Below are 119,706 nucleotides of genomic sequence, written 5' to 3'. Positions count from 1 at the left end.
TGCCCGGTGCAGGAGCTCTGAACTAGAGCTCAAGATGGACCCTCCTGGTCTGACTCCCTGCAGTGTCACTGTGGGGGCAGCTGGTGTCCTACAGGGCCTCGTGCTTGGCCTGGCTCCAGCTGTCCCACAGGGGCCCCGGCAGAAGCCCCACCTGCCAGCCCTGTAACAGCCTAGCCCTCCCAGACCCGTGTGGGTCTGGCCCACACGTCTGGGGTGGGCAGGACATGGGGCTTGGCCCCACTGCCATTGGCTCCCACTGGTGCCAGCTGATGTTTGTGGGCACTACCCAGCAGCTCACAGGGAGGCCCTGGTCCTTGCACGGCCTCACTGCACAGGCTGGCGCCCCCAGCACCCCCAGAGTGTCCAGGCCTGTGGGGGCAGCAGTCAGAGGGCTCCTCTGGGGCAGTGGGTGGGAAGGGTCGGCCTGGTGAGCTGAGCAGCCCACTTAGCACGGGGACCCCTTCCCAAGGGTTCAGCCCAGGGGCTTATCCTGTTGGGCTGGCCTGATACAGGCCACTACCTGACACCTCCGGCCTGGGAGGCAGGCTGGGCACCAGGGGCGGACTCTGGCCCAAAGCCGGGTCTGGGACACAGTGGACAGGGCAGGCCCCAGGGCACGTCGCACTGCCAAGGCTTAAGTCAAAGCAGAAGAGTGGAAAAGGACTTGGTTGTTTTAATGTGAGCTTTGCCTCTAGAAATGTCAGTATTTTCATGTTGCCTAACATTTGTGCGGGTGCCAGTCCCAGCAGCCAACCCTTTCTGAGGGACCTTGCCCTTGGGACCTGACCAGTCCTGGCCACTAGATGCCTTCGGGCCAGCGGGCTCACAGCCGCAGCAGCAGCAGGCCATCGGCCCCTGTGGTCACGGTCAAGGCGTCCACACACCCCCTGAGGCTCACTGAGCAAGCGCCCTCGGGGGTGCCTCGCTCCTCCTCTGGGGGCCCTTTCCAGCCCTGGTCCTGCAGCCGCTGCTGCCGTTCCTGGGCCTGGCGGGCCCGGCTGGCGATGGCACGCACACGGCTCTGGCTGCGGGAGGATGAACGCCGCAGGAAGCCCTGGCCGCCCGTCACCGGGCCAGTGGGCGCCGCGGGGGCCCCACTCTGGTAGTCCGTGAGCCAACGCAGCTGCTCGGTGAGCGGGTCACGCCGTGGCCCCTGTCCCGACACTGGGCACGACCCCTGTGCGGGGCCCAGGCCACGGCTGCCCTCAGAGGGGGGCGCGAAGTCATCAGCAGTCAGGTCGCCCAGGCTCTTGGACTTGGCAGCCACGGGGCACTCCTGCCAGCCCAGCAGGGCCGCGGGCCGGGACCGCAGCTCGGCACAGCCCTGGGGCCCAGCAGCCCATAGGTTAGGGTTGGATTTGCTCTTGGTCACTGGAGGTGGGCCCAGGCGGGCAGCCGAGGTGGAGCGGTGCCGGGGGCCCAGGCTGGACAAGGCCAGGTCGATGACTGTGTCGCCAGATGACACGCTGGAGGCGGAGGACATGCTGTCGCGGTGGCTGCCTGGCTCCAGCCGCTGCCAGAGCCGGTCAGGGCCTGTGGCATCCAAGTACATGGCAGGGGCCGTGGAGGACCCGGCCAGGGACTCCGAGGTCACCTGCCCGTCACTCTTGGTCCTTCTGACAGGGGGCCGCTGGCCCAGGGCCCGGGAGCGGCCTCTGCTCTCACTCTCATCGGCTCCACGAGGGCGCTGGCTGGGGCATGGCTCTCTGGGGGCCTGCTCCGGACCTCCCTGGCCCCCACTCCTGAGGGGCACCGCAGCTGCTGGGGGACGCCAGGGTCCCTTCTGGGAGGGGACAGCACAGCTGGTGGCTGGCAGGGTGGGCTCCTCCTGGATGGGTTCCAGGCTGCACGGTGGGCAGGTGGAGCTTGGCGTGCGGACCGGGAGGGCATCTGTAGGGAGGAGGGCAGGCAGGCAAATCAGAGAAGGCCAGCAGTCCACAGCGCCGAGGCCGAGTGAGGGACCCGGCCCCCGGGCAGGACCCTCCAGAGGCAGGATGGGGCCTGTTACCTGACTGTTACGGGCCTCAGTTCCTAACTACGGAGGCAGCATGGGGGCAGGACAGAAAGGAGAGCAGGTCAGTGGGGGGGAGGCCTGGCGACGGGCGGACGGGCAGGGAGGCCAGCAGGGAGCAGGAGCAGGGCCAGGCTCACGCACCTCCCCCAGCCACGCCCACCTGGCGGCTGCAGCCACCCACAGGCCCAGGAGGGGCGTCAGTGACCATGGGGCAGCCGGCTGAGGTGCCAGGCCTCGCTCGAAGGACACACTCACACGGCAGGAGGAGGGGTGCAGAGGCCACAGCTGGAGGCGGACAAGCGGGCACATGCAGGAGGCGGGCGGGCAGGCCAGCCTTACCCGCGGGGAGCCCGGAGCAGCCACTCCCACCTTCCTCCAGCTGTGGACCGGACCAGGCGCTCGGCTCTCCCCGCGGGGACCCTGGGGGCACCTGGGCGCTGCCGCCTGGGCCCCGCCCTGGTTCCAATCCGCTTCTTCCTGGGCCATGGCCAGGAGCCCCCAGTGAGTCTGCCTGGGCTCGGGGCTGCTGGCTGACAGGTGCCAGCCCATCAATGGGCCCCTGGCTGGGCAGCCGCTCCCTGCTCAGGCCCTCGGCGTCCACACCAGCACAGGAGCCCACCACACACTTCATGCATGTGGCGGCCATGTCAGCAGGCCCAGGGCCATCGGAGGCCCGTGGGGATTGCCCCACCATGGGGGGCCTCTCTGCTGCTACTGCTGGTGCCTTACCTCGGGGACAGTCCCCACCGCCAGCAGGCCCCTGGTGAGCTGCGCCCTCCAGGGTAGGCCTGGGGCTAGGGGCCGCTGCGTTGTCCACCTGCTGGGCACCCGCGTCCTGCGCGCCCAGGACCAGCTCTGGGGAGTCCCTACGCGGTTTCTGGGTCTTGGTGGGGGCGCTGGCCGTGCGCCGCAGCAGCCGCTGGCTAACGGAGGGCCTGGTCAGGGGCCGCCCAGCAGCATGACTGTCCAGTGAGCCGGGTTTTGGGCCGCGCAGGAAAAGACCTTTTAGGCCCAGAGCCTGCTTTACCTGCAAAGGAAGGGGCACACATAACCAAAGGGGCCCGGGGCTGCGGGCAGGCCGGGGCAGCTGGGCCACCGGGCAGAAGCCCTACGCTGTGACCAAGAACCAGTGGGCAGGCAGCCGGGATAGGTGAGGGACCAGGGGACTCACTCTGATCCACCTGGCCCAGGCCCTCCCCGCACCTGCTCCGAGGCCGGCGTGCGGAGAAAGTCAGACAAGGACCTGTCCAGGAGAACCCAGCTCGAGATCTGTGTGCCCCGAGGCCCTGAAGGCTGCCTTCCTCCAGGAAGTCCTCCTGGACGCCCCTGCTCTGCTCACAGGAGCCCCTGTGGCCAGGGCACAGCTCCCTGCCAGGAGCCGCCCACCAGGGCCAACCAGGACCCTCACATGCATCCCGCAGAGCCCCTGGCCACACCCGCCAACCGCTCCCCATCATGGCTGAGCCGTGCAGAGTGGCCGGCCTGGCGGCCAGGGCCCACTTCCGGGCAGTGGCGCAAAGGTGGCTGGCGCTTGAATCAGTTCGTCCTGATTCAAGGTTCCGAGTCCAGTGTGGCTTGGTGGATGCAGGCCGGGCGGCCATTTAGAAGAAGGTCCAGGATTCAGGCTTGGAGTCCTGGCGCCAGGGGGGCAGCATGCCCCACATGGACGCAGACAGGGCAGGGTCGGGGCCTGGGGAATCCTGGATCTGCCTCAAAAGCCCCCAGGCGGAGATGGCCCCGGAGCCCAGGAGCTCACAGCCTCCAAATGCTACGCCAACCCCGGGTGCCGGGGCGCGGCCGAGCATGCGGGGTACCTGCATGGCTCCTAAACTGGACTTTGGACTTAGGGGGGCGCTCACTGCAAGAGCAAAGAGACACAGCAGAGGCCAGTGAGGCACCCTGCCACTGCCGGCCCCGCTGCGCCGGGCAGGCTGGACCTGAGCGGGCAGGGGGCAGCCGGGTCCCGCAGCTGGGGACCTCAGAGGCCTGCCCTGGCCCAGGTCGAGGGGCGCGGCCAGTGGGGGTACCTGGGGAGGACCCAGGAGCCACTGCTGTGCACCACGCAGCCACCCCCACCCACCCCCAAAGCTGGGCAGACCCCTGAAGGGAGCAGGCACCCAGCGCCCAGGCAGGGACACCTCAGGGCAGGGGCACTGGGCCCTGAGTCCAGCCTCGGGTGCCTGAAAGGGGACGTGGAGGCCACTGACCGCCCACCCAGCAGCACTGCACCACGGCGGGGAGCTGACCCCGCCCAGGGACCCCACATCACACTCACCTTACCGCTGATGTCACTGACAGCCACGTGCACAAAGATGGAGGCCTCCTCCATCCCCTCCAGGTACACGTGCCGGTAGCCTGGGGGAGCAGGCGCCAGGCTCGGGGTCTGCAGGCTCCCACCCCTACGCTCCTGAGGGCATCCGGGCCTGCCTCCCTGTTCCAGGAAGCCCTCTTGCTGCCCTGGCCCTGCCACTTCCTCCTCGGGTGGCGGCCCATCCCTGGGGCCTTGCGGAGCCCACCCACCTGGCATGAGGCTGCTGAACGCCAGCGTCCTCTGACCGATGAAGTCACGCCCAATGGGGTCGTGGTCCCAGACCAGGAAGCGGACCAGGGCAATCTCGGGCATGTGCACGGTGAACACGAGTGTCTCCTCCCACAGTGGGTTGAAACCTGGGAGCCACGGGGAGCAGGGTCACGGCCGGCCAGCCGGGCCGCCCCCACCCCCTGCCCCGGCCCTCACCGTTGTCGTCCACCACGCGGGTCTGCTCCTTGTTGCAGTCCACCGGGAGCCCGATGACCTCAACCTCCACGAAGGGATCTATGATCTGGGGGGGCAGGCGGTGAGGGTGGGGCCCTGCTGGCTGCCCCCCCCCCGGCCAGCCAGCCTTACCTCCCCGCGGTCCCCCAGCACCGAGTCCCGCGGCTTGGGGAGCTGCTGGCCACTGATGATGCGCAGTGCCAGCTGCTTCTTGAGCCGCCCAGGCAGGGGGTCCTCAGAGTTGGGGTTGAAGACACCTGGGTGGGGGTGGCATGAGGTTCAGGTGGACATGTGCAGGCTGGCTGTGGGCATGTCCTGGCAGTACAACCCGGGCCAAGGGCTGTGAGGGATCAGCGGGGCAGCTGGGGTGCCTGGCCTCCAAGGGCAGGCGGGGGACCTGTGGAGGGTGTAAGCCACTGAGGCGCCCCGGCCCGCCACCCGCTATCATTGCGGGCCCCTGGGCACCTCACCCTGGCACATGCAGGGGGGCTTGAGCACATAGCCACAGTTGCCGTTGGCACTGAACTTGGCCCGGTTCAGCTGCAGCATCCGCCCCTCAGACTGGTAGTTCAGTGCCACTGCGGGGAGGGGTGCAAGGTAGCCTGGTCAGCCAGGGCTGTCCCCACTGGGGCGGGCCCAGGGCCAGGCTGGCCACCTACCCATCTGGCAGCCGGCGTTCCAAAAAGGCTGTGGGTTGAAGTTGCTGGAGTCGACGCGGTAGGACGAGGGGTAGACGCGGGAGAGCTGGCGCTGGTTGAAGCGCAGGTACTGGGCCGGCTTCTGCTGCAGGATCTGCTGCGCTTTGGTCTCGCTGAAGGAGGACACCTGCCAGCTGGACGCCACTGGGGCGCGCACGCAGCGTCAGGCGCCGCCCGGGCCCGCGCCTGCTCCCAGCCGGCCCGCCGCTGCCTCCGCCCGGGCTCCCCGCCTCACCCTGCATCTCCACGTCGTGGGCGCCCACGGACTTGGTGTACTTGACCAGGTCCGAGAGCGCCCGCGACAGCTTCATGGTCTTCTTCTGCTTCGTTGTCCTGCGGGCAGGGGGCGGTGTCTGGGCAGGGCACCCCACAGGTCACCCAAGGGGTGGGGGGCGGGAACGGGAGCAGGTGCACGGGGCTGAGCGCAGGCCTGGAATCCAGGGGCCTCCGACAGGCACCCCTGGGGGGCAGCAGATTCCCCCGCCCCACGCTCACTGACCCTCGGCTCTGGCTGCCCGCAGAGTCCAGATCGCCGTCGCCCTCCTCCACGCTGGCCACCTTCTTACTGCCCCTTTTCTGTACAGGCAGGCCGAGTCGTAAGCCCTGGAGACCCAGCTCAGAGCTGGGCCCGAGGAGTGGCCACGGCCCCGGGCAGACCCTGCCCCGGCTGGCACCACAAAGGTCCCGGTGCGGCCCTGGGGGCTGCAGGAGCTTCCCGTTCCAGGCTCCGGACCTGGCACTGACCTTGTACCAGGAGAAGCTGCTGCCAAGAAGGCGGGCGCTCTGCCTGCCCGCTCTGCCGTCCTCCTCTGCCTCAGCGTCCTCCTCCGCCTTGCCCTGAGCCTGAGGGAGAAACAGAGGGTACGGGTGGACCCTGCCTGCAGCCCAGGGGAGTGGGGGTCTCAGTGCCCCCCATACCCATGGATGTTGCAAAGCTGCCATGAGCAGCCCACGGTGGCTCTGACAACACGGACAACAGACCCTGCGGCCTCAGCCCTGGTGCCAGCCGCCTGGACCGCTGGGCCCGCACACTGCCCGGTCACTGGCAGCTGGAGCCCAGGACTAGAAAGGGCTTGGGCCGTGTGTGCTCTGCCAAGTCACCCACGCTTTGCCCAGCCCAGGTCCTGAGGAGTCAGGCCGACTGGGGCCTGCTGTGGCTGGGTGAGGCGGCAGGCGAGCCCCAGCCCCGAGGCCCAGCCCGCCACGCCCTGCAGTTTTAACCATGGGAACCCGGCAGAGGCCAGAGCCGGCAGATGGACAGCACGCAGGGCCCCAGGGTCTCGCGTTTTCGTCCACGTGTGTGAGCAGAACTACGTGCACGTGGGGCAGTGGGTCCTGCGCGCTGGCACGCCCGACCAGGTGGAGGTGGAGAAGCAGCTGGCGCAGGCCTCACCTTCTTGGCTTCCGCTCTGGCGAGCGTGGTGGAGATGGAGAGGTCGTCGGGGTCCTCGCGGTCCCGGATCCTGGACTCCTTCATAAGGGAGTCCAATTTCCTCTTGGCCATATTCTCCACGCGTTTCCGGTTGATGGAAGCCTGAGGAAGCCAGCGACGCCCGTGAGGGGCGGCTGGGGCAGCCTGCAACCCCCGAGCTGCCCGCAGCGTCCAGCGGAGAAGGAGCTGTGTCCCGAGCCTCCAGGGCTGAGCGCTGCCTGGGGCAGGGATCGGGACCCCAGCCGGGAGCGCCTCCTGCTGGCAGCCACGGGGAACCCGCAGGCCTGGGCGTCAGGCTGGAGTGGCCATGAGTGAACGCCGCAGCCATGTTTGCCCGTGCAGACCTGGGGCCAGGGGAGGCCGCGGCCGGGGGACTATTCCAGGACTGCCTGGGCCCCACAGGGGCTCCCCGGCTCAGCTGCCATGGTCAAACCACAGTGGCACTGGCACAGGGCTGGGAGGGCCTTCCCACGGCAGCTCTTGGGGGGAGAGTGACCTTGTCGGGGCGCTCCTCGGCATGAAGTACAGGGGCAGTGGGGCAGGACCCCGTCTGTGGCTGCTTGGAAATGATGCCAGAGAACAGAGGCTCCAGGCTGCAGCCGGCAGGCACTGAGCCTGGGCAGTCTCAACCCAGCACACTGCCCCGACTCCAAGGAGCCAGCTGGACCACAGGCCCCAGAGGCCCAGGCTGGTCAGCAGCTGGGGAGCGGCGGCCAGCGGGTGGCCCGGCCCGGGCAGGACGCGGCCCGGCCCCGCTCACAGGCGCAGGACACGGCCCCACTCACAGGCGCAGGACACGGCCCGGCCCCGCTCACAGGCGCAGGACACGGCCTCGCTCACAGGCGCAGGACGCAGCCCGGCCCCGCTCACAGGCGCAGGACACGGCCCCACTCACAGGCGCAGGACACGGCCCGGCCCCGCTCACAGGCGCAGGACACGGCCCCGCTCACAGGCGCAGGACGCAGCCCGGCCCCGCTCACAGGCGCAGGACGCAGCCCGGCCCCGCTCACAGGCGCAGGACAAGGCCTCGCTCACAGGCGCAGGACGCAGCCCGGCCCCGCTCACAGGCGCAGGACGCAGCCCGGCCCCGCTCACAGGCGCAGGACACGGCCCCGCTCACAGGCGCAGGACACGGCCCCACTCACAGGTGCAGGACACGGCCCCACTCACAGGTGCAGGACACGGCCCCGCTCACAGGCCCCGCCCCCACTCACGTCGCCATCCAGCAGCTTGCAGTCGTCCTCCATGTCGTCCGCGCTGTCCTCGTCTGACACCTCGCCCTCCTCTGCATCCTCGCCGATGCTGGCTGGGAGCTTCTTCCCCTGGGCCGGGGGGAGGGTGGCACAGGAGTGGGGGAGGGGCTCCAGGGGATGGGACAGGTGGGGTGGCGTGGGGGGGCGCTCCCCACAGCTCCGACGCCGAGTGCGAAGTGGCCATCCTGCCGGGCTTGCCCCGACCCCGCCTCACCTTCACCAGGATCTTGCCTTTGAGCATCTGCGGAGACGGGAGCACCATGGCCTCCTCGCCCACAGAGGACAGGTCCAGCTTGTCCCCGAGGATCTCAGTCAGGTACTGGGCCATCTTCCTCTGCTGGGCCACACTGCAGTGGTTCTCAATGGACAGGATCACCGGGTACCTGCCACCACCAGGCAAGACCCACAGGGTGAGGCTGGGCAGGGCAGGGCAGGGCTGGGCTGGGCAGGGCTGGGCTGGGCAGGGCTGGGCAGGGCTGGGCTGGGCAGGGCTGGGCAGGGCTGGGCTGGGCAGGGCTGAACAGGACAGGGCAGGGCCGGGCCGGGCTGAACAGGAGGCTTGGGGGAGATTGCTGGCTGTCTTGGTAGGAGGTCCCCAAGGTTTGAAAAGCACCTGGCCGAGGGCCATGGTTGTGTGTAGCAGGCCTAGCTACTATCTGGAACGCCAGCACCCCATACAGGTTCAGGTTCAAGTCCTGGCTCCCTGCTAAGGCGCCTGGGAAAGTAGTGGAGGACGGCCAGGCGCCTGGGGCCCTGCCCCCAGGAGGGGGTCCAGGCTGGAGCTCAGGGCTGCTGGTGGCCGGCGCAGCTCTGGCGGTCACAACCATATGGGGAGTGACCTAGCAGATGGCAGGTCTCCCCCTGCGTCTCTGTGTAACTGCCTCTCACATAGGTAAGTCTATAAACCAATGGTAAACGTTTGAGAGCTGAGTGGTGGGAGAGGAGGCCTTACGGGGGCAGCTGAGACGCTGTGGGATCAATATATAGCAGGAAAAACCAGAGGTGACCAGGAATGCCAGGAAAACCGCCTGGACTAAGCTGAGGTGCGGCATGGAGTCACGGACGACCCCTCCGACCCCGACCTGCAGGAGGCCCTGCCCCCTTCCGGCCCCAGGAGGAGCCTGGCCACACACCCAGCTCGACATCAGAGGGCAGAGCCCTCCTCTCGCCAGTCCTCAGGCAGAGGTGGGATGTGCGAAGGTGGGCGTTCCTGGGTCCTTCCCTAACCCAGTCTTGCTGTGTGCCCTGGCTGGCGGCCCAGGACTGCAGGCAACCAACACCTGTTCGGCTCCGGAAGCTACACTGGTTTGTCGCCCAGAACTGAGCGACAGCAAAGTGGGTCTGGATGCCAACAGCTCCCTGGGGCCGCTGCTGCAAGGGCAGCTGAGAGCAGCATTGTCCCCAGTGTGTGCCGGACACCAGGCGCTCCTGCACCCAGTCCTGAGCCACCCGGGAGCTCTGCCCCTGCCACACCCCGGCCCTGGGCCACCCCGTCCCTGCCACAGCCCGGCCCTGGGCCACCCCGTCCCTGCCACACACCAGCCCTCAGCCACCCCGTCCCTGCCACACCCCCGGCCCTGGGCCCCCCTGTCCCTGCCACACCCCCAGTCCTTGGACATCTGGGGTTGCCCCCTCCCCCTCTTCCCCCACTCACTCGTTCTTGATGAAGGCGTACTTGTTAATGGTCTCCACCACATCCTTGAAGAGGATCTTAGAGGTCAGGGTGTAGCCATGGTGCACAATGGGCTCCCCGTCAGGCCCATCCCAGCAGTCCACTGCAGATGCAGGGGGCATGGTCACCCTGGGGGCATTTGGGGTCTCGCCTGGCCCCTCCAGCCTCACTCACCCTCCACACAGCGGCAGCCAGCCTGCAGGACCCAGGCGTACATGTCCACCCGAGACTGGGACATGAGCTGGTCCCCCACCAGGTAGGTGTTATGCGAAGACGTGATGAAGTAGTGACTCAGTGGCCGCGTCATGTCCTGGTGGACGCCGTGGTGCTCTGGGTTGAAGATGTCGCCGGCCGGACTGCGAGCATAGTTGGTGAAGCCTGGCAGGGCAGGGCGAGGGTCACCCTGGGTCCACGCTGGGCCCCGCCCCGGCAACCAGGGCACATGGAGCTACAGGGGGCACATGGAGCCCCGGGGGGCACATGGAGCTACAGGGGGCACATGGAGCCCCGGGGGGCACATGGAGCTACAGGGGGCACATGGAGCTACAGGGGGCACATGGAGCCCCGGGGGGCACATGGAGCTACAGGGGGCACATGGAGCCCCGGGGGGCACATGGAGCTACAGGGGGCACATGGAGCCCCGGGGGGTCTGGGGAACCGTGTGGAGCCACGGGAGGTGTGGGGAGCAGTGGGGTGTGGTGAGCCACGGGGAACAAGGCCTGGTGGCTGCCCTTCCCCCACACTCACCATCGATGCCCAGCACCCCACGGCGCCTATTCTCTGGGCATGGCTCAAACTGCTCGATGATGTCCCGACAGCTCTCCAGGGTCACGCCCACCATCTAGGCATGAGCAGGGTCAAGCCTAGGCTAGCAGGTGCCCAGTCTGGGCCAGCCTCAGGCACCTCCACCCCACCTCTGCTCAGGCCACACAAGGGTCAGCCAGGCCAGAGCAGCTACCAAGACCCCGGGTGGTCTTCTCTGGCTGACCACTCGGACCCTTCCGCTGGACCATGCCCCCTTATGTGTCTCGAGAGACCAAGGACCTCACACACAGCCCCCTGCCCAGGGCAGCAGGGACCCAGGTCCGCACACACCCAGGACCCCTCCTAGTTGCACATCAGTAAGGATAGACTACAAAGACAAGACTGACCCCAGGACCACCCACCCCGACATGGAGTGTCAGACGACTTAACCGCTGTGTCGACACCTGTCTGGCAGTCACTGGTGCAGAGACAGACTGCCTCCAGGATTACAGAGGGACACGGGGTGCCCCACAGGGTACTCTGCCCAGCAGCTGTGGCCTTCCCCACCCCTTTTTCGCTGGCCTCCAGTTCCTGCCGCCAGAGCGGTGGTGCCCAGCCCATGTCAGGCCCCTGAGGCCGGTGAGGCAGTATCCAGAGACCACTGGGCCCCAAAGGATGGACAGGACTTCCTAGGGCCCAGGAGCCCAGGACAGAGCAGGGAAGGGCTGCTTCTTAGCAGCAGACCATGGAACCCCGGTCCGGGACCAGCAAGTGCCAGGATAAGCCGCGGTATCCCGGGCAGCACCCACAGGCCTCAGAGGAGAGAGGCAGCCGTCAGGCACAGCAGCCCTGAGCTCCAGAGACCACGAGGTGCAGGCAGCCCCACCTTCTGCTCCACCTCCAGGAAGCGCTGCAGGTCAGCCGCGTCCATGTGCTCCTTGTGGTCGCTGTAGGACAGCAGGAGCAGGTAGAGGTCCCGGCGGGTGGACATCATCTTGTAGAAGGCGCAGAACTCCTCGAAGCCCAGCGTGCCCTGGTGCTCATCCGTGTCAGCCTCCTGCAAGGCAGAGGGATGTCCCCCAAAGCCACTAGCCGGGCCCTGCGGGGCCTCCTGCCCCAGGCCAGCCTCCCCGCGCCCTGTCCTCCTGCCCCACGCCAGCCTCCCTGTGCCCTGTCCTCCTGCCCTACTCCAGCCTCCCCGTGCCCTGCCCTCCTGCCCCAGGCCAGCCTCCCCGTGCCCTGCCCTCCTGCCCCAGGCCAGCCTCCCCGTGCCCTGCCCTCCTGCCCCAGGCCAGCCTCCCCGTGCCCTGCCCTCCTGCCCCACGCCAGCCTCCCTGTGCCCTGCCCTCCTGCCCCACGCCAACCTCCCTGATGTCAACCTCAACACTGCTTTAGGGCCACTCCCTGGGCTCCTGGGCTCCCCAGGGCCTCTGCAGCCAGGGAGAGCACGCCCTCCAGAAAGCAGCCTGGCCTTCCAGGAGCAGCTGCCACCAGACCCCACAAAGCACCCCACCCTGGGGTAGGAGCGACAGCCTCACACAGGCCACATCTCACCATGGCACTAACCTCCTTTATGGGCATCAACACCCCACACTTGCCAGTGATACCCCACTCCAGAACTGCTCCTGCCAGGCTCCGTGCCATGCAGCGTCCCCAGGCCTGGGCGCTGGTGGCCAGGTCTCCTGGGTAGTGACATGTGTGCCCCCCGGGGGACACAAGGGAATCCCAGCAGTCTCAGAGCTGCCCCACCAAGGGCCAGAGCCAGGGAGGCCAGCGGCAAAGGCCAAGGTCAGGGCTGGCCCAGAGAGTGACCGGGGCTCCCGCTGTGCAGAGGGAACTCAGGGCGGCACAGGAGCCCCTCTCGAGCCACAAGGTTGGGCAGCACAGATGTGCCTTGACTGGACTTGACCAGCCTTGGGGGCCCCTCCCCTGGCCTGGGGATCCTCGTTCCTGGTCTGGGGACCCCCTTTCCTGGCCCAGGGGAGCCCCCTTCCCTGGCCCTGTAGGGTGTGGCTCAGGCGCCTTGCTGGACAGGGCCCACACACACCTGCCAGGAGGGCCGCCAGGACCTCTGGGGACCTGGCCAGGGAGCAGTCAGGCCCACTGCCCTCAGACTGCCTGCTCCCTGCACACAGCTTGTCCCGCGTGGTCCCACGTTTCCAGCCAGGAGCTTTGCTGGGCCCTTGAGCTCCAGATTCGACTTCCTGACGTGGGGACCTGGCTTGGAAGAGGGAGCAGCACCTGCCACCCCTTCCATCACCCCAGTGGCCAAGGCACTCAGGTGGCCCCTGGGGTCCTCCGGCCGGGACTGTCACCGGCTGTGGCAGGGCTCTGAGCACCCTGGTGGCCCCTGGGGTCCTCCGGCCGGGACTGTCACCGGCTGTGGCAGGGCTCTGAGCGCCCTGGTGGCCCCTGGGGTCGTCCGGCCGGGACTGTCACCGGCTGTGGCAGGGCTCTGAGCGCCCTGGAGAGCGCATCTGTGCTGGCCATGCCTCTGAGGGCAGCTCCGCACCCACATCCATGGCCAAGGGCTAGGCAGGTCAATATCAGGACAGACTGGGACAGCTGCTCCCACGTCGGCCTCAGCTTCCAGCGAGGCAGGGCAGGGCAGGGAGGTGCCTCAAGGTCCCCTCTAAACAAAGAGGACTGTGAGCAAGTCAGCTGGCGCAGCCACACCCTCTGTCCTTGTCCCCCCAGGAAAGTGTCGCTTGGGGCAGGAAGGCCCTGGCCTGTGCTCCTGGCACCATGGATATGTGGGCAGGTAGGCACCCAGTAGGACTCGTGTGTCCACACTGGAGCTGGAGAGCCACGTGCACTGGGCTACACTGCCATGGCCCCAGAGCCAGAGCCCTGACCCAGTGGCCTCAAGAAAACCCCACCATGAAATGACACAGAGGTCTGGGGCATGGCAGGCCCGGGGTACAGCAGACCAGCGCAGGGCAGGCCAGTGCAGTCGCCCTGGGGCCCTCAGTTCACACCAGGTGTCCCCTGAGGCAAGTGGGTCTGAGAGCAGGGTGTGGCCAGGCTCCAGCCTCAGGCCCACTGAGGGTTAATGAATGTACCCAGCCTTTAGTTACCCAATCCAGACCTCTGACCAGGCAATTCCAGGCAGCGGAAGTAACACCGAGATCTCTCTGTGGCCTAATTGATGCTAACTGCAGCTGACTGGCTGGCTGGAGGCCGCGCCTGACCATGCCCTGCAGGAGGTGGCCGTGCAGGTGCGCCAGGGCCAAGCTCTGTCCAGCGGCTGACCAGCATGTGCTGTCTGGGGTCCCAGTCCCATCCTTGCTCCTCCTGGAGCTGCCCCAGAACTCAGCCCACAGGGGGTCTCACCCTCTGCCCCTGGCCTCCCAGAGGCTACAGGCCGGAGTCCAGCCCTGGGCCCAGCGTCCTGCGACACAGCAGGCAGCTATGGCTGCCCTGAGCTCCTGCGCGCCAAGAGCTCAAAGTGGGACCCCCAGACTCCCAGAACCTCCGTGCACTCACACCCTCCTCCTCCAGCCTGGACCCCGCCTTCTCCGTCGTCCCTGCTCCACACAACCAGAGGACACCACGAGAGGCCGAGGGTGGGCAGGCTCAGGCCGGCACAGGCAGGGTGATGGAAGCCATGGGCCAGCCCCGTCGCCCAAGTGGGCCTTTTGGGGGTCCCAGGGCCCTGTGCAGGCCTGAGTGAGCAACCTGCCCCTTCCCCGTGCGCTGAGCTATGAGAGCACGGCCAGGAGCCTGCAGGGGCTGGACACGGCAGCCGTCGGGCTGGGGGGCGGCCTCGTGGCTCCCAGCGTCCGCTCAAGCAGGGAGTGGGATGGGAGAGGACAGCCAGGACGTCCGCACTCCGGGCGCAGCAGCTGAGCATGCCTGCCACGTCCAGGGAGCTACCGGGCACCTGGCTCCGCCCTGGGCCGGGGCCAGTGGGCGAGCTGCCCGGGCACGGCCCCGCCCCTAGGCCTGGCCCCAGCCCCGCCTACACGCCACTGGCCCCGCCCCTGCCACGCCCCACATCCCTGGCCCGCCCTCACCCTGAACATCTGCTTGGCCCGCCCCCTGGCCCTGGCCCCGCCCCCGGCCTCACCCTGAACATCTGCTTGACCCGCCCCCTGGCCCCGGCCCCGCCCCTCCCCGGCCCCGCCCTCACCCTGAACATCTGCTTGACCCGCCCCCTGGCCCTGGCCCCGCCCCGCCCCGGCCCCGCCCTCACCCTGAACATCTGCTTGACCCGCCGGCGCGGCAGGTTCACGTTGAGCTTGTGCAGCAGCTGCAGGACCTCGGCCACGCTCAGGCTGCCGTCGCCGTTCTTGTCGGCCTCGGCGAACGTCTGCTTGAGCCACGTGGGCGGGTTAGGGCCAACACGCCGAGCCGGGCCGCCCGCCAGCCCGCCCGCCGCCGAAAGGATATTGGTCGCGGGTGCGCTGGCGGCGGGCCAGGCTGTCCTCGTCGCGGATGCCGGCCAGGAGGTAGCGCAGGCCGGTGACCCAGAGCCGGGCCTCCTCGCCGCTGGCCGACACCAGGTCCAGCGACTCGCGCTGGCCGCCGTGGTAGATGCTGAAGCAGCAGCTGGGGTCGAAGGCGCCGTCGGGGTGGCGCTGGAAGATCTCGGACTGCCGGCCCTCGCTCACCTCCTGGATGGAGTCGATGGAGACTGCGGGCAGCAGGAGGGCAGGTCAGGCGCGGGGCGGCCGGCCGCGTGTCCGTGGGGCCGCGTGTCCGTGGGGCCGCGTGTCCGTGGGGCCGCGTGTCCGTGGGGCCGCGTGTCCGTGGGGCCGCGTGTCCGTCGGGGCAGGCTCGCCCACCTGAACCAGGTCCGGCCCCTCGGGCCAGGCCACGCCCGCTCGAACCAGGCCACGCCCACCTGAACCAGCCCCGCCCCTCGGGCCGACCACGCCCGCTCGAACCAGCCCCGCCCCTCGGGCCAGGCCACGCCCACTTGTCCTTTGCCGCACCCACTCGCCCCTGGTCCCGCCCATTCCCTGTTGGTCCTGCCTGCTCCCTCTTTGCCACGCCCACGCACGCTGGCCCCGCCCACTCACTCTTGGCCTTCTCGTTCTTGCGCGACGGCCGCCAGCGGATGCAGGAGCGGTGCTCATCCAGGCGGTAGACGCGGACCAGGCCCTTGGAGCTGCCGCGGAGCTTCACCAGCTGCGTCCCCTCCTGCATGGCGCGCATGCAGCGCTCCACTGCAGACGACAGAGACGCACGTGCATTGGCGCACACCCAGCTGCCCTGGGGACCCCCCCAGAACCTGCTGGCCCCGCTCAGCTGCCCGCCTGGCCCTGACGGCCTAGATCTGTGCCGGCGGCCCTCTGTCCCAGGGCAGGGGTCGGTCCAGGAGCCTGCCTTCACAGCCCACAGGGAGCGGGGCAGAGGCGGGGGCTCCGAGGAGTCAGTGTGTCCAGGAGGCCAGGCACGGAGTGGCACGGCTGGCTGGGGCATGCAGTCCCCAGCACACCGCCCTCCTGTGTGGGAAGCCTGAAGTCCCAGGGGAGAAGGTGGTCCTTGCACCCAGATTCACAGAAAGCTATGCTACCTGCCAGGGCACACAGACCCAAGAGGCCCGCTCCTGGGGGACCCCAAAATGCAGTGGGGGGAGGCAGGGGACAGGGGGAGCCCAGTCAGGGCAGGGATTGCAGCATCTGTGGTCTCTCCCTCCCATCAGCTGCTGGCCGTGTGCCCTGCCTCGCTCAAGTGACAGTAGGAGGGCCCCCGCCTGCCTCTGCGGTCCCTATGCTGGCCAGCCCTGGCTGGGCTGACAGCAGCCCATGTCCCCACCCAGCACACCCAGGTGGGGCCTGTCAAGCCTCCCCCTACCCCGGGTTCAACCCCATGCCCCCCGAGAAGCAGAGAAGAGCCCAGAGGTGGTGCCGGGTGAGAGGGAGGACCCCAGCCCCCCCTCGGCCCCCTCGGCAGGGACCAGGCCAAGCCTTCTTACCCAGCAGGCCAGGCAGCCCCTGTGGAGACACCACCACGCTGCCCCCCGCCCACAGCAACGCCTCAGCCAGGCAGGCCACCGCCCCCTTGGTCAGGCTGGCCGTGGATGGCCAGGGGCTGGGCATTCCCGGGGAGGGGTGCGGCGAGCAGGGACCAGGGCCCTGCCCCAGCTGCAGCACTGCGTCAGCCAGCAGCCCCTTCTCTGCTCTGCCTCCTCTCCCTGCACAAGGAGCCGGAAGCCCCTGCCCAGGAGCACCTGGCATTGGCCCAACTGCTCTCTGCTGCCTGTGACAGCACCCAGGCCAGCCACCCACCCTCCCAGGCCACAAGGGGTCCCCGAGAGGTCGTGTGCCAGGACTGGCAGGCAACCAGGCTGCAGCCCCACCCACCCTGAGGCACAATCCCCACGCTAATCCCAGCTGGCCGGCCCACTGGCCAAGGGATTTAGGCCTGGGAGCTTCCAGCAGGGGACCAGAAGGACCAGGGAGGTTGCGGGGTCATCTGAGGCCCCGGGCGAGCAGAGCCACGCCGGACACTAGGCAGAGGCAGGGCGGACACAGGCGCAGTGGTGGGCACGGGCAGAGCTTACTCACAGGCCCCAGGCATGCCAGGCCTCCGGGGGTCCTGCCCTTGCTGGGCGCCCATGCCAGACCAGCCACTGCTCCCACACCACGCCCCCTTACACTTGGGGTTCCCCTGGGGGTTCCCGCAGGCTGGATAGCAGCAGTCGCCATGCAGGCCAATCTGTCATGGAGGCCACAGCCTGCCCTGGCCAGCTCAGAAGGGTGGACGCAGCTTGGTGGGGAGGGGGCCATGTGGGAGGGACAGTGTGCGGGGGAGGGGGCTATGTAGAGATGACCAATGTGGGGGGGGCCACGTGGGGAGGGATAGTGTATGGGGGAGGGGGCCATGTGGGGAGGGACAGTGTGCGGGGGAGGGGCCCACCAGAAAAGCAGGGGTGTTGACGCTGAGGCCATGGCCAGCCCTGTCCCCTCACACCAGCCAGGCCCACCGGTGAGCCCACACCACTGACCTTGGTGAGTGCCACGGTCCCTGGCCCTCACATCTGTCCCAGGCAGCAGGAAGCCACAGAGTGGCAGCACCCTGCTTGTCTGACCAAAACCAACTCAAATCAGCCAGAACCCAATGCAGCTGCTACTGGCTGGGCACTTCCCATGGGATTGTATCAGGGGGCCAGTGCCCGCCGGGAGAGGACACTGCTGCCCAGGGCAGCCGGGAGAGGGCACAACCACCCCGGCAGGCTGGGAGAGGGCACGGCCGCCCTGGCCGGGAGAGGGCACGGCTGCCCTGGCCAGGAGAAGGCACGGCCGCCCTGGCTGGGAGAGGACACTGCTGCCCAGGGCAGCCGGGAGAGGGCACAACCACCCCGGCAGGCTGGGAGAGGGCACGGCCGCCCTGGCCGGGAGAGGGCACGGCTGCCCTGGCCAGGAGAAGGCACGGCCGCCCTGGCTGGGAGAGGACACTGCTGCCCAGGGCAGCCGGGAGAGGGCACAACCACCCCGGCAGGCTGGGAGAGGGCATGGCCGCCCTGGCCAGCCGGGAGAGGGCACTACGTAGACGTCCCCAGGGAGAGATCAGACTCACTGGACCCCATGGCAGTGCTGAGCCCACACAACTCCATCTGCCAGCCTGATGCCCTGCTTGAGGGGCACTGCTCCACGAAAGGGGTCATGCCCCCCTTCCCCAGCTGAGTAGTGAGGGGTGCCATGTGGCCTCACCATGGTCCTGGCTAGGGGGCTCACACCTGCTCACTCCTCCTCACAGCCCCTCAAGGCCCACTGTCCTTCCCAGCTGGGGGTGGGCAGGGACCCATCTGCCTGCCCAGGGGTCCCTGCCCTCAAGCCTAATCCTCTGCTGACCACACGGCTGCAGGCAGCTAACCCCAATACCCCCGTGGCCTTCTGTGTGGAGGGCACCCCAGCCTGTTGGATTCAGCCGGCTCCATGCCTGACGTGAAGGGACGTGGCACAGAAAGGGCAGGAAGGGACACGGGTCAGGCCCCTCGGCTCGGTCTGTGGCCTGAGCTGGACCGCTGACCACTTCAGCCGGGCCCTGGAGGTGAGGGAAGCAGCTCTTCCAAGCCGTGCCTCCACCTCACGCTGTCAGGGACAGCTGAATCCCACCACGAAACCCTCGCCAAGCCAGGGCTGCCAGAGCCTGCCCTGGCACAGTAGGCCCCGCAGCCCGTGCCAGCACTCGCAGGGGCCACACTCTCCCCAGGGAGGCAGGAAAGGCAATGCCAGCTTCTGACAACCCTGGCAGGACGCATGGCTCCCGCGTCCCCAAGAGTCGCAGCCCTGCCTGCTGTCCTCACACTTAGACGCACACAGAGTATGGAGCATGGAGCACGGAGCAGGGAGCACGGAGCACAGAGCAGGGCCACACGGAGCAGGGAGCAGGGCTGCACGGAGCACGGAGCAGGGAGCATGGAGCATGGAGCACGGAGCACGGCCGCAGGGAGCACGGAGCACGGAGCAGGGAGCAGGGCCGCACGGAGCAGGGCCGCAGGGAGCACAGAGCACGGAGCAGGGCCGCAGGGAGCACGGAGCACGGAGCACAGAGCAGGGCCGCAGGGAGCACGGAGCACGGAGCACAGAGCAGGGCTGCAGGGAGCACGGCCACACGGAGCACTAGACGGGACAGCTAGAACCCCCGTGCCCCCTCGAGGCCCCTTTCTCTCCTAATGCCCCTCACTTCTCTGAAGCACTCGTCCATGCTCAGCAGCAGGGGGCACTCAGGCAGACTCCACAGACAACCACAGGCCCTGCCTAACTATTGGGAAGCCAGTGCATCCCATCCCCGTACTCTGTTCTTCCGGGCTCAGCTCAGCATACAGTGGGTGCTCAGACTGAACCCTAGCAGCACAAGTAGGCGCTCAGATATGCCCTGGGCTGCAAGCACTCATGCTGTGCTCTGGGCTGTATGCAGTAGGTGCTCAGGCTGTGTCCTGGGCTGTACGCAGTAGGTGCTCAGGCTGTGTCCTGGGCTGTACACAGTAGGCGCTCAGGCTGTGCCCTGGGCTGCAAGCACTCATGCTGTGCTCTGGGCTGTATGCAGTAGGTGCTCAGGCTGTGTCCTGGGCTGTACGCAGTAGGTGCTCAGGCTGTGCCCTGGGCTGTACGCAGTAGGCGCTCAGGCTGTGTCCTGGGCTGTACGCAGTAGGCGCTCAGGCTGTGTCCTGGGCTGTACGCAGTAGGCGCTCAGGCTGTGTCCTGGGCTGTACGCAGTAGGCGCTCAGGCTGTGTCCTGGGCTGTACGCAGTAGGCGCTCAGGCTGTGTCCTGGGCTGTACGCAGTAGGCGCTCAGGCTGTGTCCTGGGCTGTACGCAGTAAACATTCAGGCTGTGCCCTGGGCTCTATGCAACAGGCACTCAGGCTGTGTCCTGGGCTGTACGCAGTAGGCACTCAGGCTGTGTCCTGGGCTGTACACAGTAGGCGCTCAGGCTGTGTCCTGGGCTGTATGCAGTAGACGCTCAGGCTGTGTCCTGGGCTGTACGCAGTAGGCGCTCAGGCTGTGCCCTGGGCTGCAAGCACTCAGGCTGTGTCCTGGGCTGTACGCAGTAGGCGCTCAGGCTGTGCCCTGGGCTGCAAGCACTCAGGCTGTGTCCTGGGCTGTACGCAGTAGGCGCTCAGGCTGTGTCCTGGGCTGTATGCAGTAGGCGCTCAGGCTGTGCTCTGGGCTGTACACAGTAGGCGCTCAGGCTGTGCCCTGGGCTGTACACAGTAGGCGCTCAGGCTGTGCCCTGGGCTGCAAGCACTCAGGCTGTGTCCTGGGCTGTGTGCAGTAAACACTCAGGCTGTGCTCTGGGCTGTACACAGTAGGCGCTCAGGCTGTGCTCTGGGCTGTATGCAGTAGGTGCTCAGGCTGTGTCCTGGGCTGTACGCAGTAGGTGCTCAGGCTGTGTCCTGGGCTGTACACAGTAGGCACTCAGGCTGTGTCCTGGGCTGCAAGCACTCAGGCTGTGTCCTGGGCTGTATGCAGTAGGCGCTCAGGCTGTGCCCTGGGCTGTGTGCAGTAGGCGCTCAGGCTGTGTCCTGGGCTGTACACAGTAGGCGCTCAGGCTGTGTCCTGGGCTGTACGCAGTAGGTGCTCAGGCTGTGTCCTGGGCTGTACGCAGTAGGTGCTCAGGCTGTGTCCTGGGCTGTACACAGTAGGCGCTCAGGCTGTGTCCTGGGCTGCAAGCACTCAGGCTGTGTCCTGGCCTGTACGCAGTAGGTGCTCAGGCTGTGTCCTGGGCTGCAAGCACTCAGGCTGTGTCCTGGGCTGTACGCAGTAGGTGCTCAGGCTGTGTCCTGGGCTGCAAGCACTCAGGCTGTGTCCTGGGCTGTATGCAGTAGGCGCTCAGGCTGTGTCCTGGGCTGTGTGCAGTAGGTGCTCAGGCTGTGCTCTGGGCTGTATGCAGGTGGCATCATGGTGCTGCATCGACAGGAGGACGTGGCCCCAGGCCCACACACGAATGGCCTGATTTGGACATCAGCGAGAAGCTGCTCGGCCTTTTCCTTCCTCCAGGAGTGAGTTGGCTGCCCGCCTCCCCAGGAGCGCCCAGGGGTCTGAGCCAGCCTTGGGGTCCCAGGGCGGGTGCCAGAGCTGATGGGGTGCTGGGGTCCCAGGGCAGGTGCCAGAGCTGATGGGGTGCTGGGGTCCCTGGGTGGGTGCCGAAGGGGTGAGGGAGATGCCGCCGTCGGTGGAGGTCCAGGTGGGCAGGGCAGGGCAGGGGTCGCCGGACGTATGGACCTCTGCATTGGCTCCGGGGAGGCCAGCACAGCCCCCTCCTCTGGCCCACCCCTGGCACGGCCCTGGACGGCAGGGCCAGAGCAGCCTGGCCCGAGCCCAGCCTGGTGCAGTGCCCAGCTGGGGTGGACGACAACATCGGCAGTGGCTGAGGCCTGGGGCGTGCGGTCACAGTGGCTGCACCAGGTGGCGGGAACCCTGGCCCCACGCACGGCAATGGCTAGATGCCCTGGCGGCAGCCAGTGGACGGTACACGGGGAAGGCCGCCCCCACCCCGACGCCTGCCTCGCTGGGTCGTCCCCAGCTGGCTGGTGGCACATGGCACCTGGCTCTCGGGGTGCTAATCATAACGACTATTAATAGACCACTTCACAGCTCCCAGCCTCGGGCCCCTGGGCCGGCCGCACACCAGCCCCTCCCTCAGGGCCATCGGCTGGCCTGGGCTCTCGGAAGATGCGGCCTGTGCAAGGACAGAACCCCCGACGCTCCCGGGGAGCCGGAGGGCAGCGAGGTCCGGATGGCCACCAGGGGGCGCGGTCTTTCCTAAAAAGCCACCAGATGGAGCCCCAAGGGGGGCGGACGAGGTGGGGGGTTCCCCTCCCTCCATCCCGCATGGACCCCGAGCCCTGGCCAGAACAGCAGGTGCTCAGGGCAGTGGCAACTGGCAGGACTGGGCAGGTAGTGAGAGTGGAATTATGGAGGGACAGGATGCACTCGGGGCTGGGCGGCACCCACAGCCTGCAGCCACCTCAGCACCAGCTCGGCCATGGGGACTCCATCAGGGAGCTGCAGATGGACACTGCTCGTGAAGGATGCTGGCCTCCGAGTCCCACGTGGGGACATGCCCTCCCGCGCCACCCTCACACCCCCACTGAGCAGGAGCAGTACGGGCCCTAAGGGTGACGGCCGGGGGTGGCGTGTGCCACGGGCCTGGGCCTGACCCGGGAGCCAGCTCACAGCCCTCAACTGGCCCACCCTGGGGAGAGTGCAGTGCCCACCACCTCTGCCCACCTCCTCACCCATGCAGCAGAAAGTTCTGCCTGCTGTCAGGCCCGGGTCACTCCCGCTGCAGCTGCTGTCACGCGCCCCCTCCACCCTCTGGCTGGAAGGACTACCCCTCGCCCAGAACTGAAGCCCCAGGCCCCTCTCCTCCCCGGCCCGTGCCGCCCACTGCTTCCCAGGTCCACAGGATGTGGCTGAGCCGTGGCTGCAGAGCACCCTAACCCCAGGGCGCCCCAGCAAACTGCACCCCCCAAGGGAAGCCGTGGCTGCCCTGTCCATGGTGCTGACCGCAGGGCTGCCAGCTGACACCTCCTCCCACCTCCCACCACGGAGCAGGCACAGGGAGTGGGGCAGGGTCCCTGCTCCCAGAGACCCCTGAGGAAGGTGTCCAGTGCCTGCCAGCTGTCCCCGGCTCACAACCCCCATCCCCTCACCTTGGTCCTGGCTGAGCCCACCAGGGGGCTCCGGCTCTTCCATTGCCCTCAGGTGCCAGTCCTGCTGTTACTCCCACTGCAGCCCACCAGAGCCAGGATGGAGCTCCGGCCCTGGGCACAGTGCCCATACTGGGGGCCCAAGCCTGCTGGCCGCAGCAGCGCCACCGTCGCCCGCCAAGGAGGACCGGGGAGGGGCAGGGCGGGGTGAGGCTGCTGAGGGCCCGCCTTCCCACAGGAGCCCCGCCTGCCCTTAACTCGCAGCAGCCCGGCTGCCGGCTCCAGGCTACCGGGCAGAAGCAGCACCTTCCTGGGGCTTGGGGGGTTGGCCTGGGGTGGACACAGAGCCAACTCCACTCAGAGGCCACAAGTGCAGGTGGTCCTGGGCGCTGATCATCCCTCCCTCCCGCCAGTCCTACCAGAGGTGGGGTGGGAGCTCAGTGGCCCCCCAAACCTCACACACCCTGGGGTGGGAGCAGGACAAGACAGCCCTCGGGGTGACCTAGGAGCTTCTCACAGGGTCCTGCCACCCGGGCACCCCACTATCTGCTTGCAGCTGCAGGGCCGGGGTCGGCGGGGCCGTGAGAGGAGTCCTGCCAGGCGCACCCTGGTCTGTATTTGGTGGCACCAACCAGTGTTCCCTGGCAAAGCCAACTCCTAACGGGCAGGGACAACATGTCCTGGGCAATGGGATACGGCTGCGGGGGGCTTCGTCAGGCGGGGTGCCGTGTACCTCACTCCAGTCCCCCGAGGGACGTGACCCAGGGTCCCACAGGGCAGCCTGCAGGAGGTGACCCGGGGTCCCACAGGGCAGCCTGCGGGAGGTGACCCGGGGTCCCACAGGGCAGCCTGCGGGAGGTGACCCGGGGTCCCACAGGGCAGCCTGCGGGAGGTGACCCATCGTCCCACAGGGCAGCCTGCGGGAGGTTGCTTGGGCCACGGGGACCATGGAGTGGGGAAAGGTGGGCAGGTGGCCGGCCCAGCAGGAGGCCTGGGGTGGCCTCAGGCTCCCAGAGCCGCGGACACCTCCCAGGGTGACACCTCCTACCAGGTGACGGCCATGGATTAGCCACCGCCAGCCCCTGCCCGGGACAGAGCCCTGGGCACCACCGCTCGGCATCCTCACCCCTCCCTCCACTGCCTTCCCTGGGGGTCTCTCCTGGCCACGGCAGCGCAGGGTGCTGGAGCTGAGGGGGGCATGGATGCACAGTGCACGGGGCTCCCAGCACCCCGACCCCCAACCTCCAATAGGAGAGACGGAGGTGAGGAAGGAGGCGGGGCACAGGCAGATCCCCGGGCGTGAAGCGGGCGCAGACAGGCCAGGGGGGTCGGGGGACGGGGCCCAGGCTGCGGCCCTGCCGTGGACAGAAGGCCCCTGGGCCTCCCCCGGGGGAAGTGGGGTGAAACCCAAGTTCAGGTCCTCATGAATAATCCCCGCCCTCGCACACAGCCGGAGCCGATTTCCACACGGCGGTGATTAACGCCACGCGCCACACATGGGAATGTGCTGATCCAACGTCCTCCCCAGACATTCCGGCAGTTCCGTCTCCGAGCAATTGGCCCGGCGGAAGCAGCTGGGCCACAGGCACGCTGCCAGGTGACCGCCACACCCTCGGGCCCAGAGCTGCCCTCCCAGACCCGGTGCCACCCACCGGACTCCACTGCCTCCTGCGGGCTATCTGGACCCCCGACCTCCCAGGACACCCCACAGGGGCTCATGGGCAATGCCGAGCTCGCAGCCGGAGGGTGCTCCACCCCTCAACGCCATCCACGGCTACTCCGGAGCTAGCCACCCCACGGGAGGGAGCTGAACGACCCTGCACCCCGAAACAGGCGTGAGGCTGCAGGGAGGGTCTGCAGCAGGACACGGCCCACCTTTTGCCTCGGTCTCCCCACTGTTTGCCAGCTCATATGCTCCCCACGGCACAGTCCTGGCAGCCATGCAGCCACCCACCCACTGCACTCGGCACTGCCCCTTCTGCCACCCCCCAGGTCTCCAATCTTCTCAGCTGCAGGGCTACCACGCCCTGGGCACAGAGGGGACACGAGGGTGGAACAAGCAGGGGGAGGGGTCCCCGTGGGGCCAGGGGAGGAGTGGAGATGGACCTTGGGGCCAGGCGAGTGGCCACCACCAGCCCAGAGCCGGGTGGGCCCAGCCAGGGCCCTGGACTGTGGAGCCAGGGAAGAGGTGGGAGAGGATTGGAGTGGAGGCGCAGCAGGGAGAGGAGCTTCCGCAGGCTCTGGTCTGAGTCAGGTGCCCAGGGCCAGGCCCAACGCAGGCTACCGCCTGCACGCCCCACGTCCGGCCCACGGCCTCCACGGCCACCACCTGCTGAGCAGCGCCAGGAGGGGTCCTGGCCACGGTCAGCAGCCAGGGTACCTCTCTCCCAACCCCTGCTGAGGCCGCAGCCGCCCGCACCGCCTGCCGCACAGCCTGACCTAGATTCCACGCTGGCGTGCAGCAGCCAAGCGCCCCCGGCCGCCTGGCGCAGCACACCGGGCCCAGGCCCCGCCTTCCCAGTGCCTCCTCCGGTGGGACCCCAGCCCCGAAAACTGATGGGAGGATGGAAAGGGAAGATGAAGGCGGCCCTGCTGGTGGGGAGGGTGGCCATGGGGGGGTCGCAGGTTTGGGTGAGCCCTGCCAGGTCCCCCATCCCAGTCTGCACCCCCAGCCCTTGTCCCCAGCCTGAGCCGCACCAGCTCCTCACAAACAGAACACAACACCCCCCGTAATAGCGGAGCCTGAAATAGTGTGACAATGCACCGCTCTGGATCGGCCTGACTCAAACACAGCTGCAAGTCGGTAAAAATACACTCGCAGGCGCTGGCTGAGCTCACGTGCACACACGCTCCCACGCAGGCACACACTCCACAGGTGTGGCGGGGCTCCTCACCCGGAGGGGCATGGGAGCCAGGAGGTCTTCCCGGCCCCCCTGCCCTGTGGGAACAGCCATGCCAGAGCCAGAACCTCTGCACTGAGGGGGCTGTGGCTTGGGAGACACACTGGGCAGCGGGCAGCTCCTGCCCTGCAGAGGGGGCGAGGCTGGGCAGGCAGCAGGTCCCTGAGGGTGCTGCCCAGTGGACCACGGCAGGAAGGCCCCTGAGCCACAGCCTCACGCAGTCAGCATTCCATGGGGGCTGCCTCAGTTAACCCTCGGAATGGTCTAGGCTGCGTCTGCAGATCACTGCGCCCCAGCCCCAGCTTGCCCATCCTTAAAATGGGGCCACAGCAGGGGGAGTAGTGCCCACTGGGGTACAAGGCAGACCCTGAGCCACGGCCCCCACACTGTCTGTGAGCCACAGGAAGATGGGGCCCCCTGAGACATCGCGGCCATAGCTGGGGGCAGGGCTGACCGGGCAGGGAATGGTGAAGGGAGCACCCAAGGGAGATGCCCCACCAAGGTCTAGGTGCACGAGAAGAGGCAGCACGGCCCCGGCCAGCCTGTGTGAGTGGTCAGAGGGGCCAGCGGCAGCCGCCTACTGGATGCCCTCGAGGCTGACCTGCCCGGCGTTGGGAGGACGGGGAGCTGGCCACCCCAGCCTGGGAGGGGAGCTCGAGTCCCGTCTGGGGTGGGGAGCCACAGCTGAGCGGCCCTGGTGCCTGTGAATTATTCAGGCCCCTCCTCGCACTGGCCACGTTCCGGGAAGCAGCCGCGGACACAGGCCTCAAAGGCCAGCCTGCCCAGCCCCGGCCTCCTGCTGCCCCTGGGGCCGGATCTGGCGGCCGCTGGCTCCCAGTAGCTGCTGCGTTGGAGCCATGCTGAGGCACTTTCATGGGGCTGAGCTGGGGAGCAGAGGACCAGGCCTGGGCACCCTTGGGGGCCTCCGGTTGGTCGGCTCCCTGAGGAACAACCACCCCCTGCCCTCCTCTGGCAGCCTGACCCTCCAGCCTCAACTGCCCACTGCTATCGGGGGGTAGGTGGGAAGGGAGCCCCTCCTGCTGGGCCCACAGCCCCAGTCACACCCCACCCTGGGAGGGGCCTGGTTCTCGGCCTTCCCTACAGGACCAAGTTCCCTCACCAAAGCCACCTGCCCAGGCCCTGCAATGTAGGCCCGGCCAGCCCCGGAGCCCCCTAGGGCTGCTCAGCCATAGTCATGGGGGTCAGGTGAAGCTGGCACTCACAGGGTGGCCCCGGCTGCCCGGCACAAGGCTGGGACACGGGGCAATACCACCTCCCTGCCTGCCCTCAGGTGTGGCTACACCTCAGCCTGCTGCTGAGGGCCACGTGCCGTGGACTCCCTGAGACCCTCAGGAGGCCCTGACGCACGGCTACAAAGAACCACACCCTGAGCTGTGCGGGGGTCTCGGGTTGAGCCTGGGGACTCGGAGGCCACCTGCACAGCACCCAGCCCGACGCTTGGAGAACTCATGTGCCATCGACAGCTCTCGCGGACCCCCCACCTCAGGCAGCCTGGACACTGGCCACCCTAAGGCAACTGCAGGCTGGCGCTGGTGGTAGTGCAGCGACTGCAAAGGGGTCCCTTGGGTCCCTGTGGGGGTTGCCCCGGCCACCACAAACATTGCTTCACGGAGGATAGGTGGTCTGACCAGAGTCCCTGCACCTGTGCGACGACACACTGATGTCTGCCAGATCCAAGTATCCAGGCCAGGCCAGTCGGCCACACTCACCAGGTGGTTGGCCACACCCACCAAAACTGTAGCCACACCTACCATGTGGTCAGTCACACCCACCAGGCCTGTAGCTACACCTACCAGGTGGTCAGTCACACCCACCAGGCCTGTAGTCACACCCACCATGTGGTCAGCCACACCCACCAGACCTGTAGCCACACCCACCAGACCTGTAGCCACACCCACCATGTGGTCAGTCACACCCACCAGGCCTGTAGCTACACCTACCAGGCCTGTAGCCACACCCACCAGGCCTGTAGTCACACCCACCATGTGGTCAGCCACACCCACCAGGCCTGTAGCTACACCTACCAGGCCTGTAGCCACACCCACCAGGTAGTCAGTCACACCCACCAGGCCTGTAGCCACACTCACCATGTGGTCACTCACACCCACCAGGTCAGCCGCACCTACCAAGTCTGGGCTAGACCTACATCAGGAAGAGACCAGGTCCAGGTCCGGGTGTGGAGTTTGGGTCAGAGTCTCCCAGAGTCCAGCGGAGGGGTATCAGTTGCTGTGTCCCTCACAGCCCAGTGGCCCTGTTTCTGGCCTCCCTGCTGTCAGGGCCTGATTCCGACTGGCTTGCCACAGTCCCTGCCTCCAGGTCCATCCAGTTGGAAGAAGGGCCACCCAGGCAGACCCTTGGTGGGGTGGGAGCCAGGTCAGCCCGAGCAGGGCAGGTGTGTGTATGCCTACACATCTGTGCAAATGAACACAGCAGGACATCTGTGGACAGGTGCGGGCGCTGTGCACGCATGCGTGTCTGTGGACAGGTGCGGGTGCCGTGCACGCATGCGTATCTGTGGACAGGTGCGGGCGCCGTGCACGCATGCGTGTCTGTGGACAGGTGCGGGCGCCATGCACGCATGCGTGTCTGTGGATGCGGGCGTCGTACGCGCGTGCGTGTCTGTGGACAGGTGCGGGCGCCGTGCACACATGTGTGTCTGTGGACAGGTGCGGGCGCCGTGCACACATGCGTGTCTGTGGATGCGGGCGCCGTGCATGCATGCGTGTCTGTGGACAGGTGCGGGCGCCATGCACACATGCGTGTCCGTGGATGCGGGCGCCATGCGCACGTGCGTGTCCGTGGATGCAGGCGCCGTGCGCACGTGCGTGTCTGTGGATGCGGGCGCCGTGCGCACGTGCGTGTCTGTGGATGCGGGCGTCGTATGCGCGTGCGTGTCTGTGGATGCGGGCGCCGTGCATGCATGCGTGTCTGTGGATGCGGGCGCCGTGCATGCATGCGTGTCTGTGGACAGGTGCGGGCGCCGTGCACGCATGCATATGTGTGAATGTCTGTGTGTGCAGGGCTTACGCTATCCAAAAATGTGTGTGTGTGTGTGTGTGCAGGTGAGCAGGGTCCACGCTCTCCTAGGACCTGTAGGTTCTTGCCACACTGACTCTACCCTGGGAGTGAACAGTCTCACCCTGTGGCCACACCAAGGTCCCCGTGCTAGCCACTGAGCCCAGCTCCCTCTGCAGTTCACGGCCAAGGGCGTCGTGTGCAGCTGGAGCTCAGAGAACAGGTGTGAGGCGCCTGCTGTGCACCGTGGGGGCGGAGACCCCAATCAGCCCCCTGCAGGCTGCCGGAGCATGGTGCAGGGTGGGGGGAGGACAGTGAACAGAAGGGAAGCGGAGGAGGGGCGTGGAGGGCCACGGCACAGCGCAGGAGGAGGGGATGGGGCACTGCAGCATGCGTGTGCCCTCAGGGACAGGAGGCAAACAGCCCAGGGCAGCCTGGACCTTAGGGGTGCCAGGGGTGGTTGGGCAGCACAGCCTGGAAACACTGGCGGCCCCCTCGTTGTTCCTTTGTGCTGGGCAGATGGAAAGCGCAAAAGCTGTGTCCTGCTGGCTGGCCGCTGCCACCGCAGCATCTGCAGCGCCCTGCTTCGTGCCGCCTTAGATGCCTGCCTGTTACACAACAGACCTAGGACTAATGCAGAGGGCTCACGCTCAGAGAGACATCACCTCCCCTCCTGGGACCCCTGCAGCGGGGTGAGGGAAAGACCCCGGATCTGCCCGAGGCCCGGGTCTCACTGGAGGCCAGCCCTGCCTTGGGGGCAGGCATGCCCCCAGAAGAGTCCCCATTCCTGCCTCCATCCAGATGTGGGGTGAACCGAACTGGTGAGAAATTGGGAAGCCACAAAGCCAGCTGTGCCCAGCTACGTGGGCACCCAGGGTACTTCGATGATGCCCGCCCCAGTGACCCTCCCCACAGCCTGGGGTGTCCATGGACCCAGGAGCAGGACAGGGAAGAGAGGGCAGAGGCAGTGAGCACAACCCCCTGGTCCCTAGCCCATCCCGCAGCACACGCCCTTGTGGCAGAGCAGGTGGCAGGCAGAGTGTGGGGCCCAGGCTCACACCCAGGCCAGACTCCCTCCCTTGGGGAGCAGACGGCGGTGCGGGGCAACAGTTAGCAGTTAATGAAGTAACCCGACGAGTAACAGAATATATACAAATTGGCCCATAGCTCTTCATCTACCGCAGACATTAAAAATTAAAATCCAATTACAACTCACACTGTCAGACCTGGCGCTACCGCTGACAGCAACCCAAGTGTGGAGCGGCAGATTATGTAAACCCAACCCTCGGTGTGGGGAGCCACGGCGCCCCAGGAGACTGTGCAGGGCAGCACCAGCGCAGAGGCCACGCCCTCCTTACCATCCCCCAGCACAGGTGCCTGACCCCAATGCAGCCCCTCGGTGTGGGGGAGCCCCAGACCCAGGCACCACCCAGCATGTACCCCCCCTCGAGTCCCCACCAGGCCCAAGCCAGCTCGGCCTCCCCTCAAACCACACCAGCTGAAGGCCAGCTCTCCCTCCGTAAGAAAGAGGGCTAGGGAAGGGGCCCTTCAGCAATTGACAGGGACACCCCTGCTTGCCAGGAGCTGCCCCCCTCAGTCCCGGGGTCCCAGCCGCCTACTCCAGGAGGCTAAGGCAGGATGTGTGATGGCAGGGCCCATCTCCTCCCTGGCACCTGAGCCCAGTGGGGGACATACAGGAGAGCTGTGATCCATGCTGGGGGCTGGGGGCGTGCCCTTTGAACAGTCCTGGCAGGACCCCGTGGGCTTCTACAGAGAAAAACACTGGGCATGCGGCCCAGGGCAGCTGAGCACCACCTCAGGGATCAGGGCACTGCGGGCAGGCTAGGAGCAGTGAGGGGTGGACAGCCCACGGGTTTTGTTTTTTTTGCGGGGGTAGTCTGTGGCAGCCCGGCTCCCCCACTATCACCAGGAAGTGCAGGGCAGAGGGGGAAGGGAGCGGGAGGGAGCCCCCTTTTGCTCTGTGTCTTCCAGCGCCAGGGGTGCCCCCCCAGGAGGCTCCAGAAGTGTCAGCAGCTGCAGAGCCCCAAAAAGATTCTCAGCAAGGGGCCCATGCTCCCCGTCCCCCACGCAGCCTGCCCCGCACACTGCAGCCCCACCTGCTGGTGCTGGGGCCTGGTCCCGGGTGGGATGCGGCACCTGCAGGTCCACCAGCTCTCCTGCAGCCCCCACGGCCACAAGGGACGCACAGCGGAACCCATGCCAGGGGGCCCAGGGTCCCAGCCCCAGCCAGAAGCGGAAGGGAAGTTTGCAGGGGTGGGTCCTGCGTCCCTCCTCCAGCACCTGAGGCTGCCCAGGCAGCACAGGACTCTCATCTGTTCCCTCGCCTCCCCACAATCCCTCCCTCGCCCAAGCCCACAGGGATGGGACACCCCTCCAGGGCGGGACCCCAGGAGCAGCCCGGGCGGCCCGCGGCCTGACCCGCGCCAGGGGCAGCGGCGCCCCCGCGCGTCCAGCAGCCAGGGCCCCGCACGGCGCAGCAACCGGAGCGGCACCTACTGTGCTGCTGCTGCGGGGCGGCTCCCGGGTCCATTGTCTCCGCGGCGGCGGCCGGCGCGGGCTCCCGCGGCCTCGGGCTCGGGCGGGCTGCGCGCGGCGGCTCGGGCGCGGGGACTCTGCGCCCGCGGGGGCGCCGCGCGAGGAGCGCGCTGTCACTCGTGCGCCCGCACCACACCCCCTGCCCGCCCCGCGCGGGAGGGGCCAAAGTACTTTTCCCGCAAAGATGCACCCGCGGACGGGCGGGGGTGGGGCCGGACCCAGGACTCCACCCCAGAGCTCGACGAGGGGGACCTAGGACACCCCTTCCCCAGAGAGACGCCAGAAGGTCCGTCCCCGAGCCCAGGAGCTCCCGGGCGCACCTCAGGGGGGCGGCCCTGGCCTGGGGGAGGGGCACTAGGTGCGGCCGGCCCCAAAGCCTGGGGAATGGGGACAACAGGTATTCCCACCCCCACCTGCGGGGTTGCAGGACCAGGAGCTAGGCCTTAGCGCACGCAGGCCACCTCAGAGCCACCCTCGGCCTCCTGGCGCCCCAGGCCCCACCCTGGCCTCCTCACCTGCCTGCCAGGGGACCAGTTGCCCAGGCCTCTGCTGCCGCCCCATTCTGACAGTCCAGACTGGCCAGCGCCCCGTGAGGAAAGAGTGGTTATGCAAGGGGGGTAGGGGCAAGGCTGAGTTGTGGCAGGTGACAGAGCCCCTGGCCCGCAGACCCTCCCAGGACTGACCCCCAGAGGCTGGCCAGCAAGGATCTCCTGGCATAGCCACAGCTACATGCCAGCCGCTCGGCACAGGAGGCCCCTGGGGAAGGAGACCGGAATCGAGGTAGACTAGGAAGCCTGGGCCAACTCCTGCAGGAGCCAAACCCAAAATGCAAATTGGAAAGCAGGAAAGATCTGAAACCTTCTTTCAGAGCCCAAACCTCCAGGAATCCCTGGAGTGCTGGGGAGCCTCGCCCAGGTGGGCGTGCACCCACCCCAGGGGCCGCTGCTGCCCACCCCAAGGGCCGCCGGTGACTCCAGCCACCCCCACAGACACCTCCTGGGCTGAGCTCCCCCAAGCCCTCCTGCCTGGGTCCCGGTGCCCCTTGGGGAGGTCCCTGCCTTCACCAGCACCGAGTTCCTCCCAGCAAGGCCAGGAGGTCCCGAGGAGCCACGTGCCCACTTGGGCCCCAGACACCCCTGCCAGGCCCCACACGACAGCTCAGGGGCCTGCCAGGACCCGGTCTCCACCAGGGACACGCAGGCCAAAAGCCACCTGCGAAGGCAATGAGGGCCCAGCCGCACACACGCGTATCAATGAGCTAATTGGGTAAGCTGCAGCTCTCCAACGGCCAAATTTAGCTAGCGTGTACTTCCTTCTCCACCAGCATCTGCTCCAAAGACGCCCCGTACTCAGCCAGAACACAAGACAACATGCTCAACTGTGCCCAGCTCCCCCTCCCTCCCTCGGCTCTGCCTTCCCCTCCCATCCCCAGCCCTACTCATCTCCCCCCTGCAAGCCCCTACCACCTCCAGCCTGTTCATCTCCCCCTCCAAGCCCCTACCACTCTCAGCCCAGCTCAGCTCCCCCGACAACTCCCCCACCTCAGCCCTGCTCAGCTCCCCCCACTCAGCTTCCCTTCTCACCTCCCCTCCGGATCTAGCTTCCCCCCACCACCACCTCTCAAACCCCTGACCCCGCCTTCCTTCACACAGAACTGGCACTCAGCTCCCTCCAATCCCGGCTTCCCCCCACAGGCAGGAGGGGGGCCTGTAGCCTAGGGCAGTCCAAAGCCAGGGTGGGAGGGACAAGGTCAGGGGCCAGCTGCCCTGGGATCACCCTGAGACTTGGCTGAACAGAGCTGGCACTGCCAAGAGGGGTGGGGGCGCCACAGACACCCCTGAAGCCTGGACCTGACACCCCTCCTCCAGGGAGAAGCTGGGCTCAGAGGTATCCCTACAAGACCTCTGGGTCAAGGCCAGAGCCTCTGTGCCCAGCTGGGCACCCTGTGCTGCCCAGTGGGACCTGCTGCAGAGCCCCAGCCCCTGAGCAGTCTCTCTGTGCCCTGCACCCATGAGCTGGGCGGAGGCACAGCCCTCGGACGTCAGGGTGGTGGGGCTGGTGGCTGCCAGGCCCCAGGCTGGCCAGCAGGAGGCGCATCCTTCTCCAGGACAGACCCCAGGGCCTTGGCTGTCTGCTGAACACACCCTCCCCCACCCCTGGAGGCAGCAAAGGGGCACAGGGTGGGGGTTCCTCGCGGAGTGACCGTTGCCAGGGCCTCTGGCTGACCCCAGGCTCTACAGAGCTGCTCCCGGGGGCGCCAGCCAACAGGTGCACACAAACACACATGTACACACACACGCCCAGACCCGCACACACACATTCACACACATGCCACACACTCACACCAGCTCTGCAGACGTTGGCTTTGGCTGCCTTCACAATACACATGCAGCCCCAGGTCCCCAGCGCACGCTTCCGCTACCAAGCAGGCATTGCCATGACCATGGGCGGTGCCATCTGCCAGGCTACAGTTCATTCATCCATATCAGCTACGACCGTTGACAACACCAGAGTGCCACATGGTCAGTACCGTGTGACCCTGCCTGGAGGAGGGCCTGGCCACTGACCGGCAGGAAACAGGCATCCAGCCAAGTCACCAAAGGCTTTCTGGGGACAGTGGCAGCAGAAGTCAGGGCCTAGCTGGGCAGCAGGAGGGTGTGGAGGGAGGAGGACCCAGAGCGAGGAGGGGCCTGAGACCTGGGGAGGAGGCTGGTTTGCCCAGAGGGAGGAGGGGCCCAGAGCCATACACATGTAGTTAGCCCATGATCACTGCGTGTTTGTGAGGCCATATGCACATGTGATGTGTTCGGTGCCTGAGCCTAAACAGACAGATTATACATGTGTGTTTGCACATGTGTGCATAAAATGTGTGTTTGCAGTGGGCGTGTGTCAGGGTTCTGCACGTGTGTGTGCACTGTGTGTGTTTGCAGTGGGCGTGTGTCAGGGTTCTGCACGTGTGTGTGTGCGCTGTGTGTGTTTGCAGTGGGCGTGTGTCAGGGTTCTGCACGTGTGTGTGTGCACTGTGTGTGTTTGCTGTGGGACACCTTTAGGGTCGAGCCATCCCGGTGTGGGAGAAGGACCCTGCTGGGGTAAGCTGAGACTGGCTGGGCTGCAGGAAGAGAACCCGGGGATGGACACAGGTGATACTTTGGGGTTCAGGCAGAGCAGGATGGCTATGCCCCCATAAATCTCTCCAGCTTGGTTCGATAGGGGGGCTAGCCCACGGGTGCCAGGGAGCATAGGTGCCAAGCAGAGCAGAAAGGGGTGCAGCACTCCACAGCCTTGTGCTGGGCTGAGCCTGAGCAAGTCCTTGCTCCTGGCCACTCCTAGCCACCAGCTGGAGAGTACCAGCAGGCAAGGGTTGGCACCCCTGCCTTGCGCCTTGCCTGCGGCTCCGGGGCCTGGAGTGTCGGCACCCCTGCCTTGCCCCCTGCCTGCGGCTCCGGGGGCCTGGAGTGTCAGCACCCCTGCCTTGCCCCCTGCCTGCGGCTCCGGGGCCTGGAGTGGCGCCAGATGTCCCTGTGCCAGCATGCACTCGGCACCCACTGTACATCAGAGCTAGCATGCACCGAGTGCCTGCTGCATACCCGGCCCCGCTTGGGCTGCCTCGGCAGGAGAGCAGCCCGCTATGTGAGGACTTGTGCAGCTCAGCCTCACCCCCACCTCACACCAGTGTGCGCCTGGCCTGCCTTCAGACACTACCTGTATGACACACTGCCCTCCCCTGCACATGCCCACCTGGCACTCTTCCGCGGCCCATCCCCCTTCTCATGGTCAGTCCCTCCCCCCAACCCAGGCTTCCTGCCTGCTTCCTTGGAGAGGGCTGGGGGTCAGCCAGTGTACCCCGAACGTGGACGCTCAGCAAGGTCTGAGACACGGCTGCTAACGGGCCCTCTCTGTGCAGGCGCCTGGTGACTGGGCACAGAATGGGCCACATGGTCTCCTGCACGTGGCGAGGCAGGTCGCGAGCTGCCCCGTGTGAAGGCTGCCAGCCCCCAGGCACACCGGCAGGAGGGCTGTGCCTTCCCGGGCACCTGCTGCCCACTCCCTCCCCAGCAGGAAGCTCAGGGCAGCAACAGGCCGAGTAGTCCGGACCTTCTGGGCCCCGTGGGCGCAGGGTGGGCTGTGACAGGCCCCCTGGGCGGCAGGAAGTGCTCAGGGCTGAGGGGCAGCACCTCGCCCACCTCGCCCACCTTGCCCACCTCGCTGCCCTCCTCAGCCTCTCCTGGTTTACCAGTCTTGCCTTCATCATCAGGGGAAGAAAAAAAGCAAGCGGTGGAGGCCAGCTCAGCGCTGGGGGAAGTCTCCGACACGGATCTGAGGGCACTTTGAAGTGGAGGGCCCCAGGGCCCCAGCCCCAGCCAGCACGCACAGTCCAGCCCACCCCAGGCCTGAGGGCTGCAAGTGCCTGCCCGGGTGCTCCCAAAGGATCCCAGGTCTCCCCGCCCGCTAAGCCATCCTGGCCACCTCGGCCAGCAGGTACAAGCAGGACCTGCCACCTGCAGGTGCACCCAGGCAGCCTGTCACAGCTCACCTTCCCTTGCTGAAGCCAACACTGGGGCCCCGGGGCTGGGTGGATGGGCAGCCACCTCACAGGGCACCGGGCCCCTCCCACAGCCCAGCTTGGGGCCCAGTCAGGGCCAGCAAGGGTCTGGTGTCAGGGCCGGGATGAGCCTGGAGCCCCACCACCCTTCTCCTGAGGAAGAGAACTGAGTTCATGTAAAAGGATCCTGGTGACCAGATACGGGAGAACTGGGTGAGGTCAGCGGGGGGCTGGGGGGCACCAATGCCTTCTCTGCCCCTCCCCTGCCCACCTGCCCCATCCCTGGCCCATATCCCCTGGGCACAGCTCTGCCCCGGCTCCAGGGCCCGGGGTCTCAGGCAGGATGGGCAGCTGGGCCAGCCCTCGAGCACACATTCTCTGCTTGTCTGGAAGGCGGGGCCGGGCTGCTTGTGGGCACAGGGCAGAGTGGATGGGCACCATGCAGGCATGGTGGGCTCCATGCCTGGAACCTGACCACAGCCCCCCAGCCCACACACCTGGGGCTGACACCCACACAGGGACACACACGCACAGGACCACGTGCACAGACATGCGCCTGCACATGCACAGAAACACATGGGCACTATCGCTTCTCGGCCTTTTGGCTAAGATCAAGTGTAGAAACACATGGGCACCTGCTCACATGCGAGCCTGCCGGGACAGGTGCCTCAGCACCATGGTGCCAGTCTGAACCCCCTGCAGGAGCTGGCTGTGCTGCCCACACACTGTCTCCAAGCTGGGACCGTCCCAGGCTCCTGATCCTTGCCTGTGGGGCATGTCTCAGGAGCCTCCAGAAAGACCTCAGGGCCAGGGCCGCTCAACATCTGCAGCCCACCGCCAGCACAAACATTCTTAATGACCCTAGGGAGGAGCAGGGGTGGGGCAAGGACAGGGGCAGGGACCAGGGAGCAGGGACAGGGGGCAGGGACAAGGACAGGGGCAGGGACAGGGGCAGGGGGCAGGGACAGGGGGCAGGGGACAGGAGCAGGGACAGGGGGCAGGGAACAGGAGCAGGGGCAGGGGGCAGGGACAGGGGACAGAGGCAGGGGCAGAAACAGGGACAAGATGGGCTGAGTAGCAGCTCCCATTTCTGTGCCCAGGACTTCCGGATTTCCGACCAGAGGCTGCACCAGGCAGCACTGGAGGCGGCCCTGCCTGGGGGTCCCTTCCCGATGGTGCTGAGGTTGGGCCGAGCACCAAGTGAGCAGCCGTTCTCCGCCTCTGGCAGCGGCCTGCCTGGGCACATCTGGAGAATGTGGGATTCACCGCCACACCCGCCTCTGTGGGTGCAGGGGCACACCATGTGTGAACACGCCTGCCCACCCACACGGAGCAGCCAGCACCAGGCAGACCGGCCCCGCTCCCTGGGGACCTCCTCCGGGGGACCTCACCCTGTCCCCTCCCCAGCAGGCACTAGGCCCATGACCCTGACAGTACCCCCGACGCTCAGGGTCGCGCAGCGGCCAGGCCCAGGAGCCACTGTCCCTGGGGCTGGGGCCAGACTCACCTCCCAGCAAGACATTGGCACTCAGGAACAGCTGGTCACGCTCTGGCTGCAATGCCGGGTCCTTGGGCAGGGCAGCAGGGCCAGGCCGGGGGCCGGCCTGTGGTGGAGCCATCCCCAAGGGCCAGGCCAGGAGCTTCAGGCCTGGGTCAGCAGCAGGGCCCAGTGCTCCGCGGCTCGCAGGCTCTCGGACCCCAAGCGTCCCTCGTCGGTCTGAAGTCTGGGCCTGCCACCATTGCACACCTGGGACAAGCAAAAAGGGGCAGTGGATTGGGGGACCCCTGCTGGAGGCATTCCGGGGTGCAACCCAGCCCCACCAAGCCCCGCCAAGCCCTGGGTTGGGCAGGAAACCCTGAGTTCCACAGCATCAGGAGACTCAGCTGCAAACTGGAGCCTGGGAGCAAGTTATCTGCCCCAACCCTGAGGCTGGGCCTCCCTGCCCGGCAGGGGACTCTGCCCCGTCCCGGAGCTCAGTTCAGCCCTTCAAGCCTGGTAGCCCCTGTGGTCTCCCAGGCAAACACCTGTCAGGTGGACAAACCTGACCCTCACCATCACACTCAAAGCCCCCTGACCCCTGGCTGCTTCCCCACGGAATGCCAGCCCAGCTCCTTCCAGGGACAGTCGGCCCGGCCAGATACATCCCCTAGGACCCTCAGGACCCCCAGAGAGGGGAGTCAGGCGGTGCCCAGAGGATCAGCCTGGCTCCGACAGCAGCCCACTCCCCGACAGGACCCTTCCCCAGTCCTGCCTTCCCCACCCCCTGGCCAGGGTCAGCGTAGACCTGGGACGGGCAGCCCACGAGGCCCCAGGCTCCCAGGCCTCGCAGCACAACGAGCCATGGCCCCTCCTCTCCTTGCTCCTCTCCCCTGCCCCAGCTACAGGCTTACCCACAGACGGCCGTCCGGCAGCAGCCCTGTCCACATAGCCCACAATGCAGTGGCCAGTGCCAGCAACAGTACCGCCCCAGCTCTGACTGCCCAACTCCTGAGGAGTCGTGGCAACTTCCTGCCCACGGGCAGGAGCCACGCCCCGACCCGACAGCCGAACGCGGGCTGGGCTGGCACTGCTGCGCCTAATTAGGCCACGAGCCACCGCAGCCATGACGAGGCCCAGAGAGCCACGAGGTCAGCTTTGCCTCGCACTGCCCAGCATGGACACCCAGGCCACCTCACCTGCTTGGCTGAGTCAGGGGTCTCTCAGGAAGGGCCGCAGGGGCCAGGGCTCTGCTGGGGGACCTGCTTGCCCCGCTCTGGCCACAGGCTCGAATCCCGGCCAAGAGCCTCGGATCTCCTGGGCAGGCCCAGGCAGCAGCGTGGTCCTGGTGGCTGGGGATCAGGAAGCGGGACCCGGAGGATCCTGCCCGGAGGATCCCCGCCCTTCCTTGGGATGTGGGATGCCTGCCCCCTGCTGGGAGGGCTCAACTCCCGGCACGCAGGCCATGCCCCTCCCATATGTGTCGTGGGCGGCCACCTGGCACTGTGAGAGCCGGGGCCCAGCACAAGCCCCAGCCTGCCTAGGACAGCTCCTGCCCGCCTTCCCCCGCGGGGTGGGGGTGGGCAGGCATCCCTGGCTCTGCAGCCTGCAGTCCATTGCTGTCTGCCTGGCCCCCAGCAGCACTGCCAAGCCCTGCCCTCTGAGGCTCTCACCCCACGCTCCCTTGAGCCCTCAGTGTGTGCTGTCCAGGCTTGGGCGGCCCCAGCAACAGAGACCCCCGCTGGGGGGGTGACACAGCACCACAGGGTGAGTCTGGAGCGACTGCTGCCCAGAGCCCAAAGGCCCCACTGCCTGCCCTTAGCTGACCACAGGGCAGCCCCAGGGTGGCCTGGCCAGTCAGAGCCCACCACTCCTTCGGCCTCAGCTGGGTGGGGCCGCGAGGTTGAGGCGGCAGCTGTAAGGAGTTGCTCGAATATCCCACCCTGGTCCTGGTGCCATTTCTTCTTCCTCACAGCTCACGAAATTCGCGCCAGTCCGCCAATCAGCCATCCACCAATCAGATGGAACCTGGCATTCCCTGAGAATCCCACCCCCAATCCCCCAGCCCCTTCCCCAACCCCGCCCACTCCCCAATCCTCCGCAGGCATTCACTGCAGGCACCAACCCCCTGGGGCCTGCCCTCGGTCCCCCCCCCCCCCGCCCCCACACCTGGCAGACAAAAGGCCCCAGGTGGGCTCTCCTCTCCTTCCGGCCTCCCTTCCCCTCCTCCCCTTCCACTTCTTCTCTCCACCGCCCCCACCCCGTTCCTGCCCACTGGAATAAACCTCCTAAGATACCTCCTTGCGGCTGCTGCTTTCAGCTCACAGTAAAGAACCAGGTTGCGGAAATTAGCTGCGCGTAATAATATCGCAATATCATATGAACTAGAACACTACAGTTTTAAATGACGGCGTGGTCGCTCCCACATGGACCCAAGGTGACCTCATGGTCTACTCGGCATGCAGAGACAGGGCGCAGCCCTCAGAAGGCCCCAGCAGAGATGGCCACCTGCGTGGGGTGCCCGCCCATGTGCTGAGGGCGGGATGGACCGTGAGGGGGCATCCCGGAACACAAGCTGTGGTGGGCCAGGGTTCGTGGGGCAGCAGCGGGCGAGCGACCCACAGGAGGCCCCGGGGTCTGATGCCAGTCAGGAGGGACCAGTCCAGTACGCAAAGCTGTTCTCAGGAGCTCAGCAGCCAGCTCAACGTGACTCGAAGATAACATTAAGGGGCTGGCACTGTGGCACAGTGGACAAAACCAACACCCTGTATGGACCCCAGTTCAAGTCCTGGCTCTTTGCTCCCGACCCAGCTCCCTGGGAGAGCAGCAAAGGATGACCTGCACCCACGTGGGCGACCTGGAGGGCCAGGCTCCTGGCTGCAGACCAGCTCAGCCCTGGCCATGGTGGCCACTGTGAGGTGAACCAGCAGACGGGGGATAGCTCTGTGTGTCCTTCCCTCGGTATTAATCTGCATTTCACGTGAATAAACACATCTTTTACAAAGCAACAAAGTGTTATTTATGTTAGCATACAGCCTGCTTGTCATTATCTTAAACAAGACTGCAGGAAATGGAATTAAAAGGTGAAGTTCCTTCTGTTGAAATCCATAGAGAGATTTCTCCCAAATGGGTCCTGTGTGTGCACATCTGCTTCTGCGTTTCTCTGAGACGCAGAGGACACCGCCAGCCACAGCTAGCTCCCACCCACGGGCTCGTGCCCCGAGGCCCACAGGACCTGGGCAGACAGGCAGGTCCCCCGGGGGTGAGAGGGCCAGAGCTGGGACTGAACCCCAGGCCTTGGGATGAGGGAACCCTGAGGGGTGCCCAGTCTGCCAGGCCCACACTGCCCCTTTGCGAGCTCAGAGCGCCGACTGTCCTGTGGGGCACGGCAGGCACTGAGGAGTCCAGGCCAGGGACTGGAAACATACGGGGGCAGGAAGTGCTGGCTCCATCCGACAGGGCAGCCCAGGGCTGCAGGCTCCACCCCAGCTGGGAGCAGCCCAAAGGCCTGTGCACCCCTAGCCCTGAGGGGGTGGTGCTGCACAGAGCCACACAGAGCGGGGGGCACAGGGACCACCCCAAGCCTGAGACTGGCAGGACCACAAGGCATCTGTCACCTCCGGGAATCCCCCTTGTTTCAGACAACCCAGACCCCCTGGCTGGGAGGCCCCGGTCCTGCCCAGAGCCCAAGGCTTGGGGGAACAGCGCCCTCTGGCGGAGGGCAGAGCCGTCATCCGCTCCTTGGGGGCAGAGGCTGGGGGGCCCTGGACAGGCTGGCCAAGCCACAAGACCCCAACCCAACCACCGCTGTCCCTCCTGGCAATACAGAAGGGGCCACCCTTGCCCTGCCGCGGCCCAGCTTCATTGGGGTCCCTAGTGCCAGGTGCCGGATGCTGCCTGCCCCCCACCACAGCCAGGAGGAGGCAGCGTGCTCCTTCACGGCCCACCGGAGTCTGCAGCACAAGGAGGGACTCCCCGCTGGCCCCCCCCACCGTGGGAGAGCCGGACTGCTGCTAGGGGCCCCAGTCCCAGCACCAAGGTGCTCAGGCCAGGCACGCCGCGTGGTGCTGCAGCAGCAGCAGTCCAGGGCTGGCCAGGACTCTCACGGGGCATCCTGAGCCTCGTCCGAGGTGGCCCCACACGCACTCAGGGGCCCACTTCTGCTTCACACCCGGACGGGGAGGCCTGCTGATCCCAGGCCACGAGGGACAGCGGGAGGCAGTGGGCAGGGGACCATGAGGAGCCTCCCATCTCCTGACAACTGCCGCATGGCCTGGGGCCAGGTCCACGACACCACCCAGGGCACCCACTTCTGCCCCTCCCCAGTTACCCCACTTGGGCACAAGGGGAAGCCGACAGCCAGGGCAGCTCAGTACAGAAAGGGGGCTTTGCTCTGGCAGGCTGGGTTGGCCTCCCCTGCCCACCAGAGTGGACACTGGTCCACGACACGCTCCTCGCTCAGTGTGGCTCTGCAGGACCCTGGGCTCGCCTCTTTCCTGCAGCTCCAGGCTGCAAGCCTGGCCCAGAGCCCACCCCAGCTTCCTGACATTCCCATCACCTCTACTGGTCTGCACGGGCACAGAGCCCCCCTCCTCCGGGAAGCCCTCCCAGGTCTCCCCTTTCTTGGGTCCTTGGAGGCCCCATCCTGCCCCCACCCAGCCTTGCTGCCCAGCAGTGGGCAGAAACCTGACGGACAGGACCGGACACACCTGGTATTGTGGGCTAAGGAGTTGATTGGCGCTTAATGGGATGGGCAGGAACAGGAACTGGGCTTGTGGCTAAAAGCACCTAGACTGATCGGACTCATCTGTACCCAATATCCTGCTAAATGAGGATGTGGGAAAGAGAATATAAGGAGAGCTGAAGGAGCAATACTTCGCAGAGACTTCCTCCATCACTGGTCTCCTGTCGGTGCTGCACCCCCAGACCCTCCCCCTGTCCACGTTACTGGCTCTGCTGGCCGGAACAACCTGGGTCCATTCAAGCACACAGCCTTTTTAGACCACGCCTTCTCCCCTGGTCCAGGCAGAACAGTGGCCCTGGCCCGCCTGCCCTCACCGCTGGCTTCCCCCAGGCAGTTAGCAGATGGCTGAGCAGGGGAACTCGCTCCCCGCAGTCTGTGGTCCATGCTGCCCAGGGCACTTAAGGCCCTGACAATCTTGAGAGGGCCCAGTACCCACACACCCTGGGTCCCGTCTGTCTGTCCCATGGCATAGGCATACACGCAGCCTGGACTGCACCCCCACCTCCTACACGACAGCCCCCAAGGCCAGGTTGTGTCCCTTCAGTGTGCTGACCCCCAGGGCCCAGGGCTTGGGGAAGGGGGTAGGGTGCCGCACCCAACAGGAAGTTCCAGCTCTGAAGCCTGGTCCTACTGGGGCAGGCACAGACTTACCTAGCCAGCCAACCAGCCAGCTAATTAGTCCACTGGTAGCACAGCAGTGTGAACAGCACGTGCCCACTCGCTCCCCAGCCCCCTCGCCCTGGCCTGCTGACGGGGCTGGAATCAGTGAGGCGCCCAGCAGGTGCCTGATGGAAGTGGTCACACTCTACGGGGTGAGGCTGAGGCTGGGGGTGCAGCCCCCTGCAAGGGGCAGAGGTATCCTGAGCAGCAGAGCCAGCCAGGAGCAACAAGGGCGCAGGCCAGGTGGCGCCAGGCATCCCTGGCTGAGTGCGGCCCTGCTGACCATCTCCCTGCCCACGGACGCACCCGGGCACACGGGGCAGGCAGCCGATCACGGCCCCAGCACCCCAGATGGAGCTCCTGGCTCACCTGGGCCTTTAGACCGACGCGCCTCCCCTCCCTGGGGTGCTGGTCGGGTGCTGTTCTGCCTCGGCCCTGTCCTCACTTGGACGTGATCACACAGCGGTGGGACACGCAGCCCAGGACATCAAGACTCCTCTGCCGGCTGAGGACCGAGCCGCCCCACAGAGTTGAGGCGCACCGCCCCACGCTCCACAGGGGCTCCATGCGGGTGGACCCGGGGCAGGAGCCCAGGCTCGGGACAGTGGGCCCAGCGCTCGGGGCCTCGGGAGGTCAGCAGGCGGAGGCTCGGTTCTGAACGGGAAGGGGAGCACAGGCCGGGGTGGGGGGTGTGGCTCTGGCCTAGGTGCCAAGTACCCCAGGGGCAAGAAGGCGCCGATGGCCCGCGGTCGCCCCCTGCCGGCCGCCCTTCGCACTCACAGGCAGTGGGATGAGAAGTGCACCCGTGTGGGCAGCGAGCAGGGCACGCGCCCCTGGAGATGTCTTCCGGGAGAAGGAACAAGTGGATGACCCGAGAGCTTGGAGATATTTCTAGATTCACAGGGAAAAGGGCAGGAATTCTCCGGGCACCACAAGCCAGTCCGGGCCAACCTGCCGTGCTGGTCTACCTGCCAACCACAGGGGACGAACCAGTGGAGTGACAGGTCGACAGGGCCAGGCCCCATTTCCAGGAGGACCCGCCTCCAGGACGCCCCATTTCCAGGAGGCCCCCTCTCCAGCAGCCCCTCTCCAGCAGCCCCCTCTCCAGCAGCCCCCTCTCCAGCAGCCCCCTCTCCGGGAGAACTCCCCTCCAGGAGGAGCTGCGCCCATGGGGGCATGCGCCCCGCGAGGCCCTGCAGGCGCGCGGGGACACCGGGAGCCCTCGGCTGGCGGGGCCGACGGCGAAGGCGGACCGGAGCTCCCCGGCAGGCACCAGCCCGGGCGCCGCCCACTTCCCCTCGGGGCGTCCCGTCTTCCGCCGCTCGCCGGAGCTCCGCCCGCGGGAGAGTCCCCGCCCCGACAGCGGCGGCCCGGTCGCGGAGCGTGACGCACAAGGCCCGCGCCGCCGTCGCCGGCGTCCCCGCGTGGGCGTGGCCAGCGGGCGGTCATGGCGCGGGCGGCGGGTCCGGCCGAGGTGGTCCGCGCGGCGCAGAAGGACGAGCTGTACCGCGGGGAGCTGCGGGCCGCGGCGGGCGGCGCCCTGCACAGCTTGGCCGGTGAGCGCCGCGCCGGGGTGGCCTGCGGGGCCGTGTGCGAGGCTTCGAGGGGCGGAGCGGGCCGCCTCGCCGTGACCCCCAACTCCTCTGTGACCCGCACCTCCTCCCCGTGACCCCAACTCCTCCCTGTGACCCGCACCTCCTCCCCGTGACCCCAACTCCTCCCCGTGACCCCAACTCCTCTGTGACCCGCACCTCCTCCCCGTGACCCCCAACTCCTCTGTGACCCCCAACTCCTCCCCGTGACCCCCGGGGACCCCTCTCCTCTGTGACCCCTTTCCTGTGTCCCCCAAGGGGCGCGCAGGTGGCTCGAGTGGAGGCGCGAGGTGGAGCTGCTGGCGGACCTCGCCTACTTCGGCCTGACCACCGTGGCAGGTAGTGACTGCCGGCCCCTTTGCTGGTGGCCATGGGCCCGAGTCCAGTTCCGGGGTGCAGGCGTGGGACCCCTGCAGGAGGGGAGCCTGTGGCCAGGGCTGCTCCTCGCCCGGCGCTGACCGCTGCCCTCCCCGCAGGCTACCAGACGCTCGGGGAAGAATACGTGGGCATCGTGCAGGTGGACCCGACCCGGCGGCAGGTGCCCTCCCGGCGGCGCCGCGCCGCCCTGGTGCTGCTCCACACCGTGCTGCCCTACCTGCTGGAGAAGGCGCTGCTGCCCCTGGAGCAGGCGCTGCAGGCGGAGGCCGAGGGCCTGCGCACCCCGCAGGGCGGCCCGGGGCTGGGCGGGCGCGGCCGAGCGGGGCTGTGGCCCTGGGTGCGGCGCCGGGTGGCCGCCCTGCCCGAACCCCAGCGCCGCAGCGTGCAGCGCACGGCCTTCGTCCTCAGACAGGGCCTGGCCTGCCTGCAGCGGCTGCACCTCGCCTGGTTCTACATCCAGGGCGTCTTCTATCACCTGGCCAAGCGCGTCACGGGCGTCACTTTCGTGAGTAGCAGCTGCTGGGCCATCTGAGCCAGGTACTGCGGTGGTGCTGGTGGCAGCCGCGGCTGGTGAAGCTGGCACGTTTGGTCCAGCCAGGTTGTCCCGGAGGCTCCCGGTCAGGCCAGTGGGAGTGGCTGCTGGTCCCCTGCAGGGCCGGTTCCGGGGCCCAGGTCTTCCAGCACCTCTCAGACGCTCCTCGCAGCTCCTCGGAGGGTCGTGGCTGAGGCAGAGGCTGGCCAGAGTCCCCTGGGCGCCTGGCGGGGAGCAGCAGCCTCACTCCTGGCCCCAGCCCAGTCTGAGGGGACCCCTGTCCCTGCCTGTTCAGCCTTGCGGCTCAGATCTGCACTGCAGAACCCACCCAGGGGTGTCTTGCTGGGGCCTCCCTGACTGCTGCCCCCCGGTTGGTCTCATTGGCGGCACCCAACGGACTCACCTGCCCATCCATCCCCCCAGCTCCACGCCCGTCGGCTGCCCGGGGAGGACCTGCGGGCCCGCGCCAGCTACCGCCTGCTGGGGCTCCTCTCACTGCTGCACCTGGCGCTGTCTGTGGGGTTGCAGCTGCACGGCTTCCGGCAGAGACAGCACGCCAGGAAGGAGTGGCGGCTGCACCGCCACCTGTCCCACAGGTGAGCCCCGGGCCGAGCCTCGGCGGGGCCCTGCCCTGCGGGGTCGCGTCCATGGAGACTGAGGGGGCCCTGGCCGCATGGCCCCTTCCCAGGAGTTCTGCAGAAGACAGAGTGGCTCCCCGAAGCCCGCTGTGCACCCTGTGCCTGGAGGAGCGCCGCCACGCCACGGCCACACCCTGCGGCCACCTCTTCTGCTGGGAGTGCATCACCGAGTGGTGTGACACCAAGGTGGGCCCTGCTCACGTGGGGGCGGGCACACGGGCTGCAAATCCTTGTACACGGAGGGGCTTTTGCTGAACACATCCTGGACAGGCCGTGGGTTGGCAAGGCCCTGTCCTAGGCACCCCGCTGGGTGTGTGCTCTGTGAGCAGGCAGGGGCAGCCTCATGGCCTGGGGGAGGCCCTGCTGCCCGAGGTGCCAGGCCTTGTGCCTGGCTGGGCACAGCAGTGAGACGCCCCTCCCTCTGCAGACGGAGTGCCCCCTGTGCAGGGAGAAGTTCCCTCCCCAGAAGCTCGTGTACCTGCGCCACTACCGCTGACCCCGCCTGGCGGCCAGGAGGACAGAGGCAGCCAGGCGCTGCGTGAGCAAAGACCGGCACAGCCTGCACACCCACGTCTTCTGTTTTGGTTTTGTCCTAAAAGCAACCCAGGGCGCCCACCCTGCCTGTGGTGCTGTCCTGTGGGCACAGTGCAGTCACTTGGGAAGGGACTGCCCAGTCCAGATAAAGAGGCCAGGACAAACCGTCCCTCGTGTTCAGAGGACGATCCAGAACGTCAGGGTACGTGTGCCCCGAGTGTCTATCGGCACCCAGCAGCTCGAGGACCGAGCCCCGGGGTGGCAAGTAGAGGGTCGCAACCAAGCAAGAGGCACTGGCACCAGCCCACCAGCCCATTGCGTCTACCAGCTGCTCAGATGAGGGCAGGGCCAGGAAGAAGTGAGCTGCCACCTTCCGGGGCCCACCCGCTCTCCGTGACCTGGCCTCTGGAACAGCTGGAGCCCAGGGCCCACTGCCCGAGGCCTCAAGTTGCTGGTCCTGGTCTGTCCAACTTGCTGGTCCTGGTCTGTCCAACTTGCTGTAGCATGGGCTGGGCCGCATGTTGCTGCAGGTTCAACCCGGGTGGCACTGGCCAGCCACAGGTGTGCCCTGCAGGAGACTGGCGGCCAGGGCTCCCCAAGCTCAGCTCTCCAGGCCTTGCTGCAGCCGGGGCACAAGCTCTCCGCAGAGGAACGGAGCCCATCCGCTCTGAGCACCTGGCAGGTGAGGGCCAAGCAGCGGGAAGAGCAGTTCTGGTTCCAGGGCGGTGGGAAACGCCCCTCCCACCAGAATGAAGTGACCGAGTCCCGCCCCAGGAGGGCACCCCCAGGGGACGTGCTGCCCATCTCCAAACTCCAAGAGTCAAAGAAACGTGCCAAAGTCATCTCAAACAATTAAAATAGAATATATATTTATAATTCCAATCATGGTAGATAAGAACAGAGCTGTGCGCCACCAGGCCACACTGGGCCATGGAGCCAGGAGCAGCGAGCCAGGGTCAGCCTGTCCTTGCCACACCCTGGCTGTCCCCGGCCCAGGGGGCACAACAGTTCCTTCTGCGAACATCACAGGAAACAAATCAATGCAATTTGGTTTAAATGCCAGTCTCTTCAAGAACCTGGTATTTGTTACAAATAATTAGAGGCTCCTTTTTAGAAAGAAAATTCAACTCCCTCATAATCAACTACTTTATGGGAAGAAAAAGGCCTTGTTACGATGGCTCCACACGCTCCTGGGGCAGGGACGGGTCCAGTCCAGCTCCTAGCTAGCGAACGTCTTCGCTTCCTCCTTGCCCGTGTACCTCCTCTTCCCGTGCGTGAATGGGATGTACCGGTATTTGATCATGTGCTGGGGGCAGACACACAGTTAGTCCGAGAGCACCCTGGCCAGCCACGCTCCCACTCTGCCACAAGCATGTGACCCGGCCCGTGGCGCCCCCTGCAGCCCTCACCTTGATCTGCCTTTTCATGGTAATGCAGAAAAGCATGATGAAGTACATGACCAGGATGGGCCAGAACACCGGGACGTTGAATGCCTCGAAGAAGGTGCACACCATGGCCACCAGGATGCCCTTCGTAGCCGCGTGCCTTGGGCCGAGGACAGGTGTCATCACCTGCGTGGGGGTGCCAGCCCCTGCCAGCCGTGCTCCCCTTTGCCCACCCAGGCCCCTGGCATGGAGTGCAGGACTCCACCCTACGTGCCAGCTTAGGAGGGCTCCGTCTGCTCACCAGAACTTGAACTCCGGAAGTCTCCGGATGAAGGGGCGGAACTCTTCGTTCTGCTTGGTGGGCAGTGAGGGGCCGTCATCTGCAAGGCACAGCAGGGTGAGGCTCCCGCTGACGCCCCGAACCCAGCAGGGCCTCAGCCCAAGCGCGGTGCGGCTCTACCTGAGTCCTCCAGGAGGGACGGGTCCACCTTGGGCGACAGGAAAGCTATGAAGAGGTTGAGATGGTAGATGCCCAAGGCGTAGGTCACGATGTACCAGCCCTGCGGGAAAAGGAGATACGGCCTGTGCACCCCCCACCCGCACCCCCCCGCTGCACGGGGGCAGGGGGCCGCCGGCCACGCAGGCCACGAGCACTGCCTTCCACGCTACCGCGCTCAGCCCGGGCCTCTGCCAGCCTGTGTCCTCCTGAGTCAGGTCCCATGTGGGCACCCATCCGAGTCCCAGACGCCCCATTCCCCACCAGCTCCCTGCCTGTGGGAGAGTAGCACAGGATGGCCACGTGCTGGGCCCCTGCAACCGCATGGGAGACACAGATCGAGTTCCAGGCCCCAGCTCCGGCCACTGTGTCATCTGGGAGTAAACCAGTGGAGGGACAACCTCTGTAATTCTGCCTTTCCAATACATTTTTTTAAAAAAAGATTTACTTGGGCCCAGTGCGGTGGCGCAGTGGTTAAGGTCCTCGCCTTGCACGCCAGGGATCCCATATGGGTGCCGGTTCTAATCCCGGCGGCCCCGCTTCCCATCCAGCTCCCTGCCTGTGGCCCGGGAAAGCAGTCGAGGACGGCCCAAAGCTTTGGGACCCTGCACCCGCGTGAGACCCAGAAGAGGCTCCACCACGCGGGTGCCCTCCTCTGCTGCTTTCCCATGTCACAGGCAGGGAGCTGGATGGGAAGTGGTGGAGCTGCGGGATTAGAACCAGCACCCATATGGGATCCTGGCGTGTGCAGGGCGAGGACTTTAGCTACTAGGCTACCATGCCGGGTCCTCAAACACATCCTTTTTAAAAAAAAAACAGTCCAGTCAGAAGCACGTGGTTGCCACCTGAAGCCACGGGCTCAGCAAGGTACCTGGTGACAAGTGTGTGCGTGTCCACTCTACACCTGGAGATGCTGGCGGCCCCACCCACTGAGGGACGGACGGACGGCCCCTGCCGCCTGACTCACTGGCAACCTCTGACCACAGACCCTGAAGAGCAGGAGGTTTCCAGCACCTGGAAGCCCAGCCCTGCTCGGGAGCGAGGGACAGGGAGACGCGCGGAGGTACCAGCACCTGACTGCTCTTGCACACCGTGGCCTGGCACTGGGGCACACCGTGGCAGGCACTCGGGCACCCAGGGTCCCCAGCCGTCTGAATGAGCCAGCACATGGGCCCTCTCACTCCCAAATGGGGCTTTGAAGAGAGTCAGCTTTATCCCATTAGAAACCGAAGCGTGTCAGCAACGGTGAGGCCTGACCTTTTCCAAGCAGACACCCAGACTCCAAGCACGCACCCTCCCAGGGCAGGGCCGGGCTGCCGGGCAGCCCAGTGGGCACGAACCTGCCAGCAGCGACCTCCCCATCCAGCTCAGCCCCCCGAGTCCAGCACCGGGCAGTGCGCCCCTGCAGTTGCCCGTCCAGTCACACACACCCCACCCGGGCATCGGGGCGGCGTCAGGCCGGGGAGCAGACACGGCTGCCAGGCCCCAGGCCGGGTCCCTAGGGCAGGCAGGAGGTCACACCGTGCACGTGCGCCCCGTCTGCAGCAGACACACCCCATCAAGCTGAGGTGTGGGGGGTGCACTCGCCAGGCCGGGCAAAAGGTGCCGACTCCGGCTGCCTGGCCTGGGCTCCCCGAGGGCGCAGGGACGGAGGTGGTACTGCCCGCAGCAGGAGCCCCAGAGGACACAGCAGAGCCCGCCGGGAGACCCCTACCTGCAGCAGGTAGACTCGGACCATGTAGACGAAGCTCAGGCCCAGCGTCACGACCCATCGCATAGCCGTGTAAGGTGTGGACTTGTCCAGCCAGGACTGGTAAACCTGCAAAGGCGGAGTTCAAAGGCACCACAGCCTGGCTGCATCCCACCAGGGCCACTCGCGGTGCCCAGAGAGCCAGTTTAAACTGCAAGACCGCTCTCAATCACGCACACCCTTAGCACACACCAGTGGCGACAACCCAATTCTGCATTAATTCCTGAAGCAATGTCATCTCCGCAAACTCGACACACGTGCTCCAGGCGGGGTGCAGTGTCAAAGGGGCCATTCCAGGACCCCCCACTTCACCCCAAAGATCGGACTGCAGCAGAGAAAGCAGGAGCACCCCTCAGAGGCGCCACGTACCCCGCGGCCTCGCCAGCCGTGCTCTGGGGACCCTGAGACGCGGATGGACTAGGCGGACTCACGCACACCTTTAATGCCGATTTAAAAATCCTAACGTGGAAAACTGCACCTTCATACAAGACAACACCCACACACTCAGCACCCGGTCTCAACAGGCAGAAAGATTTTTCATGTAACCCAAACATCAGAGTCCCAAATGAGGCAGCAGCGGCCCCCCTTCAGGGGGCAGGGCCGGCGGCAGCTCGTCCACGCATCCCACCACCCACAGTTTTGTGTTGTTTGTTTTACAAAGAAAGCAGAGGCCCCAGTACACAGAGGCAGCCCTCAAACCCCAGCCCCAACGGCATGGCCTCAGCTTAAGCAAAGCTGTTGTTCAAACACCCTCGGGGCGGCGACCCACACCGCACTTCCACCCACCTGCCCAAGCCGCGTGATGAACCTGTACGCCGCGGATGGCTTCCCGTGCACCGACTCGCCGACACTGTCCCCTTCAGACATTCTGCAACAGTGAGAACAGGATGCTCTCAGGCCAGAGTGTGACAGGCGACAATTCACCTGAGCAGGCCCTGTTCACACAAAAGCCAGAGGCTCCGGCGGAAGGCGAGCACAGGGCCCGGGCTGCCCAGGCCACCAGCACTGCACACGAGGGCCACAGTGGGAGCAGGTGCCCCTCAGCCCAGTTTCCACGTGCCAGCAGTGGTGCCCACTACTCCACACACTGCCTAGGTCCAGAGGACTCCGCCTGCAAGCACCCAGACGCCAAGGCCATGTGACACAGCACCTGCTTAATAAAGGAGGAACCCCACATGCACGGCCAGCGAGGCTCTGAGCCTGTGACCGAGGGGAGATGCGGCAGAAGGCATCAAACACCCGGAGGGGCACCTGCAACTACCAGGTGGCCTGAGGCTCCGAGGGGCTGGGCACAGGCTGCTGCAGAGTCTCAGGGCACAGCACTCTGCTCCTGGGCCAGCAGGGCTGTGGTGGGCATGAGAGCAGACCAGCAGACGCCAGGCTGTCTCTGCTTCTGCTCCGCCTCCAACGAGCTGGACTTAGACGGCTGGCTCGCCGATGTGCCCACGGGGCAGCAACGAGCCACCGAGCAGTTCCTCACGCGGCACAGGCCCCAGTCGCTGGCCCCCTGGGGCACAGCAGGCCGACCATGCCTTCCGGGACACACAAGGTGTTCCTCATGGGGAAAAACTCCTCCGAGCATAGGGGATGCTGACCAAAGCCGGGCCGGGGCAGAGCTGCTCCGCTGTCTCCTCCACGCCCTGCCGACACGCCCTCCGCCCGCTAACCAGCATTTGCCACTGAGACCCTTAAACGGAGCGTGAAGAACACAGGGCACCAGCTCGCCCTGGCACAGATAACCCAGGGCCTCGCCCTGTCAGGGCACACACCTCCCCACACGACCCAAGGTTCTGTCCCACCCCTGCACCTACCCGGGCACGGTGCAGGCCTCCCACCCTGTTCCCCACAGAGGGGCGGGCAGCCCCGCCACGCCTCCTCACTCCTGCGGCCTCTCTGGGCTGGGATGCCCACTGCTTCGTCCTCAGGCCCAGGAAAGGAAAACGAAAGAGCAAAAGCCCCAGGGCTGCCTCCTGGGGCACTGCCTGAGGCCCACAGCTGTGCCTGATCTGCAGCCCCCAGGCCTGGTCTCACACCCCTTTCCCCAACCCTTCGCCCACTGGGCCAGGGCTGCCTCCCACCGGGCGTGACCACCGGGAGTAGACAGCCGGCAGAGCCGGGTGACAGAGTCCACTGCCCAGGCCCTCATTTGCATTTGAAGGGCCTCCCAGAGGTGCCAGTCCCGCCTGGCCAACCAGGCACCGCCAGAGAGGCAGCTGTCCCGCGTGGGCACACGGCCCGGACAGGAAGCAGTTCTCGGCTGGCTCCCTGAGCGCACGGCCACCGCACCTTCGCTTCAATCTACCGCCTTCATGCGGAACCATGTGGAACGCCGTCAACAGAAGCCGGAGCAGCTAGCTGCCCCAGCGCCTCCACCTAGAACCCCACCCGAACCCCACACGGAGGTCCTGACACCACACCCCACAAAGGCATCCGGGCCGTGCAGGCGGGCACAGGGGTGTGCGGGACTGGCCACCAGCCTACACCTCCCGGCAACCCAGCCTGAACCCAGACGAGCCCCCCGGCTCTCGGTGCCCCCGACCTGCCTGCCCCCATGGCCCACGGCCTTCTCCTTAATCTGCCCCTCGACTCCAGCCTGCCCTCCTGCCTCGGACCCCCGGGCTGCACCCCGACTCCCCACACGGAGGTCACGCACCCCGACCCCCGGTCTGCACCCCGACTCCCCACACGGAAGTCCTGCACCACGACTCCAGCCTGCCGGCCTGCCCTCCTGCACCCCGACTCCCCACACGGTGGTCCTGCACCCCGACCCCAGGTCTGCCCGCTCCCGGGGCTCCCGGCCCGCACTCGGCCCGTCCGCCCCGGGGAACCGGCCCGACCCCGCCCGCGGCCTTGACAGCGCGGAAAGAGGCGGAGGCGGCGCCCCCCGCCAACCCCGAGCCCGGCACCTCGCAGCTCCGCGGCGCCCACGCTGCGGTCTCCCTCACGGCCGCGGGAAGGGGACGGGGCAGGGCCGCCGCGCTAGCTCGGGCTCCCGGCAGCCGCCCCGGGAACTTCCGCCCCGTCCTCCGCGGCGCCGCCTCCGGGGCTTCCAAGATGGCCGCGGGGGCGGGGCGCGGGCCTCCAACCATTTCCGCTTCCGGCGCGGACGTCCAGGCCGTTGCGGGCGCCACTCTCGGTGCAGCGACGGAAATGCGCCCGCCACGCACGCGCAGTAGCTCCTTCGGGACCCGGGTCCGCGTTCGCTCCGCGCCGGGGAGAGTCATCATCCGGGACTTGCGCCCTGAGGCCCGCCCCCAGCAACGAGGGACCAATGGGAAAGGGTCCTTGAGGTTGCTAGGGAAACCCACCGCGGCAACATGGCGGCCGCCAGCGAGCGGAGGGTCCGCCGGCTCCCGCCGCGGGACGGTGAGGGCTGAGCCGCCGCGGTCCCGGGATCCCCCACATGGGAGCGGGGGGTCCTGCACCGTCCCCCCCGCGGGGCGGGCACGGGCAGGGAGAGCCCCCGCGACCAGGGCGGGACCCCCTGGCTGTGCAGGCGGCCGTGGGCGCGGGCCCTGCGGACAGACGCGCTCATCGGCGGCCCCGCTGTCCACGCCCAGGCTATGGTGTCCACGTATACACGAATTCCTTCTTCCGGTACGAAGGCGAGTGGAAAGGCGGGAAGGAACACGGTGAGGCCCGGGGCCGCTGTGGGGTCCGGAGAGCGGGCGCTGCGCGGGGCTTAGGTGCAGACGTGGGCGTCAGGCCGGGTTGCAGGTGGTGGCTTCGCTCCCGGGGCCTCAGCTTGCTCCCCCGAGCAGCCGCTGCCTCTCCCGGTCCCCCACCCGCACCTTGTTCGAGTCCCCGCTGCTGCGCTTGGGCCACTCCCTGCTGACGACCTGGGAAAGCAGCGGAGGACGGCCCGTCCCTGGTTCCCTGTACCCTCCTGGCTCGGGGCTGTGGTCTGGCCATTTGAGGAGGGAGCCAGTGGGTGGAAGACCTTTCTCAGTGTAGTTCTGCCTTTCAAATAAAAGTAAACAAGTCTTCGAAGCAGGTATTTTCATTTTATTTGGAAGGCAGAGAGAGATCTTGCATCGACCCCTGCCACCCCAAGTTTGTGCACCAGGTATCGGCGGAAGCCGGATGGGGGAGCCAGGACTGGCCCCAGTGCACCCGACCCCACCCAGCTGCAGTCGCCTCCACATTACAGCTTTTTTAGATTTTTGGTTGAAAGACAGAAGGACCAGGCTCCCTGCTGTCCAGGGCTCGGTCTGGCCAGCGTCACACCCGGCCCACCCTGCTCCCTTCGCAGGCCGTGGGAAGCTGCTGTTTAAGGATGGGAGTTACTACGAAGGCGACTTTGTGGACGGAGAGATTTTGGGCGAGGGCCGTCGCTACTGGGCCTGGTCAGGTGAGCCTCCTGGCCCGGAAGCCGCCAGGTGTTAAACTGGGAGCCCGGGGACCCTGGTCAGCCCACCCCCTGACGCTTTGTGCAAATAAAGAAGTGTCCTTGTGGCGGCATCATGGTGCCAGGGGTGAAGCTGCCACCAGCACCGGTGTCCTTTGTGGGTGCAGGCCACCCCACTAACTGCCTGCTGATAAACCTGGGAAAGCAGCAGAGGAAACCCCAGGTGGAGATCTTGGCTCCGGCCTCTGGCCCAGCCTGGCTGCTGCAGAATCACCACTTTCTCCTCACTTTAATTTTGACTCTCAAATAAATCTTTAAAAAAAAAAAAAGTTTATCTCAGCCTTGGCCCCATTCCTCAGTGGCTGCATCCTCACCTTGCATGCTCCGGGATCCCGTATGGGCTCCGGTTCCTATCCCAGCTGCTCCACTTCCCATCCAGCTCCCTGCCTGTGGCCTGGGAGAGAGCGGAGGACCCTGCACCTGCTTTTGAGACCAGGAGGAAGTTCCTGGCTCCTGGCTTCAGTTCAGCTCAATTCTGGCCATTGCGGCCACTTGGGGAGTGAACCAGCAGATAGAAGATCTTTCTCTCTGTTTCTTCTCTTGTCTGTAAATCTGATCTGCGTTTCCAATAAAAAATCTTTTTTAAAAAATGTCCAAAGTTGTTACATTGTTTGCTTCCAAGCTGTCTTGGGCCCACTGTGTTTCCTGGAGCCGCCGCGGCCTCAGGATTGGCTGGGCCCTGTGCAGGTGCAGGAGGGTCCCTCCTACAGGCCTGGGCAGCTCTGCCCTCTGCCCTGGGGTCGTCTCCAGTCCCTCAGTTGCTTCTTTAAGTTTCATGAGGGCTCCCCAGGCGCCCGTGGCTGGGGTCAGGCCAGCCTGATCCCTGCCAGCCTCCCAGTTCAGCTGCGTCAGGAGCCACGAGGGGTCAGTTGTCCCAGCTGCTGGGATGCCGCCCACTCCTCACAGGTGGCTTGTCCGCTTTCCAACCACTGTTCCACCTCACCCACACAGGAAACTCATATTCAGGACAGTTCGTTCTTGGAGAGCCTCATGGCCACGGTGTCATGGAGTACAAGGCCGGGGGACACTACGAGGGGCAGCTGGTCCAGGGCACCAGGGAAGGTACGGATTGGAAGCAGGAGGTGCAGGCATGGGGACACCAGCCCAGGCGGGCAGAGTGGGCAACGGGCTCTCGGGCCGCATGAGGTCTGCGCCTCACTGGGTCTGGTGCTACCTGGAGCCACAGAGAGCTAGAAATGAATAAACCTCCCGCGGGGACTTGGTGCAGCCCGGCGTGTTGTGTGATGGTCGTGGTCCTCAAGGGCCACTGGCAGTAAGCAAGTTCCCACCTGTGCCGCGTGGGTCAGCTAGAGCCCACTGGGGATCCCCCACTCAGCGCACCCCAGGAAGCCGGGCTGGGGGCTCTGAGGCCTTGGGCTGGGCGGATCCCACGCCTCCCTTTCCCAGTGACTGCCAGGCATGTTTCTGAAGACCCAGACTGCTCCAGGGGGTGCTGCTGAGCCCCCAAATCCACTGCCAGCCATTGGAGCAAGCCGAGTCCACTGTTGGCAGGCAGGAGGTGGAGGAGGAATGTCCCAGGTTGGGTTGGGACCAAGCCCATCTCTCCTCCAGGACACGGATGCCTGGTAGACCAGGCCGGGCAGGTGTACCGGGGCTGGTTCCACGACAACAAGAGGCATGGCCAGGGGCAGATGCTCTTCAAGTGAGTACATGGGACGTGGCGTGTCCCCTGCCTGCTGGAGCTGCCCGTGTGTGCTCAACAGAAGCCCCTTGGGCCACTCCCAGTAGCTGATGGGGGGCTGCAGGGCTCCCCCAGGTTTGAAGGAGACTCCAGGCGGGCTCCAAGGACACACTCCTTTCCTGGCAGTCAGGAGAGGCACAGGGGTCCCCTGCTGGGGGAGCCGGGCACAGCCGCCTGTCGCCAGCCCTTCCCCACAGGACCATCTGCTCAGGGCCTATTTTTGCCTCAGTCATGGCAGTGCGTGCTGAGCAGTAACCCTAACCAGTGCCACCTGGCCCCTGCTGACCACAGCCTCTGCTTGTCCCTCAGGAATGGTGACACATACAGCGGGGACTGGGTGCGGGACCAGCGCCAGGGACACGGGGTGCTGTGCTGTGCCAATGGCTCCACCTATGAGGTATCTGCCGCCCCGGGCAAGGGGGAGGGAAGATCGTGGGGCCAGTGTCTGGGGCCACGTGAGCTGGCCTGGCCCTGGTGGTATCCCTGAGGCCCCGGGGGGCATGGGGGGAGCCACCCCACATGTGTCTGCAGGATGGCCGCGGTCCCAGCGGCAGGGTCCCAAGGGAACAGCCAGGCCACCACCCCGTGTCTCAGCACCACCCTGGCACGGCTACCTTCGCAGGAGGTATCTTCCCTGCTCCGGGGGCATCTTCCCTTTGCCAAGTGGTCCTCCCTCTGCAGCCTCTTGCATGGCCCTCGGGGCAGCCCACGCTGGTCTCCCATGGCCCTCAGGGCAGCCCACGCTGGTCTCCCATGGCCCTCGGGACCATGCTGGTCTCGCTTGGCCCTCAAGGCAGCCCACGCTGGTCTCCTATGGCCCTCAGGGCAGCTCACACTGGTCTCCCGTGGCCCTCGGGGCAAGGATAGCAGGTGTTTTTGGTTTATGGAGAGGATCCTACAGGCGCCCCCAAGACCCCGGCTAACAGGCCTGTGGGGATGAGAAATTCCAGCATAGGCAGGGGCCCCCGGGTGCCCATCTGCCCTCAGGTCCTGAGTCCTTGGGACAGTCTGTGTCAGGGGTCTGCACACTTAACCCAGGCCCAGGGACATCCTTCTTACCCCCCCGTCTGCTGGCTGTGTGCCGACCAGGAGTCAAGCCCAGGGCAGCCAGTCCCCACTCCTGGGGCCTGGGGAAGAGCTGGGTGTCCAAGTACCCAGGAGAGGACAGGGAGGAGTAGCCACTCGGTTGTCAGGGAAGGGTCCGGTGGGCAGCCTAGCTTGGGGGACAGCGGCTGCAGGGCCAGGCAGGGCCATGTGGGGTTGCGTGCCTGGCGGCATGCGTGTCTGGTCCCTGGCTGTCCGGCAGAGGCGGGACACGCAACAGAAGCTTGGAGGCCTAGGCTCCGGCCCCTGCCTCGGGGCTCCACGGGGCAAGGAAGGGGTGCTGGGTGCCAAGGGGCAAGAATGACAGCCCAGCCACCCTCCGTGACCTGGCCAGGCCCCCTACAGCACAGCCACACCCCTGGCCATGACCCACCGGGCAGCCCTGGCATGAGAGCCCAGTCCGCAAAGGAACCACCGGCCGTGCGTTCATTCCTTCCTGGGCACCAGGCTCCACCCAGGACACAGTGCACGTGTTCCGGTGTGGTCCTCAGGGCAGTGCTCTAGGATGGGGCAACTGAGGCAGAGAAGTGATAGGACAGCCCTCGGCACCCCACGCCCTGCAACCCGGCGTGGTACCATCAGTGCCTCCTCACTGCCTGGGTTCCAGGGGGCAGCCTCCACCAGGGGGCAGCGCAGCCCCGCGGACGGTCCGCAGCAGCCTAGGCCTGGCTTAGCACTGGCTTAGCACTGGCTGAGTTGGGGGTTGCACCGTGGAGATGCCCCTTGGGTTGGAGTGAGTTTTCCTGCCAGCTCAAGCGGTGTGCGGTTCCAGGTGCCGGCCAACGGCCATGGGCCCCTGTACACGCTGCCCCTCAAACGCCCTCATGGAGCTGTGCCTGGTCCTTGGCCACGCCCAGCCTGCAACCCCGTGGGCTGCCCCTGCCACCCAGCATGACTGGGCCCTACGTCCTGGATGCTCTCAGCCGCCCGAATGCACAGCCCCACCACGGCTGAGCAAGCAGTGACTTCCCAGCCTGGTGTGCGTAGTGGACGGGGCCAGGTGGGCAGGCCAGGCTCTCGACGACGGCTACAGGCAAGGCCTGGCCAAGTGCCCGCACACCCAGGGCAGTCAGGGGACACTAGGTCAGGGTCAGCCTTCCGTGTACGCCCAGCCCAGGAGGCACTCGCCCACCCTGCCCCTGGAGGGGACAGCTACCTTGTGTTGTCAGCTCAGGAGCCGTCCGTGTACAGCAGCTCACACGTGGGCTTTGGCCTTGCGTCTGCTGCTGTAAGCTGGCCCGGAGGTCTGTCCTTCACTGGGCTTCCCCACGCTGACCGCTGAGCCGGGCTCGCCAGAAGTGTGGGCTGCCCTGGGAGCAGCTGCCCCGCGGCCCGGCCGCCATTCCTCACGCCTTTTCTACCTTTCTTGAAGACACGGCCCAAGGGCTGGAGCTCCCGCAATCATCACTGTGCCTGGGCCTCTGCAGCCATGCTGTCACACACACACACACACCCCATGTGGCCGTTCTCAGACAAATCCTTCTGGAAGGTTCTCTTTTCTGAGAGACTGGAACCATATGGTCACATAAACAAATGACTAGGTGCCAAAACCAGTACCTCCTGGGGACCACGAGTGGCCCCTTCCCCACCAGCCCCCGGGGGTCCTGGGCTGCTCCCTGCTCGGGTGTCAGGGACTTCCTGGGGGCCCTGCCTGCAGCTGGTCAGGCCCCCAGGGGGGACTACTGGCAGCAGTGACACATGTGGCTGGCTGCTGGCAAGTCCCGCCATCCCATGTGGCCACATCACGCCCTCCAGCAGCTGCTGCCTTCCGGCCCTGCGGGCTTTGGCTGTCCCTGCTGGGCTGACTGTCCCGGCGGGGGGCTGCTGGTCAGTGCACCTGTTCGCGCACAGAGCAGGTGGTCTGTGTCACCTCGTCTTCCCCTGCAGACGCCCCCTGCCGCCCCTGTGCTGGTCCCGCGTCCCGGAGGGCCAGGGCCCTGCCACAGCCCCCACCCCCACTGCCCTGGCCAGCAGTTAGTGGCCGGGGAGGTCACGGATGCAGAAACTGCAGAGGGTTGGCGGACAAGCAGCTACAGAGGTGGAGCTGTGCAGGTCCTTGTCACAACGTCCCCTTCCATGTCCCAGGCTGTCCTCCCAGCCTTGCATGACCCTCAACACGGACACGGGCACCAGGCCATCAGTGGAGCTGTAAGCACTGTCCCCCGGGACCACACTGAGCTGCTTCATGAGTGGGACGGCCTCCACGGACATGAGCGCAGAGCAGCGCCCTGGTGACCTGAGCGGGCATCACTCTGCAACCTGCTGTGTGCAGCCCCACAGGACACACCCCGCGGCTGGCACACACTGCCATGCTTAGCTTGCCCAAGGCCCAAGCGGCCTTGGAGCAGAGCAGGGGAGGGGACGGAGGCCAGCATCCTCTCCACCGTCCGTGGCACCATCAGAGGGACCAGTGGGCAGCATGGGCATGTGACGCCAGGATGGGGCTGGTGAGCTGCTGGGCACACGGAACTATGGCTAGAGGGGCAGGAACATGTGGAAGTGAAGGCCCCAGGCCAGGGCGCCCCGTGCAGGCTCAGTGACCACAGACTCCTCCCCACAGCTGGCCTCCGGGGCAGCAATGGCTGGTTCCCGGGTGCAGCCACCCTGGTAGGCATGGGCTACAGCTGGGAGTTCCTGGTCCAATCCAGCCTCCTGCCCCGGGGCTTAGGGCCTGACTGGGAATGTGTGGTGTGGGACAGACCCTGGCTGCTGGACCGGGGTGGCCACGGCACAGCCCCCCGGGGTCACTGATTGCCAGAAGTCAGGCCCTAGCTGTGTCACCAAGGGGCTCATGTGGAAGGCAGCTGCCATGTTCTGCCCAGCCAGCTGTAGCATCCCCTAAGCACCTGGTGTCCCTTGTGCTGTCCACGCTCACAGCTCACACCCCTCTACCACAGGCTCCTCCCCACAGCTGACCTCAGGTGGGGTGACGGCTGCTTCCCAGGTGCAGCCACTCCTGGGGCCTGCCTAGCTCCCTACCATCCTACACCCCCACAGCTAGGCCTGGGACCTGGCCTTGGGGTCACTGCTGGAGAGGTGGAGCCCAGGACCGGGGCGCACTCTCCTTGGTACAGGAGTGGATAGAAAAGGAGACTTGGTCTTGAGTTTCCATGGAAATGCTTTTCCAGAGGATGTTGGCCACTTCCTGCCACAGGCCGCCCTGCCACAGGTCCATCCAGCCACGGGCCACTCAGCCACACCACCTCCCTGCCACAGGCCGCCCAGCTACAGGTCCATTCAGCCACGGGCCACTCAGCCACACCACCTCCCTGCCACAGGTCACTCAGCCACACCACCTCCCTGCCACAGGCCGCCCAGCTACAGGTCCATTCAGCCACGGGCCACTCAGCCACACCACCTCCCTGCCACAGGTCCATCCAGTCACGGGCCCCATTTAGCCACAGGCTGCCCCGCCACACCACTTCCCTGCCAGGCCACCCAGCCACACCGCCTCCCTGTGGGAGCTGCTGAGGCCTGGCTCTCCCAGCTCGCTGCCTCTGGGGGCACGCACCCCTCAGGATGGCGTGAGATGAAGGACATGGGCCGCGTCCAGCTGAGGCTGTATCTTCCTCCCTGCAGGGTCAGTGGCACAGTGACACCTTCAGTGGCCTGGGCAGCTTGGCCCACTGCTCAGGGGCCACCTATCACGGACTGTGGGTCAATGGCCACCCAGCAGGTAGGTGTCGCCAACTGGCCTGAGAACCTGCTGGGTATTGCGTCCAGGGCCAGCCAAGCCTGGCCTCAGAGGTCCCCGTGCACACCAGGGGGCCTGGGAGGACTGTGCCTGTCAGGGAATGCAACTTCTAGTCTGAGCTAAGAAGAGGGTGGCACCCCGAGACCAGGCCAGACAGACAGTCCTGCTGCCAGCCGCGGGCTGCCCAGCCACAGACCCACTCAGCCATGGACCCTCCAGCTACTCAACCTCCCTGCCACAGACTGCCCAGTCGCGCCGCCCCCCAGCCCTGTGGCTCAGGCTCCTGCCATGACGTGGTCAAGCTATGTTGCCCCCACAGGTCTCCCCAGGTGGCTCCCAGCCAGGCTCCGCCCCATTCCCTGGACTCCCACCGGCCTCCTGTTCAGGCTGTTCATCCCAAGGTGCTGCTTGCCCAAGCTGGCCATGGTACATGCTGGGCCCTGGGGAGGCCACAGCCGTGCACCCGCAGTGCTGACCAGAGCAGCTCGGGCCAGGCGGGCATTGATCGTCGCGGGCAGCGGCCACCCGCTGAAGCCGTGTTCTCTCCCCAGCGCAAGCCACGAAGATTACGATCCTGGGCCCGGAGGTGATGGAGGTGACCCACGGGTGTCCCTTCTCGCTTGTGGTGCAGCTGCAGCAGGACGATGGGGAGGTGGCTGAGAGTAAGCAGGCAGGGGACACCAGGCATGGGCTGGCGGCTGGGCACCCGCGGGCTCCCAACACGGTGGCCCCCAGAGCCCCACAGGAGGAATGTGAGTGCCTGCGTGTGAGAACTGTGCCCCAGGGTTGCACATCAACAGGAAGCTGAGGCCGGGACTCAAAGCTGGCTATGATGGGAGTGTGGGCACCCCAGCCATCATCCCAGCAGCCATGCTGCGTGCTGGCCCAAGGCACCTGCCCCTAACTACTTGAGCTCTCCTTGTCGCCCATGTCCTAATGCTGGCATGTGGCTTGCTGGGTGCTCCCTAGAGTCGGGAAGGTGGTCTCCTTGGCCCCCTGATGGAGGGGGCAGACCCGCTTAGAGCTGTTGCTGCCTCAGCCCATCCTGGGGTCTGAGGTCTGTGCGGGGGGGCTCCCAGTGCGTTCCTGTCTTGACCGCTTTCCTCCTTTCGGCTCCGTCTAATTCCCTGTGGCCTGAGGCTGAGGTAGCCCTGGCGACCTGCACAAGGAACCCACCCGGGCCTCCGTCTCCATGTCCTGGGGCCAGGAGGGCCGCCCCTCCGATTGCTGCACGAGTCCAGAAGGGCAACCTGGGGGCTGGTCCTGCCTTTCACAGGCTGCCCTGCTCAGGTCCTTGCGGAGCCCAGCAGGTGTGTGGGTGGTGGTTCAGTGACAGCAGTGCCCCCCACTGCCCTGTTCTCCAGAGCTGCCTCCAGTCTGAAGAGCCACAGGCCATGTGGCCAACACTTCGTGGCCCCACATGCGTGGGCAGAGCTGTGGCATCCACCCAGTGGGATGGAGCCAACCCCAGGCACTGCTCCCATGGGGCTGCCCTGGCCCCTCAGGACAGCCAGGTGCCTCTGACTTGGAGACCAGAAACCAAGGTGTCCCTACACCCTGGCTAATGTAGGTGAATCGGGGATGCTCCGTTACTACTGGCCATACCCAGAGCCCCGGTCCCCGTGGCACCTCTGGTGGGACTCCTGCCTGCAGCTGCTGGGCCCCCAAAACCCAATGCCACTTCTCTCCCCTCCCGGAGGCGAGAGCGGGCGGCTGCTGAGTGTGTCGGCAGGCTTCAGGAGTGCGCAGCTCCCGGCCCACGCTGAGGTCAGCTCCTTCCAAGTAGAGGGCGAGTGCCAGCCAGAGATGCCCATGGAGACCCCCCTGTGAGTACCGGCCATGGCAGGTGGGGGAGTGGGCCTGGCCTCCCTGCCTCTGCCAGAGTCTGGGGTGATCCTGCCAAGTGCCCAGGTTGCTGTGGCCCCTCTGAGACAGTGTCCTGGAAGAGGTCCTGGCCCTTCCCCAGGGGTGGACTTAGGGATGTGGCCCCAGGGTGACTAGAGCTGGGAGACTGGGCGAGGCGTGGGCATCAGGCTGGGATGGACTCAAGGCTGTGCTGATAGGCACACCACAGGCCGATGCTCTGGGAGCCAGGCTGTGGCCGGGGTTCCCTCACAGCCTAGGTCCCAGCCTGCTCGGGTGGCCCTGGCCCAGCCTCTCTAACCCACCTACTCTTTCCTTCAGGGGGTTCCAGTGCATCCCTTATCCGCTGTTCAGCTTTCAGCCAGGGGGGCCGGGGCCCAGGGCTGCTGCAGAAGGGCCCGGAGGTGACGCCCTCCCCAGCATGGGAGAGCTGGACCCAGCGCAGGGCATGGTCACCGGCCTGCCTGGTGAGTTGGGGTGGACAGGGTAGCTGAGAGATGCAGGATGGGCTGGCACAGCCACGGCAGCTTGTGGCCAGGGCTGGCCACCCAGGCCCCTGCCACATAAGTGTGTCATCCCGTGGAAACGGGTGTGGAGGCTGGCTGGGGCCTGACTAGGGGAGCCAGGGGCTTAGGGGACAGGGGTCCACACTGGCAAGCACGCATGGGCTGGGGTCACGTCCCGGTAAAGGTTCTAACAGTCCTAGCTCAGCCCCGGCACGGGCCAAGGGTACCACTACCAGGATCCCCTGCCCCACCCTGACCACGTGCACCGTGGGAACTCTACGTGCACTGTGGGGACCCTTGCATTCTGGTCCCCACAGCCTCTGCGTGGTCTCCTGCGATCTGTGCCCCAGCAGCTGGCTTGGGGGAGGAGCTCTGCATGCCTGCTGCTGAGCCTCCCCAACCCACATTCTCCCCTGGTCCCCCCAATCTGGTCGTGGCAGTGGACACTTGGAGGGGCAGGCTGGGTCCCACTCTCCCTGAAGTGGTCCATGCCACTAGGCCAGGCAGCCAGCAGTCCACATCCTGGGGGCCTCCCAGGACGGGGTCCCTGGGCCAGCACAAAGGAGCTGCAGGCCTGGCCAGACACGCCCAGCAGGGCATGTGCACTGGGGTGCCTCTGCCTGGTTTCCAGGTAGTGTTAGCAGCATCAAACATAAGACGCCTCGCCTTCTGCCTGGACAGCCGGCAGAGCTCAGCAATACCTGGATGGAAACCAGGGCGGGACAGCGCCACCCGCTGGCTTCCAGTGGGGCCTGCTCTCCAGACGGAATAAGGCTGGTCTGACACATGAACGGTTGTAGGGGCAGATCCTCACTCTGCCTGGACACACCACTTCTGGGTTCAACCTGCTGGGGCGAGGCCTCCTGTGCACACCTGCCTGGGGCGGGGCCTCCCTTGTGTACACCTGCCTGGGGCGGGGCCTCCCATGTGCACACCTGCCTGGGGCGGGGCCTCCTGTGCACACCTGCCTGGGCGGGGCCTCCCAGTTGATGATCTGTGGTGAACAGGGATGGGATAGGGCCCCTACCGGAGTTTCCCACACTCGTCCCCCATCCCATCAGTGCCCCCTCTCACTCGGGTCCTGTCCCTCCGCTCAGGACCTGTAAGCTTTCCCTGGCAGACCTGGGAACTTTCTGTAAGCTCTGGGAGAGGCCGGGGCCCACCCTGTGAACAGGGCCAGTGGTGGGAGTTCCCGGGACGCTTCTACCTCTGTGGACATGGTGGCTATCTGTCCCCATGGCATGGGCTCTAGCAGTGGGTGAGGCCCTCCACGGCCCAGAGGGAGGAGACGCGTGGCCCCAGTGCTTGTCGCCAGAGCCCCCACTCGGTTGGGCTGAGGGAACCGTGGCGGGGGTCAGTGCCGTGGAGTCCTGCAGAGGGCACAGTGGAGCTGAGCCCAGGCCCCTTGGCCCCGCTGCCAGGCACTCTGTAGCAACCTTACCGTGGGCTTTCTAAAGACTGGTCCCAAAGGCAGTTAGATCCGCTGGTTCACTCCCCAGATGGCTCAGTGGCCAGAGCTGAGCTGGGCCAGGCTGAAGCCAAAGGCCTCTTCAAGTCTCCCACATGGAGGCTGGCAGTTGGCCCAAAGCAGGCTGTACCTGTGCCAGGAATGGACCATGCTGGCTCCTTCTCGGGGTCTCCTGACCCAGCCCTCGCCTGCCCGTGGCTCACAGCTGCGGCCCAGGGGCCATGTCTGCCCCTAAGTATCCATTGGACAGCACCAGGTGTCCCGCTAGACCTGACCGCTGCAGGAGGGAACATGAGTACTAGATGGGCACGCCGGGCAAGGAGGGGTGCAGTTGGGCGGGGGTGCTGCAGTCCCCACAGACTGCTTGGCCAGGCCAGCTCTCAGGTACAGTCTGGCTACAGCTGAGGCTTCACAGGGCCAGCACAGTGTCAGCTGTGTGGGGCCTCCGGGCGGGGCCCTGGGCACAGCCAGGGAGGGAGTGGGAAGCCGGCCCAGCCCATGGCTTGCTGCCTGGGGTCCTAGGGCCTCATGCCGTGCCACCTCTGGAGCAAGCGGCTCCTCCGTGGACAGCGTCCACCGTGGAAGGTAAGCATACCACGCGCAGTCACCTCCAAGCGGGCATTGCCCCACGGGGCCGGTAACATTTCGGGACCATTGAGTTCACCGCGGTCCCTGTGGACCCGCCGCCTCTGCGCCCTACACAGATGACTGGGGGCCTAATTGAGCTGCCGTAAAACGGTAATGGAGCCGTGCCTCCTTGACACTGACAAAAAGGAGAAATGAGATGTGACGGGCATCCCCGGCGGGCCCGTTCTGTCCTGCCTGGCCTGGCCCAGGAGGCAGCTGGGGTATTCTGGACCCTGTCCCACCGCACATGGTGCTGGGTCTCTGTGCAGGGTGGGAGGCCCAAGCCCCTCCCAACCCTGTTCCCCCTCCACTCAGGGTGCACGTGCGGAGACCCCGATCTGGAGGCTGCTCGGATGGACATCAGTGGGGGACATGGGCTGAGGGACACACAGCCCAAGGACCGTATGTCACAGTGTGGTGTGACCCCAGCCCAGACCTGCACCACGACCCTAGTAGTGTCCTCAGCGGCGGGCAGTGGGCTTGGCTCTGCCCTGTGCAGCCTGGGACCCTGTCCAAGAATGCCCCCAGGAGGTGACACTGCCCACACACGAGGCTTTAGGTGTGTGTGGGGGATCCCCTCCCAGTCAGCTATCAAGAGCTGCCTTGGCAGGCACTGGATGGGCACCAGACTGCCCTGTCTACACTGTCCATCCATGCTGCCCTCACGGCCCGTCCACACTGCCCACCATTTCTTCACTTTCTCTGCAGCCCGGGGCCAGGACGCTGGGCACCCCTGGGAGGAGCTAAGGCGCACAGAGGCTGGCTGTGCCAAGTTTGCCAACCTGCTCCTGGGGCCTCCCCCACCTGGGTACCGCTCCTTCCTCTTCCTGGAGGGCCACGACCAGGTGAGCAGGCCCACCCTCAGGTCTAGCTGCCCTCTGCCCTGGTGCTCGGCTTCTGTGGCCACTGCAGGCCCTCCTTCTCTCCCCACCCTTTGTGGATCCTTCTAGAAGGCAGGCCTGTGTCCTGGGAGGACGACACCCACTGCGGAGGAACCCCTAGGAGGCCACAGGTAGGAGAGGCTGGACTCCATGGGCAGACGTGGGCATTCAGCGCCACTCCACTGCACTGTGCCCTGGCAGACCCTGACCAGGCCAGCAATGCCATTGGCACAGGGCCTGCCCACAGTGACCAGGGCCCGTGCTGGGAGTCCACAGCCAGAGGGGCTCTGTGGGGAGGGGGCCAGGCTTCACAGGGTGGAAGGGCTCCCTTGGGGCAGCTGGAATGTGGCCCCACCATCTCCCCAGCTGATGGCTGACAGCCCTGCACACTCAGCTGGGACTCCAGCAGCCCCTGTCAGGGCAGGAGCAGCGAGAGGCCACTCTGGGGTGCTGGGCTTTGAGGGGCCCTGACAGGCTGTGGGGCGTTGCTGCCACCTGGCCCCTAGATCCCACCCACCCCTTCCACAGAAGGGCACACAGGCCCCAAGCAACGGAGGGCGTGGGTGAGGTGGTGGCTGAGCACTCCCCATGCCCCCTTGACTCCAGGAGTCTTTTTTTTAATTGGAAAGTCAGATTGGGCCCAGTGCAGTGGCTTAGTGGCTAAAGTGCTCACCTTGCATGCGCTGGGATCCAATATGGTCACTGGTTCTAATCCCGGCAGCCCCGCTTCCCATCCACCTACCTGTTTGTGGCCTGGGAAAGCAGTTGAGGACGGCCTAAGGCTTTGGGACCCTGCACCCGCATGGGAGACCCGGAAGAGGCTCCAGGCTCCTGGCTTTGGATCGGCTTGGCTCTGGCCATGGTGGCCGCCCTTCTCTGCTCAGCAGTGTGCTGGGGGCCCACTGGGAAGCTAAGCCCTCCTTCCAGCCTCCCTCCAACCCTTGGCCAGCCAAGTCCACCCAAGGAAGCCTCCAGTGCATCCCCAGGCCTGCCCGACATGGGCTGAAGGGGTGCTCTCCACATTGGGGTGAGGCGCAGGGCCTGGAAGAGGCGGGAAACGGTGAGGACCGCAGGGCGCCGCCCCACCTCCAGCGGATGCTTCCCGCCTGACGTAGGATGGATGCGGCCCCTAATAACCCCGGCCAGCGAGGCGGGCCAGCAGTTTAACCCTTCCCTGCCCACTGTGCAGCAGCTGGGGGGCAGGAGGGCTCTCCTCGGGCTACCGCTGTCTGGCCACTGCCTGGTCACAGCTGCCCAAGGCCAGAGGGTGCGGCTGGGGCTTCCTGGGAGGCGGGGCTGGCGGGGTGCCACAGTGCCTGCCACCCTCTACCCCGTGGGCCCAGAGAGCCCACTGCTGTTTGTGTCCCTGGTTCTTCCTCATCCCTGGGGAGCTGGTGCCCAGACAACATCTTCCCAGCCTCTGACTGCCCCCTGCCAGGCCCCATCGGCCCCAGGGGCTGCAGGTGACCCCACGCAGCCTGGACGGGGCCCTGGTCCCTGCTTCGCAGGCTCGATGCCTGCATCCAGGGTCTCTTGGGGTTGGTAACAGGGCCAGTAATTCTGAGTGGGAGGCAGAGGGCTAGCCACCCACCCTGCCAGGGCGTCCTCTCGGGCACTTAGGGCACAGAGCCCGTGGAACCCGGCAGCCCATACCCAGTCCTGCTTGACCACCTTGGGCAAGTCAGGGCCACCCAACTTCTCTGCAGACACTGAGCCAAGCCCTGACCCTGCAGGATCCCCAGGAGCATGTACACACAGCCGGCCCTCCCCCATCAGGGGCCCCGCCACCCCCAGCCCCCACATCCCTGAATCCAGCATGTTCCCCCAGGACGAAGTGTAGGCGTCAGGAGAGGTACAGGTGCGCCCTGTAGGATATGCGGGTCAGACGTTTCTAACCTGCATCCCCTGGTGCACAGGTCCAGGAGACAAGGAGCTGGCCGCGGACCCCACCCACTGTCGGCTGGGGAGCCTGGGGCTGCCCGGGGAGGGGGTTGCTGTGTCCAGAGCCAGGAGGGCAGGGGTGTGTGGTGGGCCCCAGGCCACTCTAGTCCAGCTCACCTGGGGCAAAATCCTGTTGGAGTACAGCCACCAGTGTCCCAGGGTGGAGAGCCAGGTACAGGATGTCCCCACAGGTGTCAGTCTACAGGCCCTGGGTGGGGTGCTGGCCAGAGCTCCTGAGCCAAGGCCAGTGTCATCCCCTGCTGGCATGGGGCGCCCTGTGGCCCCCAGGGGTCCTTGTGCCCCTTTCCTTGACACAGTCGAACCTACTATAGCCCCATCCTTCCCACCAGAAATGAGGTGTTTGGGGGTCACTGAACCCCACCTGTGATGCCACCCTGACTCGGGGTCCCCTACAGCCACCAGTCACCCTAGCTCAGCCCACCCTCCCCCGAGGCAGGCCTGGGCCACTGGGGGGTGTTTGGGGTTGCCCTCGTGCAATCCTGTCACCTGTGGTTTGTTGGGTGGTCTCCCTGGCCAGGCCACATGCAGGATGTCCTGCAAGTACAGCCCCTTTGGGTCACGGCAGGCCCTGCTTGGGGACAGGGCAGGACACTCAGGGTCCCTCCCCTTCCCCGCAGGCCTGGTAGAGCGGCCATGCCAGAGCCACCTGCTGCAGCTTATCCAGGTAGGTGAGACCCTGGGCTGAGAGTGCCGTGCCCACCTCAGCCCGCATGGTGGGAGGGGCTGCGGTACCACCAGGGCAGGAAGTGGAGGGGAGGCGGGCGTGTGGAAGGGAACCCAGCCCTTTGCAGCTGTTGGCTCACCTCACCCTTGGGCGTCCAGCACCCTGCCCGACCATGAGCCAAGGGCCCAACCCTTCCATGCCAGAGAGTCCCAGAGCCCCTGGTGTCACTGAGCCTGACGGTCCCCTGGAGGGGTGGGATGCCCCGAGTCCCCCTGTGGAAGGCCAGTGGGCCGCCAAGTCCAGGCCCCTGTCCACAGGGTCTCCCCATGTGACCAGGACAGCTGGCTGCCGGAGGTCCCTGCTGATCCAGGTGGAGACAGAGCCCACAACTGCCCTCCAACAGCAGTCCCACTGTGTCCACCGCTCAGCCAGGGCTGGCACTGTGGAAGCGGCTGCCCGCGAGGGAGGGACAGAGCTCAGGGGTCCGGGTGTGCCGCCAGGCCCGGGCCGGACCCCGTGACTGTGGTGGCCCGCGGCCCGGCCTGCCTGTGTCTCCCGCGCGGGGTCAGCTGCGGCCGCTGCCCGCTGAGCTCACGCTGGCTCCGCCGAGGCGGGAACACCTAGCGACCGGGCGCTCGGAAACACGGCTGCGTTGCCACGCGCGGCGGCCGGCCCCGGGCGCGCGGCCCGCCCAGGAATGCGCCGGCCGCGGGAAGCGCTCCGCCCGCCTCGCCGCATTCCTGCCGCCGCCAGAGCTTTTTCCACGCTCCGGTGCCAGCCGGGCTTCGGGGAGGGGAGAGGACGGTTCCCATGGCAACTCCACTCCGTGTTGTTCCCTATTTTCCTCCCTGCGGCTGTTCCAAGTTTGAGGTTCCCCAGAAGGCCCCAGACGGAAGGAAAATCAGGGCCCCTCCCCGCACGCAGCCTGGGGCCTGGGGCGGCCAGAGGAAATGGCCCATTCCTCTGCTAGAGCCTCTCCAGACGCGTGGGGGGTGCCCTGCGGAAGGGGCACAGCTCGGTCTCCAGGACAGGCTGGGCCTGTGGCCTGAGGTCAGAGGCGGCTTTCTGTCCGATCCACTGCTTCCCATGAGCCTTCAGGGTCCTGGGGCCCACTGGGGGGGCCTGGGGGTCCACTAGGCGGAGTTAGACTGAGCTCGCGCCATGATACCACCTTGCAGGGGAATACGTGCTCGTGGTGCGGGACCTGACTGTGCCCCCCTTCCTGGGCTGCACGCTACCCCCCGCCTTCCAGCACTTGCGGATTGTGAGAGAGGCCCAGCCCTGAAGGTGACCCTGGAGCCCCTGCGCTGCCCGCGTCCACACATCAGGTTGCACCAGTCTGAGCAGACCCGCCTGCTACAGCCCCCTGCGCTGCTGTCCCGCCCCACCCCTCCTGCCCTCAATAAAGCTCGCCCGCACCGCAGGCAGTGGGCAGTGCTTCTAGAACTCAATCCTTCCCAGGGTTAGTTTGTGCTGACCATGTCCCAGTCCAGGGGTCTCCCTGCCGCCCCACAGGTCACCCGTGGCTGAGAAGGTCCTTGACTGTCCCCCGAGCCCTGGCTGCTAGGCGTGTGGGTGGCCCTGGCTGTGCCACCTGCCCAGGTGCCGTCCAATCTGTCCACTAGATGCCCCTTCCCCACCTTGCACCATCTGTACCCTCTCCCAGGCTCTCACCAGTGAGGGGCCCACCAAATACTGCACCTTGCCCCGTCCATGTGGCCAGCCCCAAGGGCCCCACACAACCCCAACCCCTGCTCTCAGCTGGCCACCGTCGGAGGCTTGCCCAAAGTGGCCGTTTGGCGGGAAGGAAATCCCAGTTTATAAAGAAGTTGCTGGGGGCCTGACGCACTCGCTCAGTGGCTGAATCTTGCACGTGCCCTCCAGGATCCCGTATGGACACAGGGTCATGTCCCAGCTGCCCCACTTCTCACACAGCTTCCTGCTTGTAGCCTGGCAAAGTAGCAGAGGCCGGCCCAAAGCCTTGGGATTGGCTCAGCTTCTGTCTCTGCAAATCTGCCTTTCCAATAAAAGCAAACAGCTCTTCAGAGAAGTCGCCAAGCCCCAGGCTGGCTGCAGGCAGGTGCAGCTCAAGCTGGTCGCTCTGGGCTCTGGCCCTCAAAGGTCCCTGGCCTGGCCAGGGCTGCCCACTGCTCTGGCCACAGCCCTCCTCTGCTGTGCCATGCTTCCAGGGAGGATACGCAGGCAGGTCTGCTCCGCGGAGCAGCTGTGGCTTGGGGGAGGTACCTGCCAGGCCACCCGAGAGCCGTGCGTCAGTAAGAATGGACCCAGGCAGGCCCAGCGCGGTGGCACAAGTGGTTAAGGTCCTCGCCTTGCACGCCCGGGATCCCAAATGGGCACCGGTTCTATCCCAGCAGCCCCACTTCCCTTCCAGCTCCCTGCCTGTGGCCTGGGAAAGCAGTCGAGGACGGCCCAAAGCTTTGGGACCCTGCACCCATGTGGGAGACCCGGAAGAGGCTCCTGGCTTTGGATCAGCATGGCATCGGCTGTTGCGCTCACTTGGGGAGTGAATCATCGGGCGGAGGATCTTCCTCTCTGTCTCTCCTCTCTGTATATCTGCCTTTTCAATAAAATAAATAAATAAATAAATAAATAATAGAATGGACCCAGGCTACCCTTCCTGGGGGCCCAGACCTCATGGTCCACAGGGCTGTGACCCAGTCCCACAGCCCTGCCTGCAGTGCGGGCAGGCGGGAGACCAGCTGCATGGAACTGGGCCCTCCTCCACAGGACTTCCTAGTGGGTCTTGGTGGCCATGGCCAGGGACACAGGCTGACCACTGCCTGAGGGCCAGAGAGAGCCCAGCAGCCTCCTGGCCCCTCCCTGGCCGCCAAAGTCCTTCTGGGCCACAGAATCCCCAGGAAGGGGTGGGAAGGGTGACCAGGCTGGATGCGCCAAGAATGAGGCGGGTCTGGTCTGTGCTCTCCACCCCCAGCTGGGGCGTTCCTCCATGCGGCTTCAGTTCCTGCCTTGGCCGTCAGGGGTCGCACTGAAGCCCCTCCAGAGGCAGGCCCGTGCCAGGCAGGGTCCCCCGGTGCGACCCCCGCCTCCCCCTCCCTGCAGCCCCGCCGGGCGAGAGGAAGGGAAGTGAGACTGGGCGGTGACTCCGGTTAGGAAGTGCGGGCCGCGCCCTGGGCAGTGTGGGCGAGGCAGGGGATTCGGGGGGTGTCGCCGCCCTCCCCTTCACCCCTAGGGTTTCTTTGGGGTGACCAGTAAGGCCGGATTGGTGGGGGCCCTCTGGTACCCCCAGCCCCAGAACCCCTGCACCAGGCCGGGCAGTGGAGCCCCTCCTTCCAGCCCATGAGTCCTGCAACAGGGTCAGGGCCAAGCAGGGTGGCCTGGCAAGGGCTGACTGGGGCTGGGGCGGTAGGGCCCGGGGGCCCGGGGGTTCTGGTGAAGGCAGTAGGGGTGGGGTGGGGCTTGGCTGGAGGGAAGGCGTACGGGGGCACCAGGGCCTGGCAGAGGCTGCCTCCCTCCTACCCACTGGCGCGTACACAGCGGCTCTACTGTCCGGCTCCTGCCTCTCCACATGCCCACGTACCTGCACACTCGTGCAGTCAGGTCACACGCTGGCACCCAGGAAGACTGTCCAAAGCCAGCAGGGCCGTCCCAGCTCTGGACCACGGCGGAAGCTGGGGTGCCCCTGCCTGGCCTCCCCCAGAGCCCTGGGCGTGCTTACCAGGCTGATACCCTAAGCGGGCCTGGGCAGGGCTGGTGGACTCAGCCCCCAGCCCAGGTTCCCCCAGGCGCACTACGCCAGGGCCCAGCTTCCTGGTCACGCGGGCTGAGGTTCAGCATGGCAGGACACCTGGCCCCACACAGGCTGCTGTGCCCACCCGCGGTGGGGCCACCTGCTCCAGGGCTGGGCGCAGATGGCCACGTGCGTCACAGGACCACGGGGTGGCAGGGGTGGGCAGGCATCCAGTTCCCAAATGGCAGAGGGGGCCTCCCTGCCCTTCCCCACAGCCATGTCCTGTGCAGGAAGACCTGATGCAGGCCTTCTGACACTGGGACAGGCGCCCGGGGTGTGGAAGGCCAAGCCTGGGCCAGGCTGGGAACGTGGTTGGCCAGGCTGGGAACGTGGCTGGCCCTGTAACCCCTGCCAGTCTGTGACCGCCTCCCTGAGGAAGGGTCTGTGGCTGCTGTCAGCCCCTGACCACAGGACCTCAGTCAGGTGGATGGGGGAAAGCGGCCTGGGCGAAACCTATGGGGCTCAGAAGACGGGTGTCGGGCGGCTGGTACATGCAGAAGTCAACCTGGTGAGGCAGGGCCTGGGGGCTTGGAGGTGGGCAGCTGGACTGGTTAGTGCCCTGCTGAAACAGCCCCCAGGGCAGGTTCTGTGAGCCTGACCCACATACTCTACTCTGGGGTCCCAGGGGAGGGGCTGCTTGTGAGCAAGCCCCCCTCTGGCCCTGGCTTCGGGTTCTCCCCGGGGGTGTCCTGCTGTGACGTCAGGGCCCCGAGAATTCACCCCCCAGGAGGCCAGGCCAGCATGCTGGGTGCAGGACCTCAAGGGCCCCCCGAAATGGTGTCCATGGAGGGGACACCCACAGGCCTGGCTCCGGGTCCCTTGGCACACAGAAGCAGCTGGATCTGTTGAAATCAGGCATTTATAAACGAGAAAGCGTACATTAATTACATAAAAATAGTTCCCGAGTAGCCGAGGAAGCAATATCGTAGCAGCAGCAAAGGTCGCGGGGTGCGGGGTGGCCGGGGCTGGAAAGGTCGAAGTGGCTTTTCTTTTTTTCCTTAATTGAAAAAAAAAGTCATTTGTGACTCCTGACTTAAAGCAAGAACGGAAACGCCCCGCCCCAGCCCAGCGGGCGGCAGTGGACAGGATCGGGCCGGCGGTGGGCGCTTCTCTGGCCCCCGCATGGAGCATGTCCGTTAAAACCCAGAAAACAGGACGGGCACGGGGAGGAGGGGCCGGCATGTCCGCGTATGATACAACGGCGTCGCGGAGGGATGCGCACAGCGGTCCTCGCCCTGGCTGCGGCAGTTAGTGGCGCTTAGCTGCTCGAGATAGCAACGTTATTGCTGTTGGTTTTCCCTTCGTAAAATACCTTCTCTCCTGGCAGAGAAAACAACTGGACGGACACTGGACGGACGGCGTCTGGTGGAGGGTCCTAGACGGGAGTCAACAGCCTAGCCTGCCCAGGGGATGCCCGACCCCGGCCCCCACAGGCACCGGGAGGGAGCCAGGGCACGAAGCTGCCCGGAGAACTGGAGCCCAGCCCAGGGTGGGCATCCAGGCCTCAGGGGTACAGGGCCCAGCGGGGCTGAGCTGCTGGTGAAGGGAGCCTGTCCGCCTCGGCTTCCAGGGCCGGGGTGGGGCGCTGGGCCAGAGCCCAGCCAGGCCAGGAGAGGCTCCACCCCCGGCTTCTCCCTGCGGAGCGAGGGGACTGGCAGCCTGGCTGGCCCTTGCCATCTCAGGCTGGGTGACACAGAAGCCACACGGAGGCCGACACATTAAAGCTAGGCTCTGACAAAACCACTTGGTTTCCCTCAAGAAAGTGATGGAAAAGACACGTGGCAAAACAGGGCAGGGGGTATCCACGAGCTAATGCCCAGGGTGGACCTGCCCCGGAGGGGGCGCACAGGCCATGCCCCTTAGCAGGGCACTTGGCAGGGGCTGGGGCGACTTGCAGGCGGTACCGCCTAAGGGTCGGCAGCCACGGTTTGTGGTTACGGCTTCGAGTGAAGACTTTCCTTCCGTTAATAAATACCTCGATCACGGGCTGGTGGCCGCCTCTTGTCCACCGCAGAGTCGTTCTTCAAGCTTGGGCGTCAGAAACCTTCTATGATTTGCATAAACAGTCGCGAGTAAACGAGATTATCTGGAATAAATGCACTAACTTATTCTGGCAGGTTCCATCGCTACTGGAGACGGGGGCGTAAGACGCGTCAGGGTGGGCTGTACAAGATGCTGGAAGGCACAGAGCGACCCCCTCGGTCCAGCGCGGCGTCTCCGTTCCGTGGGACTCCCTGTTGCGAGCACCAGAGGGCCTGAGCAGCACTGAGGGCTGCTCCGTCGGGGAAAAGCTCGGCTCACCGGGGACGGGAGCAGGGCGGGGACAAAGTGCAGTTCTAGGTACAGGGTCACGGCTACATGAACGGACGGACGCACGCACACACGGGATGGGATGCTGCGTTGTTCCGACGCTGCAGCCTCAGACCTCAAGGGGGAGGTGCCATAGGCACGGGGCTCAGGGGCTGAGGGTGGGCCCGGCCGGCCAGGCCCCCCCCACCGGGCGCAGGTCAGGGCCTGCGGGCGGCGGATGGGCCCTGGGGCCGAGGGGGCCCAGGGGGCCGAGGGACGGTCCCTGCACAACGCCTGGGCCTGCCCTTCCTGGTGCCCTGGCATGGGGCATCAGACGGGCAGCGTGGGCTCATCTCGCACGTGGTGCTCCCTCCCCCCACTCCTCCTGGCGGCAGCGAGGGAGTCGGGTCCCAGGGCTGAAAAAATAGACTCTGAAGACATCTGTGCTGTCCACTGCCGCCGTGGGCACCGAGGGGTGGAGATGGCTTCCCGGCGGGCAGGCGGTGCTGCCCCGGGTCTCGGATGGCATCACGTGTTGGGGCTTTGAAAAGTCGGTCATTAAAAAAGGTTGGTTTTCTGAGTCTCAAGTCTCCATATTGGTTTAAATAGCTTATAACAAAAGTGTAAATGTTAGAATGTTCTAGCAAGCGGAGGAGCAGCCACGAGCTGCCACGGGAGCCGGTCCCTGGGCAGTGGCCCCCGCCAGCATGTGGCTGCTGACACCGCGCAGGGAGGCACAGTGAGACGTGTGCTGGCGGCCGCCGCGCCGGTGGGCAAGTCCGGGCTGCGGCCGTTAGGGTTCCAGCTCGGCAGTGCCCTCACCGGCCGTGTGCTCGGGCCGGGGCCACAGCTGCTCCTGCAGCCCCTTCACCACCTTCTCCAGGTGCTCGCGGGCCTCACGTTCCCGCAGCAGGTCGGCCCGCAGCTGCTCACGGTCGGCCTCGGCATGCTGCAGCTTCACCTGCAGGTCCTCGATCTGAAAGGACATGACGGTCAGGCCCCGCCGGGCGAGCCCCCATGACCGCCTCCTCCGTCCTGTCCCCCACCAGCCCCAGCCACCCTCCCACCTCCCGGGCCTGGCCCTGTGCAAACCAGCCAGCAGGGCCGTTCCCGGGGCCTCTGTGGTCCCGACAGGACCCGGGTGGAGACAGCACGGTCCCAGGCTCGGCCACCTGCGGCCCAGCACACCCCACAGCTGCTGCGGCCCGCCGCCTACCTGGGCCGAGTACTTGGCGCGCAGGCGGCCGGCCTCGCAGCCCTGGTCGCATACCCGGGCCTGCCGCGCCTGCTCCAGCTCCCGCTTGAGGCGCAGGCGCACCTCCGTGGCCTCCTTCATCTTCTTCTCGTTCTCGGCACGGAGCCGTTCGATCTCCTTCCGCAGGCTGCGCTTGGCCTCCGTGGCCTCCCGCAGCTTCTCCTTCTTGGCCACGCGCAGGAACTCCAGCTCCTGGAGGTGGGGGATGCGCGGCGGGCTCAGGCCCCGGCCTCCAGCCCTATGCCCACCAGCCCTATGCCCCACAGGGAGGCCCCAGCTTTGGGCTGCCAGCAGCTGCCCACGGGTCCAGGTCTGTCCTGCAAGGGCTCAGAACGCGCAGGCGTACATCCTGCCTTCCCGTTCAGCTATAACCCACTCCGGCCACAGACACACGAGGGCCGCTGGGCTGAGAATGGAGCCCCTAAGGGCCCCCGGGCTCCCCTCGTCATGGCAGAACAAACAGAAGGTCGGCGCTGGGATGAAGCCACTACCCGTGACAGCAGCTTGAGTCCCGGCTGCTCCACTTGGCCACCCAGCTTCCCGCTCGTGGTCTGCGAGGCAGTGGAGGTCGGCCCGAACGTTTGCACGACTGCCGCTGCTGCCACTCCACGAGGGGGACCCAACCGGGCTCATGGCTGTGGTCCAGCACCACGCTGCCTGTCACCCATTTGTGCATGGTGGATCTGTTTCTCCCTCTCTATGTAACTCAGCTCTTCAAACACATTTAAAAAAAAAAAAGCTGCAAGGGAGGCCCTAGGCTGTGCAGACAGCAGGCACCTTGGAGAGACAGCACACACACGGGAGTGTACACACACATCACATACATACCGCTGGTGCACACTCACACCCCACACCGCGTCAGCGTGCACATACTTCCTGTACACCCCGTCAGCACACACACTCCCTGTGCACACCCCGTCAGCGCACACACGGCCTCACCTGGTGCACACCGCGTCAGCGCACACTCGGCCTCACCTGGTGCACACCCCGTCAGCGCACACACGGCCTCACCTGGTGCACACCCCGTCAGCGCACACACGGCCTCACCTGGTGCACACCCCGTCAGCGCACACACGGCCTCACCTGGTGCACACCCCGTCAGCGCACACTCGGCCTCACCTGGTGCACACCCCGTCAGCGCACACACGGCCTCACCTGGTGCACACCCCGTCAGCGCACACACGGCCTCACCTGGTGCACACCCCGTCAGCGCACACACGGCCTCACCTGGTGCACACCCCGTCAGCGCACACACGGCCTCACCTGGTGCACACCCCGTCAGCGCACACACGGCCTCACCTGGTGCACACCCCGTCAGCGCACACACGGCCTCACCTGGTGCAGGCTCCTCTTGGCCTGCAGGGCTGCGCTCAGCTTCTCCTCTTGCTTCACGCGCATCTTGACCACCTCGTGCAGGAACTTCTCCTTGGCCTCCCTCGTGTCCAGGCCGCCTTCCAGGGCCTGTCGCAGGTGCTCCAGCTCTGCCTCCAGCCCGCTCGGAGTATCAGCCTGGGCCACAGGGTCTGGGGCAGCCGAGGGTGGGGCACGCACGCCTGGGGAGCTCAGGTCTTTGGCGGAGCTGGACGAGGCAAAGGACGGGGAGGAGGTGACTGAGGACAGAGATGGGGGCAAGTCAGCAGGCGCCCATGGAGGCCCAGCCACACAGCCCCGCGCCCCCAGGGCCCGTCAGCGGGTGCCCACGGAGGCCCAGCTGCACGCCTGTGCCCTGGCCCCAGCTAGCCCACGCACTTACATTCTTCTCTACTCTCCACTTCCACCTCTGCCTCCGAGTCCTTGTCTTCCTCCGGGCCAGGGCCAGGTGCCAGCACCTCTGGGGCTCCAGGGGCATCCACTGCCAGCTTTCGCTTCCGTGGCTGGATGCACGTGGGGAGAGGTTCTGGCACCCGGGATACGACGGTGCACGGCGGGCTGCTCACGACCTTTGGGGCTGGTGGCGCAAGGGCCACGTTGGGGGCCACGGCAGTCTCAAAGCTCTTGTAGGAGTAAAAGCTGCAGGGGGGTGCAGGAGCTGGCATGGCGTTCTGCCCACCCGCCACAGCATGCAGAAGCCACCACAGGGCACACCCCTTGGAGAACAGCTTTCCTAGACCATGAACCCTGCCAGGCAGGGCCCCCCAAGAACCAGAGAGGTCCAGGCAGCTCCATCCTGATGCCAACAATACACAGCAGCACTAGTACGGTGCCTTGGCAGGAGGCGAGGGGCTCCTGGGGGCAGCAGGGGGTGGGGTGGGGTGCAGCTGTCACCTGTCTCGGATCAGTGCCGGCAGGTGGGGTGACAGCTCCTTCTCACTGGAGATTGCAGGGGACCAGGGTCGGAACGCAGAGAGACGCTGGCGAGGATGCACACAGCTGAGGCCCTGTCGGGAAGGAGCCGCTGCATGAGCAGCTGGCCAGTGGCAGGGCCAGCAGCAGAGTCCACTGGGGAGCAGCCCAGGGCCCCCCTCCCCGCGGGCCTGACCGGCACCTTGCTGGAGGAGCCAGGCAGTGCCCGCAGCCAGCTGGACGACTTGTCCTTGTCGGAAGACGCGGGGGACTGGGAAGAGGCGTCGTCTGTTTTGGCTCTTACGGAGGCTGGAGGCTCGGCGACCTGTGTCAACAAAACCCTGGTTGGTATTCTGGGCAGGAGTGAACCAGGAAAGACTTGGGGTTACACAGAGACAGATGGGACCGCGCTGGCGCCCCAGCTGGGAGCTGTACACAGGAAGGCGAGCCAGAGGCCACCACTTGGGGACACGCACACCACCTGCAGGCCTGATGCTGGTACGGCTGCCAGGCCCTCTGTCCCACAGCCAGGCCAGGTGAGAAGGACCTGCTGGGCCAAGGCCAGCTCCCATGGGATACAGACATGGAGGCAGTGTGCAGGGGACAAGCAGGGGCAACACGCTGGCCTGGGTTGCAAGAGCAGCACCCAGCAGCCTCGCTGCGGAGGACGCCCAGGTGCACCGCCAGGGTGGGGCTTCCTGTCTCACAGGCATGGAAACATGCGCCACTCTCACCCAGGAAACCTGCAAGACGGAGCGACTGCCGAGAAACCTCAGATGCGGCGGGGAGGCGTGTCAGACGTCTGTGGCTACGCCGCCAGCCCCACGCAGCTGCAGCTGTGGCTGGGCCAGAGCTGCCAGGACGAGGAAGGGCACCCCCGGCTTCCCTTTCCCAACAGGCCCTGGGCCCTAGCACAGTGATGGGAAGAGCAGAGCTACTTGGCAGGCCTGTGCCCTGTGCAGGGCTGCACCCCGGCAAGCAGGCAGCACCAGCGAGCAGCACGCACCCAGCTCATGTGTTTGCGCTACCTCTCCCATGCTTCCCAGGGCAGAGCCGAGACCCAGACTGACCAACAGTCCCTGCTGGGTCCGAGGAGACCGTCAGCCGAGGGCAGCTCGGGGGCAGCTGCAGAGCTGGCCTCCCCACCCCTCTGCTGATCTGACAAAATCATGGTCTGACAGTCCCAACAGGCAGAAGGGAGGGCCTGTGCAACCCACGCTGCCCCCTCAGCCAGCCAGCAACCAGAGGAGCCCGAGAGCAGGTCTCTGGGCCAACAGCCCTGTCCATTTCTGGGCTGAGGGCCTTGCCAGGTTGTCCCGACGAACGCCACAAACCAGGGAGAGTCCCAGGGCTTGCGGCCCCACAGGAGCGATAAGAGTGAGCACAGTCCAGATGCCACCGACATTCCCGTGGCCCAACACCAGGCACCAGTGTGGGTCCAGGCTGCCAACCCCCACCTCGTGGGTCCCTGCCACCTGCTGGGGTAGAGCCCAGGCTGGTGTTCCAGGCTCTTGTCTGTCCAGGCTTAGCTATGACACACTTGGGGCTGGATCAGTGGGTGCAAGAACCTTTTCAGCTTCTAGATCAAAGTCATGAAATGTTTTTCAGCAAGTGAGAAGGGGGTGGGCCTCCACGGGGGCAGTTAGCTCACCAGCAGGGGCACTGTGGCTGCCACCAGGCCCCGGGGGCCCCCTTCATTCCACTCCTGACCCTGGCTTCCCGCTGATCTGACGGGCACCACAGCCTGCCATGGGGATCTGGGGTCAGGCCTGGGGCTGAGTGGTCTCCCTTGGCCCTGCCTCAGGACGTCCCCGGTTGTGCAGGGCCAGCCTAGGCCAGCAGCAGGCACCAGGTCTCCATGGGGGTCCAGGCCCACTGGTCGACCCCTGGCTGCAATATTGCCTGGGACCACACAGTTCCCAGAACTCTGCAGCACACTTCACCCCAGAGGCTCTGCCAGGAAAGACCCTGGAGCCTCAAGCTAACCTGGAAGAGCTCAGCTCAGGATGCAGACCCCTCTCTACAGCTGCTGACACTAGCAGGTCCCTCAGCACTCGGGCTTCCACACTCTGTGACCCCTCCCCACTCGGAGTGGCCAGTGGGTTTCTGGCTGGGCCAGGCTTTGCAAACTTCCAGGTATACCTCGAGTAAGTGGCGCTGACAGAGGTGGCACATAGCCCTGCCATGGGCACTGCCAACAGCCCTGTCTTGGTACACACATCCTCCCTTCCAGTGCCAGGCCCATAGCTGCTGGGACAAGTTCTCTGGACAGCTGACCATGCAGGGCCACACTACGGTGCCATGTGACACCCAGGACGGCCAGGTGCAGGGCAGAGGGTGGGGCCCATGAGAGACCCCAAGCCCTTCCTGCCCAGTGCTGCCGCACCTGGGACGGCACTGGCTTCAGGCCGATTCCTCAGGTCTCATTCAAGGGGGCTTCCAAGTCCTAGAACTGGTGGCTACTCCCAAGACCCTTACTACTTTCCTTCACTGCGTGCAGACCCCTGGACCATGCTGAGCCTCAATGCACTGGCCCTGGCAGAACGTGGGCCCAGACATCTCAGCAGGATCCACGGAGAGACCTCAGGCACACAGGCATGGTCTCTGTGCGTCCGGCTGGGCAGCTAGGCCAGCCCCCTCCCCACCTACTTCTGGCCCAACCCTTTATCTCTCAGGACGTCTGGAGCTGCACCTTGCGCCCAGCAGAGCTGGCTGGGGAGAAGCCTCCCAGCCAGGCCCAGCGGAGATGCCCTCTGCGTCCAGCCAGGGGCCTCAGCTGCCCTGTGGGGGGTGGGCAGCCCACACGGCCCCAAGCCCCCCAGGTCAACGGTAACCGCAAGGCAGCACGCGGCGATGTTTCAGAGGACAGCAGCTCCCTCTGACCACAAGCCACTGGCATGGCAGGAAGACAGGTAAGGCTGCCCCAGTCTACCGAGGAGGGGTGCGGGGTCTACCACGAGTGTGCCAGGTTGCACATCTAAGAGGTGAGGTCTCCTGGGGGCAACCATGAGTGGGGTGGAGCAGCACCTGAGCTACCAGGAGTGTCCTGCACAGGATGGTGTCCCAGAGAGGTGCAGGAAGGCAGGGCATGGAGATGAGCTGGGCAGACTCAGAGTCCCCGGCCCACAGAACTGGCACCAAGGCCCCCAAGGGAGCTCCCGCAGGGCAAGGGACAGCCCTCCTAGAAGCCACAGCCATCAAACAAGGGGGCTCCCACAGGGCAAGGGGTAGGCCAGCGATCATGGCAGGTGCAGGCTTCGAGACCCCAATGCAGCCCTTCTCCAGGGAACAGCAGGAAAATGGAAATGGTGGGACCGCATCCGAGCAGGAGCTGTGCTTTCTTGGCACAGAGTGCTGGCATGCCTCATTCTCGGCCAGATCCCAGCAGCAGGCCACGGCTCCAGCACTCCAGGAGCCCTGGGCTTCTGACTCAGCCACTGTGGCTACATGGGGAGAGAACCAGTGGACAGCTCTCACTCACTCTTTCCAACAAGTCAGTCTTAGGGGCGCAAAAAAAAAGAATGGTACCAACAAAACTGACCGAACGGGAACAAAGCCCAGCCATGGGGGGCAGGGGGAGGGGACACGGAGCAACCCTTGCACACGCTGCCCCACACTTCGGCACATGTCTGGAGCCTCCTTAACCACGGCCGCCTCACAACAGCTGTCCTAGGAGTACAAGACCCAAAAGGTACCCCACTTCCAGACCAGCCGACCTGGCATGGTTGTGGCTTGGGAAGACATGTGAGGCACTGGAGACGGGGACAGGACTGTCCCCTAACCCAAGCCCAAGCCAACATGAGGCACATGCACCAGCCATCACAGGCAGCCACATAGGAACACACGGCATGGCCAAAGTCTAAAGCTGGCACACCCGGAAGCAGGCCAGCTCGGAGGGCACTGCCAGGTGTGGGGCCCCAAGTCAGGCACCGACGTGGATACACACTTCACTCTCCGAGAGGGACGTCCACGGTCCAGTCACAGCTCTGTTCCTCAAATCTCCACCAGAAAGCCAGACCCACGGCAGTGACCCCGGGGACTGCTGCGGTTGGGGGTCTTTGCTGACTGCAGTCCTCCACAAAGCATGGGGAGGAGACCGAAGTGACACGGACAGGGAGAGCAGGCCAGTGTCCACACTGCGAACCACAGGCTCACGCACAGCTCCTGAGAGGGTCACTGCTGCACCCGGTGCAAGGCCTTCCCCACAGCCCTGAACACCCATGGCCGGTGCCCTGGTCTATGCTGCCGTGCCAGCCTGGCCAGGCCCAGGAAGCAGAGGGCAGGCAGTTCTATGGCACACTACAAGGGGGGCCTGGAGGCAGGCCAAGCCAGCAAGGACTCCATGGTGGCTGAGGTGCTAACACCCTCCACCTGCCCCTGCCTCCTGCAGGCCCTAGCAGGCTCACTCCCAAGAGCTCCTACAGGGACCCCTTTGCAGCACAAGGCAAGCCCTCCCAGGAGCCCATGGCTGCCCCACGCCCCAGGCTCTGCCTGTCCATACCCCACCCCACCCCAACCTAGGCATCAGGGAACAGCAATTCCCGTGGGATATCACACCTCAATCTACCCCGGCCCTGCCAGCCCACATACTCCACAAACCTAGAGTGCCCACGACGGGTTCTTGGCTGGAGGAAGCACTGCGTAAGCCCACAGGCAGTGCAGCTCGGAGCAAGGCACTCTGACTCGACAGCCCCATCCAGTGCCCAGCCCTGGGAGCCAGCCCCTCCAGGCATCCACCACATACCAGCCCTCAACCACAGCTCCCAGGTGCAGCCAGCCATACCCTGAGACGTCCTATCCCAGGGAGAGGAGGCTGCACAGCCTTCAACCTCCAGGATCGCCCGGGGATCTGTGGTCAAGGTGGATCATGTAGCCCCGTGCATGCAGAAAGGCCTCACAGGGCCTGTCCCTCAAAGCAAGTTGGACAGCGGTCGATCCAAGGCGTGGACAGACCCCCATGGCACAATCTGTCCTGTTTATTTCACTGTATTTTGTTAAAGAGTTTATTTATATGAAAGGCAGTTACAGAAGACAGACACCCAGCACAACAGGCCGTCACCCACTGCTCTCTCAGGGCCCCAGCAGGGAGCTGGATGGGAAGTGGAGCAGCCGGGACTTGAATCAGGCCCACAGGGGATGGCAGTCCCCAGCACCTGTCCTCAGCAGCCCACAGACACACTGAGGCCTCTACTGGTCCAGGACGGCACAGCCACTGCCTGCCCCAGGAGGACCATGACAGACGCCAACACGGTCAGCAGAGGCCCTGGGAGGGTGCCCCTTCGGCTCAGCACCCCCTCCCCAGCTGCCAGAGCTCCCATCTGCTCTTCTGCAGCACCCCCAGAAGCCACCCCCGCGTGGGTGTCACTCTCCGCCTGTCGGGGAGACGAGGGGGGCAGGAGTACCCTCAAGGTCGGGGTGAAGGGTCACCCATGGCCTTCAGTCCTTGGCTGGGAGCACCTGTGGGGAGGAGGCAGGGCGAGCTCAGGAGGCCAGGGTGGACCTTCGTCAAGATTTCACAGTTTCAGAAATTACAAAGCTATTTTTGTAAGTACCATTAATATTTTACACATGACAATTCGTATTTCACATCATGCCTAAATTAACCTATTTTCTGAGGATTGCAGCGCAAGAGGAAGTGGATTAAATTTGCAAGACAACGCCAAACCCCACAACAAGCTGGAAATACCAACTCCAGATTGCCAAGGCCCCACGGAACTTCAATAGGACAAGTCGCTGTGGCCGTGGCCAGGCCAGCCTCCCCCTCCACCGCCCCCCCCAGTGGGGGCTGGGGGAACCTGCACCTGTGTGCCTGGGGCCTGGGCCAGGGCTGCGGCTGTGGCTCTGCCAACAGGAGGCGCCCACTAGCCGCAAGGGAGAACGTGGGGAAGGAGCCTAGGGCAGGCCAGGCTAGGCCAGAGGCGGGCTGGGGCTGGGGTGGGGCATGGCAGCCTGACCCGCTCGCCTCTGCCACGTGGGCTTCAGGAAGATGCTGGACTCCTGTCCAGCCCCTGCAACCCCCAGGGCAAGTCCAGAGCTCCCCTGTGGACAGTTTTGACAACATTGCGACCCTGGAAACTTGGCTTTCAAAACAAGAACACACAGCACCCAACAATACACAAGGTGAAATTGCAAGGGTCTGAGCTGCGGCAGCCTGGCCGAGGCTCCACCTCCCAGGCCGGGGTCAGAGGCTGCAGCCTGGCCGAGGCTCCACCTCCCAGGCCGGGGTCCCAGCGCTGCAGCCTGGCCGAGGCTCCACCTCCAGTGCACAGGGAGGGAGGGCCACTCTCCTCTCCCAGCAGACATTCCAGCGCACTGACTCGTGGCTGGAGGGAGGGGCGCCGTGATGGCTGCCTGGCCGCCTGCCACCCTCACCCGAGACCGTGAGCACAAAGGCCCTTCCGCCCCGAGCTGCAGGAAGTGCTGCTGAGGAAGGCACAAGGCTCCCAGCACTGCTCCTGCAGGCAGGATTCCTGCAAAATCCGCGTGTCAAGGCAATGAGGCAGCCTGTGGTCAGGTGTCTGGGAAGACCCCGGCCCCAGCAGGAGACCTGGATGGAGCTCCTGGCTCCTGGACTCGGCCTGGCCCAGCTCTGGCTGTTTTGGACATTTGCAAAGTGAGCAAACAGATGGAAGGTCTCTCCCCTCCCTGCCTTCAAGGGAGCCCTGGGAGATGAGGGGGCGACAAGGGCTTTCATCCCACCTGCCCCACCTCCATGGCCACCATCACCACCCTGGCTCACGGGCAGCAGCAACATGGCCACTCCAAACTGGACGCTGCTCGGCGCAGCTGCCTGCTGGAGTCCAGGCCCGTAGCTGGGCTTCCCCTCAAGCCCCCTCCCCGGCCTCAGTCCCAGCTGTGCCCACAGGCCTGCCACGGCCACTGGTCATCCCCTGTCCGCCTTCACCTAACCGTCCCATCACAGACCCCATGTGCCACAGGCTGTGCCCAAGTGGCAGGAAGCCCTGGGTGCTGGACAAGGCTGGGGTCCTGCAGCTCAGCAAATCCACTCGATGGGGAAGCCATGTCGCCTCCACCACCACCCTCGCCCCCACAGCGATCTGAGCAGACCTGTGGCCACTGGCCATGTGGCAGCTCCGAGCCAAGGGAGCCATCCCAGGGAGCTACCCCAGGGGTCCTGCCCAAAGGACACAGCCCTGGCCAGTTTGTACCCCAGGTGTCTCCCAGGGTCAAGGGTGGGGGTTTCAATGTCTGGCAGGTCCTCCATGCTATCCCACCTTGGCAGGCAGGCCAAGGTCACAAGGGAGACGCAAAGAGCCGCGGTGACTCTGGGGTGTCCAGGGTCTCTCAGAACCAGGGGAGGAGCCAAGCTAGGCACTGGCAACACCCCCCTGCCTGCCTGGCGGCCCCTCCCACCTGCGTGCAGAGCTCGCGTGGCTATGTGGACTGTGGAGTGAGCCATTTGCTTAATTCACTTTCCCCCAAACTGTAATTTTTCCTGTGCAGGAAACCATGTGGACACACTTCCTGTCCAGGACCAGTACTTTCCCATCTTCAAAATCTAAACAGAAACACCCCCAAACAGCTTCTCCCCTGGGAAGGGCAGCCCGGCTCTGCTCAGGCAGGCCCAGCTGTGGCTGGCGGTGAGCAGGTGGCAAGGTGCCACCCCAGGCCTGGAGTAAGGCTGGTCCGCTCCAGCCTGGAGGTGAGGCTGGGACAAAGGCGCTGACCACCAGTCTAGTGCCGCGGGAAGACACGGCACCCACACCCAACACCATGGTCACAACGGCCAGAGCCGGGCCCAGTCTGAAGCCAGGAGCCCAGAGCTTCCCCTGCGTCTGCCATGTGGAACCTGGGCATCCTATGCTGTGGTCCCAGGCCGTCAACAAGGGATGGATCACCCCTCCGGGATGTCGGCACCAGAGGCAGCAGCTCTGCATGCTACACCACTTGTTGACCAAGTTAGGCCTGTGCTGGGAGCCTGGGCAGCCTCCCAGCACCGGCGAAACCCACAGCCATTTCCTCATCTATTGAAACTCATCTTCAAAGAAGAGCTCAGGGGTCCATCCATCAATCCCGCCCAAGGGCAGCTGATGCTAGCCAGACAGGCCCTGCTGGACCCCCAGCTGCCCATGAGTCCCAGCACAGCAGGGCCTGTCCCCATGTCATAGGGGGCCACCCTCGCCCCACCACCAGTACCGATCCCTCTGGGAGCCCAGCACGACAACGCAACCCCTCCAGGCCAGCTCACTCTGGCTTCTGGGACATGACAGAGGTTGGGCTAAGAGCAGTTTCCTAACCACCATCACTTCAACTAAAGGAGTGGGTCCTGGGCTGACCTGGGGCAGAACAGAGGCCCAAGGAATGTTCCAGAATCCACACAGCCTTGCAGCATCACAGCTCCTCAGGGACTGCTGTGGAGGGACGGGTCAGAGCCAAGGTCCCGGCGGAGCTGCCACCAGCTCTCCCTCCCAGCCAGGGCCTCCTGAGCCTCCTCCCTCCCTGGCTGACACCCACGCTGTTCTCCATGGAAACAGACACAACACACAGCTGGGCCTCGGAGCACCGACGCCCGCTCCCAGCCTGCAGGCAGCTGCCCAACTTCCGGGCTGTGGGCTGAGAGGCCACGCCCAGCCCATGCCTTTCATGGCACCACCGGCACACACGACAAGCACCACGCTCAGACTGCACCGGGCAACCGTGAGTCGCTCCCACATTAGGCGAGAGCGTGGGGATGCAGGACTGGGAGCCCAGCCAGCTTCAGCCTGTGCACTGGCTGGGCTGTGAGGCAAGGTGCTGGCCCCACGCGCACAGTGGGCTGTGCGTACCACCTCCCAGGCTGTCCTTGGCAGCCAGCAGTGACTTGCAGCTCTGAGCCTCTCTGAGCGCTGTGCCATGCGTGCCCCACGGTGCTGAGCACAGCACCGGCCAGCCTGCCAGGCACAGGCCATGCCACTGAGCTGAGCCACACTCACCTGTCCTTTTGGGGTGCAGAGGAGGTTACAGCCCCCAGCTGGGCCACTCGACTCTTCCACTGACCCCTGCTTCTGGTTCCCATTTGGTGGCCATCTCACCAGGGCTGTGTAAGGTGGCGACCCTGGCCAGAGCCTGGGCACTGGTACCACTGGGAGGGGGAGAGCATGCTTGGCTTCCTTTGCGAGACATGGAGGTGCCCACTCAGGACAGCGTGGGCTGGGGCAGCTCAGTGATGTTGGCAATCCTAGGTGGGCCCAGGACCGCTCTGCAGGGGTGTGGACGCTCTGCAGGGGTGTGGATGCTGGGGGCTGAACGATGCCCTGGGCCTTGGCGAGAGGCCCCTGTAACGGGAGGCACTTCCTGCACCCCTCCCCCAGGCCCAAGTGCCCCACGGGCTGGGGGTGGGCTCCAGCGGGAGCACCTCATGCTGACCCCAAGAGAAGATGGTTTAAAGATAGCTGAGTTTTCAAGTAACTGGGCTGCTGCACCTACAGGGACCAGGCCCACACAGGACAAGGGGACGGGGACTTGGGAACCCAAGGTACCACCAGCACACACGCGGGTGCTCACCAGCCTCCAGCCGGAGGCTCCTGCTCTAGTCGTCACTGCCCCCCCGGAGACACGGCAAGCCCTGAGGCCGGGCCCAGGAACCCACCTGACTTAACCCAGAGGAAGTGACCCAACTCCTGCAGCTGGAGTCACCTTCCAAACAGACCCAGGAGCTCGCGCCCTGGTGTCCGGCTGAGCCCTGAGCCCAGCCCTCAACCAGGGAGGCCACGTGAGGCTGCCAGACTGCATGGTGGCCCAGAACCGGCCTCAGCAGCCAGAGACCCCACTGGCCTCCCAGCTCCAGTCACCCGGATGGAGCTCCAACACAGCCTGACCCCCACCCCCCAGGCACCCCACCAGGCCTTTCGCCACAAATGAATGGTATCTGAGGTGCTCACATGGTGGGCTCGCAAGTCCAAGTTCAGAACTCAAGACTCCTTAGAGCATGGCAAGCTGAGGGTCCTCCCTCCTCGGCCCCAGGCCCACACCTGTAAGCGAACCTGCGCCAGTCTGACCTACAGCCAAAGATGCTCACCTGCCCACTGCCAATGCAGCAAAGGACCACGAGCCAAGACGAACTGTGTCAGGGTGGAGGGCTTGCCCCTTGGCGGGGTCAACCATGTCAGCAGGCATCACTGAGAGGCACCCTGTGGGTCAGTGTGGGTAACGCCGCCGCCTGCAGCACTGACGCCCCAGGTGGGCACGGGCTCCACTCCGACTGCCCCACTTCTCACCCAGCTCCCTTCTGACACACCTGGGGAAGCAGCAGAGGATGGCTCAAGTGCCTGAGCCCCTGCACCCACGTGGAGGACCTAGAGGATGCTCCTGGCTTCAGCCTGGCCCAGCCCTGGCTGCAGGAGCTGCCTAGGGAGTGAACCAGTGAGTGTAAGCTCTCACTCCCTGTGTGTCTCCCTATCAGCCTCAAACGAACCCCACTCCCACAGACAGGCCCGCCCGGCGCGCCCAACATACCACCAGGGCGCACCTCCACAAAAGTCCCATGGAAACCCGCCCAGATGGCGGGAGTGGACATACCCAGGTACTCCAGGGAAGACTGGCCATCCACGCACAACGGACAGGACAAGGAACTCACAGGACCTGTGAGGGTGGCCACCTGGTCCGCCTCTCCTTCACTGCAGAGGGAGCAGCCGGGGGCACGTGGGCCAACCTGGCACAGCCCAGGGCACACACGCACCCTGCACAGCAATGCTGCTGTGGCCCACCCACCCAGTAAACACCAGCCTGGTTCCAGCTGAGAAGCCACCCACGACTCATGGCTTCTCCTTGGATTGTCCACCGACCAGCTGAGGACACAGCCCCCAGCCGAGGACCCACATCCACTCTCTCCACCTCCGCTGGGCACAGGGCAGGCCACAGAAGCCTTGCCTTGGCAGGATGCAGGACTCGGCAGTGGCCTGCACTGAGCCGGCGTGCTCAGGTGCTCTGGGGCCCAGAGCCACCCGTGAGTCCAGGACAGGTCCCTGCCTCTGGGCCCCTAGCCATTCCTCCAACAGCTAGCCAGATGCACAAAGCCCTTGGGACCACCTGGGGACACTGGGAACTTAAAAGGCATGGGGGTCACGGGGGCTGGAGCAGGAAGGTCAGCACACACAGACCCCCGTGGCTTGCAGCCAGCGCCCGTCACCCCAAGGACAGGATGCGCTTGACAGAGCCGGGCCGAACTGGGCAGCTTCTCTCAGTTGGGGCGACTCAAACCGACACCAGGCTTTCCACTCACACCAAACCGGGGCAGGACATGGATGGCATTTGCAAGCCCTGCACACTTAACCTCGGTGGCCCCGGCTCGGCCTCCTGCCTGTCTTCACTGCGCTGGCAGGCCAAGCCGTCTGCACAGAGGGCAAGGGGTCGTGAGAACCCAAGACAGCCATCAAAACCAGGGCAGTGACCCTCTGAACTGGCCTCTTGGCACAGTGTGGGCCTGGAGAGAGGGGCGGGGGCAGTGGGCCTCACCCCAGCAGCTCCTCAGCCCAGACCCCTGGCACCTGTTCTCAGCCCCGCTGCCTCCCCTTCATCCCAGGGAAAGGGGAGACATGCGCAGACACCACAGCCCTGTCACCCCACATACTGAAGCCACTGCCGTTGCTGAGGGAGAGACCTCCCCGTGCAGCCCGCAGGGTGCCAGCTGGCAGCCTTGAGCACAAAAATGCAATAAGCCCCTTGCCCCAGAGCCCTGAGCCAGTGGGCATCCCTCTAGGGGACAAGGGCCATACTCCTGGGCCTGGAGTGAGCTGGGAGGGCAGGCCAGCTCAGACGCACGGAGTGCTCGGCAAGGAAGGTGAGAACTGGGGTCGGTGGGGCAGGGCCAGCAGCTCCCGGGCGGGACAAAGGCACTGCTCGCCCCCACACCAGTGTCCCAACCCTTGGTCCAGACGGACAGTCATGCACGATGCCAGCCCCCCCACAACCCCACCTGCCCACCCCCGCAAGGAGGGCAGTGGGGAGTGGCCAGCTAGATCCATCTGCAGCGGGACAGCCTGAACTTTTCACCTTGTGTGCCCCGGAGGCGGGGCCCACCGCCAGCTGCCGCCACCATGGGCCTCGTCGCCCCTGGCGACCACCTGACCTCCCATAAACAGGACAGATCCACACAGGGCGCTCCAGTTACCGGGGCTGCAGGCAGCCCAGACTCCAACAGCCAACTGAGCAGTCACCCTGAGCAAACTGCCCTGCGGGAGATGCCTAAACACCACGCTCCCCCAGCCGTGCCCCTCACGACCACACTCCCCCAGCTGTGCCCCCACGACCACACTCCCCCAGCTGTGCCCCCGCAGGCCGTGTCCCTCATGACTGTGCCCCCCCAGGCTGTGCCCCCACGACCACGCTCCCCCAGCTCTGCCCCTCATGCCCGCGCTCCCCCAGCCGTGCCCCTCACGACCACACTCCCCCAGCCGTGACCCCCAGGACCACACTCCCCCAGCTGTGCCCCCAGGCCATGCCCCTCATGACTGTGCCCCCCAGGCTGTGACCCCATGACCACGCTCCCCCAGCTGTGCCCCTCATGACCAGCTCCCCCAGCTGTGCCCCTCATGAACGCGCTCCCCCAGCTGTGCCCCCAGGCTATGCCCCTCATGACTGTGCCCCCCAGGCTGTGCCCCATGACCACGCTCCCCCAGCTGTGCCCCCCATAACCGCACTCTGGAACTGCTCCCCCTCCCCACCATGGCAGGGATGGCTGCTGGGTACTTAACTCATCTAGGTGCGTCCCATGGCTAAGGTCAAACAGGATGGCTGCCTTCAGGTCCCACGGACAGCAGCCCAGCAGGAAGGACCAACCTCACAGAGCTCTCCTGCAAGCCTCAGCTAATGGAGAATGTGGGGACACCCAGCTAGGCTGGGCACCCGACAGCCATCACCACGGGAGGGCCAACGCTGCGTCACCATGGGTTAAGCCACCACGAGGGCACAGGTTCAAGACCTGGCTGCCCTGCTTCCAACCCAGGTGCCAGCTCATGCGCCCAGGATGGTGACAGATGGTTCAAGGATGACCCTGCTGCCCGTGGGGAAGACCCAGATCAAGTCCCAGCTCCTAGCTGTGGTCTGGCTCTGCCCTGGAACCCCCCCGCCCACTCACAGCCAGCCCTTACGGAGAGTCCAGCAGCCCTGACATTGCCTTAAGCCTGGAACCAGATCTAAGTGTGACCCTGCCCTGACAGTGTCATCAGGGCCCTGGGGCCACCTCCAGTGACAGGCGAGGCATCCCAGCTGGCTGTACCAGCAGAAGGGGGATGTGGCATGGTGCTGAATACATGCCCTGCAATGGTTTACTGCCCAAAGCAACTAACCCGCCAAGCTGCCGCCAGCCTTGGTCTCCAATGCAGGACCACCAGCACATGACCGCCCCCCATCAGGGCTCAGAGAGCCGGGACTTCTTTGTTTTTCCATAGTAACCAAAAATCCCAATTTCTTCTCAGCTCAAGCTTAGTTCCGAGTGGCACTCAGCAGGGGTCTTCCCTGGGATTTCCCCCCCCATTCCCAGATGGAACCGGGAGCTGTGTGGATCCCACAGCAGCCGCCCACCTGCACAGTCAGAACCCCAGCCCTTGGCCAGCCGCACTGGAAGGCTGTAGGAACTCGCTCACAAGGAGGATGTGATGTAACCCAATTAGGTAAATGAGAAGGAACCAGTGGCGCAGCAAGAGAGCCACTCCTCCCGTCGCCTCCCTTTCCTCCCAGGACCCAGGACATGCCACGCCACCTGCATCTCGTGCCTGGCTTTCCCTCACAGCCTGCGAAGGCGCCTCCAAGATGACGGCCACCCAGCCTCCCAGCCCCCAGGGGCCTTCACCGCCCTGGCCTGCTACCATCGGGGTTTCCAGGCCGGGTCATGGGCGGCATGCATGACCCAGGCAGCACCCGGCCAGACTGGCCAAGGGAGCTGTGGCCTCAAGAATGCCAGACCCTGGGCAGCACCATGTGGGCACACAGCAGCATGCCATCCACAGCTGGCACAAAGCACTGGGTCTGAGGAGACTCCGGGTTCCAGGCCACGTGATGCAGCACAGGGCCAGGCCCAGGAAGGCAGACGGAACGTGCACACATTCAGCACCCACGGAGGTGTACCACGTGTCCATTCAACAGCAAACACACCACAACAGAGGGCCATCCAACCAACCCAGCCCAAAGAACGCAGTGACACTCCGCCAAGTGACCAGGGGCAGGGGACAGCCCAGGACCCCAGCCGCCAGAGGCCAGACAGGTTGTGTCCTGGCCAGCTTTAGTCTGGACCACAGTGAAGGGCATCCAGGCACCAAATCAACAGAAAACTGCCCACTTACTCTTTCAAATTTAAAAAAAAAAAAAAAAAAGAATGCTCTCACTCTTCAAAAAGTAAAGCAAATGAAAATGTATGAGAAAAACAAAAACAAAATTAAAAGTTAAGGTTTACTTGAGCAAGACCCTCAGAGGGACCTGGGGTGGGTGGGAGGCTGGGCGGGGCTTCTCCCTTTATCTCCCTCTATACCCCAGATACAGGAAAAACAATGAGGAAATATCAGTCTTACCCACTTTCCTGTAGCCCTTGAACCTTTTTGCCCTAATTAACTATGTAAAGATTACCAAAAATAAAGAAAAAAATTAAAAATTAAGGTTTAAAACAACCCATCCTGGGCCGCTGTTTGGAGCGGGTGACTCCAGCAGCCTGGCCCCAACAGCCCCAGATGTGTGCCAGCTTGAATTCAGCTGCTGCCTTCTGATCCAGCTCTCTGCCGGTGCCCTGGGAGAGCAGCAGAGCACACCCAGTGGCAGCACCCTAAGCTCCTGGCTCCACTTGGTCCAGCTCCAGCTGCTGCAGCCGTTTCGGCAATGAGCCACCAGAAGGAAGGCCCTTTTTCTGTTACTCTCCTTCCAAATAGATAAATAATTCTTTTCAAAAACCTATCTTGAAGGTGTGCTGCCAGGAGCTGTTGAGAGTTTGCAACAGCTGTCTGTCACACAGAACTATTGTCGGACAAATATGACGAGGAGGAGCTGGTATGCTGGCATGGACACTGCCAAGCTGGTCCCTAAAATCCACCTGCTGTCTGAGTGGAGGAACCCGGGTGTGCAGGACCCTTCCATCCGACACAGCCCTCCTACTCCTCACCAAGTACTCTGTGGGCCACGGCCGTGGGTGCAAGCAATTCCGCAGTGCACGGCAGATGGCCACAGTGTCCCCAGGACCCGCGACCTCACTGTGGCTTTGCCTGTGTTTTTCCCCTGCCAGGTGCTATACACACAGGGACTTGTTTGTTTTTTTTAAATGTTGTGATGTACTGAAAACTTTTCTATTTTATTTGAGAAATCTGTTCATTAAAAGCCTTGATTAAGAAGAACATTTAAAAAAAGAAAAGAACATTTTTATAAACAAAAAACTTCGGGTCCAGAGTAATAGCCTAGGAGCTAAAGTCCTCACATTGCCTGCACCAGGATCCCATACAAATACTGGTTCTAATCCCGGCAGCCCCACTTCCCATCCAGCTCCGAGCTTGTGGCCTGGGAAAGCAGTTGAGGATGGTCCAAAGCCTTGGGACCCTGCACCCGTGTGGGAGACCCAGAAGAGCTCCTGGCTCCTGGCTTCAGATCAGCTCAGCTCTAGCAACTGTGGCCACTTGGGGAGTGAACAGGCAGATAGAAGATCTTTCTCTCTCCTTCTCTCTGTAAATCTGCCTTTCCAATTAAAAAAAAAAAAAACAGGTAGCCATACCATGCTACAAACTGCCAACAGCAGGGCGTGTCTGTCACGTGCACACGGGAGCTGGTGCAGGCACCGAGACGCCCGCAGGTAGACCTGATCTGGGGGAAGCAGAGAACCGGACGACGAACAGCACACAGAACACGAGAGCCCAGAACACAAATGGGGAGCAGGGACACGGACGGACGGGCCACACATCAGCAACCACGCGCAGCGCTGCACACGGGTGAGCCGAGGGCTGGCCCTGGGCCAGGGGTGGACAGCACGGGCAGCCAGGTCGCTGCCCCAACGAGCTGCAGATCCTGCTCCGTCCTGGCCCGCAAGTGCTCACACATCACTGACTTTCAAATAAGGCAAGAAACTGCACAAGCCACGCCGACTTGAGAGAAAAAGAACACACGAGAAAGCCAGCGAGGCCTGAGGCCGACTGGGCAGGTGCACGCAGACGCAGTCAGGCAGCAGAGGCCATAACGAGCGACGCACACACGCCGAGCCTCCATCACAAGGGCGAGCCAGGGACCCACGCCAGCCAGAACTGCCCAGCGTGAGGGTGGGCCCTGACAACAATGTGCCCACAGGTTAACCAGACAGTGCCACAGCAGGCAGCAGGCCAGCCCCATGCTCACAGCTGGAAACTCTGTACTTGAACAAAGCGGCCTCCAGGAGAGCGGCATGGTGCAGCATGGGGGTCTGGGGGACAGGCAGCCCGTGTCACCAGGTCACCACTGCAGGTCCAGCAGCAGCTCCTGCCAGGTGATCAGGGGACCGCAGAGTGAAGCGTGCACACCTCACACTGAAGCTCACTGCACACCTCACACTGGGGAGCCACAGCACACCTCACACTGGGGCTCACTGCACACCTCACACTGGAGTTCACTGCACACCGGGGAGCTCACTGCACAACTCACACCGGGGAGCCACAACACACCTCACACCGGGGAGCCACAGCACACCTCACACTGGAGCTCACTGCACACCTCACACTGGAGCTCACTGCACAACTCACACCGGGGAGCTCACTGCACACCTCACACTGGAGCTCACTGCACACCTCACACTGGAGCTCACTGCACACCTCACACTGGAGTTCACTGCACAACTCACACCGGGGAGCTCACTGCACACCTCACACTGGAGCTCACTGCACACCGGGGAGCTCACTGCACAACTCACACCGGGGAGCCACAACACACCTCACACCGGGGAGCCACAGCACACCTCACACTGGAGCTCACTGCACACCTCACACTGGAGCTCACTGCACACCTCACACCAGGGAGCTCACTGCACACCTCACACTGGAGCTCACTGCACACCTCACACCGGAGCTCACTGCACACCTCACACTGGAGCTCACTGCACACCTCACACCGGGGAGCCACAGCATTCTCCCCAGGAAAGCCAACACTCCCACTTCCTGTGGACTTCCTGCATTAAGGTGAAGGTGCCGGACAGACAGAAACAGAAAACCTTGGCAGGTGACAGCTGTCCATATGAGATAACCCAGCAGCTTTTTGGGGTCCAGGCCAAGAATCAACTGTACCCACCGCTTGGAATTCAAGCTGAACATGAGAAAACAACAATTTCAGTAAGAGAAAAACCAGAAAACCAGACAGGACCCAACCAAGCTGCACTCTGGATCTCGGGTCAGAGACCAAGGCACACCAAAGAACAGCACCAAGCCTCTGCCTGCAACACAGTATCCCATACAGACACTGGCCCACTTCAATCCAGCCCCCTGCTTATGGCCTGGCAAAGCAGCAGCACCCAGCCCAAGGGCTTGGAACCCCACTCCCCTGTGGGAGACCTGGAAGAAGTTCTTGACTTCAGATGGACTCAGCTCCAGGCACTGTAGCCATCTGGGGAGTGAACCAGCAGAAGGAAGATGTTTCTCTGTTGCCTTCTCTCTGTGAATCTGCCTTTCATCTTAAGATGTCAGCTCTTGGACCTGGTGCAGTTGCCTAGTGGCTAAAGTTCTCGCCTTTTAAGCGGCAGGATCCCAGGTGGTCGCCAGTTCATGTCCCTGCTCCACTTCCCATCCAGCTCCATGCTTGTGGCCTGGGAAAGCAGCAGAGGACGGCCCAAAGCCTTGGGACCCTGCACCCACGTGGGAGACCTGGAGGAAGGTCCAGGCTCCTGGCTCTGGACTGTCTCAGCTCTGGCCATTGCGGCCACCTGGGGAGCGAACCAGCAGATCGAGGATCTTTCTTTTTCCCTCTTGTCTAAATAAATCTTTAGGGGAAAAAGAAAACCCAAAAATATGTCAGCTCTTTCCACAGGTCAACTAAATTCTAAACAGGATTTTTTTTCACCCACACTGACAGCTGATTCTGCAGATCAGATGGGAGTAGAGATCTTGGAAGCCCCTGACTGGGCAGTCAAGCACGAGTGGCCAGGACAGCCACCAGAGTTGCTCAACATCAGTGGAAAGAGATGACCAGCTGGGCTCTTCCGCCACACACCGAGGGTAGAGTCAGCGTCTGTCCTGAGGACGGACAGAACGGGTGGCAGACAGTGAATGTCGCCCAACAGGCCGCGCACCCGTGTCTCTCCAGTCCTAGCTGCTTCATCCCCATCTCAGCTCCTGCTCAATGTGCCTGCGGAGGCAGCGAAACTGGCCTGCGAGTGCTTGGGCCCCTGCCGCCCCACATGACACTAGAATGGAGCTCTGGGGCTTCTGCCTTCACACTGGACCTGGCTGGCTCAGTCATTCAGGCGGTGAAACCGGGACAGGCCCCAGCTCGGCTGTGCTCCTGTACTCTGGGCTGCCCAGGACTGCTGGTCTGAACACCAGCGTGGTCTCCGGTCCAGGCGTGAGGGGCAATGTACACGCCACCAGCTCCCTGGCTTCCTGACCATGATCTCAGCCCTCCAGAGCAAGTCTGAGATGCCTCACGCCCGCCTGCTGGCCACCACAGCGGCACTGCCAGTGCGGCAAGACCCGCTGCACACAGAGGCTGCCTGCTTCACACCACCCAGCCTGTCCTGCATATTCCTGCAGAGCCCAGAGCCCCAGGACAGCTCCAGGAGGAGGCTCCAGGCCAGCACAGACGTGACACAGATGTGCGCACATACAAGCCCTGACTGGGGGAGCACTACTCTGGGATGAGGCCCCGGCAAGCACAGCCCTGTATTTTCCTTCTTGAGCTTCCTCTGGGTTTGCCAGCACTGGGCAGAACAAGTGTGAGTGCCCCAAGAAGCACGGCAAGAACTCATGAGAGGACAGAAAACTGGAGGGGCCAAGCACCCCAAACCTGCTCCCCACCCGGAAGTGGCTGTAGCCCCACCTGCCACACTTGCAGGCAAGAGCTGGGCAGATGCCACCGGCTGCCACAAGGAGAAAGGATGCCAGCATGGCACACCCCCGCAGCCCTGGGCACCTCTGTGTGGACCAGACGTCAGCAAGGCCAGCAGGGAAAGGCGGCCACATCAGCTGCAGCCCAAGCTGGCCAGCAGACAGAGCGTCGGCCCCACGTGCGGTGGACATCAAGGCAAGAGGGAAAGACATGGCATCCAGGAAACTGGAGGTTTCCGAAGGAGAACAAGAAAAATCCATCTCAGATGGAATAAGACCTGAGACACCACAAACAAAATGCCTGGCAGGCACCCTGTCACAGGTGTCCTCAAAGCACTGGCACATGCACACACACATGCACACTCCCACTAATGTGCCTGTTGGAGGCCGCTGGAGGACAGCAGACGGGGGACCCCAAGCTGGAGGACAGCAGATGGGGGACCCCGAGCTGGGGGCAGCGGACAGGCGACCCCAAGCTGGGGGACAGCGGACAGGGACCCCGAGCTGGGGACAGCGGACAGGGGACCCCGAGCTGGGGGCAGCGGACAGGCGACCCCAAGCTGGGGGACAGCGGACAGGGGACCCCGAGCTGGGGACAGCGGACAGGGACCCTGAGCTGGGGGCAGCGGACAGGGACCCGAGAGCTGAGGCCCCTGTGGATGTGACCTTTCGGGGACTGAACCAGCACAGAATCAATCCTCCACTCTGCTCACTCTGCCTTTCAAACAATCCATAAAACCCAAGCCCAAGGGTGACCCAGGGAGGCGCCCCCTACGATCCACATTTGACCCACGTCCACGGGAGGAGACGGGCAGCCACAGGAGGCCAGCAGCTCCAGCCAGACTAGCCAGGAGCCGGCAGAGTCCTGGAAGAGCACGTCGCCCAAACCACGCACAAGCCATGGGGCGCTGACCAGGGCTGGATGGTGGGCAGCCAGCGATGAGGGTCTAGCGTCACGGCACAGGAAGTGAGGTCAATATATAGGAAGTGAGGTCAATATATAGGAAGTGAGGTCAGAACAGGGCGCCCCAGACGGCGGAAATGAAGTCAGGGCACAGGAAGTGAGGTCGGAACAGGGCGTCCCAGACAGGAAACCACAGCAGCAGAAATGAGGTCGCGACACAGGAAGTGGGGTCCGAACAGGGTGTCCCAGACATGAAATGAGGTCAGGACACAGAATCCCAGACAGGAAATGAGGTCAGGACAGGGTGTCCCAGACAGGAAATGAGCTAATCAAACATCACGCAGGAGCAACAGTTACACAGGACAGACTCATCAGTCAGTCAGGTGCAGTGGCACTACAGATACTGGGCCAGGGCAAAGCCGTGTCCACAGGATCTTGGCCGCAGGTGACCAGCAGGAAGCTTGCCCAAAGGTCACAGAACAGGCCCAGGAACACAGGGAAAATCCTGGCTGTGACTGTGTCCTTCAAAACCATGAGTTCATCCAGACCCCAGCGGCTGCCCACTCAGGGAGGCTGGCCAGCCCGGAGCTAGAGCAGGGGGCCCAACAGGGTCAGGGGGACACTCCACTCAGGGCCAGCTCCAGGGCTCTGCCCACATGTCTACCAGCAGACCGGGAGGTACCCACCATGGGGACACAAGGATAGGCAATAGCAGGGAACTCGCCACAGCATCAGAAACATCTAGAGGACTCTGAAACCTCAGGGTCCCAGGCCACCAGGAAGAGGCAGACAGCCCAGGAAACGGGACCAGCATCGCCCAAAGCCACACTTGGCCCCCATGCAGGACGCAGGATGGCACCTGCTCCATGCATCCAGCCACTAGCCACTTAAGAAGCAAGAGGCGGCAACCAAGAGTCAGCCCCCAGCTCATGAGAACCCACTGAAGCACTGACAAACACACCCAAAGAACTGGGCTCTGCCCAGTAGGTCCCAGCATGGCCACTGTACCAAGATCACCCCACAGCCCCAGATGGACACCTGGCAGGGCACCCACCTGGGACCTGGGGGTAGAAGGAGGTGGCTGACCTGCGTGTAGTGTCTTCGGCTCCATTAGGAGGCACTCCGGATGCACATGGGCCACCAAAGCAGGCACAGGGCTTCTGCCCAGGCCCCTGGCTGTGCTGGCACCCCAAGCACCACACAGGCCTCAGCACCTCCCCTTAGCAGTGCACTCTGATGGTGGCCCAGGACCGTCACTGTCACCAGCACGCCGGGCTCCCCAGGGAGCGACTGCCCATGGTCACAGGGAAGGGCTGTCTACAGCTAGAAACGCAGCCATGAGCTTCGTCTGCAACCATCCCGACTCCAGGACAGCGTCCCTCGTCCTGGAGCACACCAGCTACACGCCGACGCCCAGGTCCCAAGCGCGCACTGAGGGCACGGTCGTCTGTCTCCTCTAAATCCATCTTGTCCAAAAAAATAAATGAAAAAGGGGGGAGGGGGAAAGAAGGAAGGAAGGAATCCAACCAGGGGTTCAGGTACACAGGTGCACGCTGCTGGCCCCCCCACAGGTCACCCCACCCCAGGTAAACAAGTGCAGGGCCACCCACCCTCCCTGCCCCCCTTCTCCACTGGGCATGCTGGGCTCTGCCAGCTGGGGTCATCCCACTGCAGGCAGGAGACCCCAGAGGGATTTTGCAAAACAAAAGCAAGAAGCCTCCTTTCAAGAGCCACCCTGCAGTGGCTGCCCCCTGCCCCAGCCCCCCACATTAATATTCAGCAGTTAACACAAAGCTTGACAAAGAGCAGAGTGGCCACCGCCAAGGGGGCCGCATGGGGCATTTGGAAACCAGATCGCAGGAGTGGCCAGCAGCCAGCAGGAGCCATCTGCAAGATCAGGGTGACCCTGGGGCATCCAGGGACCACCCCCTCACCGGAAGAGACAGCTCTGTCAACGGTCCTCACCACAGTCACACACACTCTCACCTCCCACAAGGCCCAGGCCCCACAGAGGTGAGGGCACTGGCAAGGAAGGGCAGGATCCCGCTCGGCTGAGGCCTAAGCCAACCAGGCCAGGCCAGCAGGATGTGCCCTCCCGCCTGGCAGCTGGCTCTCCAGGCTAGGAGCACTGGTGCGGCCTGCCTTGGTCCCAGAGTCCAGGAGCCTGCCCCGCAGCGCCTAGCCGCTCCCCTGCTCCCCTCAGCAGGAGGTGCCCGCTCCTCCACAGCCCAGAGCCTCCAGCCCTGGGGGCCTGGCACACAGCAGGTGCAAAGCCCGCAGCTTGGCCCTTGGCCTTGGGTCCCAGGAGGACCTGGTGGTGCCAGGCACAGCCCCTGCTCAGCCAGCACCAGGAGGGGACAGGGGACCGTCACAGAGTTCTCACAAGGGCAGGTGGCAGCTCATGCTCCCCACACCCTCAAGGAGCAGTGACTGGTCAGGTGGGAGTAGTTCCTGGAGGTAGACCTGACCAGGACACCCCCACAGGGCCATCCTCCAGGATGTTCAGCAAGCAGAGGTCCGCACAGGTGACCAGGGACCAAAACAGGCCTGCAGGAGCTAGAGCATCAGACAGTGGTCCCCACACAGCCATCCCCTGCTGGGCGTACACACTGAAAGAACATCGGGCATCCTGAGATATACCGCCCACGTTCACGGCCATGTGAGCACAGTTGAGCAAACATGCGGCCTGTGCACACGCAGCCTTCCGCCTTCCACACAGGCTGTGAGAACAACCAGGACGCCACGTCAAGATGAGGCAGATACTGGTAATGGCCAGAGCAGCCAGCACAGGGCACGGCAGACCCCCTCCAGTCCAATCAAAGCTCCTTGCTCAGGCACCCTGGGGGGCAGTGGGTCTTCACCCTTCATAGAACAGCTGGACCAATCTGTGGCCCCCGGCTTCAGCCTAGCACAGCCCTGCAAATGCAGATGCTCCGGGCCAACAGATAGACTCCGGGCGCCCGTGTGGTGCTGTGCCGCAGAGCGACACCTGTGGCTCCCACACCTAAGGGGCACCAGTTCGTGTCCCAGCTCCCTACAAATCTGCCTTGGGACACGCTAGGGGATGTTGGGGCGTCTGCACTGACAAGGGAGACCTGGAGAGGTGAGCCAGGAGACGGAAGGTCTTTCAAATAAATCAGCAAATCTTAAAAAAAAAAAAAAGAAATTTATCTGCCTTTCAAATAAAATAAATCTACACTTAAAAAAAAAAAAAGCAGAAAGGGGAGCGGGGAGTACCAGGCGTTGTTGAGTGGAATAACAGTCTTAGTTGGGAAAATGAGAACGTTCCAGAACAAATGGTGGTGCTGGCTATACCATACTGTGGTGTGACACACCGGCAGAGGCGGCCAGGATCCTGTGTCAGACACCCGCTCCTCCGGGCTCAGCCCAGCCTGGCCAACACCTCTGGGCAGGCAGCAAGGTGCCCAAGGGCTCAGGGCCCTCGCACCTGGAGTTCAAGCTCCAGACCCGGACCCGGCCCACCCTGCCTGCTGCAGACACCTGCGAAGTGAGCCAGCGGACACAAGACTTCTCACCGCATCCTTCATGCAGTAACTGCACAACAGCACGCACCAGCTCACTCGAACAAGCATTAGGGTGCTCAATGTTCACAGCACGTCTTCCACCACAATAAAAAACACTCAAAGCAAATTACCTAAAAACAACAAAACTGCCAGATCCACCAGAAAGCAAAGAAACACAATGAAACAATGAGATTTTTTTTGAAGACTAATTGACTTTTTATTGGAAAGGCAGATTTACACAGAGAAGGAGAGACAGAAAGATCTGCCGTCTACTGGCTCAGTCTCCAAACGGCCACAATGGCTGGGGCTGAGCCGATCCAAAGCCAGGAGCTCTTCCAGGTCTCGCACGCGGGTGCAGGTCCCAAGGCTTCGGGCCGTCCTCCACTGCTTTCCCGGGCCACAGGTGGAGAAGCAGAGCAGCTGGAATACTAACTGGGGGCTCATATGGAAACCTGGTGCATGCGAGATGAGGACTTTAGCCACTAGGCTACTGCACCAGGCCCCACACCATGAGATTTTGCACCTTTTAAGGTATTCCAGACAGCATTAGCTTAAGGCTACTGAAGTAGGAAAGACGGACAACAGATGGATGCTATCTTTGCTGCTCTACTCTGTAAAAGCAACCTTTTAAGAAAAGCGTGGTGACCACCAGCACCCACAATGGCTCAGTTAGCTAATTCTCCCCTTACAGTGGGTGCTGGTTCCTGTCTGGACTTCTCCACTTGCCATCCAGCTCCCTGCCTGTGGCCTGGGAGAGCAGAGAACGGCCCAGAGCCCTGGGACCTGCAGCCGTGTGTGCGACTGGGTGCAGCTCCAGCTCCAGGCTCGGCCAGGCCCAGTTGCGGTCAACAGATTCTGAGGAGTGAATCAGCCAATGGAACAGCTCGCTAACTCTGTCTTTCAAATAAAAAAACTGTCTCAGAAACTTAAATTTATTTATTTGAAAATCAAGAGTTGGAATGAATCTCCCATCCACTCTCCAGATGGTGGGCAGGCTGAAGGCAGGAGCCTCCCCTGGGTGCAGGGCCCAGCCGGGGCCACCCTCCACTGCCTGCCCAGACCATAAGCAGGGAACTGGACCCGGAGTGCAGCAGCCAGGACTCAGACCCAAGCTCACATGGAATGCCACTGCTGTAGGTGGCAACTTTACCACCATACAACAAAAAGAGGAAGCATAATTTTTTTTTAAGATTTATTTATTTTTATTGGAAAGACAGAGATACAGAGAGGAAGAGAGACAGAGAGGAAGATTTTTCATCCGTTGATTCACTCCCCAAGTGACTGCAACGGCCAGAGTTGAGCCAATCTAAAGCCAGGAGCCAGGAACCTCTTCTGGGTCTCTCACGCGGGTGCAGGGTCCCAAGGCTTTGGGCCATCCTTGGCTGCTTTCCCAGGCCACAGGCAGGGAGCTGGATGGGAAGTGGAGCTGCCAAGATTTGAACTGGCGTCTGTATGGGATCCCAGTGTGTTCAAAGCGAGGACTTCACCTGCTAGGCTACCATGCTCGGCCCGCATATAAAAATGTTTTTATGGCAATAAAAACAAACAAATCTTTAAAACAAAAACTTGAAACTAAAAAAGTTTTTAGGGCCCGGCGTGGTGGCCTCATCCCGGTGGCCCCGCTTCCCATCCAGCTCCCTGCTTTTGGCCTGGGAAAGCAGTTGAGGATGGTCCAAAGCCTTGGGACACTGCACCTGTGTGGGAGACCCGGAAGAGCTCCTGGCTCCTGGCTTTGGATTGGCACAGCACCGGCCATTGCAGTCACTCGGGGAGTGAATCATCGGACAGAAGATCTCCTTCCTGTCTGTCTCTCCTCCTCTCTGTATATCTGACTTTGCAATAAAAAGAAATAAACCTTTGAACAAAATGTTTTTAAAGATGCCCAACACGTACACGAAGACAAGCGTGGTGTGTACTGAGCAGGTCACAGTGCGTGCCCTCTGACCCAGACAAGGCCAGAGGCACCCTGGGCGAAGGCAGCCAAGTACCCTGCACCTGACCGCCACTTCCCTCCAAGGCCGATTCCGGACACACAGCTGGAACAGGAGCGGCCACACCACACAGTGCCACCACCGCCCAGCTCTCCAAGGAGCAGGCAGGGTCACACCAGTCCCCGGTGCTCCCAAGTGCCAGCCACTCGCTGCCACAGTGCAGCTGGGACACAGTGGGGCAGCAGAGGAGCGAGCTCCCACCGCTGGCTTGCTCCCCACATGGTCACCAGGACTGCCCTCGGGTCGGGTCTGCCCTTGGTGGTGGAGCCCATGCCCCCAGCCACTCTGCACAGCCTTCCAAGACACACCTGCAGGATGGGAAGGACCCAGACACGCCGGCCGGAGACACCAACACACACGCCCAGCCGCCATCTAGGGAGCAACAGAGGCCAGTGCTGGCGAGCCCGGGACCCCAGCTGCGCCCTGCACCCTGCTTGGCGGGCTCTGGCTGAGGGCACCGACAGTGGGCTGGCCTGCTTCCCCAGCCGGCAGGCCTGGTGCCAGCACCACTCCGGCACCCACAGTCGCAACGGGCAGCGAAATCCCTGACCGTCCTCCCAGCCCCGCCACAGGGCTGACGCGGTCAGGTGGGACAGGCTGATTTCTGGGACCCGGCGCCCCAGCTCCTGCAGCACACCTGGGAAAGCCTTGGAAGGTGGCCACGTGCCTGGGCCCCTGCACCTCCTGCAGGAGACCCGGATGAAGCTCTTAGATGCTGTGGTCATTTAGGGAGTGGGCCAGCAAACAGACACGCTCCCTCTCTGTAATTCTGTCCTTCAGCTAAATAACTAACCCTAGCACGGAGAGCCAGGGTGCTACGTGGGGCTCCCCACACTGTGTGGGAGCACAGCTCAAGTCCCAGCCCACTGGAGCTCCCAGAGCCCTGGGCCCTTGCAGACGAGGCTCCCCTCCCTGCCACAAGGCCTTGCAAGCACCGTTACAGGAACCCTCACCGCTGAAGCCTGACCCACTGCCACGGGAAACCACCCTGCCCCAGGTCATGCTGGAGCCCGAGGCCATGGCAGCAGAAGCCGGGACAGGGCAGGCAGCTGGGTAGCCTGCTGCCTTGGCGTGCCTCGATGGTGAAGCAGCGAGAGGCCAGTGGGGGCAAGTCCCTCTCCCTCCCCCCGGGCACCACGGGGTGCGCCAGGGCGCGACTCCCCTAGAGGAACACTGGGTACTGAAGCGGCCAAGGCGGCCAGCAGCAGGGCTTCCCACGCCCACAAACCAGGCCCTGGCAGCGGCTCCCAGCCCTGGCCTCCCGTGGGATCCAGGCTCAGCCCTGGGCCCCTGGTTCCCGCCCAGCACGTGCGAGACATCCACCCTCAGGGATTCTAAGTCAACAGACATGTAGGCTTCCAGTGCTCACCCGGCCTCACCCGCAGGAAGCTGGCAGCGAAGTACGGGGCGCCGTCCGCTGCCGGGCACCAGGGCTCTGGGGGAGACCTCGGTGGAGCCCCACAGGACGCCCTGTCCAATGGTTGTTCCCCCAATCTGCTCTATTAGATACCCCACCCGTCACTCATGTGCCTTCAGACTCTTCTCAGGCCCAGTACTACAGCTCAGTAGCTAAATCCTCACCTTGCACACACCAGAATCCCACAGGGCGCCAGTTCTAGTCCCAATTGTCCCGCTTCCCATTCAGCTCCTGCCTGTGACCAGGGAAGCAGTGGGGGACAGCCCAGAGCCTTGGGACCTGCACCCATGTGGGAGACCCAGAAGAGGCTCCTGGCTTCTGGTTTCAGATGGGCTCAAGCTCCAGCTGTTGAGGCCACTTGGGAAGTGAACCAACGGATGGAAGTGGAGCAGCTGGGACATGAACCAGCACCAATTAGGGGTCCTGATACTTGTAAGGGGAAGATTTAGCCACTGAGCCATCATGCTGGGCCCCGAAATAAATAAATCTTGAAAAAAACACTTCGGGCTTCCTTCACGTTGGCCCCCAAGGGTGCCAGGACACCCTGCCCAGTGGGCCAACCCTGAGTGTCATCCCCGTGGCCACTACCCACAGGACAGCTGCCCAGGGAGCAGGGTGCCCAGGATGCCCTGTCCACCCTAACAGCTGCAGCACTGTTGTGAAAACGCAACGTTTCAGCCCCTGCCCCTGCCCACAGTCCCTGCCCCTGCCCACAGCCCCTAGCCCCTGGCCACAGCCCTGGCCCCAGACCTGCCCCTGCCCACAGTCCCTGCCCACAGCCTGCCCCAGCCCCTGCCCGCAGCCTGCCCCAGCCCCTGCCCACAGTCCCTGCCCGCAGCCTGCCCCTGCCCCTGCAGCCTGTCCCCACGGCAGCCCCTGCCCACAGTCCCTGCCTGCAGCCTGCCCCAGCCCCTGCCCGCAGCCCCTGCCCGCAGCCTGCCCCTGCCGCCTGCCCCCACGGCAGCCCCTGCCCACAGCCCCAGCCCCTGCCCACAGCCTGCCCCTGCCCCTGCCGCCTGCCCCCACGGCAGCCCCTGCCCACAGCCCCAGCCCCTGCCCACAGTCCCTGCCCACAGCCTGCCCCTGCCTCTGCAGCCTGTCCCCACGGCAGCCCCTGCTCCAGCCAGCTTTCCAGGCTGAGTGGTGATGTTCCTGCTGAGAGGCCCTCTGCCAGACCCTCCACCCACACCCCCAGAGAGCAGTTTCAATGCAATGCTTAAAGATCACAAGCCAGGGCCCGGCACGACAGCCTAATGGTTAAAGTCCTCGCCTTGAACACACTGGGATCCCATACGGGCGCCGGTTCTAATCCCAGTGATCCCGCTTCTCATCCAGCTCCCTCCCTGTGGCCTAGGAAATAGAGGACAGCCTTAAGCCTTGGGACCCTGCACCTGTGTGGGAGACCCAGAAGAGGTTCCTGGCTCCTGGCTTCAGACTGGCCCAGCTCTAGCCGTTGCAGCCGCTTCGGGAATCAAGCATCGGACGGAAGATCTGTCTTTCTGTATATCTGCCTTTCCAATAAAAAAAAATAAATAAATCTTTAAAGAAAGAGCACAAGTCATCCACACTGCAAACCCAGAGCCCATCACTTCACTGAATGTGGTAGGGGCCCCCTACCACACACCCTGGTAAGCCAGAACCAACTGGAAACCAGAGCGGCCACCACATTCCCAACCAGCCAGCCCCGTCCCACCGGGCCCGGCAGAGTCCCCAGGCGCCCCCAGACCTGCCATTAGCTGCCCTGACGCCCTGCCTGGGGAGCCCCGGCCACACCTCCTGGGGACCAGGCGCTCGCGGAGTCAGAGCCGCAGGGTCAGGCACAGCGGGCGACACTCACCACATACAAGAATGTTAAAAAAAAAATCACAGTTTTGATAGTTCTGCAAAAAAAAAAAAAAACTTAGCAAATTTACAACAAAACTGTCAAGTAATTAAGGCAAGGCACTTCACACATGAACTTAAACTGCTAATTAAAATCCCCTCGCCTAATTGACTACATTTGCATATCATTCAACTTGGGAGTATAATTTTTTAATGGTTTGGGCAGCAGGGTTGTGACGCGGGGAGGAGACGGTGGCTGCATGGCCAGTGGCACCACAGTACCAGGTGCCCACGACACCACGGGGAGGGCCCTCCTGCCAGTGCCCAGGGAGGGCAGGGCCAAGGCCGCAACAAGCACAGGGCCCTCTGCTCGGACGCCCCGCCCTGACCACCTGCTGCTGCTCCGCCCCCTGAAGCCGGGGTCAGAGTCCAGCCCCCGCCCCTCTTCCACAAACAGGCCCAAGTCCTGGTCTCCACTTCCGGGCGGGACAGCCCAAGGCTGCGAGCGGCACCGTGCCAGTGTCCTCGGGGACCTGAGGGCAGGACAGGCCTGGAAGGACGGGGCCGACCACAATGTGCACAGGCCTCCTGACAAGGGCGGAGCACGAGGCCGGGCTCTCCTGACTCCCCTCCACGTCTTCCAGGACACCCCCGCACGGGGCACCGCCGACTGGCCGTAGCAGAGGACGTCCACTGCAGTCCCAGACAGTCACCTCTGACCCTCAGGGAGAGCACCCGTGCTCAGGGGCCCCGCTCTCGGGGTGCAGCACAGGCCAACCTGGAGCTTGCTGCCTTGTCATTGAGCACACAGGGAAAGCCGCCTCCAGCAGCTGGGCCCACCATCAGGGCAGGGCGACCCCCACTCAATCTGGGTGGGGGGCCAGTCACAGCTCACTCCCACCATCTGCAGCCCCCCAGCCAAGGACAGGAGGGATCGCTGAGGCGCCCGCCCAGGAGCCCCTGCACAGAGCCCACAGCGGACAGCGGCTGGCCCCAGGCGGCTGCAGGCAAACTGTGGCACAGGCGGGAAGAAGGTGCCCCCTGCCCAGCTATCCCGACACGCCTCCAGCTCTGACCAGCCCACCCCAGGGTCCGGCTGGGGTACCAGCACCCTGAGCTCGCACCCAGAGCCCAAGCAGCACCCTGAGCCCTCAGATCAGCCACGCGGGCAGCCAGCAGCCTGGCTCACCTCCCTGGGCCCCAGGCACGCAGCCCCAGCAGCTCTACCCCTAGGCCCAGCGGCTAACCCTGTCAGGCCTGCCAGCAAGGCCGGCCCGGCGCCACAATTCTCCAAAACGGGCAGCTCGTGGGAGCAGCAGGAAGCCAGGTGCCAACAACACTGGGCTCTTCCAGGCTCCAGCCACGTTCGGAGAAGCAGCCCAAGCAGTGGCTGCCACAGCCGGGCTAAGGGCTGGGAAGCGCAGCAGCTGTGGCAGCCAAGGGGAACATTCCAGGGCTTTCCGAGAAGTGTCCCCACACGGTCTGTGAGAACCACTGTCTTCAGGGCCGGGCAGGACAGAAGGCACCAAGGAACGGCCACCGCCCCTCCCGAAGAGCCCCACGGCCTGTCGTCACCAGTCCTGGTGGTCTGAGCCCCTCGGCAGCCCCTGCGCGGGTCCCTCCCAGCTCAGCACTGGCCACTGTCACAGGCTGCAGGGGCCCCGCCAGGCAGCTGCCCCCGCTCCTCCCCTGGGGGCCAGCTAGGTGCTTTCAGAGGGCAGAAGTGACGTGGGGTGACCCCAATGGGCAGCAATTCCTGCCTTGACTGCAAAGTCAGGGAGGCGTGCAGAGAGGGGGGTCCTGGCCGGGCTCCTCCAGGCAGAGCGGAGCATCGGGCTGCTTGGCCCCTGCCCGCTCCTCCAGGACGCCCCTCCCAGGCTCAGGGGGTGGGAGACCAACACTTCCCCCTCTGGTCACAGATCAGCAGCCTCCCAGTGTGTTGACTCAAAACAAAGCAACTTTTCAAGCATTTCTGTTGAGCCTTGCATAACTCTCCCACAGGAGAGAAGTCCTCTTAGCTTTCGCAATCCTTCGAAAGAGACGCAGTGTTGCCACAGAGGCCACCGCCTGGACACCGCCTGCCAGACTGCCGGGGCGCGGGCCCCGGAACCACCGCCTCCTCCCCGAGGCCCTGCCGGCCGGGCGGCTCTCCCAGACCTGCGCCAGGGCTGCCCCACGCCGCCTGGGGCGGGGCGCACTTCACAGTTCACCCAGACTTCCTCCTGCTCCACTTCCTGTCTGCCCTGCTGGCCATGCTGCAGACACAGCAGCCGCACTGGCCGCAGGGGAGGAGGGTGCTCCCTGCTGTGGGGCTGCGGGTGCTCTCGGGGCTCCCTGACACAAGCCCTTGAGGGGGCTCTGCCCCCTGCAGCAGGGACACCAGGACAACGCCAGGACTCGGGCAGCTGAGACCACCTTCCCAAGCTCCTGTCCCCTGCAGCACTCCTGCCCAGCAGCCGGGCCTCTCCTAGAGCAGGGAGCCGAGCAGAACAGCCCAGGGTGCAGCACTACAGCAAGCCCTCCAGGGGAGCGGGTAGGACCGCCAAGAAGGGGCCTGGGTCCCAGCCGGGCTCTCTCCTCAAGGTGCACACGGCAGCGTCCGGAGTGCACACTCCTGAACCCCCAGGCCTCCCCAGACCCTCCCACACACACAGCTCACAAGTTGCACCGGGAACAGGGCCATCCGCAGCCCGAGCATGTGGCCCCCCCGCCACCGGCATCACCCCATGACTGCCAGCCAGGAACCTTTCCAGCAAAGGTGCCCACTGCAGCACGGGGAGGCACGGGGCTCCCAGGGACAGCAGCTGGGCCGAGAGCAGGTGGCGCTGTCAGGCACTTCCAGACAGACGTGGGACACCATCTCAGCCCCCCATGTCAACACCCTCAGAGCCTGAAGCCACGCAGACTGGCTCCCAGCCCGGCACCACTCAGGGAGTAGTGACCCGCCTCTCTCCCGCGACACTGCTGGGCAACTCTGAGGACCACCAGCCCCTTCACCCGGCCCACCCGACAGTCACTCTGCACACACCGGCTGTCCCACTGGGGGGCGAGCACAGGTACCAGCACCCAGCACAGCTGGCCCCCAGCTCAGCAGGGTCTCAGGGGACTGATCGGCCACATCCCACATGCCTGACCCCCATCTGGCTGAGCCCAAGGCCTGCTGCCCTGCCAAGAGGCCCAGAACCCCCACGTGGGAAAACAAGCCACAAAGAAACCAAGAAATCACCATGCCCATGCAGAGAACTGTCAGGAGGTGAGTGGGAGGAGCCAGTGGGCGGCAGGGCCTCCCCAGGCCACTCCTCCAGGACAAGGGGGCGTGGGCAGCTGAGGGCTGGGGCCCATGCACAAGGCATCCCTGGCACGCACAGGCAGGCAGGCACATGGCTGTCCTGCAGAGACTCACTCACGGAACGCCCAAGAGCCCCCAAGAGCCTGAGACGGGCTGGCACCCAGGCTGGCAGCCCTCCTGGGTGGGGGGTTCCCTCGGATCAGCAAGGATGCCTACACAGTGCACACGAGAGGGGAGAAGCTGCGGGCAGTCACAAGCCAGCCCGAGATGCCCAAAGGCCTGCCTCCTGGGCCAGAGACCCCCACCTGGAGACCCGGGGCTGGCTGCAGCGAGCAGCCGGCTGCACCGTGGCTAAGGCCCCCGCACAACAGCCCAGGGACAGACCACAGCCAGACAGCCAGACACAGACCCGCCCTGCTCGGCCCCACGTGGCTGGGAAGGGTGTAGACACCCAGCCCCCATGGAAGGCACCCCTCCCCCACACGCAAGGGGTGCTCAGCCCACCCACCGACGAGAGCCTGCCACTCAGGGCACCGCACAGCCCCAGGCCCACCCTGCCCCCAGCAGGGCCCACAGTCCCTCGTCCCGCAGCCCCTCCTCCCCGCAGCTCTGACACTGCTGGAGGGGCGCCCAGAGAAAGCCGGGCTGAAGCATCTATTCACAGATTCAGAAAAAAAAGTTTGATGCAATAGCTGAATTAATTAGGCCTCCCCAGAATAGCTGAACCAACGCAGCATTCTGGGCGTGCAATTTAATAAGCCTGGATATTGAAAAGTTACAAACGCTGGGGCTGGAGACCGGGGGGAGGAGGACCCCAGTCCCCCCCAACAAGCTGGGGGTAGGGAGGCGACCTTGGCCGGCGTGGCCAGCAGCCCTGCACCCAGCCTGCACCCCAGGGCGAGGGGAGTCCAAAAACAAATCTCAGCCAGAGCGGGACTCCCTCCCCGGACACGCCACAGCGGCGTCAGGCACCTAGCTGCCCACATGCGGGCCAACAAGGAGCCGGGCCCAGCAGGCTGCCCGCGGGGCCCCTAGCCAGCAGCCCTGGGCAGCACCGGCCTCCCCGACGGCCTCCCCGACGGCCTCCCCGACGGCCTCCCCGACGGCCTCCCCGACGGCTTTGTCACCTCGGGCTGCTCTGGGGGGCCTCGGGCTGCTGGGGGGGCCTCGGGCTGCTCTGGGGGGACCTCGGGCTGCTGGGGGGGCCTCGGGCTGCTCTGGGGGGACCTCGGGCTGCTGGGGGGGCCTCGGGCTGCTGGGGGGACCTCGGGCTGCTGGGGGGGCCTCGGGCTGCTGGGGGGCGGTGTCCGGAAGGCCGGCCTCCTCCTCCCCGACCCACCCCCCTCGCCGACGGCCCACTCACCCGAGGCACCCGCCGCTTGTACTTGTTGCCGTAGTCGAACTTCTCCTTGACGTCGTCGAGGCAGCGGCCGAGCCGGGCCTGCTCCTCCTTGCCCGTGTAGTCCTGGCTCAGCAGGATGTAGGCCCGCCAGTTGGCCGAGTCGAAGCCCCAGTGGCAGGTCCGGTTCTCCAGGGCCTTGTGCGAGTGCACCACGAACTTGTGCGGCGGGTACATGAGGCGGCAGTCGAGGCACTGGATGCAGGCGGCGCTGGGGCTGCTGTAGAGCTCGGGCAGCAGCAGCCCCTTGCACTTGCCGAAGCACTCGTGGTACACGCGCACGCTGCGCTCGCTGCGCTCCAGGCCCAGCGCCAGGCCGGCCGCCAGCTCCTTCTTGCAGGGCGGCGGGTAGGCGCCGCCGTAGAGCAGCGCGTTGCACAGGCGCTCGGCGTCGGTCTTGGTGATGAGCCCGCACGAGGGCGCCGAGAAGGGCAGGATGCCCATGACTTTGAGGATCTCCAGCTGGTCGGCCGTGCAGCGCGAGCAGTAGATGTGCAGCTCGTCGCACACCGAGTTGATCTGCTGCAGCGAGAAGTGGCGCAGCACCGAGTTGAGGATCTGCGGCAGGCACAGGCGCTTCTCGCCGCCCACCACAAAGCACGAGATGGTCTCGCCCTCCAGCACCGTCTCGCAGCGCTCGGTGGAGCGGTCGGACGGCATGAAGAAGGGCCCGGGCAGCACGGGCGGCGGCGGCTGGATGGCGGGCAGGTGCAGCACGGGCGGCGGCTCGGCGGCCGCGGGCAGCGGCGCCGGCGCCGCGGCCGCCTCCTTGGCGCTCTCCTTCCTGTAGGCCTCCTGCGCCCAGCGCGCCGAGAAGGCGGCCGGGCCGCCCAGGGAGCTCATGGAGCTCAGGTGGAACTGCTCCAGCGTCTTCTGCAGCCCCGGGTGCGGCTGGAAGCCGCCGCGGCCGCCCGCCGCCGCCTCCATGGTGCGCTCGGGCTCCCCGGGCGGCTCCCGCTCCCGCGCGCCCGAGCCCCCTCGCCCCCCGCCGCCCCGCGAGCCCCGGCGGCGCCCGCGGCCCCGACCCCGGCCGCCGCCCCCCGCCGCCGCCGGCTCCCGGCCGATCACGGCCGCGGCCTCGCCCGGGGGCGCGAAGGGGAAGGCGGGCGGGGCGAAGGGGTCCCGCCGCTGGAGCCCGCCGCCGCCGCCGCCGCCGCCTCCGCCCGGGCCCGGCGCCACATCCACGCGCCCCGCGCCGCGCCCGCCGCCCGGGCCCCCCGCGCGCCCCCCGCGCGCCCCCCGGGCTCTAGGCGCGGGGCATGCCCCGGCGCGCGCCGCCAACGCCAACGCCAACGCTCGCGGGCCCGGGGCTCGCGGGGGGCGCGCGGGCAGGTGCCGGCGCCGCGAGGCGCGAATCGCCGCGGCGGCCGAGGCCGAGGGGCCCGGGAGGAGCGGGGGCGCGGGCGCGGGGCCCGCCGGGCCGTCCTCGCGCGGCGCGCCGCCGCCGCCCCGCTCCTCCCACCGCGCGGCGCCCGCCCGGCTCGTCCCGGCGGCGCTGGCCGGCCGCGTCTCGCCCGCCGCCGGCCCCCGGCCCGCCCGCCCGCCCGCCGGCTCCGCGCCCGCGGCTTCGGGGCGGCCGAGGCGCCTGTGCCCGCGGCCTCAGAGCGCGGCGGCGGCGGCGGCGGCGGCGGCGGCGCGGGGCCCGGGGCGCTCGGCGCACATCCTCCCGGCGGCTCGCTCCGGCTCGGACTGAGCGCCCGGCGCTGAGCTCACGCCGCCGCCGCGCCGCCCCGCCCCGCGCCGCCCCGCCCCGCGCGCTGTTTGTGGCCGTGCGTCCGCCTCAGCCCGAGCGCCGGCCAAGAATGTGACCCGCTCCCCGCCGGGCTCTTCCAGGAACGCGCGCGCCCCCGCCCGCGTGTGCGCCGCTCGGCGCCGCTCGGGCCCGCCCGCCGCCGCTCGGCGCCGCTCGGCTCCGTCCGCCGCCGCTCGGCTCCGCTCGGGCCCGCTCGGCCCGCCCACCCCGGGCCGCTGGCGGAGGAGGAGGCGGCGGCGGCGGCGGCGCCCGGGGCCCCCCTTCCGGCCGAGGCCGCTTCCTGCGCGGCTGAGAAGGCGTCCCGATCGCCGCCGCCGCCGCCTCCCCCGGACCCCAGCCGAACCCACAGGGCCCCGCCACAACCGCAGCCTGACGCCGAGCGCGGACACTGCCGGGTGCCCGCTGCAGCCCACGCCCGACGGGGTCGCCTGACACACTCCCCCCCGCCCCCGCCCCCAGTCCCCTCCGGATACAGGGCCAGCCAGGCCACAGGTCCCACATGACGGGGACACCCACACACAACACGGATCCCACACACGGGGACTCACCCACATACCTGAGATCTCCACACACACCATCAGGTTCCCACACACACCATCAGGCTCCCATGCATGCCATCAGGGTCCCCACACACACCATCAGGGTCCCCACACACACCATCAGGGTCCCCACACACACCATCAGGGTCCCATACATGCCATCAGGGTCCCCACACACACCATCAGGGACCCCACACATCATCAGGGTCCCCACACACCATCAGGGTCCCCACACACCATCAGGGTCCCCACACATCATCAGGGTCCCCACACACCATCAGGGTCCCCACACACCATCAGGGTCCCCACACACCATCAGGGTCCCCACACACCATCAGGGTCCCCACACACCATCAGGGTCCCCACACATCATCAGGGTCCCCACACACCATCAGGGTCCCCACACACCATCAGGGTCCCCACACACCATCAGGGTCCCCACACATCATCAGGGTCCCCACACACACCATCAGGGTCCCCACACACCATCAGGGTCCCCAAACATCATCAGGGTCCCCACACACACCATCAGGGTCCCCACACACACCATCAGGGTCCCCATACACACCATCAGGGTCCCCACACACACCATCAGGGTCCCCACACACACCATCAGGGTCCCATACATGCCATCAGGGTCCCCACACACACCATCAGGGACCCCACACACCATCAGGGTCCCCACACACCATCAGGGTCCCCACACATCATCAGGGTCCCCACACACATCAGAGTCCCCACACACCATCAGGGTCCCCAAACACCATCAGGGTCCCATGTACCTTCAGGGTCCCATGCATGCCATCAGGGTCCCATATATGCCATCAGGGTCCCACACACCATCAGGGTCCCCAAACATCATCAGGGTCCCCACACACACCATCAGGGTCCCCACACACACCATCAGGGTCCCCATACACACCATCAGGGTCCCCACACACACCATCAGGGTCCCCATACACACCATCAGGGTCCCCACACACACCATCAGGGTCCCCACACACACCATCAGGGTCCCCATACACACCATCAGGGTCCCCACACACCATCAGGGTCCCACACACCATCAGGGTCCCCAAACATCATCAGGGTCCCCACACACGCCATCAGGGTCCCCACACACACCATCAGGGTCCCATACACCATCACACATGCCATCAGGGTTCCCATACATGGGGCTCCATACACAGGGTCTCTCCCACACCCCATCTGGGTTCCACACATAGGATCCTCACACAGTGGGGTCACCCCATAGTTGCCCAGTGTGCTACACAACACTGCAAGCAGCATGGACCATGTTGAAATGGCCACACGTGGGGACCCTACACAGCAGCCCGCCAGGTGAAGTCCCAGCTGCCATACCCTGGCCAGCCTTGGGCAGAGCACAGCCCGTCCCGCAGTGGACAGTGCCACAGCACTCTCCCGCACTCTGGGACCCCACGGCCATTGCCAGCCAGGCCCCCCTGGGGGAGTGGAGACTCCTGGTCACGGAGCCAGCTCCATACCCACTGAGCATCACCCACAGGCCGGTGTCCAGGAGCTTGGTCCCTGTGACTTGTGACGACTTGTGTCACATCCCACACCACGGTGTCCAGGCCTAGGAGCTGTTACACATCACTATGTCCCAGTGGGATGCTGCAAGGATCATTCTGTGCCTGGGCTATTCTCAGAGGACAGGGGTCCCCACAAGGGACTGTCCAGCCAAGTGGCTTAGTGGGTAGGCAGTCCGCGCAGAGGCTTGGGAGAGGGGCCCTGGATGTGCTCACCTGAGGCAGGACAGTGCAGCCCAAGTGGGCAGTGGCACCTTGGGGCTTCCAGCTGCATGGGCCCAGCCTGCCCTGGACAGAGGAGACACACACCCACACAGGCCTGATGACCTGCCCATGGCCTGGCTGCTGGGTGCTCTGTCCTGGACAGCCGGGAAGGCAGTCCCATGCAGGTGAGCGCAGGTGAGTCCAGAGAGAAGTCTGAGCTTGGCTGTGGGTCCCCTGGCCCCAGGGACTGTCCCTTGCCCTACGCATCCCCTCTGTCACGCACACGGTCGGCTTGCCCCACTGCAGGGCGTTTGCCTTGGAGGGACTCTGGAGAAGCTGCGGGTGTACCTGACTGACTCTGGAGACAGTCTTCCGCCCGGAGAAGCCAGTTAGCACACTGTGCAGGAGTCTCGGCCAGTTCCCATCCCCAGAAGGTAGCTGGAGATTGCTGGAATGGCCAGCAGCATGTCCATTCCAGAGGCCAGGTAGAGCCGGCCAGCCCAGGCAGGGGTGTATCCACAGGCGTGTATGCCCCCTGTCCCACTGCCTACCTCTGTCTGACAACACGGGTGTGTGGGGCAGGAGTGGACAGGGACATCAGGAGTCTGAGAAATCTTGCTGCCCGTCCAGCTCTGCCAACGTGCCTGGGAAAGCCGGGCGTGCCCACCCATGTGCTCTGGCCACCACGCCCTCGTGCGAGACCCCACTGGAGCTCCTAGCTTCCAGCTTCTGCGCAGCCCTGGCGCTGGTGACGCTTTGGAGAGTGAACCAGTGAGTGGATGGATGGAAGGCCAACGTCCCTCCCCTTCTTTAACTCTGACTTTCAAGTAAGCAGATGAAAAAATCGACGCTTTGTTTATTTTTATTTGAAAGGCAGATTTACAGAGAGAAGGAGAGACAGAGAGAAGGGTGTTCCTGTGCTGGTTCAATCCTCAAATGACCACAACAGCCAGAGCTCAGCTGATCTGAAACCAGGAGCCTGGAGCGCCATCGGGGTCTCCCACTGGGCACAGAAGCCTCAGGACTCGAGCCATCCTCCACTGCTCTCCCAGGAGCAGAGAGCTGGGCGGGAAGAGGAGCCTCCGGGGCTTGAACTGGCACACAAAAGGGAAGCCAGAGTTGTGGGCACAGGATTGGCCACAGTGCGGGCCCCAGGTCAATCTAAACAGGAGCAGCAGCAGTGGGACGGGGCGGGGCGGGGGGCTGGCGTCACAGCAGCACCTGTACAGCTGCGACCTGCACTGTCAGCATTACACCTGTTCCGGCTGCGCCACTTCCCATCCAGCTCCTTGCCTGTGGCCTGGGACGCCAACGGAGGATGGTGTACGTGCAGGGGGTCCCTGCCCCCCTGCAGCCCCTCTCAGGCCCCCGTGCTCCAGGGACTGAGTAGCCGGCAGGGGCCTCCTGTCCTTAGGCAGCCCAGCCCAGCAAGACTTGCCATGACAGGGAGAAGGGCCTGTGTGCGCCTGGGCCCACAGGGGCTCCCCGCTGGGAGAGGGCTGGGATGGGCCTAGTACTACTCATGCCCTCCCAGATGCGCCCCAGCTGTTGCTGTGGGTAGGTGGGTTCGGGTGGCTGGTGGTGCATGTCCGCCTCCAGTAGCAGGGGATCGGTGTGGGGAGTGAGCTCCCGTGAGGACCTGCCGGCTCAGGAGCGGCAGGAAGCCGCCTGGGAGCACCGGGCCAGGGCAGGCCAAGGCGGCCCCCATGGGAGTCCAGCTTCCAGGGCAGGCACTCTCCTCTAGGGAAGAGATGTGGGGTGTCAGCAGTGGAGGAGGACTCCCATATATGGGGTGCAGCCAGTGGGCAGACCCAGCCAGGGCCCACTGTGTGAGGGTGACAGCCAGTTCCCATTAGGCAGTCCTTGCTGCTCTGTGGGCGTTGTGCAAAGCTCGGGCGCAGCCAGGCTGGCCCTGTGGGCGCCTGGAGGCTTCAGGTAGATCTTTTTTTTTTTTTTTTTAAGATTTATTTTTATTATTTTTTTATTGGAAAGGCGGATATACAGAGAGGAGAGACAGAGAGGAAGATCTTCCGTCCGATGATTCACTCCCCAAGTGAGCGCAATGGCCGATGCTATGCCGATCCGAAGCCAGGAGCCTCTTCCGGGTCTCCCACGTGGGTGCAGGGTCCCAAAGCTTTGGGCCGTCCTCGACTGCTTTCCCGGGCCACAGGCAGGGAGCTGGAAGGGAAGCGGGGCTGCCGGGATTAGAACTGGCGCCCATATGGGATCCTGGGCGTGCAAGGCGAGGACCTTAACCACTTGCGCCACCGCGCTGGGCCCCAGGTAGATCTTAAAGGAGTTGCTTCTCCCCTCGCCTGAGAGCAGGGATGGGGAGCCAGGCCCCTGACCACCCTGACATGCCCCATCCCCAGGGTGGCTGGGGACCTCAGCCTGGAGCGGGACCTGCCGGGGCAATGGGAGTTCTGAGTCCTGACGGTGGGCCGGGAGACTCATGGCCCAGGGGTGCAGACCCAGAGATGGGTGTTAGGGGAGGCACCCACACCTCTCTCTGGAAGAGAAGGTTAACGGGGATCAGCAGAGCTCAAGCCTTTGGTGCAGTTGGTGATCCAGGTGGCCTCGGGCCCAGGGACGTTTACAAAAACCCCTACAGAAGTGACAGTGGGACCAGGACTGTGGCGCAGTGGGGTTGCCCCCTGCAACGCTGGCATCCCAAATGGGCAGCAGTTTGAGTCCCTGCTCCACCTCCGCCCCGCAGCCCCTTGCTGATGGCCCAGTGCCCGGGAGACCTGCAGGGAGTCCAGCCCTGGCCGCTGGAGGAATAAACCAGTGAATGGAAGCGCTCTTTGAGTCTCTCTCTTACCGGGCCGGCCGGGCCCAAGCATGTGAGCCGCTTCTGCTACTTTCCCAGGCTTATTCACAAGCGGCTGGATCACAAGTAGAGCATTTGGAGCTTGAACTGGCTCTTGTGGGCCCAGCGCCATGGCCTAGCAGCTGAAGTTCTCACGTTGAACACACCAGGATCCCATATGGGCGCCGGTTCTAATCCCGGCAGCTCCACTTCCCATCCAGCTCCCTGCCTGTGGCCTGGGAAAGCAGTCAAGGACGGCCCAAAGCCTTGGGACCCTGTACCCGCATGGGAGACCTGGAAGAGGATCTGGGCTCCTGGCTTTGGATCGGTGCAGCACTGGCTGTTGCGGTCACTAGGGGAGTGAATCATCGGACGGAAGATCTTCTCTCTGTCTCTCCTCCTCACTGTATATCTGACTTTGTGATAAAACTAAATAAATCAAAAAAAAAAAAAAAACTGCTCTCGTGTGGGCTGCCAGGTGGGGCTGATGGGGTGCCACAGTGGGGGTGGTGGGTGCCAGGCGGGGGTGGCTCAGCCTGCACACACACGTGCGTGTCTCAGGGAAGACGGGAAGGGCAATGAGCAAACAAACAGCAGCCACATGTCCAAGCACACTTCACTGCTCATTCCCTTTAATTCGGGTTTTTCTTTTTCTTTCTTTTTTTTTTTTTAAGGCAGACTTTCAGAGAAAAGAGAGATCTTCCATCTGCTGGTTCACTCTCTAGATGGCCGCAGCGGTCAGAGCTGGGAGCCCGGAGCCTCTCCCGGGTCCCCCACACGGGTACGGGTCCCAAGGCTTTGGGTCCTCCGCTGTGCTGCCAGGCCACAGGCAGGGAGCTGGACGGGAAGCGGGGCAGCCGGACTTCAGCTGGTGCCCCGGATGGGGATGAGCCTTTCACACCACAGCACCAAGTGCTTACTGAGATGAATGAATGAGTTGACCCTTTGGTTAACTTCTTCCACACCACACACACACACACACCAAAAATTGCTTCTTTGTCATAGCAAGGGGCAGGAGCAAGTTCCCAACTGGGAGTGGTCCAAGCTGCATTCCCCGAGGGCCCACAGAGGACCAGGGTGGACTCAGTGGGCACAGAGCAGCTCCTGCCCTATGGCGGGGGGGGGCAGGCAGGCCCAGCAGCTGGCACAGCTTCCCTGCTGGAGTGT

At 64.9% G+C, this 119,706-nt stretch overlaps 5 protein-coding genes across 10 annotated transcripts; 2 read left to right on the top strand and 3 right to left on the bottom strand.

The window, feature by feature from the left end:
* Positions 1-1,952: 1,952 nt before the first annotated feature.
* Positions 1,953-22,721, bottom strand: PLCH2 (phospholipase C eta 2). 4 transcript variants are annotated; one of them, XM_040987769.1, is made up of 21 exons: positions 22,679-22,721; positions 15,593-15,739; positions 14,961-15,204; positions 14,764-14,893; positions 11,455-11,625; positions 10,482-10,665; positions 9,999-10,205; positions 9,807-9,927; positions 8,367-8,535; positions 8,114-8,221; positions 6,861-7,001; positions 6,212-6,310; positions 5,967-6,043; positions 5,703-5,800; positions 5,429-5,611; positions 5,240-5,347; positions 4,902-5,026; positions 4,752-4,836; positions 4,535-4,681; positions 4,290-4,369; positions 1,953-3,041 (listed from the first exon to the last, which is right to left on the bottom strand). In XM_040987769.1, the coding sequence occupies exons 1-21, from the start codon at positions 22,719-22,721 to the stop codon at positions 2,148-2,150; spliced, it is 3,561 nt and encodes a 1,186-aa protein (XP_040843703.1). In that variant the 3' UTR covers positions 1,953-2,147. The 4 variants fall into 4 exon arrangements, with proteins under 4 accessions (XP_040843703.1, XP_040843705.1, XP_040843702.1 ...); XM_040987771.1 differs by having other exon boundaries at positions 6,212-6,304; positions 9,999-10,202; positions 10,572-10,665; XM_040987768.1 differs by lacking the exon at positions 22,679-22,721 and adding an exon at positions 16,492-16,615 and having other exon boundaries at positions 9,999-10,202; positions 10,572-10,665.
* Positions 22,722-44,038: 21,317 nt separating this feature from the next.
* On the top strand, positions 44,039-46,904 carry PEX10 (peroxisomal biogenesis factor 10). The gene is made up of 6 exons (XM_040987796.1): positions 44,039-44,147; positions 44,442-44,522; positions 44,660-45,066; positions 45,517-45,689; positions 45,782-45,917; positions 46,159-46,904. The coding sequence occupies exons 1-6, from the start codon at positions 44,039-44,041 to the stop codon at positions 46,225-46,227; spliced, it is 975 nt and encodes a 324-aa protein (XP_040843730.1). The 3' UTR covers positions 46,228-46,904.
* A 208-nt stretch (positions 46,905-47,112) lies between these two features.
* On the bottom strand, positions 47,113-52,931 carry RER1 (retention in endoplasmic reticulum sorting receptor 1). The gene is made up of 7 exons (XM_040987797.1): positions 52,803-52,931; positions 50,683-50,764; positions 49,861-49,965; positions 48,111-48,210; positions 47,952-48,030; positions 47,675-47,810; positions 47,113-47,571 (listed from the first exon to the last, which is right to left on the bottom strand). Exons 2-7 carry the CDS (start codon positions 50,761-50,763, stop codon positions 47,485-47,487), a joined length of 588 nt encoding a protein of 195 aa, XP_040843731.1. The 5' UTR covers position 50,764; positions 52,803-52,931; the 3' UTR covers positions 47,113-47,484.
* A 282-nt stretch (positions 52,932-53,213) lies between these two features.
* On the top strand, positions 53,214-70,060 carry MORN1 (MORN repeat containing 1). Its single transcript, XM_040987585.1, has 15 exons — positions 53,214-53,262; positions 53,457-53,528; positions 54,149-54,247; positions 55,256-55,366; positions 55,877-55,967; positions 56,316-56,403; positions 60,690-60,786; positions 61,356-61,466; positions 62,504-62,630; positions 62,989-63,134; positions 65,164-65,226; positions 65,584-65,670; positions 65,977-66,113; positions 69,204-69,546; positions 69,954-70,060. The coding sequence occupies exons 1-15, from the start codon at positions 53,214-53,216 to the stop codon at positions 70,058-70,060; spliced, it is 1,728 nt and encodes a 575-aa protein (XP_040843519.1).
* Positions 70,061-73,385: 3,325 nt separating this feature from the next.
* Positions 73,386-112,671, bottom strand: SKI (SKI proto-oncogene). 3 transcript variants are annotated; one of them, XR_005884677.1, is made up of 8 exons: positions 111,649-112,644; positions 78,574-78,696; positions 78,354-78,466; positions 77,842-78,098; positions 77,424-77,698; positions 76,050-76,280; positions 74,520-75,809; positions 73,386-73,864 (listed from the first exon to the last, which is right to left on the bottom strand). XR_005884677.1 is itself a non-coding variant. In XM_040987781.1 (7 exons), the coding sequence occupies exons 1-7, from the start codon at positions 112,609-112,611 to the stop codon at positions 75,627-75,629; spliced, it is 2,145 nt and encodes a 714-aa protein (XP_040843715.1). In that variant the 5' UTR covers positions 112,612-112,671; the 3' UTR covers positions 73,386-75,626. The 3 variants fall into 3 exon arrangements, 2 of the variants coding, with proteins under 2 accessions (XP_040843715.1, XP_040843717.1); XM_040987781.1 differs by having other exon boundaries at positions 73,386-75,809; positions 111,649-112,671; XM_040987783.1 differs by lacking the exon at positions 78,574-78,696 and having other exon boundaries at positions 73,386-75,809.
* Positions 112,672-119,706: the final 7,035 nt, after the last annotated feature.

This window comes from Ochotona curzoniae, unplaced genomic scaffold (assembly GCF_017591425.1).
Source record: "Ochotona curzoniae isolate NIBS_2020 unplaced genomic scaffold, NIBS_Ocur_1.0 contig_4792, whole genome shotgun sequence".
Classification (NCBI taxonomy): Eukaryota; Metazoa; Chordata; class Mammalia; order Lagomorpha; family Ochotonidae; genus Ochotona; species Ochotona curzoniae.
This window is presented reverse-complemented; position numbering and strand designations above follow the sequence as displayed.

Excerpts from the sequence above, each read along its gene's own strand:
- RER1 (XM_040987797.1), bottom strand. The coding sequence starts at position 50,763 with ATGTCTGAAGGGGACAGTGTCGGCGAGTCGGTGCACGGGAAGCCATCC. Across the intron at positions 48,211-49,860 it reads TCCGAGTCTACCTGCTGCAG|GGCTGGTACATCGTGACCTA; the intron begins GTAGGGGTCTCC and ends CTTTTCCCGCAG. Across the intron at positions 48,031-48,110 it reads GTCCCTCCTGGAGGACTCAG|ATGACGGCCCCTCACTGCCC; the intron begins GTAGAGCCGCAC and ends TGTGCCTTGCAG.
- PLCH2 (XM_040987769.1), bottom strand. The coding sequence starts at position 22,721 with ATGGAAGAGCCGGAGCCCCCTGGTGGGCTCAGCCAGGACCAAG. Across the intron at positions 7,002-8,113 it reads GCAAGCTGCTGGATGGCGAC|GCTTCCATCAACCGGAAACG; the intron begins GTGAGTGGGGGC and ends TGGCTTCCTCAG. Across the intron at positions 4,682-4,751 it reads CCGCGTGGTGGACGACAACG|GTTTCAACCCACTGTGGGAG; the intron begins GTGAGGGCCGGG and ends CGTGGCTCCCAG.
- PEX10 (XM_040987796.1), top strand. The coding sequence starts at position 44,039 with ATGGCGCGGGCGGCGGGTCCGGCCGAGGTGGTCCGCGCGGCGCAGAAG. Across the intron at positions 45,690-45,781 it reads CACCGCCACCTGTCCCACAG|GAGTTCTGCAGAAGACAGAG; the intron begins GTGAGCCCCGGG and ends GCCCCTTCCCAG. Across the intron at positions 45,918-46,158 it reads CCGAGTGGTGTGACACCAAG|ACGGAGTGCCCCCTGTGCAG; the intron begins GTGGGCCCTGCT and ends CTCCCTCTGCAG.
- SKI (XM_040987781.1), bottom strand. The coding sequence starts at position 112,611 with ATGGAGGCGGCGGCGGGCGGCCGCGGCGGCTTCCAGCCGCACCCGGGG. Across the intron at positions 78,467-78,573 it reads TGCCTGGCTCCTCCAGCAAG|GGCCTCAGCTGTGTGCATCC; the intron begins GTGCCGGTCAGG and ends CCTTCCCGACAG. Across the intron at positions 76,281-77,423 it reads CCAAGAGGAGCCTGCACCAG|GAGCTGGAGTTCCTGCGCGT; the intron begins GTGAGGCCGTGT and ends CCCCACCTCCAG.
- MORN1 (XM_040987585.1), top strand. The coding sequence starts at position 53,214 with ATGGCGGCCGCCAGCGAGCGGAGGGTCCGCCGGCTCCCGCCGCGGGAC. Across the intron at positions 61,467-62,503 it reads CGATGGGGAGGTGGCTGAGA|GCGAGAGCGGGCGGCTGCTG; the intron begins GTAAGCAGGCAG and ends CCCCTCCCGGAG. Across the intron at positions 69,547-69,953 it reads AGAGCTTTTTCCACGCTCCG|GGGAATACGTGCTCGTGGTG; the intron begins GTGCCAGCCGGG and ends ACCACCTTGCAG.